This window comes from Notamacropus eugenii, chromosome 6 (genome assembly GCF_028372415.1).
Source record: "Notamacropus eugenii isolate mMacEug1 chromosome 6, mMacEug1.pri_v2, whole genome shotgun sequence".
NCBI classification, from domain to species: Eukaryota; Metazoa; Chordata; class Mammalia; order Diprotodontia; family Macropodidae; genus Notamacropus; species Notamacropus eugenii.
Window position 1 is genome coordinate 342,795,010 of NC_092877.1, and position 144,179 is coordinate 342,939,188.

General features: G+C 36.9%; 1 pseudogene; it reads right to left on the bottom strand.

Moving 5' to 3' along the window:
• Positions 1–97,982: 97,982 nt before the first annotated feature.
• LOC140511710 (cyclin-dependent kinases regulatory subunit 2 pseudogene) lies at positions 97,983–98,438 on the bottom strand (annotated as a pseudogene).
• Positions 98,439–144,179: the final 45,741 nt, after the last annotated feature.

Below are 144,179 nucleotides of genomic sequence, written 5' to 3' on the forward strand. Positions count from 1 at the left end.
AATCTCACTTTCATCATGAAAATGTAGCCCATTCTAATAGGGAGTCCTCCATGCAGTATTACCTCTGATCAGAGTGATTACATGGGGAAGCCAAGTTCAAAGGAGATTGCCAAATGATGATGCCAGGAAAGAGAGGCACTGAACAGCTCTTTCTGCAGACTGGTTATTGCCTTTCAAGCATGTTTTTGAAAAATAGCAGCACTTTGAGAAAGCATGGTATTTGGAGAAAGCTAAGGGCATAAAATCTTTTCCTTTATCGGAAGGTGACCTGAGCAAATGCTTCATAGATTTCTGCTGTGTGCAGGAATATTGCAGATTCTGTCCAGGGGAATATTAAAATTTAAAAGACAGATATAAGAAAAATCAACTCTTCTGACTAAGCTGTTGCATTACTGGGGATATGCCCCAATGTGGCAAAAGATACAAAGAAAGACCATGTGTATACCAAAATATTCGCAGCAGCACTTTTTTGTGATAGCAAAAGAAAGGGGTGGGGAGTGAGTGTATAACTACTGTGGAATGGTTGAATAAACAATTATAAGAATGTAGCAGAATATAATTAGTCCATAAGAAATAATGAATAAGTAATTAAGAGAAACAGGAAGATTATAAGAACTGATGAAGATTGAATTAAGCAAAATCAGGTGAACAATATATCAACCAGCCCTTGTTATCTCTCAGGCACTGTACTAAGTGATGGAGCTAAAAAAAAGAAAAAAGAAAAAACAGTCTCTGCATCATAGAGCATACATTCTCATAGAGGAAAAGAACATGTAATGTAGATCACAACTATCATTCAAACTCCTTCTCTTTTACCACTTTGTTTGTACTTATAATGAGATGGGTTAGGACAAAGAGAGGTAAAAAGCACAAAAGTATAGGAAGGAGAAAAACACAAATTTAAAAATCTCAAAACTGTGGACATGAATGTTCTCCCATGAAGCAGAAAAGGAAAACAGAGTGAACCAGAAAACAATCCAACATGGCACCATTTACAAGAAAAACACTTGAAACACAAAGGTTCACATATAGTAAAAAGAGAACAAGGAGAAACATTTATTATGTTTGTTTTAGTGAACTGGGGGAAAAAAGCAAGGGGGTAATAACCATGATTTCAGATAAGGTTACAGTAAATATAAACACCATAAAAAGATAAACAGAGATGCTATATTATATTTAAAGGCACTATAAATAGTTACTCAATATCAATAATTAATATGTGTAACCAATAACATCATCTAAATATTTAAAAGAAAAGTTAAACAATCTGGAAGGAGAAATATAATAAAAGCTATAATGCTAGAGGACCTTAAGGTATACCTTTCAGATCTAGAAACATAACCAAAAGATAAGCAAGAAAGAAGTCAATGACCTGAATGGAACTTTATTTTTTTATTTTATTATTTTTTAATATTTATCTATTTTTAGTTTTCAACATTCATTTCCACAAAATTTTAAGTTCCAAATTTTCTCCCCATCTCTCCCCTCCCACCACCCCATAACACTTTGCATTCTGATTACCCCTTCCCCCAATCTGCCCTCCCTTCTATCATACCCCTCCCTTCCCTTATCCCCATCTTCTCTCATTTCTTGTAGGGCAAGATAGATTTCTATACACAATTACGTGCATTTCTTATTTCCCAGTTGCATGCAAGAACAATTTTCAACATTCATTCCTAAAACATTGAGTTCCAACTTCTCTTCCTTCCTCCCTCTCCACCCATCCCCACTGAGAAGGCAAGCAATTTAATATAAGCTATATATGTGCAGTTTTGCAAAAGACTTCCATAATAGTCACATTGTGTAAGACTAACAATATTTCCCTCCATCCTATCTTGCCCCTCATTTATTCTATTCTCTCTTTTGATCTTCTCCTTCCCCAAAAGTGTTTACTTCTAATTATTCCTTCCTCCCACTGGCCCTCCCTTCTATCATTCCTCCCACCCCACTTATCCCATTCTCCCCTACTTTCCTGTAGTGCAAGATAGATTTTCATACCAAATTGAATGTGCATGTTATTCCCTCCTTAAGTCAAATGTGATGAGAGTAAACTTCACTTTTTCCCTCTCATCTCCCCTCTCTTCCCCTCCACTGAAGAAGCTTTTTCTTGCCTCTTTTATAAGAGATAATTTGCCCCATTCCATTTCTCCCTTTCTCCTTCCAATATATTCCTCTCTCAGCACTTAATTTTATTTTTTAGACATCATCCCTTCCTATTCAAGTTACCCTGTGCTCTCTGTATACACACATGTGTGAGTGTGAGTGTGTGTGTGTGTGTGTGTGTGTGTGTGTGTGTGTGTAATCCCTCAAACTACCCAAATACTGAGAAAAGTTTCAAGAATCATAAATATTATCTTTTCATGTAGGAATGTAAACAGTTCAACTTTTGTAAGTCTCTTATGATTTCTCTTTCCTGTTTACCTTTTCATGCTTTGCTTGATTCTTGTGTTTGAAAGTCAAATTTTCTATTCAGTTCTGGTCTTTTCATCAAGAATCCTTGAAAATTCTCTATTTCATTGAATGACCATTTGCCCCCCTGAAGTATTATACTTAGTTTTTCTGGGTAGGTAATTCTTGGTTTTAATCCTAGTTCCTTTGATTTCTGGAATATCATATTCCAAGCCCTTTGATCCCTTTAATGTAGAAGCTGCTAGATCTTGTGTTATCCTGATTGTATTTCCACAATACTCGAATTGTTTCTTTCTAGCTGCTTGGGACATTTTCTTCTTGACCCAGGAAGTCTAGAATTGGCTACAATATTCCTAGGAGCTTTTCTTTTTGGATCCCTTTCAGGAGCTGATAGGTGGATCCACTGGTTCTAGAACATCAGGGTAGTTTTCCTTGATAATTTCATGAAAGGTGACGTCTAGGCTCTTTTTTTGAACATGGCTTTCAGGTAGTCTCATAATTTTAAAATTGTCTCTCCTGGATCTACTTTCTAGGTCAGTTGTTTTTCCAATGAGATATTTCACATTGTCTTCTATTTTTTCATTCTTTTGGCTTTGTTTTGTAATTTCTTGGTTTCTCATAAAGTCATTGGCTTCCATCTGTTTCATTCTAATTTTTAAAGAACTATTTTCTTCAGTGAGTTTTTGAACCTCCTTTTCCATCTGGCTAATTCTGCTTTTTAAAGCATTCTTCTCCTCACTGGCTTTTTGGACCTCTTTTGCCAATTGAGTTAGCCTATTTTTCAAGGTGTTATTTTCTTCAGCATTTTGTGGGTCTCCTTAACAAGCAATTGACTCTCTGTTCATGATTTTCTTGCATCACTCTCATTTCTCTTCCCAACTTTTCCTCCACCTCTCTTACTGATTTTCAAAATCCTTTTTGAGATCTTCCATGACCTGAGACCATTGTATATTTATTTTGGAGGTTTTGGATGCAGAAGCTTTGCCTTTTAGGTCTTCCTCTGATGGTAAGTATTGTTCTTCCTCATCTGAAAGGATGGGAGAAAATATCTGTTTGCCAAGAAAGTAGCCTTCTGTAGTCTTATTTTTTGCCTTTTTTGGGCTTTTACTTTCCAGCCAATTACTTGATTTTTGAGTCCTTTGTCAAGAGTAGGGTATACTCCGGGGACCTGTAAGTTCTCAGTTCCTCCAAAGTGGCATGATCAAGGGAGAGGAGTTTACTCTTCTCCTGGCCTGTGTGCTCTGCTCTGGGAGATACCACAAGCTTTTCTGTCCAGGATCTTTGATGCTGTCTTTGGCGTTTGTGGGTTGAGCAATCTGGAAACCACAGCTGCTGCTGCTGCCAGGGCTTCCACCCCTCAGGCCTGGTTGAGCCACACGGCCAAGGCTGGGCTGTACTCCACTCCATGTGATAGAGCTTTTCTGCCTAGAATCTGCAAGTGAAGTTCCCTCTCCACAACCGCGTCCAGTTCCACCACACCAGCGTGCTCCTCCTCACCCCAGGGTCACCTCTTAGGGCTGAGATCCAGATCTACTGATTGATTCCTCTAGGGGTTTTAGGCAGAGGGCTCCTGAAATGGATGTTGTGCTGCAGCAACCACTGTTGCCCTGGGGCTGCTGGGGCCAGACCATGTTCCTTCTCCCCCAGGTAAAAGCACTTTCTCACTGACCTTTGAAGCTATCTTTGGTCTTTGTGGGTTGAGTAATCTGGGAACCACAGCTGCTACTGGGGATTCTGCCCCTTAGGTCTGCTCACACCATATGGCCAAGGCTGGACTGCAGTCTGAGGGTTGCACTCCGCTCTGAGCCCAGTGTGATTCCTGTCCACCTTCCAGGCTGTCTTGGGCTGGAAATCTCTTTCACTCTGTTGTTTTATGGCTTCTGATTCTCTAGAATTCATTTAGGGTCATTTTTAACAGGTATTTTATGGGCTATGGGGGGAGAGATAGAGTAGATGCATCTGTTTTACTCTACCATCTTGGCTCCACACCCCCTGAATAGAACTTTAGAGAAATTAGAGATGGTAGATCTTTGGAGATTATTGAATGAGAATAAAAAGGAATTTACACACTAATCAATTATAAATAGAACCTTTATAAAAACTGACCATATATTGTAGCATAAGGACCTTTTCAAAAATGTAGAAGAGCAGAAGTACTACACACAATGATCACAATGAAATTAAAAATTACAAATAATAAAGGGCTCTCATAGAAAAAATTGAGAGCTAGAAGGAAGCTAAGTAATATAATTCTAAAGAACTTGTGGGCCATAGAACAAATTGTAGAAACAACAGGAAAGTCATAAATGAGAATGAAAAGAGTGAACATATATAAACATAAGGTAGCTACAGAAGTTCTTAGAGGGAAATTTCATATCTCTATAGGTTTTTATTAACAAAACCCAGAAGAAACATATCAAAGCACTAGACATACAATTTTTTTTTAAAAATTGAAAAACAAATAAACAACCTTCTACTAAGCAACAAAGTAGAAATTCTAAAAATTAAAGAAAAATGATGAAATTGAAAGCAAAAAGATCATTGAATTGATAAATAAAAATAGCAGCCTAAAAAACTAATAAAATAGGTAAAGTTAGTTAATCTAACTTAAAAAGAAAGGAAAACCAAACTGTTCCTTTCAAAAATGAAAAAGGAGGACTCACAACAATTGCAGAGGAAACAAAGCAAATTATTAGAAACTGTTTTGCCTGATTACACACTAATAAAACTGTTAAGAAAGGTAAAAGATGAATACTTAAAAAAAACAAAATAGTCATATTAAAAAAGGAAGAAATAAACTATGTAAATAATTTGATATCAGAAAAATAAATCAAACAAGACACAAATTAACTTCTAAAGGGAAAAAATCCTCTAAGACCAGAGGTATTCCCATGTGAATTCTACCAACCACTCGAAGAACAATTTAATTTCAATAGTACATAAAATGTTTGCAACAATAAGAAAAGAAGGCCCTTTTATAATCTCTGTGATACAATGCAGTCTTAATATCTAAACAAGGGAGAGAAAAGCAGAGAAAGAAAAATATGGAGTAATCAAGGACTAATTTCACTATTAGTGATGAAAAATATAGACCAAAAATGGACTAATATTACTATTAGTGATGAGCATTGTCTAAATGATGTAAATAAAATATTAATAAGTGAGGTACAACAACGTGTTAGAAAGACTATATACCATGGTCAGAATGGATTTATACAAAGAATGCAGGATTGGTTCAGCTGAAAGAAGAGTATAATTATCATAAATTATGCTAATAATATAAATAATAAAATGTGACTACATCAATAGATACTGAAAAAGACTTTTGATAAAATACAGCAAATGTTTGTCTTTTTAAAAAATCTAGAATGCCCAAGAATAAATGGATCTTTTCTTAATTTAGTGAGTAAATTAAATTAAATTCTTAACTTCAAAAGTGGAACAGAAAACAGAGCACTAGACTTGATATTGAGAAGACCTGCATTCAAATATGACCTCAAACACTGAGCGACTGCCTCATTTCTTCATCTGGAAAGTAGGAATAATAATGTCACTTAATACCAAGAGTTGGTGTGAAGATAAAATGAGTTAACATTTGTAAAGATCTTTGTAAGTGCTATATAGATTCTATAAGTGCTAGATGTGATTATTAATAACAGTCATTGCATGTAATAGAGAAACGTTAAAGATCTTCCCGGTAAGATAAGGGATACATCAAGGATGCCCATTATTTTCATTACTGCTTAACACAGTACTACAAATGCTAGCCATGGCAATAAGACAAGAAAGAGAAACTGAGGGGAAAAGCATAATGAAAGAAGAAACAAAATTATTGGTTTTTAAAGATATGATAATTTACTTAGAAAACCCTATGAGCCAACCCAAATTACCTGAAATAATGAAAAAAATCAGCAAAGTGACAGGATACAAAATAAATCTACATAAATCATTGGCATTCCTGTATGTAAGAAGCCAAGCCCAACAGGAAGAGCTAGAAAGAGAAATTAAGCTAAAAATAACTACATAAGCTATACATTACTTAGGAGTATATCTACCAATATGCACTGAAGGATTACATGAATCTAACTATAAAATACTCTTTGTAATAATAAATACAGACCTAAATAATTGGAGAAACATTAATTTGTCATGGATTGGTTAAACCAATATAATAAAAATAATATTATCTAAATTAATTTACTCATTCAGTCTATGGCAATCATAAAATTAAAGAAATATTTTATAGAACTAGGAAAAACAAAATCCATATGGAGGAAAAAAAGTTAAGAATCTCAAGGGTAATAATGAAAAAATACTGGAAGAAAGGAAGTCTATCAGTAACAGACCTTAAGGTCTACTATAAAGCAGTAAAATAGTACTAGTTTTAAAAAAAATAGAGAGGTTGATCTGTGGAAGAGTTTAGATATATAACATACGGAAGCAAAGCAACACTGTAGCATGGTATTTGATAAATCTCCAAATAGGAAATTTGGACAGCACTATGGTAGAAACTAGATTTAGACACTTACACACACACACACACACACACACACATACACACACACACACAGAAAGAGAAAAAGAGAGAGAAAGACAGAGACAGAGACAGAGACAGAGAGACAGAGAGAGAGAAACACACACACAGAGAGAGAGAGAGAGAGAGAGAGAGAGAGAGAGAGAGAGAGAGAGCACATAAACTAAGATAAGCACCAAATGGCTTTAAGGCCTAGAAATAAAAGGTCACATAAATTAGAGGAGCAATGAAGGAATTGCCTTTCAGATCTGTGGATAGGGGAAGGGTTCATGATTAAACAATCAAAAGGGAGGATTGCACAAGATACAATGGACAGTTTTCATTATATAAAAGTCAAAAGCTTTTGTACAAACTTAATGTAGTTAAAATTAAAAGGGAAACAGGTAAATGAGAAAGATTTAGCCACTAATTGATCTGATGAAGGTCTCATAACCAAGATATACAAAGAACTGGTTCAAATTTGTAAAATGCTGAACCATTTCCCAAAAGATAAATGATTAAAGGGTGTGAACAGGCAGTTTTTAAAGTAAGAAATACAAGTTATAAATGATCACATGAAAAGTGCTCTAAATCACAAATAATTGGAAAAATACAAATTAAAGCAATTTTGAGGTTACAACTGATAGCCAACCTATTAGCAAAAATAACAAAAGAAGAAAATAACAATGTTTGAAGAGCTAAAGGGAAAAAGGCACACTAATGCACTGCTGGTGAAGCTATGAATTGGTCCAGGCATTCTATAAAGCAATTTGGAACTATGCCCCAAAAGCTATTAAATTGTGGATGCTCTTTTAGCCAGCTACATCACTACTTGGCCTTTATCCCAAAGAGATCAAAGAAAAGGGAAAAGACCTATAGGTACAAAAAGATGCTTTTTTCCATAGTAGCCAAAATTATGTATTAAAGGATTATCCTTCTATTGGCAAATGTCTAAACAAACTGGTATATGAATATAATGGAATATTTTTTTTGTATCTTGAGAAATGATGAAATGTGAAGTTTGAAAGGAATCTTAGAATACCATAATTATTCAAAGCAAAGTGAATGGAACCATGAGAATAATATATATGAAGACAATTCAGGACTCAAGCCTAAACAATTTCATAAGATTTTTTTTGTTGGAGGAGAGAATGATTAAATGATTCTCTGTGCCTGTATGTAGGATACAGTTGTTGGGAGGACACTGACATTAGAAGAAACCATGCCTTGAGCATGTTCCTACTTCTAACTTGACACACTAGAGATCTGGGGTAATTTCTTCTTGGGTTAAAATGGATTTTTCTCAGCTAAATTGAAATATCTAGTTCCTAGCAGGAAAGCTCATTCACTCTGTGTATTGCCCGGTATATTCTAATCTATTTAACTTCTCTCATTTCTTTTTGTTATTGGCTTGGATAGATGGTTTTGTTGGCTATTCACTATAGCCATTGTATAATCAGTATTTCATGGGAAGGGAATCAAGTCTTTGGCTATAGCTTAAGGTCCTCATTTTCTCATTAAGGGAAAGTGACTTGACCCTTAAAATGCTTTCTTTTAGATTAACAATATTGACGTAAGCAAATAGATAAAATTCTAGTCTTCTAATCCCCTCTTTGAAGTGAACAGGGCAGACTGCTCTGGTGGGCCCAGTTTCCTGACTCATTTCTGGCAGTGATCAAAGTCTCCCTTGGAGATAGGTGGGTAAGATTCTACAGACATATATTTCTTCATGACTCCTTGCAAGCCACATTTAGATAGATTCCTGTGGACATAAAAACAACCCACATGGGCTATATACATACCTTACACAATAGTAACAAATTGTAGAGAAAAAAATAACCTTGAAGGTTTTTAGAATTTAATCAGTTCAATGAAAAATTATGAGTCCAGAGGACTGAAAATGAAACATATCATCTGACAGAAAGTTAGAATGCACAGAGAGAGACCAACATTTTCTGGTATAGCCAATATGGGAATTTGTTTTTCTGGATTATGCAAGTTTTTGAGGAACTTTTTTTTGGTCCAATTGTAGGGGGCAGTGGGGGGGGGACAGATTATAAATGCATGAAAAAGAAGTAAATACATATATACATTTTACTAATATGTATATTGTGATTAGTTTATTTTAATTTTTATATTGAAAAGACAATTCCAAAATTTGAGATTTGGAAAAAGCAAACACAAGTACTCAACTGTGTCACAGAACCAACAATGATAGATGTTTAGAAAAATGAAAAAATGTAACAATGTGGAATAATCATTTTTCCTACATCTGATGATGTCTTGAATTAAGGGTTCACAGAGAAGAGGAGCCTTATACTGAAGCAAAAAACCCAAGTTGTCCATGACTGGACCAACCAATTCAGATCACGCAGTGCAATAAACATGCAATTATATGGGCTCTCCTGGATTTATAGAATCATAGGATTAAGTGCTTACCACTTATTCGCAAAGGATTAGTTAGGATACATGTATTTACTTAAAGCAGATCTTTTACTAAATTAAATCGTTTATGCTGATAGAGAGTAAGGAATTCATATCAGGTTCAGTTTCCAATCTTTATCTATAACAATCAACTACAAGACAAAAATGTATTTACCCAAAACAATATTTAATCCTTAAATAGGTTAAGAAAAAAATCCAACGTGCAAGCAGTATACGTGTATGGACAGTGTAATAGATGTCATGTCGCACTTGCATTCGGGAAGATCTGGGTTAACTTCGTTCAGATATGTGATAATAATAATTATCATTATTATTTATTATTATGATTTATTATAGCACTTATTATGTACTAAGTGCTTTACAAATATTACCTCATTTGGTTCTGAACTAGAAAATAGGTACTATTAGTATCTCTATTTTACAGATGAGGAAACTGAGTCAAAGAGAGGTTAAGTGATCCAAGGTCACAGGGCTAGTAAGTAATACTTAAAAAATTCAACTGACTTCCTGCATTTTAAAAATCTTTTCAATCTGCTATAAGTCTAACCATATGCTTCTCAAAATAATCATCTGATTTTGTATGCTTTATTGCTTTTAGGGACCAAAAGAACAAAGTTTATCAGGGGGGATTTTCAATGGCCTTTAATACAATATATAAAGGTCTTTTCCCCATGTCTTTGGAGGGAAATGCTCTAATCACTTTGAAAATACCAATCTTTAATTTGACAGAAGAATATTTTCTTATTTTTTTTTTAAATTTGACATCTTTTGTTGTTAAATCATTTCCATTTCTGAACTTATCCCTACTCACTTCCTTACCCAGCAAACCACTTCAGGTAATAAAAAGGTAAAAGGGGAAAGGAGAGAAAAATCAGTTGTGCCAGACTAGCCAATGCATCAGCTGAGTGTGAAGCAGCTACTACAGCAGGGGAGGGAGGTGCCTTTCAAAGATCTCTTCTTAAAGACAGAGATTGCTCATTATAATTGCATATTCCCTTTCTTTTGGTGTTCTTTTCATTTCTCTTTCCACTCTTGTAGCCATTCTCCATATTGTTTTTTCTGGTTCTTCTTCAGCATGCGTCAGTACATGTGAATTTCCATACTTCTATGAATTATTTCAGAATAAAATATGAAATCTTCTGTTGACTTTCAGATTCTTTAGATTATTAGTTTATCTGGCAGAAAGGGCAATCAAGTACATGATCGATGTTTACGTTGTACTTGACTAAACTAAACTTTAGCACAGTTTGAGAAAGGTCAGTTTATGCTACGAGAGATATCTGAATAGATAAATAAACAATGCTTCTTTGTCAAATAATAATAAAAAATTTAGAGAACATTATTTGTGAGGAACTTGGAAGCAAGAAACTGATGGCTTCAAGAAGGAAGCTGAGAATTAGGGGAAGCATTTAACAAGTCTGATAAAAAAAGATATTCTGGGAATGGAAAGAGGTCAAAGTCATTTGTTTATCACTAACACTGTAGCTTTGAGGCTACCCTGCCCTATTTCATTAAGAGTAATTAGGAAACTTTCTGAGGTTAAAGATACACAATTATTTAAAAAATATAGGTTCTGAGCCCCCATCACTGTGTTTCATCTTACTGTTCATCTATAAGATATTACTAGTTCAAAGCAAAAGCATTTAATGAAACAACATAATTAGAAAATTAGTAGCAGAATATTTCTCCCTATAAACAATTCCCAGAGCCAGCATGGAAAGAGCCATTGGAACATTTCCAGGACACACATTTCTCTTAAACTACATAGTGTTCATATCTCCTAGTGATGTCATTATACTGTATTCACTAGACCTGTTCCCTGCTGGTCTTGGGTGGGATGTAGTCTCTCCCAGCTATGTAGTCTCTGGTGGGCATCGGTCCTCTTAAGGCAGTGTTTCACTGGTCTCTTGGTCACTGTTACACAGTAATTTTGTGACTGTGTACCTACAATGGGCTTGTGATTGTTGAGCTTCTCTCTGCTACCAACTTGCCTTCCCTTCAGAGCACCTTCTGGCTATTTCAGCTCCTGTAAGGCTTGGAAAGGGCAGCTTGGTGGTACAGTGGACAGAGTGCTGAGCCTGGAGCCTGGGAGACTTAAGTACAAATTCAGCTTCACTTATCGTGTGACCCTAGGCAAGTGGATTAATCAATTTCTTTATCTATAAAGTGGGGATAATAATAATAATACTCACCTCATAGATGAAGATCAAATGAGGTAATAATTGTGAAGTGCTGGCACACAGTAAACAACATATAAACGTCATCATCATCATTATTATTTCCTATACTGTCTAAAAGCAATTATGTAGCACCATCGAAGTGTCATGCAATGTGCTAGGGGCTGGGAAAACAAAGACAACAATGAACTCACTCTCTGCTCTCAAGGAGCTTACATTCTTCTGGGGGAAAATAACGTATAGAGGTAAGTATATATATATATGTATAAGTATACATATAAAGTATATAAGAAATAATATATACTTATAAGTATATATATGTAAGTATATATATGTATATCTACTAAGTAAATACAAAATAATACCTTCAGGAAATGGTGCTCCCATCTGGGCAGGATGGCTTGGGGGTTGGGAGGCTGCCAAAAGGCAGGTAGAGATTCTAAGAGTTGGAGGGGAAGCAAGAGAACATTCCAAGCATGAAGTACATTATGTACAAATGTATGGAGACAGGAGATTGGATGTCATGTATTAGGAACAGCAAGTTCAAAAAGTTGATTACAAAATTCCAATTAATTATAATATGGGATTGCTTTGAAAAGCTGTTAAAAAAAGATTCAATAGCTTTTCCACCTACAGAGCATCTTCTCATTAATTTAAAATTTTGGGGAAAAGTTAACTCATTAGCAGCTATTTAAAGCAGCAGTATTAGCACATTCTTTGTTTTCTGTAAGTCTTTACATTTTTGCTAGAAAAATTAAGCAATGAATCAGATCCTTTTAGCAGTAAAGAAAGTACAACATCTTTAACAATAAATAACCTGGAAGCCAGGTTACTAAAGAGCTAATTCCTACCATTAGGAAAATGACAAGTCTCTTCCAAATACCATTTTGTTGTTGGGCAGTTCGTTAACTTAATAAATGATTTTCTTCCTCTGTGAATCTTTTGTTTGCAGGAAGGTCACAGAATAAAATCTTTAGAAAGACAGTGATTTTAGAAGATCCAGAAGAATAAAAGCTTATTTGCTAATTCCATGGACCACCACAGTCATGTCCATTGAAAAAAAATAATAGGGATCTATAAAATTGTCTTGTTTTTGTATTTTGGAGGACACTGTCCAAATTAGAAGGGGGTCAGAATTTATAGCCTCTGAGTCTGAGGTTTCGCCAGAAGGGGACTTATGGAGACAACTCTGGTGTTCCTTATGTGTAAATGTCCCACCTGCCACTCTGATGTAATTCACTGAAGAGTCCTGACAGGAGTACTTGTAAAAAGAAGTTAGGAAAGTTAAAAATGGGATAATCATCTCCTTTCCCATCATTCAAATGGATAACCACCTGTCAATCCTTTCCAAGAGCCAGTATATGACTGATTATTCTGGGTGTCTTCTTGGTTAAAGTATGAGGCAGTCAAAGTAGCTATCTGTAAAATGGATAGGGAAGAAAGGTACGTGGTCAAAGTCAGAGCTCAAGGTTCACTTCCTACAATGAGGTCTGTCTCCTCCAGTAAAATTGTTAGGGTTTGCTACTTCCTGAAATGAGAGTTTAGGTATTCACTTATCTATGTATATGTAGTATCTACACACACACACACACACACACACACACACACACACACACACACACATCTAACTCCCACTCCTAACCCCAGTAAAATGTCAATTTTTTGAGTGCAAGGAATGGTTTTCTATTCCTAGCACCTGGTAATCTGAATGTTTGTTGAACGGAATTTAAAAGTTTGCTCTCTAGGTTTTGATGTTAAAAAAGACTTTTGATTTCTTAAGATTTAATAAACAGCTTAGAAGGCCCCGAGCATAGAATCTACAGTTACTAATGACTTTATTTTAAGAAGACTTTGCATGACCTTTTATGTGCTGACAGCCTGATTTTACAAGTTGAAATCAGTCACCAAAAAATACAGGCTATTATTTCTTTCGTTTTATGGCAGCATTAACCAATCAGTCTCCTTTCTCTTGATAAATCTTTAGTCCAGTAGAAGGAAAACACAGCAAGTCTCTGGATGACTTATTTTGCCATTAGTAAGAAATAGTTTTAGGACATTTGGGGTTTGTCTACAGGCTTGATCAACTTCAAAAATTGCAAATACACTGAATTTGATAATGGGGTTTAATTTACATCAGGTCAGCTAAGAACTATCCAGAACCAATATTGAATTTATGTTTCAATGAATTGGGTCCTCCTTATTAGTCTGGATTATTTTAGTGATGGGAGGAGACCATATTCACTTAAGCATTGCTCTAGAATTCAGTTGTCTCTCAGAAATCTATAATTTAAAGCCCTGCTTAGGTTAAAGCTTCTTGTTTCCCCTCCTTTTCTTTCTGTCCTCCTGCCTCCAATCCCTATTTCGTCTCTATGTACTTTTATCTCCATCAAGTTTTAAAACCATAGTACTATATATTACATATGCAATGTCCCCACTTGTATTCTCCTGCACCTAGTGTCTTTCTCCAAAAATCTATACTAAGAATATCTTGAGGTCTTGAGTCTCTTTATTTTCTCAATCTTTGGAATACTGTGTGAGTGCTCTCACAAATTACCTAGCCTTGGCCTGACCCAATTTAGAAACACACATTGAAACTGGAATCTAAAGAATCCACATTTGTGAAAACAGAATGTGATTGTAAATGTGTCTTGAATGACCAAACAGCACTATTTTCAACAATAGAAACTACACTTTCCAAGGGAAAAAAAATTCCTGTTTTTTAATCTCTACTTTCTGCTCAGTATGACATGGTCTATTGGTCTCTGAGACAGAGAAAGACCCAACTCTCTTCTAATGTTAATCCCATCTGTGAAGCTTTCTCCTTCTGTGATCTTTGGCAAATCATTTAAATTGTTCCAGTTTCCCTTTTTATTGAATCAACGACTTACAAGATATTTGGTTTGGGGTAGATTCATGTTATATGGCTCTCAGAATAAATATTAAATAATTACATTACTGGATATTTTATCACATAATACTAAACCTAAAAGCTACTACTTATAGCCTATAGCTGTACCAAAGTAAACAGGGAATGATACAGTTAAATGCTTCACATTAAATATAATCATATAAATTTCCCATATAAAATAGTAGTTTTTCCATTTCAATATTTTGATCGATTTATAATCTCATTTCATGTGGACAGTTCATCCACAAATAGAGATTACAACCCACCTATGCCTTCTCATGCATTAAAAAATTTTTATTATGTACTTCCACATATTCTTCATAATGGATCTATTTAACATGTCAGAAGTCCTTCATCTAGGTCAAATGAATTCAATTCAGTAAGCATAACATCGTATGCGAGGCACTGTGCTAAGTTTTGAGCACACAAAGACAAAAATGTATGAGTCCTTACCCTCAGGAAGCTTATTCAATATGGGGGTAGATATATTTGCTGCTATTGCTCATGCTTCATTTTCAAAGAGGACCAAGGGTAATGTCTCGACTTGTGCTTGAATTGGATCTCAGTGAGGCAGGGTTGCGCAGGGTTGTCAGCTTCACTCTCTCTTCCAGTCATTGAGGTCCAGTGGCAAGGCAAAAGTCAAGACAACTGTATAACCCAGGTCACATCTTCAATGTCTGACCAAGCTCTAAACGCTCCCCAGTACCTGCTTCAGCTGCCTTCATAGCCATTGGAACAAATTGTTCTCATCTGCCTATTCTGCCAGGGGAAGTCTGCACATACTGGGCTTACTCACCAAGGAGTACTGGTTTAGTCATTCTTCCAAAACGATTTTACTAGGATGAGGTCACTGCACATGGTGCAGCTTCTTGGAGCCACAGGTGAGAGTTGGGTGCAGGTGGACACTGAAGGTGGATGAGAAGACCTGAAAAGGTCTTGGCAATCCCTCACACCAGAGGTGCTAGTCCTCTCTGAACACTCCATACACCTTGGGGAATATGCTAACACATACATGGATAAATCAATACAAAATAGACATTAATAAATATGAAACTGGATGGGGCATTAAAAATAGGGGAAATCAGGAAATGTTTTGTTTGGAAGGTGATCTATGTCTTTAAATTCTTGATGAGTATCAGGTCAGCATGGAGGCTGCTTGTCTATTATCTTTTGTTTCTCTATGTAACCAGTCCACTAATTCAAAGGGTTTAGATTTAGAAGAAAGATAAGTAGTATAATGCTTCAGCCCAGGAGGCATGGAGATAATGAAGGATGAAATTATGAAGATAAAAAAGGAAACAATCCCAGTAAGGATTAAAAATGAAGTATTCTGAGAGAACAATATGATCACCAACCAACTTAAATTTTAAAGAGAAACATGTAGAAGAGAGAGGCAAGGCTAGGTAACAAAAGGTGAATATATGGATACAAGATGGTATTGTAAAAAAATAGTTTGAGAAAAGCCAAAACTCATGATGAACTGAAGTTGGTGAAGGAAGCTAAAAATCATAAAAAAGCTTTCCCCCTTCCTTAAAGCTCTATTGGTTGAAAGGGGAGGGTTAATTCCAGGATAAGATCCTTGCTTGAGGTGGATGGAATGCTCATAACTGACAACAGAGAGAAGGGTTGCTGCTTGATTGTTATTTTATTTATTCTATTTTCTCTGCAAAGAATGGCCTTTACACTGGAAATGATGCAGGAAAAATGACTCAAAAGGAGACAAGACTCAATATATGTTGGTAGATGTCCTTGATGAATTTGTTGCTTGGCCCACATAAGAAACATCCTCAGGTTCTGAAAGAAAACATACCTCTGAAGGATGAACCACTTAATTCTGATCAGATCAGAGTTAAGGGGACAGGTAGAGCAGGACTGGAGAAGGTTACGTGTTGGTCCATTTTTTTTAATGGAAGAGAACAGAATCTACAAACTATAGGCCAGTGAGCTTGACAACAATTCCTGAGAAAATTATATAATGCATCATTAAAGAGATGGTTGCTGAATATTGAGAAAGGGAAGCAGTGATCACAAAGAATTGTCATTTTTTCATCAAAAACAGGTTATGCCACATGCACTTTATTTTTTTTTACACAATGACTGAACTAGTAGATAAGAGGAATGTTGTGAATACCTAGATTTTAGCTAAGTTGTTGATAAGATAACTCATACTGTTGTGATGGAGAGGAGTGGATTAGATGACTACACAAGCAGATGAATTCAGAATTTTCTGGAAGACTGAACTCAAGAAGTAGTTATTAATCTCTACCAGAAGAACATTGGCTGAGTTTCATGCAAAGCTTTCTGTAGATTCATCTTCCCTTACACATCCTCCTTTTCTATAATGGTTCAGTGAATGAATTGTTTGGTGGTCTTCTGTAGAGTGCTCAAGGATCCACATTTGATTATATGCTGTTTAATATTTTTTATTAAAAACTTGGATAAAAGTATAGATGGTATATCCATCAAATTTACATATGGGACCAAGCTAGGATAGAGACTTAACATAAAGGATGATATATCCATGTTCTGAAAGGATCTTGATGAGTTATAACATTGGTAGGAATAAAATAAAATAAAATTTAATAGGAATAAATGTAGTCTTACATGTAGGTACAAAAATTCAACTTCATAAGCATAAAATTGGGAAGTATTGATAGATGATGGTTGTTTTATAAAAAAGATCTGGGGGGGAGGGTTTAGCTGACTACAAGCTCAACATGGGTCAATAGTATGATATGGCAGCCAGAGAGATAATGTGATCTTCAGGCGCATTAAGAGGGACACATAGCATCCAGGAATAGAGAAGGAAAAGTTCAACTCTTCTTTGCCAATGTTAAATCTCATCTGGGATAATGTGTTCAATTCTGGGAATCATGGTTAAAGGACATTGATGAACTGGAGACTCTGTAGAAGAGGACAGTTAAGATGTTAAAGGGTTTTAAAGCCATGACACAAGGAGTGGTTGAGGAACCTGGGTAAGTTTAGCAAGGAGAAAAGAAAATTTGGGGGTTGGGAGCAGAGTCTAATAGATATCTTCAAGCATTTGAAGGTCTACAATGTGGACGAGTTTAGATTTGTTTGGGTTTTTTTTTGGCCCTACTCGGCTAAAGCAGGAGAAATGGGTAGTAGTTCACACAGAGGCTGCATGACCACTTGTTGGGCATGTTAAATTAGGGGTTCCTTTTTTTAGTTCAATTAAATGGCCATTGAGATTCCTTTCACCTTTCTACATTGTGATTCTTCTTCTAGGCACATATACCAGCAATGCTGCCATTTATGATACTTCCTAGGCACCTATCATTTGTGGTAATATGCTGCAGACTGCCGTCACCTAAGAAACACTTTCTATTGAACTTTGAGTCACCTGTAAGTTGGAGGTCATAGTATTCCATGAGCTACTGTGTTGTGTGGAATAGTGCTAATTATTATTTTCAATTCCTCAAACAGTCCCTTTAGAATTGAGCTATATAAGATTACATGTGTAATGTAATAAAAATATATTTCTATCTCAAAGAAGAATGGTTTGCTTGTTGAAAGAGTGGGATTTCCCTCAGTGAAGGTCTTCAAGCAAAGGCTGGATGATTACTTGTGGGTTTGGTTTTTTGTAGATGGAAATCTCATTCATAGAAGGAAATATCATAGTGGACTAGAGAGTATCTGAGGTCCTTTTTAGAAATAAGATTTTATGATTCTGATAGTTTTATCCTTGTTGATGGTCAAAATTGATCACTATTAAAATACTGACAAATCTGTTCCATTTCACATTTATTGGTTATTCTTACTCCAGTCTCATTTACAACTACTCCCAGTAGGAGAGTGCCTCTTGCAAAGCTTTCTGCAGACTTCTCTTCTATCGCTTTTCAATGTTTTATTGGGCAGTCATTCATGCTCTTCCATCCTCCCATCATCCCACTCTGTAATGCTCAGCTTGTACTTCAAAGCTTTGTTTCCTTTTGCTTCCATGTCATTCCACTTGGCAAATAAATTGAGTGTTTGTTGGATGAAATGGTTTCCAATCTCTTTGGGCCCTGTTATTTTGGCAACAGTTTTAAACTTTTACCTATGAGAGATGGTGACAATCAGAGTCAATGTCTTTACACTTATTAATTTCCCTTATTTCAGAGTCAAGAACTTTTTTAAAAGGTCACGTTGGAAAGGTTGTGATCAGAATATCCTCTCATCTTTACTTTTGGCTCCAACTTGTCAATGATCTGACTACACAAAGACACTTGATTCTGAAAAAACTACCATATCAACAATCAGTCATTCTCCCTTTGTTAAGGTACCATTAATTTAATTTTCTTGTGATATTGTTCAGTGCTTATCATGTCTAGAGCCAAATTTCTTCTTAAAGAAAGTATTCATCACAATCAAATGTGAAGCTTATTTTTTGATCTATGAGCTTTTGATTTCTTTTGCTTTTTATTCAAAACCATATGTTCTACCATATATTTCCTGTACTTTATTGAGTGAAATTATTATTTAGATGTATTTCCATAGTATCTTCAATGTATAGCTGGAAGAGACTTCAGGGAATGCTTAGTAAATTCTTTGAATTTTACAGATGAAGAAGTGGATTGTCTTGTCACATTCTTCATAGAATTTCTCTACTACTTTATCTTCTTCCACAGAAACTTTCTTTATATCTTCTAGTTTCATTTATAATCCTCATGTCAATACACATATGGTTCAGTTCCTCTAGTACTATGTCAACTCATTGGACGGTGGAAAAAGCCTTTGTCATAATTAAATTAATGGGTATAGATGGTCTAAAAACAACTATTTTAATACCTTTTTCCCATTTCTTTATGACTCTATCACATAAATGAGACTGAATTTGGTCAGACTTAAATTTGGACTACATTATTTATACCACACTCTTCTCTTTTTTAATTGTTTTGTTTCTTAAAAACTATTTTCCCCCACCCCCCATACCCTAAAAAACCAACCTCTTAACAAATACAGATAATTAAGTAAAATATATTCTAGAAATAACAGCAAAAATGTCATATTCTTCAAAGGGGAATTGGAATGCTAAAGTAGAAAATCAAAAGATAATTGGAATACCAGGCAAATTTGGCCTTAGAATACAGAATTAAGCAGGGCTTAAGGTTCTGCAAGTTGGGCTTCAGCAATATGTAAACCAAGAGTTCTCAGAATTGCAGGCTGGCTTCAAAGAGGCAAAGGAATCAGAGATCAACTTACATTAAGATTATATCATGTAAAATGTCAAGCTAGATGAATCAAAAGCCAGAATTAAGGTTGCTGGGAGAAGTACCAACAATCTCAGATTGTAGATAATACCACTCTGAAGGTAGAAAGGAAAGAATTCAGAAGCCTCTTGATGAGGGTGGAAGAGGAAAGTGTAAAAGCTGGCTTGAAACTTAACAATTAAAAAAACCCTAAGATCATGGCAATTGGTCCCATCATTTCCTGGCAAGTAGAGGCAGCAGAAGTGGAAACAATGTCAGATTTTATATTCTTGGACTCAAAGATCACAGTTGATGGTGATTGCTGCCACGACATTAAAAGATCCTTGTTCCTTGGAAAGAAAGCTATGGTAAATCTGGGTAGCATACTAAAAAGCAGAGACATCACCTTGCAACAAAGGTCCATGTAGTCAAAGCTATGGTTTTTTCAGTAATAATATATGGCTCTGAGAGTTGGACTATAAGGAAAGCTGAATGCTACAGAACTGATGCTTTTGAATCCCTTGGACAGTGAAAAGATCATATCAGTCAATACTTAAAGAAATTATTTCAGGCTATTCACTGGAGGGTCAAATATTGAAGCTGAAGACGAACATATAATTTCACCACCTAATGGCAAGACAGGAGTCATTGGAAAAGACCCTGATGTTGGGAAAGACTGAAGGCAAAAGGAAAAGATGATAGCAGAGGATGAGATGGATAGATAGCGTCATGGAAACAACGAACATGAACTTGGACACACTCAGATAGTGAAGGATAGAGATTCTGATGTGCTATGATCCATGGGGTTGTGAAGACCAATGCAGAAATTGTATCTAACAGTATGTGTAGCATTCCATAGCCATTATCCCTCTACCCACCTTCCACATATATTTCTTTTTTTTAAAATTTATTTATTTAACTTTTAACATTCATTTTCACAAAATTTTGGGTTCCAAATTTTCTCCCCATTTCTCCCCTCCCCCCACCCCAAAACACTGAGCATTCTGATTGCCCCTCTCACCAATCTGCCCTCCCTTCTATCATCCCTCCCTTCCCTTGTCCCCATCTTCTCTTTTGTCCTGGAGGGCCAGATAACTTTCTGTACCCCATTACCTGTATTTCTTATTTCCTAGTAGCAAGAACAGTACTCAACAGTTGTTCCTATAACTTTGAGTTTCAACTTCTCTTCATCCCTCCCTCCCTACCCATTCCCTTTGGAAGGCAAGCAATTCAACATAGGCCATATCTGTGTAGTTTTGCAAATGACTTCCATAATAGTCGTGTTGTGTAAGACTAACTATATTACCCTCCATCCTATCCTGCCCCCCATTGCTTCTATTCTCTCTTTTGATCCTGTCCCTCCCCAAGAGTGTTGACTTCAGATTGCTCCCTCCTCCCACTGCCCTCCCTTCCATCATCCCTCCCACCCTGCTTATCCCCTTCTCCCTCACTTTCCTTTATTGTAAGATAGGTTTTCATACCAAAATGAGTGTGTATTTTGTTCCTTCCTTGAGTCAAATGTGATGAGAGTAAACTTCATGTTTTTCTCTCATCTCCCCTTTTTTCCCTCCACTTAAAAGTCTTTTGCCTGCCTCTTTCATGAGAGATAATTTGCCCCATTCCATTTCTCCCTTTCTCCTCCCAATATATTTCTCTCACTGCTTAATTTCATTTTTTTTAAGATATGATCCCATCCTATTCAATTCACTCTGTGCTCTTTGTCTCTGTGTGCGCATGCGCGCGTGTGCGCGTATATGTGTGTGTGTGTGTGTGTGTGTGTATGTAATCCCACCAACTACCCAGATATTGAAAAGTTTCAAGAGTTACAAATATTGTCTTTCCATGTAAGAATGTAAAGTCCCTTATGACTTCTCTTTGCTGTTTACCTCTTCATGCTTCTTTTCATTCTTTGCGTTTGAAAGTCAAATTTTCTTTTCAGCTCTGGTCTTTTCATCAAGAATGCTTGAAAGTTCCCAATTTCATTGAAAGACCATTTTTCCCCTGAAGTATTATACTCAGTTTTGCTGGGTAGGTGATTCTTGGTTTTAGTCCTAGTTCCTTTGATTTCTGGAATATCCTATTCCATGCCCTTCAGTACCTTAATGTAGAAGCTGCTAGATCTTGTGTTATCCTGATTGTATTTCCACAATACTTGAATTGTTTCTTTCTAGCTGCTTGCAATATTTTCTCCTTGACCTGGGAACTCTGGAATTTGGCCATAATGTTCCTAGGAGTTTCTCTTTTTGGATCTCTTTCAGGCGGTGATCAATGGATTCCTTGGATACTTATTTTGCCCTCTGGTTCTAGAATCTCAGGGCAGTTTTCCTTGATAATTTCATGAAAGATGATGTCTAGCTTCTTTTTTTGATCATGGCTTTCAGGTAGTCCCATAATTTTTAAATTGTCTCTCCTGGATCTATTTTCCAGGTCAGTTGTTTTTCCAATGAGATATTTCACATTATCTTCCATTTTTTCATTCTTTTGGTTTTGTTTTGTGATTTCTTGGTTTCTCATAAAGTCATTAGCCTCCATCTGCTCCATTCTAATTTTGAAAGAACTATTTTCTTCAGTGAGCTTTTGAACCTCCTTTTCCATCTGGCTAATTCTGCTTTTTAAAGCATTCTTCTCCTCATTGGCTTTTTGAACCTCTTTTGCCAATTGAGTTAGCCTATTTTTCAAGGTGTTATTTTCTTCAGCATTTTTTTGGGTCTCCTTTAGCAAGGTGTTGACCTGCTTTTTATGCTTTTCTTGCATCTCTCTCATTTCTCTTCCCAGTTTTTCCTCCACCTCTCTAATTTGATTTTCAAAATCCTTTTTGAGCTCTTCCATGGCCTGAGCCCATTGAGTGGGCTGGGATACAGAAGCCTTGACTTCTGTGTCTTTCCCTGATGGTAAGCATTGTTCTTCCTCATCAGAAAGGAAGGGAGGAGATACCTGTTCACCAAGAAAGTAGCCTTCTATGGTCTTATTTTTTTTCCCTTTTCTGGGCATTTTCTCAGCAAGTGACTTGACTTCTGAGTGTTCTCTCCACCCCCACCTCGCCTCCAGATCCACCCAGCCAGCCCTTGGGGTCTGAGATTCAAACGCTGTTTCCCAGCCTCAGGGCTTTGGGCGGGGGCAGGGCTGCTACTCAGTGTGAGATTAAGTTCAGGTGCTCAGGTGGGGGCAGGGCCACCTCACAGGGCTCAGTTCCCTCAGGGTGTTTATGTGGAGACCTTGAACAATGGATCCAAGCTCCTGCCTGCTTTGGGAGCCCTTGTCCACAGCTGCCTCTGCTGCTGCCTCCCGAGGGGGCCTGAGTTATGGGGACACCCCACTCCCTTCTCGACCAGCCAAAGAGACCCTCTCACTGACCTCCCACACCTGTGGGTAGAGGGACCTGGTCTGCGGCTAGAGATGCTGTCCCTGAAGCCTGCTTGGATCTGCTCCTCTCGGTGCCACGTGGCCAAGGCAAGGCTGGGCTCTGCTCTGGGTCTGGTGCATGACGGACCTTCACATCAGGTTTTCAGATCTCTCTGGAACAGAAATCTCCTCCACTCCATTGTTCTGTGGCTTCTGCTGCTCCCGAATTTGTTGGGAGTTCTTCTTTACATGTATTTTACAGGCTGTCCCACACATATTTCTTTAACAAAAGGATGGAAGTATATCCTGGAACCAAGACTGGTGATAATTGTAGGCTTTTGAAATGAAAATCCAATGTATAAAATTATTCTTAAAGGTCTATATAAAGTGAAATACAGGTCCGTGTAATGTGGGATTCTTGAGGGCATTATCTTTGTATCCCCAGCAACTATGTGGCACATGTGGTAGTTGTTGTTCAGTCATCTCAGTCACACCTGACACTTTCTGACTCCTTTTAAAGTTTACTTGGCAAAGATACTGGAGTGGTTTGTCATTTCTTTTTCCAGCTTGTTTTATAGATGAGGAAACTGAGGCAAACAAGGTTAAGTGATTTGTCCAGAGTCACATAGCTAGTAAGTTCCTGAGGCCTCATTTGAACTCAAGAAGATGAGTCTTCCTGACTCCAGGCACAGCACTCTCCACTGTTCACCTAGCTACCCCACTCAGCACATAGTAGGTGTTTAATAAATGTTTGTTGAACTGAACTGAATTGAATTGAAGATGCTTGTCTAACATAGTCATTGTGAGACAAAGTAGTGCTCAGCTGTCACCACTACAGTTAAACAGGGGAGACAGTGTAGTCTTACTGGAAAGAAGGTTAGATTTAGAGTCTGAGGACCTCAGCTGAAATCCCAACTTTATATGACCTTGGGCAACTAACTTTAATCTCTCTGGGACTCAGTTTTCTCATCTATAGAATGAGAGGGTCAGATTAGATAGCTTCTGAGATCTCTACCTGCTAATATTATGATCTTGTGATGTGATGAATAAAACCTAGTTGAATGAAATGGTTTCATTTCTAATGTCCTGTCTTAATTTCTTTTTATCCCAAATTATTCTTGAACAAAAAAGTAAAAAGGAAAGCTAAATATGTCAATTGCACCTTAAAACTGGAGATCTTTTTGCTCTGATAACACCATTTTGAAATCATCTAAATTCATAACCATTATCACTTAAGTGAACACCAACACCATTGCCAAATCTTGGAAAGATATTCAGATTTTTTCCCTCCCATTCTGAAGGTTATCTCCCTGGTCGCTCAGAAAATCAGGTGACAACCATTTCCCATGATGCTCTAAGTGCTGTCAAGCTGTCCATCATGTTGTCACCTGACCCATCGGTCCCATGGTTCTTAAAGACTTCTCATATGATAAATTGAAAAGCACTATTATCTGCCTGTTGTGACGGGAACCTGTTTAGGCTTTGATAAGATATCACTAGTCCCAGGTGAGAGGCGGCTGACAGCATGTCAAGAAAAGACAACAGGCAGCAACATCGACCATGAGAGTGAGCACCAGGTTGACAAACATCTGTTGTGGTTACTAAGCCGTCTTCATTGCATTTCAGTTTCAGACTCATCCTGAGTCTGGGCAAGAACAGTAATTTTACTTTTATAGCTAGTAAATCACAGCTACTACTCTTTTCGTATCAAAGGGAGGAAAGTCCTTAGAACTGAAAAGATACCAAGGATAAAGCTCACCTCAGGGATTTAGGAGGATGCATTTTCTGCCCTATGTCTAAGAAATTCCATGTTACTGGTGATGACATCATCTGATTCTTTAAGAATCTTAGATCAAAGAATGATACTTTGCAACAAAAGAGAAAATGTCTGAATTTTTTCTGAGACTAGTATTAATAAACAATCAATTATATATTTGTATGAAAATATGAAGGTGTCAATGCTCAAAAATTAGTTCAGTTGGTAGAGGTTGTCTACATTTGCCGCTCTATTTAATTTATTTTAAAATTAACACTGGTACTAAGATTTCATAATAGATAAGGTTTATGAGTTGGAATTCACAGTTTTCATAATTCATTGCTATGAATTATGCTAATGTCAAACTAAAGACTTTGATCTCTGTATAAGGAGGAAGAATGGGAGGGGGAGGCTTTGCTGGTCAAGGGATCAATGGATCAGTCAATATTTGGAGAAAGAAAGCTATTTCAAAAAGAGGGGAGAGAAGTTATGAGAGGGCAAAGATTGCTCTGCAAGCAAAGTTGTTGGGGGAGTGGGGGGGGAGTCAATGCAAGATTTTATCTTGTAAAAGACAGTAACTAGTTGGAAATTGGTATGAACTTGTCAGGACTCAGCTATTCAAAACCAGGATCACTAGAAGCATAGAGATTTAATCTTACTGGACACTTATATGCACTACTATCTCGTTGTATGTTATGTTTTCAGGGTTTTTTTGTTTCTTTTTTAAGGAATTCGTGAAAAATATTATAGTTTCTGCTTAGACAATTAGATGATTTCTTTTGCTTTTCTATGCCTGTCCTGTATATTCTAGGATGTCCTTCATGTTACAAGTTTCTTCTCTTGCTCTGTGGCCTTACATCCTTAATTCCTGTCATCTTGAGAACACCTGAACTTGGAGCTCACTTAGGGAAAATAGTCTGTTGTTATTTATTATGCTTTCCAGCTGAATAAAGGTGGTAGAGTTGGTTGCTAACATCACCACCTTGTGTACAAACATTTTTTTGCATGCACTTTCTTAATGTCATTAGAGAGTATTGTAATTTTATTATATAGCGATGTCACACCTCGATTACAGAGAACATTTAAATAATTTTGTAATTCAAAAGCAGAGGGTAAAAAAAAATCCTAGTCAACTCAAACCATGATTTATTTTTAGACCTTTGTAATTGGTTCAACCCATAACATTCTCTTGAACTCTGATGAAAAGAAAGATGCCCAGATCACTGAATAATATTGAAGAAATGGCATAGAAATTCAGGAACATTAATAAAAATGAACAAGGATTCTCACATCATTTATGCAAACAACCCAGGGCCAAAGCCTCTTTCCTGGTTCTTGGATCTGGTTCCTTGTTCCTGAATCTCTGACTCTCCAATACATTTTTGTATGCCAGGACATTTTCTCCCCCAATTCAATGTGCCAATATTGGGAATTTATAACTCATCTGAAAACTGAGACTTTGTGTCCAATAAAGTGGCACTGTAATTGAGCAGCATGTGAATTTCTTTTCAATACGACATTTTATGTCTCCAAATTGAAATTTTCAAGGAACAATCTTCCTTAGTGACAAATGAAGCTTAAGTCATTTGTAATCTTCCACTACCTTTTGAAGAGATCAAGCAAGTTCGGATCCAGTCAAGAAGAATGGTGGCACAGCGAAAAGGACTAGTATTTAATCAAATTCTTCAGAGTACCAAAAGAAAACAAACTAACAATAATATATATCATAGAGAAAATTAACAAACAGCACATTTGACTTGTTATGAGACTACTTTCAAATATGCTCAACAATGGAACTCATCCTCGGGCAAACTGTGGGATTAAGTAGATAAATAAGAACCATTACAACTTTCAGAAAAATAAACCAAGACTGATCATATCAGAAGATACTAAAAAAAGAAACTAAGGGAAATGAAAGTGAATAAATGCAGCAAGTTGGGGTTGCTTGCTTGCTTTAGAGGAGTGGCTCTGAAAATGGCAGGGATGTCACACAACATTAATCTGTACATTATCAAATTCCGGTTCATGACACCAGCCTAACAGGACCTGAGATATACTGTTTGGTACTGTTTGCTGTGCTTTTAGTACTTATTTAGTCTTCCATTCTTCTAATGATAAAAAGGCAAATCAACGTTGAATGAAAAGCTAGACTGGCCCACCATAGAGAGGTGATATGTATGCTCATATTCATGGATGTCCAAAAATAAGTAATGTGGTCATTGGAGGAGCAATCTAATACACCCATTTATATTCTTGAAAATATAGTAGAATTACAAACTATTGCTAAACATGCAGATTCTTAATGAAAGATAACTTTCAGATCTGACCTAGGGTGGTCCCTGAACCCTCTGTGTATGGCTAATTTAGGTCATTCAGTTGTAATTCATAGGACCATGGGATCAGAGAATTGGAAAGTTCGAAGTCTAAAAATAATTTCTGGGTAGGTATACCTGGCTATTTGGGGATGGGTTGCTGAAGGGAGGAAATTTTAAGATGATTTTCCAAGAATTTCCATCATGAGTTTCAATGTTTTAAAATCTTGGAACGTTGGCACTGTGGCTATGCAGGAACCTTGCATTTGTGGAGAAAACATCATGCCCTGAAAGGCAAAAGCTCCTGGGTGAGATTATTTTTTAATCTCAGATTTCATAGTAAGGAGATGATTCAGTGCCACACTGACTTCACAGAACTAGAACATGTTTCAAATTAAAAGGGAAATATCCAATGTATTATTTCACTTTTTAGATTACTTATTTAAAATCTATCATTGATAGCATCTAAAATGCTATATGAGCCAGATCTGATCAGAAAGACACATGTCCATCTGAAAATCCATTATGGTCATTTTTTTTCCCTGTTAGTAGACACTAGAAATCACAGAAACAATATGTAGTGCCAAACTTGTCAAAAGCTACTCATCACTCTATGCATTGTATGCAGAGATAGATACCAATATCTAGGCTAAAATCATGCGTGGAACAATGAAGTGTACATTTCTCAACCAATTCAGACACTCATTTTACTTCTTTGACCTTGTGACAAAATCCTTGCCCCCTGCAATCTCCATTCTTTCATATAATGAGTACATACAAATAAGCATTTTAGTCTAGCTCAGGGATGTGATGAGGTTATCAGTGTATGCCAGAAGATTCATTTATTCTTATGCTTTACCCAGTATTCTGTATAACCATCATGAACCCCAAAGTAACCATTTTTCTCATCCATCATTAAGGCAATGTCTACTGTATAAATGTTTAATAGATATTTATAGATATTAGCTACTAGGTGCTAGTGCTATGCTATTTTCTGGAGATACAGAGCAAAAACTGATATAGTCCCTCTCTTCAAGAAACATATTCTACAACTACTTTTCTAAAATCAAATCTCCCAAATCTGGAAGTAAATGCACTTTGAAAATCCAGTTTTAACTTTGTACTTTGCACTTTGCACAGAAGAATAGGAGGAGCCAATGCTACCTGGAGAAATCTCTCAACAACTTCTAACCTGACACTAAATATCCAGAAAGAAATCATTGGACCATTGGGTTCAACAGGCTTAAAATCAGCTAAAAGTTCTCTTTTGAAGATTGCTGAAACTCAATTCTGGCCTTCCCCAGCAACCAAGCTCATTTAAAATGGGTTATTTCAATATGTTCAAAATTGGTGTCTGAGATCTCTTCCTCTTTTCTTTTTCATTATAGTACTAGTAACCATGGTTTTAGAAAATCTTCCTATATTCATTCATTTTTTCATAGACTAAGTATTTATGAAGCTCCTATTATATGCAGGCACTGAGCTAGGTGCTGGGAATGCAAATACACACCTAAAATGAAATTGTTTCTGCCCTTAGGGAGCTTATATTCTACTGAGTTGAAACAACAGGTATACAAGTAAGTAATTTTAAAAGATAGAAAGTAAATACAAAACAATTTCGAGGGGAGAAGGACATTAGCAACTAGGGGGAGCATGTTAGGAATGGTAGCATTTGAACTGAGCCTTGAAGGCAATATAGAACTTCTGAGCTCTACTCTTTGGAAACAAAAAAATTTAATACCTGAAAGGTACTTACAGTGAATTACTCAAAAGTTCCTTTTTCCCTTTAATAATGTTTTAAGATAACGTTGGTATGTTTTTACTAACGGTATATGGGTATAGAATTTTTTTTAAAAATAGGTCATTTATATTTTTAAACTAATGGTATTTAAGAAAATCAGCCCTTAACTATATTTATAACATAAAGTGAAAATTCACTTGAAAATATGCAGAGATAAACTTTTTGCTTTTTGCAGTTGGGGGGAGGAGATTGTCATAAAGTTTTTCAAAAGCAACTGAATTTTTTTTCATTTTTTATTAGTTGTTTGGGGATAGTCCTTTAACACATTTACACAGCTCCAAAGGAAAATTAAATGGTGGCATAATATTTGAACACGATGACAACTTTTACTATTAAAAAATTCAATAATTCAATGCAATTCAATAATCACTTATTAAGTGGCTACTAGGTACAAGTGCTATGCTATTTTCTGGAGATACAGAGCAAAAACTGATATAGTCCCTCTCTTCAAGAAACATATTCTACAACTATTTTTCTAAAATCAAATCTCCCAAATTTGGAAGTAAATGCACTTTGAAAATCCAGTTTTAACTTTGTACTTTGCACTTTGCACAGAAGAATAGGAGGAGCCAATGCTACCTGGAGAAATCTCTCAACAACTTCTAATCTGACACTAAATTATCCAGAAAGAAATCATTGGACCACTTGGGTTCAACAGGCTTAAAATCAGCTAAAAGTTCTCTTTTGAAGATCGTTGAAACTCAATTCTGTGCCTAAAACATTGGGGGAAAGTCTAGGCTATAAAAGAGACAACTGAACAAACCCATCCACTTCAGTGAGGTGGAGGAAGAATCATGTCAATGATATTATGTGATCTTTGTTAATTTCACTTCCCAATCCAACTCCAAATCATCATGATAAAATTTCAGTCATAAGCAAATGGGCCAGCTGAAAGGAGAGCCTGTCTAACCCTCCTCCCTACACTGAGCCAAGGAAATGAAGGGAGGGGGGTAATGGATTCTTTTCCTTTGGCCTCTTGTGTAAAATTTCTTCACTTATCATCTCATCTTGTCATATCTTTCTGCAGTTTGAATTACCCTCTTTTCCTCAATCTGGTAAAGCAGTGAAAGGATGTTTGTTCTGCTAATTAACTTGATTACCCTGATAACTCCCTGCAGCCTGTGACAAAAACAATTACCGTTCTTCCTTTTTTTCCCCTCCTACTGATGAGAGAGAAGAGAGAAAGGAAAAGAGGAGAGGAGAGGAAAGGAAGAGAGAGAGGGGAGGGAGAGAGAGAGGGGAGGGAGAGAGAAAGGGGAGGAAGAGAGAGAGAAAAAGTGAGAGAGAAAGAGAGAAGAGAGAGAGAAAGTGAGTGAAAGTGAGTGAGAGAGAGGAGAGAGAGAAAGTGAGTGAGAGAGAGAGAGAGAGAAAGAGGGGAGAGGGCGGGGAGAGAGAGAGAGAGAGAGAGAGAGAGAGAGAGAGAGAGAGAGAGAGAGAGAGAGAGAGAGAGAGAGAGAGAGAGAGAGAAGAGAGGGAGAGGAGAGAGGAGAGAGCCTATTAATTAGCAGCCAGGCCCAGGTCCCCCCATGTTCTCCTGCCACGTTCCCAGGCCCTCGAGCAGGATAGCATTACATTGTCAGGAGTAATTTAGCTCTCATCTGTCTCGGCTAATTATTGTCACATTCATCAAGTTCATCAGCAGAAGTGCTCTCCGGAGGGCTGCGTATTTGCAGTTAATACAGCATAAACGGGTATTACCCATCACCACATTTGTGATGATGAGAGGGACACAACTTATTCATCCCTAATTAGAGCAAGCTGGGTAATTAATTATGCATTCCGCCTTATTACTTCTGAGTTCCCAGATATTGTTTGTCTAAAAAGGGGGAGAGAGAGGGAGAGAGAGGAGCCTGAAAATGCAAAAAAAGGGGGGGGAGAAGAGAAAAAAGGGTGATGTGTTTTGTCACATGCTCTATGCCATAATTCCCACCTGACAAACTCGCTGAATCAGGGGAAAATTGCGAGTTGTCAGCGGCAGAATAAACCGCTGTAATGGCTGATTAATGATCAGCACCTGTGACAGGTGCTGTACGGGACTGTAAACTTGGTTTGATTAACAGTCACTGGACGAATAAATATTAGTGACAGTCACTGGAGAGCCAGTTGGCTTGTTTTCTTCCCTGTTAACAAATCACTAGCGTTCCGGTTATTGATATTTCGGGTGGAGATGCCCGTTTTTCTTTATGATCATTCGGCAACATTGATGCAGAGTTTTCTTTTGTGTTTTTTTTTTTTTAAAAGGATTGTTTGTTTCTGTTCAGGGTACTTTAATGCAGAAGAAAAATGTATTTTGACAAGATGATCTGGAAGGGTTTAAACCTACTGGATGCAGGAGGAAGGATCCAAAACAGAAAAGGATTCATACTTACTTAGTACACATCCACCTGTAGTGTGTGAATATGTCAATGTATATAATCATGGATTTAACAAATGTTTATTTAGCAACTATGGAAAGGTACTATGGGAAAAAAGGCCAAAATAAAAGATAATTCTTGCCTTCAAAGAGCTTATGTTCTCCAATGTATATATTTGCAAATCTAGACTACAGTTGTGTGATATTAAATTTATGCACATACATATATGTATGTATATACATGTGCATACATACACATATACATACACACACTCATAAGGGAGATTTTTCTTCCTCCAGGAATTTTCGGACTGATAATTTAAAGGCTTTATCCTACTCTCTGAATGTGCTACTGTTACATCAAAGAATCACATATCCAAAAAGAAATGCCCACTACAGCATGCTGACAAGTGTTCATTCAGCTCCTGCTTGAAAATTTCTGGTGAAGGGAAACTCACTACATCTTGAGGGAGATAGCTCATTTAATTTCTAAGGTGTTCTAATTAAGGAAGTTTTTCCTTAAATAATAATTTCCTTACTATAATTTCCCTCTTCCTAACTTTACCTGTTATCTCTAATCTTGCCATCTGGGGCCAAACATAGCAACCTTAACTCCTCTTTCATATTATAGTCCTTCAAGTACTTAAAGACAACTAATATGTCTCTTCCAAATTTCCCTTTCCTTATGTTAACTGTGCCCACTTTCCTCAATCAGTTCTTATAAGCTGTTATTTAGTTATTATTATCATTATTATTTGTTTATTTAGCAGGCTGGTTGCTTTCCTTGGGCTGTTCTCCAGTTGACCAATAGCCGTTCTAAACCCTGGCATCTAGAACTGGATAAAATATTCCAAATGTGATTTAGCTAGGGCAGAATACAGTGGGACCTCTCCTAATGAAGCTCAAGAATACGTTAGGGTTTTTTTTAGGTTTCTATATTACCATTGCTGACTCATAAGAAGTTTGCAATAAATTAAAACATTACTCTAGCATTCCCTTTGTTCCAAAACTTCATTTTTTTATTGAGCTGAGTCTTTTCCTTTGGAAAAAGGACCCCTCAAGTTTCTGCAATCATTGATCTCATGCCTAAACAGAAGGGAGCAATTATCTCAATTATGTCAATGGCTAAACATATGGCCAAATCAAATGGACTTGGACTAAAAGGTCCAATTACCCTTTGGTTGGTCACTGTCTTTTTTGACTGACCTGACTGGTTGCTAACATCATAGTCAAATTCGTTATGGATACTAAAACAGCCTGAGCAAAAGAAAGGCAATTTTTCTGAGCACACTAAAAATGAACCTGTATATATAGGTATAATGGTAGTTAGGGACTCCAGATGTTGCTATGTCTATATGACATTACCACAGCTGGCTAGAAAGGAAATCTCAACAGAAAACTTCATTGAAATTGTTCACATGTGGCTAAATAGTTGCTTTAATTCCTTGCCTAGTTGTTTGGGTGCCTTAAGTCTCATTACATCTACTGGTCACTGAACTCTGACTGATGGCATCCCAAAATAGAGTCTAGAATTTGTAGGGTACTATCTCTGATCTTCTCAAGGAGGTAGTATGCCTCCTGCCTTTTAATTCATTGCCTTCTAGGGGAAACTAAGTGGCACAGTGGATAAAGTACTGGGTTTGGAATGAGGAACACTCATCTTCATGAGTTCAAATCCATTCTCAGATACTTACTAGCTGTGTAACCCTGGGTGAGTCACTTACCCCTGTTTCTTGTATTTGCTTAATCCATGTGAAATTCAGTCTCATTCCAGGATTTCAGTTCCAGTAAGGTAGATTTGTATATTGACAATGTTCTAGGAATAGGGATTAATAGATCCATGCCAATGTGATGGAATGTCAGAGGGCATCTAGCCCTGTTCAACATTTTAATAAATTACTTGTATGGATGCGTAGATAGCTTGTAGATCAAGTGTACAGATGACACAGAGCTGGGAGGGTTGCTAACAGTGAATGATATAATCAGAATTTCAATAGCCTAGAATGATAGGATAATTATATTATAATTAATATAAAAAATAATAGTTATTTATTGAGATGAAATACAAAAACAATGCAACTGAAAGAGTAATGGAGTTGATGTCAGAAGACCTGGGTTCAAAAACTTGCTCTTCTACTTCCTACAAGACTTGAACAAGTTAACTTCTCTGGGCCTTGGTCTGAGACCTTTTTCTTATCTGTAAGATGAGAGGGTTGGGTTAGATTATCTGAAAAATCCCATCCCACTCTAAAGCTCTGATCTTAGAAGAGAGGAAGGTTCAAAGATGAGGACAGATTAGTGTGTCTCAAACCAAGGGTCAAAAAAGCTTTCCTCTCTGGATCCTATATTCCATTAACTAATCATTGCTGTCGTTTATCCTTCATTCTTCAAGAGGGCCAATGACATTGGAGAGGTGAAGTCATGATTTGCAAGAGAGTTGGATTTAAGTGAGGCAGATCTGTGCAATGTCACTAGCCTTACTCCTCCAGAGCCATCTGGTCTACTGGTGAGATATAGATCAGGATAACTGGAGATGGCCCCAGATACAGTGGGAGATTCTGACCTTTTTAAGCTAAGACCTTTCCCAGGTCTCAGTTTGTCTGAGGCAGCACCTATTTAATGATTAAGGCTAGGTAAGAAAATTAATTAATAAAAAAGCATTCATTAAGCACCTACTGTGTGCAGGTAGGTGGCAGGCTTTGAGGATACAAAAACTGTAAATGAAACAACCTCTACTTCCAAAAACACAAGGAAAAGCAACAACTAGTATTTATGTAGCACTTGAAGGTCTGTGCTCATGTGGTGCTTCCAACAACGTGGTACAATGTATGCTATAGTATCTACTATTATCACCCACTATTATAAAACCAGACTCCATGTTAGATGAGGAAACAGACTTGTCCAGGCTCATAGAGCTGTGAGTGTTTAAAACAAGACTTAAACTCAGGTTTTCCTTGACTCCAAGTCCAGACCCACATCCATTGCACCACCTAGCTATCTAGACAGACTCTTTATGCAGGAAAAAGTAGAAAAATAATAAATACAAATAAACACAATGTAGTTAAGCACAAAGTAATTTAGGAGGAAGGTCCTTAGCAGTTGGGGAAATCAGGAAAAGCTTCACGTTTGTAGAGCCTATGCACCATCAGGAAATCTCTAGTGAGTTAGAACATGACTGTGCAAAGAGATTAAAGTGCTGGTCCCAACACAGTGCTCAGAAAGAATAAAGGCAGAAAAAAGAATGATGATCCTTGTCATCATTGGAAACAATTACATTTTACAAGAGTGTAAGGGGACATACATTCAATATCTGACCAATGGATCAATGTCTAAAGCAACAAATACTTGTGGAATTGAACTTGTTGAATTGTTGGGTAATCAGCGTTTTATGGTATTATAATAATTGCAAAAGGAACTTTATGTAGAAATTTATAGCTTACAAAACATTTTATTCACAATAACCTCCTATGGTTTCAATACAAATATTATTAATTCTATTTCATGAATAAATAAACTGAAGGTCAAAGAGGAGAAATAACTCATCCAGGGTCACATAGCTAGTATATGGTAGAAACAGGACTTGAACCCAGGTGTTTGGGACCAATATCAGAAGCTAAACGGAAAAGCACCTCATCCCAGCCTATGCTTTTCTCTTCCCTCTACCCCTCAATCACTTGATACAAATTCTAATTATCACAATAATGTTGAAAGATATTTCCTTTTGCATATTCTAGAAAGGAAAGGAAAACAAAAGTCAAAATCAGAAGTGACAATTTTAATTATTGGCATGGGTTGGCATAAGCCTTTGGATTACTGCCCATTTGGCCCTACTGGAAGGAAAATCTATCCATCTTTTCATGTATGGCTGTGTTGGAGAAGTGGAATTGTGTTGTTCAGTAGAAAACAGTAGAGATAGTGCTTAATGAATGACAGAAAGGGGAGATGTTTTAGCTGGGATGTTCTAGCTTTCATCCTTTTACATGATGAGGTAAGTCTAGAAAGAGTCTGGTCAATCTGATAAATGAGCCTAGTTAATAGTGACCCATATAAGCACCAATGTTGAGATAAATATTTTGAATTTTGATTAGAGAAAAGGACCAATCCCAATTCATGTGCAGTATAAGAATGACAAAGTACAGGGCTGGACAACATAGCCATCTATTCCACGAAAAAGTAAGTGTATGATCTGGCCCCTTTTCTTTTTTCTTTCTATGCCATCTTACTTCATGATCTCATTAGATTTCATGGATTCAGTTATCATTTCTATGTAAATGATTCCCCTATTGATGCATCCAACTTTAATCTCTCTTCTGAGCTCCAATGCTACAGCGCCAATTGCTTTTTGGACATATCAAAGTGAAGGTCCTATAGATATCTCAAACTCATTATATCCAAAATAGAACTCCTTAACTTTCCCCCCAAACCTTCACCCTCTTTCCAAGTTTTTTTCTTACTGCAAGGATAGTACTTTCCTTCTAGTCATCTAGTCTCCTAATCTCTATATTATCCTCAATTCCTCATCCCACTGATCCTACATAAGCAGTCTCTCATCAAGGATTATCTTTGCTACCTTCATAACATACCATATATACATTCCCTTCTCTCCACACAGTAAGTGCGTAATAAATGCTTCTTGAATGGCAAGCCTTTGTCAACATGTTTCCTGTTAGCTAACAGGAATTCTGTTAGCCAAGCTTCATCACATCATATTGTATAATTAGGAGAAATACACACAGGAGAGGGACAATCTTCTCTTGGCAAGCCATGAGCTGAAGTTATCTTTGCAGTGGCCTTTTACTCTCCCCAATTAATCCTAGAAGAACTAGATTCTCAAGCATGGACCTATGCAGAGTAGACTTAGACTGGTTCCTGTTAATGATCTGTATCCTTTCTTCCACTCCACTGCTAATTTGTCTAGTTCTGGACCTGTTTTCACTTCCTCCTGAACCCAGGCAAGTACTTTTAGACCAATGAGAAGATACTATGTTCTCCCTGATACAAAGGATGGCATACATCTTCCCTTGACTAGCTGCCCAGGCATGAAGTGGAGAGAAATATCTATCTACATCTTATACCTATGGTTGCTTATTGATAGGAAGGGTAATTCTGTCATGGTCTTGGATCAACTAATTAACCCACAAACATTTATTAAGCATTTCCTATATGTGAGGCCCTCAAGAAGTTTATAGTCTATTCGAGAGTCTTTTACCTATGGCTCTGATGATCTCTCCCATTTGGGGGTGGGGTGGGGACTGCATTCCAGGGGTCACATAAATCTCCAAGAGGCCCCTCTCCTGAGCATGGCTCAGTGGCTCCAGAAGGCTGAGACCAATGGTCTTACACAGGATTCATGACCTTAGAGGAGATGAGAATGGCATACTAGAAGGGGCTGTAACAGCCTCAATTTGCTGTCAGACACCCTCAGAAATACAGGCCTGCTTATATTCTCCTGAACATTCTACAAGAATGTACATCTTGGATCCTAAGGAGGGGCTTTCAGGGAACCAATAATGATGTAATTTCAGAGTATGAAAGAAATTTTAGTGACCACATAGTCCAACATACACCTGAAAAATCACAGATTGCACCATAGAGCATCATTGATTTCAAATTGCAAGAGATCTTAGAGGTCATGTAGCTTTATAGGCCTCTCATGTAAAGATTTAATAACTGGGAAAGACATTAACTGGTGCGAAAGGAAGTGATCTGAACCAGGAAAACGTTGTACCCAGTAATAGCAACATTGTAAAATGATCAACTATGAATGACTTAGCTATTCTCAGCCATTCAGTGAGCCAAAATAATTCCAAAGGACTTCTGATGGAAAATGCTATCCATACACAGAGAAAGAACCTTTGGAGTCTGAGGACGGATCAAAGCACACTATTTCCACTATCTTTATCTTTTTTGTTTTGTTTTGTTTTTCTTTTGGTCTGTTTCTTCTTTAACAACATGAGTAACACAGAAATACATTTCACATGACTGCACACAAGTAACCTATTTAAAATTCTTACATTTATAGGGAGGGGAGGGGAGGGAAGGGGAGGGAGGGAAAAAATTTAGAACTCAAAATTTAAAAAAAATGGATGTCAAAAATTGGCTTTACATGTTATTGGAATAAATAAAATGCTTTAAGAAAGATGTAGTAATGAAGACCCAAAGAAATGAAATGATTCATCCAAGGTCACATAGGTAGAAAGTGACACAGTTAGGATTTGAACTCTGATCCTCTCATTCTAAAGTCAGGTTCTCCCCACTGTATCATGATGTCTTTATGTGACATGTCTTTATGGAAAGAGCACCAATACAAAGGAATGGGTCATGTGAAGAGAGAAAGGTCCTCTAAACTACTTCTTTGTAAAAATGATTTTTTTTAATATCAACTAAATTTCCCAACATATTCCTTTACTTTGTCCTCCACTCCTCCCCAAAAGCCATTTTTTAAATAAAGAATAAGAGAGGGAAAACATAGTTCTGTAAAAGCAACCAGCACATCCCCAAAGTCTGATATTATATTCAGTGTTCCATGTCCAAAGCCCTTGACTTCTACAAAGAACTATCACTTATAGTTAAATGGGCATTTTATTGAACTAGTTCATCATTGTGCCTTTATCTTGCAGATGAAAAATGAATTGAAGCTAAAATTTAAAAGGTGTCATGGGTGGGCTATATGTCACATTTGCACAACACTGACAATCCTCCCAAACTACTTTCTCACATACAAAAATGTTTTTTAACTCAATATTTTCCTGCTGACATGATAGATCTATGAATCTCAGAACATAATGATATTTAATATTGGATAATTAATTTTTAATATTGGATAATTGGGAATAATAGCCCAAGAATCAAAATTGTAGGTGACCTGAAGAGAAAGATTCACAGACGCTGTAAATAGGCTATAGCATATGATAAACAATGTGGGCTGAAGCATAACTACTGAGGGAATGTATGCTCTCTCTTTCTCTCCATATGTATACATATATAACATATATACACACATACACACACATATATGTATGTGCATACATATACACACATACATGCATTCACATATACATATATATGTACATATATATAAAATACTGATCAAAGCATACTATCTTCACTTTCTTACTTTATCTTTTTTGTGGGTTTTTTCCTTTTGGTCTTTTTCTTCTTTCACAGCATGAGTAATATGGAAATAGGTTTTACATGATTACACACGTAAAACCTATTTAAAATTCTTACCTTTTTAGGGAGGGGGGAAGGAGAAAATTTGGAACTCAATTTTTAAAAAATGAATGTTAAAAGTTGAGACTTTATGTGTAATTGAAAAGAATAAAATATCATCAAAAAGACATAGTTCAAAATTCTCTCCTTCCATCCCTACCCAACTCTTTGAGAAGGCAAGCAAATTAATATAGGTTAAACATATATAGTCTCGCAAAACATTCGTCATCATTTTGGAAAAGAAAACAGACAAAACCCCCAAGAAAATAGTTTTTCTTAAAAGTATGCTTCAATCTGTATTTGGACTCCATCAATTCTTTCTCTTAGAATGGATAACATTTTTCATCATGTCCTTTAGAGTTGTCTTGGATCATTGTATTACTGAGAATAGCTAAATCATTCACAGGTGATCACCTTACAATATTGCTGTTACTATGCACAGTGTTCTCAGGGTTCTATTCATTTCACTTTGCATCAGTTCATGTAAGTCTTTCCAGGTTTTTCTGAAAGCATATTTCTCATCATTTCATAGAGCACAATAGTGTTCCATCACAATCATATACGACAACTTGTTCAGCCCCAATTGATGGGCATTGTCTCAATTTCCAATTCTTTGCCACCAGAAAGAGTTGTTACAAATATTTTCACACATATATATCCTTTTCCTTTTAGTTTTTTAAAATCTCTCTTGGGATACAGAACTAGTAGTAGTATTGCTGAGTCAAAGGTTATGCATGGTTTTGTAGACTTTTGGTCATAGTTCCAAATTTCTCTTGTCAAAATATTTTTTAAAAATAAATTGATATACTCCAAGCAGAGAACCCTTGTTATAATCTAACATGATAGCAGCTGTACTGGCAATATTAATTTATTTGGAAAATACCTGATGACAAAAGTGTCAGTTCTATAACACCTTTAAATGATTTCGCATCATATTAATTACAATCAAAGCTACATGAATTTGCAAAATTGTAATATGGATATGTATAAGATGTTATTTATTTTGCCTACAGGAGCAATGTTTATTTATCACATTTAGTCATGTTGTATGTTTTATTTGATATAAATGAAAATCAAAATAAGAATGTTTGTTCAGCATATGGATTTTTGGACCCCTTGCAATGACACAGTCCTTAAAGGGACCTGGATCCAGAGGTTGGGAACATGGCTCTGATCTTTAGGATGAGGACTTTGGACAAGGTAAGTTTCTTCGGGACTTTTGTAACCAATGAAACATTAAATTTTATTCAGCATAGTTTAGATTTAAATATATTTTGTTACTTCTGAGTTCTTTGAAAAGTACTAATACATATTTTAATGGCAGCTCTCAAATCATCTTAATTTCAATCAATCAAAATACCCCATTCCCTAACCCAAGGATCTCCAGCTATTTCTAGAGGGGGAGAGATTTAATATTCATAAACTCTAGGTCGCTAATGGTGATCCAATGGTGGTAATCACAAACATATCAATAAACAAGGTAGGAGGAGATGATAGTTGGAGGGATGGTGGACACTGGCATCACTGAAGTTGAAGGTGGGGTTAAGATGGAATTAATGACTACATGGAATTGATCTTGACAGTGGCAATCATGAAAAATGGGGAGAGGACTATAGTGATGTCTTCCAGATCCATGATCAAAAAACTTGGGACTCCAATCAGAACTAACCAATAGGGGAGTCCTATCATGGTCAATCTAGCAAAAATGGAATGGTTAGGAGGATTCTAATGCATCTATAATTCTTGAATGCAAGGGTTCTCAGCTTGGGTTTCATGACATGGAGTTTGTCCCTAATTATGGCAAGGGTTCTCAAAGGTTTTGGCTGTTTGGTTTTATTTTTTTTAGAAATATGAAGACAAAAGTAATTTAAAATTGCAAGCTCAATATGAATCAATAGTGTCATATGGCAGCCAACGTTAACATGATTTTAGGCTGCGTTGAAAGTCATCACTTCCAGGAATAAAAAGGTGATAATCCCGCTGTATTTTGTTCCAGTCAGGCTATCCTGCAATAGTGCATTCAATTGTAGGTGCCATGGTTTAGGAAGGACATTGATAAGCTGGAAAACTTCAGAGGAAGACCACTAGAGCAGTGAATGGTCTCCAGTTCTAGTTGTGTGACTATCAACTCAAGGACCTGGAAAGGGATTAAAAGATTTTTGGGAGGACAAGTTAGCTGCCTTCAAAAATTTGATTGGTTTTCAGTTGGGAGAGAATTAGACTTTTTAAGAAATACGGACCAAAAAAAATAGGAACAAGGGGCAGAAGCTGCAAAGAAGCAAGTAAGAGAAAACTTTTAATAAGCTCCTGATAGCGAATGAGTTGCTTCAGGAAATAACAGACTTTCCCTTTTCCAGCAAGGATGGGAGGGCTGTTTCTTAGAAACATGAGAGTGAGTGTTCTTGCTTCAGAACAGGTTGGATTATACCACCTGTAAGGTCCCTTGCAGCTCAGATTTTGGGGTTCATCTCAATTTCAAAATAGCAAGGTTTGCCTATAAAGACATGAACCCACTGATCCTGTTCTTCTCTTTCCCCATTAATGGAAATCAGATTCTTTAAAACCACCTGCCTAGTGTAAACAATTTTCAGGGTAAGTGAAAGTGCCCCAGGAAACCAGCAACAGAAAGCAGTACATTTTCAGAAAGGTTAGGTATCATTGCCATGTGGGCTAGTTCTGGGCCCTGACAGGCCAAATGATTGGGGTTTTTGACATTTCCTGGTGTCATCCTACAGTGATACATTGTAAGCTGCAAAAAGATAAGTGAGTTTCTCTAAAGTAAGTTGACTTTAAGTTTCTTAATGGTTAGTTATGTATCTGATTATTACAGTCACCCTTAATAGCTCTCTATATAATTAGGCTCAGTATCTAAAATCTGCCAGGATCTGAAACATTTGAAAATTTCAACTATGAGAATGGAATTTCTATATTATTTATACTTCATAGGAAGGAAGACAGTTCAGTTCAAATAATGAAGGAGTCAGAACTGGATACTTGGTTAGGATTTTTAAAAATACAGTAGAAATGGTTTTCTAGAATAAATTCATTTTTGCTTATGTACAATATATTAAGACCAGGAACCTAATATATACAAAAAGCTCAATAGAAGGTGAATTTATGCCAACAGATGCAAAAACGCTATGAAAAATCTCTGGCCCAGAAGTAATTGCTTACCAAAATACACACACATGGTTATTGGGCACTTGAACAAATACATAGCCATTTGAATAGACAACAGTACTGCTGGCCAAGAATTCCGGAAAGAGGCCAACCTCTCATCCAGATGCCACTGCTAGAGAAGAACTGTTTGGCACCAAATGTTCCTGCTGCCAAGCTCCTCTCAAACTCTCTGGTGAGAATTTTTACAAAGGTGACACAAGGAAATGAAGACTATAAAGAGCTCTATATTAATATTTCTACATGGTCACATGATGAAAGGTTGTAATACAATGCTTTCTTTTCCCTTGAAATAGTTGCATGGATACTTTTAAAGTGTCAAAGAAAGTCATCTATGATGTATTTGAATGCTTTGCAAATGAAGAAGTATATGTTGATACATTGATTTTTTAAAAAAGTCACAATCAGTGAGGGTCCAGAAACTTTAAGATTTTAAAAATCATAAATGATCATTTAAAAAAATATTGCTGCCTTTTTTAAAAATAATGAACATCTCTGGAAAACTGATGATTTTTTAAATGAAAAAAGTAAAGTTAATTTTCTTTCAGTCCATGCAACAATCATCTCAATTTATCCTCCATAGAAATATAATTTTAAAATCTTTTCAGGCTTGACAGTGGAATATAATAGTGATTTATTTCAACATGAAATGATTCCCAAAGAAAAACTGAATAGATATCAACATGTCTATTATAGTATCAATATGGAAGTGGAATGAAGTGGGGGTAAATAACCCAGTTGTGAAATTTTGAGCAGATTCTATTTGCCTTTTTAAATTCTTTTTTAGCATGAGTGACTGGATCAATATCCACGTTAGCCTCAGTTCATGAGGGAACATAAGACTGAGAGGTGTAAGGGACCTTAGAGATCATCAAAGCCAACATCCTTATTTTGTAGAGGAGTTAGCTGAAGTTAGAGGGTGCAACGGATAGAGCACCATACGTGAAGTCAGGAAGACTTCCTGAGTTCAGATCTGGTCTCAGACACTTACTAGCTGTGTGACCCTGGACAAGTCCCTTAACCCTATTTGTCTCAGTTTCCTCATCTGTAAAAGGAGCTGGAGCAGAAAATGGCAAGCCACTCCATTATCTTTACCAAGAAAACCTCAAATGGAGTCACAAAGAATTGGACACGAATAAAACAAATGAACAACAGCAAGCTGAAGCCCAGAGAGGTAGAATAGCTTGTCCAAAATCACAGGTGTTGTAAATAGCAGAGAAGAACCTCTACTCTGGGTCCTGTATGTCAAATTCAGTATACTTTCCCCCATACCACACATTCCCTGACTGGTCTACTTCCTGACTTTCCCCCCATATCCCACATTAGTACTGTAAGCTCACTGAGCCAAATTCCTTTCTGTAAGCTACTACAAGATGCAGCTGTTTTGCCAGGGCAAAGTTTTGAGATTCATCTGATGAAAGGGAGGAATTATCAGAAGATGGGCTAACATCTGACGGTTCTGATGAATTCTGGGAGATGCTTCAGTTCAAATCACATCTTTTAATTTCCACAATCACAGAGTAATTTCTAATTTAAATTTTTGCAATGTCAAAAACCATTAAACTGCTCTTTGAAAGGAGAAAAGGAAAGGCAAAAGGGTCAGCCTGGCATGCTCATCGTGATTCCACTGGATAATTTTGTATGAATGTAGCACTCAGAAGAGGGCAATGTCTTTGCATGCTACATATTGTTTCCCCAATCTGCCTACAGAAATATGCTGAATACAACCCTCCAACATGACCCAGTCAGAATTTTACCCTTTGAGGAGGTGATCTTCGTCACGTAAGAAGCCACGTTTTCCCTGGACACTCTGCTGCCCACTGATTACATCCTCTTTGGGGGAAACACATTTAATTGCTCTCAATTCTTCAAGTGTCATTGACATTGATAAATCATCCTCAGAGAGACATGAACAAATATATCCAATGCTCATCATTGCACTCAGGAAAGATCAACCATTTATTACAAGAAATGATATATCAGATAGCTAGTATACTTGTGCAGTAACATGTATCCTGCTGTGAATTATATGACTAACAAAGTGAAAAGCAAGTGAAATCAATCAACTGATCATTAAGTATTTGTTAAGTGCCCACCACATTCTAGGTACCATACCAGACACAGGAGCCATGAATGCAGAAAATGAATGAAACATAAAATCATGTAACTATCTTTTTTAGAAACTATAAGATTTCAGTCCATTTAAGAAAAAAAAACAGTGATTGTGAATAAAAGAGAAATCTTTCTTCCTTGGCTGTTAACTGAATGGAATCTTACAATTTACCAGTTGTAAAAGAATGTGATGGTTATCACAAAAACCAAGATCAAAATGGGAAAGATAGAATGAGAGATTCAGTGAATCTCTACTTACATCCATGTAATCCTAGATTTCAATATATCTGGTATGGAAAGGCGATTTTGTGCCATTTGATCATTAAATTCAATAAATTTAATTAAGTCCCTAACCAATCGAACTCAAACTCAAATTCTCTGTCTTTTAAGAGCCTGCATCTCTCTCTCTCTCTCTCTCTCTCTCTCTCTCTCTCTCTCTCTCTCTCTCTCTCTCTCACACACACACACACACACACACACAAGCAATTAGAAGATGTGCATATGTGTGTGTGTGTGTGTGTATGCTTGTCTTCGTTGCCGAAGAAGACCATGCCATCAGAGAAGTAATAACATGACTTGTACTTGACTTTGTTTTGAGTGACGGAGAGCTGTGCAGGTCACCAGCCTCACTTCTCCTCCAGAGCCATCTGAATCCAGTGACCAGATATTCCTCAGGATGACTGGAGATGACCCAGGATGGGGCAAATTGGGGTTAAGTGACTTGCCCAAAGTCACACAGCTAGTGAGTGTCAAATGTCTGAGGTGAGATTTGAACTCAGGTCCTCCTGACTCCTGCACTGGTGCTCTATCCACTGTACCACCTAGCTACCCTCTAATTAGAAGATAATTTGAAAGGGAAGGAAGCACAAAGAAATGGAGGGATAAAAAAGACTTCCCACAGGAGGTGGCACTTAAGCTAAGTGTTGATATAATCTAGACATTCTATGGCAGTGAGAAGTGTGTTTGTTGAAAGAATGAAGGACAGCCTGTGGAAACAGCCCAGAGGGAGTGTACAGAATGCTAAATCTGGGGAATAGTCAGTAGGTTAGTTTGGTTGGAAATAGACTACTTGAAGGTAGGGAGGGACCAGGTGGTAAAAGCCTTCCAATATCAAAAGGAGGAGTTTCTATTTACCATTGCTTACATCAAAATGATGTCATTGAAGCTATATGAGAATTTGGTGTAAAACTCACAAAGACCTGGGGAAACAACATTATAGTACTTTGGTGAACTCACAGTCTCACTGAGGTGGATATCCCACCCATTAGTAAGATCACAACATAACTATGACTTCTAATCCAATACAAATTCTTGTCTGTGCTTTCCCATAAATCATAGGATCATAGATTTAGATCTAGAAGGTACCATCAAAACCATTAGGTACAATTCCCTTATTTCATAGATGGGTAACCTTAGGCTCAGACAGTGATGCTAACCAGGGTTATACAGCCAGTAGTGTCTGAGCTAGGATTTGAACCTATGTCTTTCTAATTCCAAGTTTAGTATCTCACCCACTCCCTTCAGTCTTCCACAGAATGTCTACCCAGAACCCTTTTGGACTTCCTTTAGTTTTAACAATTTCTGCTACTGTTCCAAACCTTCATGTTTCTTCTCCAGGCACCTTTTCCCACTATCTTAGCAATCTCTCTTTGTACATGACCAAGAGAAGTTTGAGGTCATTTGCTCCCTGTTCTCCCCTCCTCTTCACCTCACATCCCCGACATCTTACTCTCTCTTCCTCACCCATCTCATAGATAAAGAGGTCATCTTTCTTCTTGCCAAGAAAAACCTCTCTACACTAGCCTTTGATTCCATCACTTCCTATCTTCTCCCCAAGATTGCTCCCATTCTCAAAAACCTTGCCTAATCTTCAGTCTCTCTGTATCTATTGACTGTTTCCAGTGATACCCACAAATATGCTCAGGTCTCCTCATCCTTAAAAGATCACTACCTGATACAATCATCCCTCCTAGCTATCATCTTTCATCTCTCCTTTCCTTACTGGTTAAACTTTTTTTCTCTGTTTCTCTACTTCTTCCCTTCTCTCTCACTTAAACTCCCTGTAATCCAGCTTCTAATCTCATCATTCAACTGAAACTGCGTTTTTCAAAGTTCTCAAGGATCTCTTTCATAGTTTATGCAATGTAAATAGATCTACTAGATCCAAGATAATTCATTAAAGGAGTGAACTTGAAACGTAAGAATATAGAGATCCAGAGAATTATTAAGCATTAAGGCAGTTAATCCGGTATTGACTATTCAGGGTTCAGTTATATTTATTTGGTTGTTTTCTTTTATAAGGGAATGTGAATGATTAAAGTGAATTTTGCTTGGATATTGTTGACACAGAATATACTCAAGTACTGTACATATGAATGTGCTTTATTTTGTACCTAGAACTCCAGCAGTTTTTTCAATCATATTGTGGTTTACAGAAGCAATCATATTGCAAATGTGCCTTGACTAGTTTTTTGAGGACCACTGTCTTTCTAAATGTGTGTGGAGGGAGGGTTGGTGCATGATTTTCTGTTTGCAGATGATTGTGCCCAAGAACAGAAAGGAGGGTTATATCTTAGGAACAGTATGGAGGCCGGATCACAGAAGGAAGGGAAGAGAGCAGAATGCACAAGGATTTCAAAGGTAAGAAGGACCCCATTCTCTTTTCTCTCACTTAGTGATCTCTCATCAGCTCCCATGGGTTCAATGATCACCTCTACTTAGAAGATTCTTAATCTGTAAATCCATTTTTAGTCTCTCTTACCTCTAGTCACCAATTCCCAATTACTTTTTGGACATCTTGAATATTCTCAAATAAGTATATCAAATTCCACATGTCCCAAATACAATTCATTATCTTTCCTCCCAAATCCTCCTCTCTTCTCTCACTTACCAAACATACCCAATCCATTGCCAAATCTCATCATTTCTACTTTTACAATATCTGCTGCACATATCCCCATCTCTCCACTCACACCACAATGATCTGAACTCAACTCTCATCATCTCTTGCCCAGATAATTGATTTGCCTCAAATTTCTACGCATGCCAATTCATCCTTCAGTCAGCCACCAAAGTGATCTTCTTAAATGCAGGGTTGATCATGGCATGACCTTGCTCCATAAGCTCCAGTGGTTTCCTATTACTTCTGGGATTAAATAAGATGAATCCCTTCATCTGCATTTAGTCTCCTTATACACCTGAACCCACTCTATCTTTCCAGGCTTCTTACACTTTGCTCTCCCCTTCATATGTTCTACAAATTAGCTTCTCTGATCTACTAGTTACTCCCTCAAAAGCAACAATAAACAAACTCATCTCCTGACTGTGTCTTTGTCCTCACTGTCCCCAGTGGCTAGAACGCTGTCCCGCCTCACTTCCATCTCTTATTTTTTCTGTCATCTTTCAAGACTGCTCAAATTCCATTTTTTACAGGAGACTTTTCTTGATCTCCTGAGTTGCTCGGGCTTCCCCCTCTGAGGTTAACTTCTATGTACTCTATATACAACAAGCACATGTATGATTCACATGCTACAAGGTGACATGAGCATGTAAGCCAACCAGTTGAAGCAGCAAGGTACCCTAAAGGAGATACAGGAGGCATCATGTGCCAGGCTAGTCAAAATACTATGACCACCTTGGTCATCATCTTCTCTCAGAATCTGATGGAGACAGCACAAGACCTTTTACCCAAGAGTCTTAAGGAAAGCAAAGCTTCCAGCACCATCACCCTGGGAAGCAGACGCTGAAGAGATGCAAGACTGTTCCTTCCTGCAGATGCTACAGTCATTGCTTCTGAAAACCTGGAAAGGAAAGTTGTCACTAAAGTCCTTGGCAGTCAGATGGTTCAAAATCAGAAACTGGTAGGATTTCATCACTGGAAATGAAATTGAGGAAGAAGCATTACCACCTGCTTTGTACCCTAAGTACCATGGGACCTGCTCATTCGATTTGCAGCTGAAATCTTCCAGCTATGTTGTCTCCAGTGTTAAAATTTGAGCTCCATGAAAACAGTGACTGTCTTATAATGCTTTTCACACAGTAAGTGCTTAATAAAAGTTTCATTCATTAATCATTCATTCATTCACCCATTCATCTATTTATGTTGTCTTGCTGATTAAAAGGTGAGTGCTTTGAAGACAGAGACAGTTCTGCCAAGAACAAATATGTTTGCATCTTAAAGTCAAAATCTGAAAGAAAGATAAAATAAATAAGAGTGCTTTCCCTCTTTCCTTCCTTTCTTCTTTCCTTCTTTTCTTCCTTCTTCCTTTCCTCCTTTCCTTCCTTTCTCCCTTCCTTCTTTCCTTCCTTTCTCCCTCTCTCCCTCCTTTCCTTTCTTCCTTCCTCTCCCCTTCCCCACTTCCTTTTATTCTCTTTTTTTTTCCTTTTTTCCTCCCTTTCCCCCTCTCTCTCCTCTTCTCTCTGTTTCTGTCTTTGTGTCTCCATTTCTGTGTCTCTTCTTCTGTCTCTTGCTCATTTTCTCTCTCTCTCAACTGGGTCTCCCTATCCTTCCATGAATGGAAGTATGAGAACCACTCATGAGCTCATTACCACTGATGAAGCTTCATGGGAGTTTGGATCTGTTATATTTTCATCCTGAGCCAGTTTGCCCCACCTTAAACAGCCTGGTATCCCTCCTCTCCATCCCCATTAGGGATTCACCATTTTGGTACTATGTTTAGTGACCCAAATGACTTAGAACACTGCAGTTCAGAATTCCTGAGTTCAAAGGGTCCATGAGCTTTAGCTTCTCCAGTGGCAAGGAATATGGGAATGTACCTGTATTGATAATGTATTTTTGCTTATTGTTAATGTAATTTTTGCTTCTTAATGGGAAGATCTTTCCCATCCATTAATAGGCCCATGTGACCTGCCTGGATCACATGGAAGGCTGAGTCACATGGAGCCTGTGGTGGGAGGAGTTTGCTGAATGGATGGAACAGGAAGAGGCAGAGCTACATCACAGCTGAGATGAAACTGGTCAGAGTCTACGAAGGATGCAGACAAGCAGGAAACGGACCACCCTGAGTGAAAGAACTTGTTTGTGATTTGTTTAATGGAGCTAGTTTGTGGGAAGCCTAGCAAGAGGAAGGCTTGGGGCTGGCATTGTGGTCTGCATTGTTATTGTATATAGATTTTTGTTACTATGATGGTTTTGGTCCTGTCTTTCATGTGGAGAGTCTGCGATATTTTGTGATTCAGAATTGTGGTGGGATATTCATAGGCATGGTGAATATTGCATTGGTGCTACAGTACCACCATGCTTGAGTACTCATTTTTCAATAATTCTTAAATTGCCTCCCTCTTTTTGTCTCTTCTACAACTACTGCAGGCTTTGTACTTCAAATGGTACTTCTTAAGCCTTTTGGACAGTAGCTGTCAAAGTGCAGTCTAAAGATTGCTGAGGATTGCTGCCATTTGGGAAGTCTGTGAGGTCAAACTATTTTCATAATACTAACATGTTTTAATTTCTATTATAGTAAATATAGAAAGGTATAGCCCACATAAATAGAAACTGTTGGGTAGGCTCCTAAATAATTTTTAAGAATGTGAAGGGATCCTGAAAGCAAACAATTTGAGAACTGCTACAATTGTTATTGCTAAAGGAAAGGAGATGTTAAGACATGTAGCTCTCACTTCCTTTTGCCTTGGAATGCTTTTTTTTCTCACATTTTTAGAAGGGCCAACTCATTTTTCATCAGTAAGAAGGAGTGACAATATCAAAGATGAAGGAAATTTGCTGAAGTTGTTTATGAACTGAGATCTTATACATTAACCTTGAAATTCTTTTACATTTTATAGGAAAAAAATATTACAGGAAGGCATTTGGCATTTCATTGAATGATACAGTAAAAGCTGGGGCAGCTAGGTGGTGCAGTAGATAGAGTACTAGTGCAGGAGTCAGGAGGACCTGAGTTCAATTCTCACCTCAGACACTTGACAGTCACTAGTTGTGTGACCTTGGGCAAGTCACTTAACCCCAATTGCCTTATCCTGGGTCATCTCCAGTCATCCTGATGAATATCTAGTCGCTGGATTCAGATGGCTCTGGAGGAGAAGTGAGGCTGGTGACCTGCACAGTCCTCCTTCACTCAAAACAAAGTGAAATGCAAGTCATGTCATCATTTCTCTGATGGCATGGTCTTCTTCAGCAATGAAGGATAAACACACGCACAGTAAAAGCTAAGTTATTTGGAACAAATTCATTATTCAGTCATTTAGAGAATATTCATTATTAAAAAGCATTGTGATACATGCTGGGGAGATACTCTTCTCTGAAAATGCTGTACTCTTTTATCCCTGCACTCAGGGAACATACAACTTACTAAGGCCACAATCTCAAAACACAGATAACTCAACTAACAATCCTTTTTCTTCTGCCCTCAGCTTTCTTTATCTGTATAAATGAAGGAGTTGTACTAAATGATTTCAAAATCTGTCATTCCTTGATCTGCTCCTAGGAGAAGGAAGCAAATCATAAGAAAACAATTTCATATATTAGGGATTTATTTTTTTAAAATGGTACAAATCTGTTGGATTCTTATTGTTAATTTATGCAGGGTCAACTTTTCTGAATTTTCTTCAGTCATATGCAATGGAGGAGTGCAATGAATCATAGGATCATATATGTAAATTTATATTATAAATTTACAGATTATCTAATCCAATACCTTTATTGTACATATATTGCTTTTGTTCACTCATTTTAAAGTCATGTCTAACTTTTGTAACTCCATTGGGGCTTTCTTGGCAAAGATATTGGAGTGGTTTGCCATGTCCTTCTCTAGCTCATTTTACAGATATGGAAACTAGGCAAAAAACAAAAAAAGATTAAATGACTTGCCCAGGATCATACAGCTAGTGTCTGCGGCCAGATTTTAACTCAGAAAGCTGAGTCTTCCTGAATTCAAGACCAGCACTCTATACATTGCACCACCTAGCTACCCACAATGACGACTGTAAATTCAGTGCTTTTTTCCACTGTAGCATGTTTTGTCTCCAAATAGACTTCCAATCAGCTGACCTGCATTTGCAATCCATTTCTGGAGAATTAGCAAGTCAGACACCACCAAAAGACTGAATACCAACTATATATTAATGAAAAGCAATGCAATATTCCAAAAGTCAAAAGATAAAGACATACCAAACAAAACTGAAAATTATGAGAAAGTGAAAAGTTGTACCGTAATGAGATAGACTTGTAAGCATCCCTGATTAAAAGACAGAGCTAGGTTGAAGTTTTGAAACAAAACACAGGACTTATGAGAAACATAAGAAGGTAAATACAAGTGAGTAAACAGAAGAAACTACAAGGATGAAGTGTATGTATTATAATGGGGAAGATGATACAAGTGTCCTCTCAGAACCCTAATGTAATTAGGGATCATAATGGGAGTTAAATAATATAACCTCGTTGAATAGGAAGCCCTAGAAGTGTTGTTTTGTTATGGTTTAATGATCCTTATAAAATAAAGAAAGGGGGTGGAATAAAGAATACATTACAGAAAGGAAAGAATAAGAAATAAACTAAGGAAGAAAGGGGAAGAAATGGTGAGGGAACTAGTTATCTCACATACTTGGGCCACACAAGTAGAAAATCATTTTTAAAAAGGAGGGGTGACTAGATGTCACTTGAATGTCATTTTCATCTGAACCACACAAGGAGTCTAGGAGGGATAGGACATACACACGTGTACACAAAAAGTTTGGTGTAGAAATACATTCAACTCAAAAGGGAGATAAGATGGAGTGGAGAGAAAGGAAAGGTGTAATAAGGGAGAGAGTAGATTCAAGGAAGGATTAATCATTAGCAAAACAAATTCTTTAGCTTAGAACAGGGATTGTGAAGAGAGGTCTTAAATAAAAAAGAATAAGAACTTGTGATTGGATTCTGGGCAAAGGGAAGAGAAGGATGGGGTAATGGAAGTCCATTGCATTAAGCCTAGAGAATCTGCTGAGCATACCTCTTTTCTCTTGTGATTTTTATCTTCTATGTAAAGGGGATGGTACAAAGTCGAAGAGAAGAAACATTATACGTGAACAGAATAGAAGGAAATATACAATGAGCATAATTGTGAATGTGAATGGGAAGAACTTAGGAATTCACACAAAATCAAAGTAAGGAGCTAAAGCAAAGACTGTCATCCTCCAGTTTAACTCAAAAAGCAAATGTACCAATCATGCTCTAAGACAAGACTAGAGCAAAAACAGACAACCAAAAGACACCAGCGGGGAATCGCGTTGTATAGAAAAGGCTTCAAAGATAATGAATCACTATAAAAACATAACATTTATGCACCAAATAGTATAATATTTAAATGCTTACGGAAAAAGCCAAAATAATTCAAAGACAAATTAGGCACTAAGATTTTGATAGTTGGGGACCCAATGTACTCTTTTAGACCTAAAAAAATGCAACAAAAAAGATAAACAAGAAAGAAGTTAAGGACCTCAACAGAATTTTAGAAAAGTTAGATATGACAAATCTTTAGTAATTATTAAATGGAATAGAAAAAGGATATGAATAGATGATAGATAGATAGATATAGATAGAAAGTGAGAGCTACACACACATATCATTTCTAACTTTTCTAAAATTCTATTTGTCTTTAATCTCTCTCTCCCCTATATATGTACATACATGTGTATGTATATATGCATCCACATATACAAATATGCACATATATACATATATATACACACAGACAACTACCACATGCATAAAAATTCCCTGTGTATTAAGGCACAAAAGTCCTATAAGCAAATGTAGAAAATCAGAAATACTAATCAAATCCTTTACTGACCACAGTGCAACACACACACACACACACATATGTGTGTGTGTGTGTGTGTGTATACATATATATATATTTAAAAGATCAATGAAGAAAGGATTAAAAGTGAATTGAACACTTACAAATAAGAGTCCTAAATAATAGATGGGTCAAATGACAACTCACAACAAAGCATATAATTTCATCAAAGATAATAACAGAGACAATATATTAAATATTTAGAATCTAGCCAAACCAGTTCTTATGGGGAAATTTACATATATATATATATATATATATATATATATTCTTTCATCAACAAAAGAGATAAATCAGCCACTAAATATTCATTAAGCATCCATTATATGCCAGATACTGTGCCAAGCACTGGGAGTACAAAAAAAAGGCAAAGATAGCTCCTGCCCTCAAGAAACTTACAATCTAATGGAGAAGACATCCTCAAAACAAATGCATATAAAGTGAGCTATACATATAATATACATATATATTATAAGCAGGAAAAAATTAATAGAAGGAAGGTGCTGGAATTAAGAGGAGTTGAGAAAGGCTTCTTGTAGAAGGTGGGATTTTAGTTGGAACTTAAAGGAAGCCAGGGAGGTCAGTAATCAGAATGTAGGAGGGAGAGTATTCCAGGCATGGGGGAAAGAGAGAAAATGCTAGGACTGATAGATGAGGTTTGTGGAACAGCCAGCAAGCCAGTGGCCCTGAACTGAAGAGTATATGGTGAGGAATAATGTATAAGAAGACTGAAAAGATAGGATAGGGTTAGATTATGATGGGCTCTGAAAACCAAACAGAGCATTTTGTATTTGATTTTGGAGGCAATAGGAAGCCATTGGAGTTTATTGAGTGGTGGTGGTGGTGGGGTGTAACAACATCATACCCCCAGAATCAACATATGTTGTCAAAAATTCTTCACTGGCCCCAATTTGGGGGCAAACCTGTGAACACAATTGTATCCATGCCATCATGGATACAAGCAGTAGAATATAAATTTCCTGAAGCCAGGTTCTGGCTGTTTTGATCTTTGAATGTATAAAACCCATTATTAGCCTTTGCACTTAGTAGGTGCTTAATTAGTGCTTATACAATTGAATGAATTTTTACTATAAACTTCAAGAATTTGGTATATATCAGGGTGAACAGAATTTATTTACACATGGAATGATCAGATATGAGACTAACATAGCTTCATATTTTCCTAAAGTGAGTAAGATATCTTTAGGTATTAATGCGGAGAGAGAGAAGGGAGAAAAACAGAGTAAAAGAGTGATCCACCTTATCTGTAGTCTTACTAGAGGTGCAAATGTTAAGATAAAGTAGAAGTTTACCACCTATTAAAGAGTTCTAACAGTCATTTCCTTGCCCAGTGAAGTTTGCCATGGAAAAAAATTCAGTTTTTCTCTTACATAAAGGTTCTATCTGAAGTGAATTATCATGTTCTCTAACTGTTCTTCAAAATGAAACTGCATATTTATAAAAAATAATTTGTGAAATGTCAAATATGAGTTTTTCTTTATGAGGAAAATAAAACCTTTCCTCACTTAAATATTGAATTAACTGTCCTATTTTCATTTGCTAATTACTTCTTATTTACTATTGTTACTATTTCTTCCCATCACCATTATTTCATCTAAATGTAGCCTGGATCCAGCATCAACCTACCTACAGGAGCAGCACAGATCATAAGGCAGTATACTATGTGGCACCCATGCCACCTTTTTTCTTTCTGAGTTAACTCGTTTGCCCTCTACCTACCATCATACCATCATATCTTGGGGTTATTCTAAGAGTTGAGGAATGGCACTGGCCACCATCTTGTGATATAATTTACTATTCTCTCTCAGGGTTCTTGGAATTACCCTGATACGTGTCATGCAAGCTTGCATGGCATGAGAAGGTGTTGGCAGGAATATATCCCTAATCACCCATAGAGCTCTTGAGCCCCCACCAGTGTTTTTACCATCTATACAACATCGGTCACAGTGACACCACTGATTCATAGAGAAAGGCCTTCCCTCTGAGATTATCTTCCATTTACACTGTATATTTATTGTGTACGTAGTTATTTGCATGTTGTGTCCCACATAAGAATGTGAGCTCCTTGAGGGCAGGGAGCATGCTTTTGCCTTTCTTTCTAGGTCCAGCACTTTAGTACAGTGTTTAGAACATAGTTGGGCAGCTAGGTAGTGAAGTGGATAGAGTATCAGTGCAGGAATCGGGAGGACCTGAGTTCAAATCTCACCTCAGACACTTGACACTCACTAGCTGTGTGACCTTGGGCAAATCACTTAATCCCAATTGCCTCATCCTGGGCCATCTCCAGTCATCCTGAGAAATATCTGGTCACTAGATTCAGATGGCTCGGGAGGAGAAGCGAGGCTGATGACCTGCACAATCCTCCTTCACTCAAAGTGCAAGCCATGTCATCATTTCTCTGATGGCATGGTCTTCTTTGGCAACAAAAGATGAACACACACCCCCAGTATAGAAAAATCACTTTAGCAGCTGAGTGGAGGACGGATTGGACTGGGGAAAGACTTGAAGTGGGCAGACCCACCAGCAGGCTATTGCAATAATCCAGGCATGAGGTGATAAAGACTGCAGTAGAATGATAGCAGTGTCAGAGAAGAGATGAGAGCATGCTTGAGGGATGTTCCAAGGGTTCATTAATAGGCCTTGGCAACAGATTTGATGCAGAGGGTGAGGGATAGTGGGGATTCCAGAATGATGCCTATGTTAGAAGCCCAAGAGACTGGGAGGATGATGTTGCCTTCTATGGTAACAGGAAAGAAAGGTAGGGGAGGGAGAGTTTAGGGAAAAAATAAGTTCTGTTTTGGACATGTTGAGATTTAAAACAAACACTAGACATCCAGTCTGAAAGACTAGAGGTTAACAGAGAAATTGGAGCAAGACAGATATATTTAAGAATCATCAGCATAGAGATGGTAATTAAATTCATGGAAGTTGAGGAGATCACCATGTGAACTAGTATAGAGAAAGAAGAGAAGAGGACCCAAGACAAAGAACAGATCAAAGAGACGGGCATGCAGCAATAAAACTCAGAAAATGAACAATTAAAAAATTAAGCACCAAAACATTTTGAAAATCAAAGAGATTGACAAAATTAAAGGCAAAGTTCCCATCAAATTAAATAAAAATAAGGACTATGTAAAAAAAAATCTAAAAAACAGGAATAGTTAAACCATCAGCTAATTTGATCACAAAAATAAAGAGGAACAAAAATCACTAGTATCAAATGTGAAAAGGGAAAAGTCACCACAAATTGAAAATTAAATAAGGGAACTCATTAAAAACTATTTTGACCAACTATATGCCAAAGAAATCAACAACTTCAATGAAATGAAGGAATATTTGCAAAGAAATACAAAATGCTCAGATTTCTAGAACAAGAAAGAGAAAATTTTAACAACCCAATCTTAGGAAAGAAAATTAAATAATCCACAAATTAACTCCCATATAAAAAGTGACTGGGACCAGACGGACTTACAAGCAAATTCTATCAAATAACAAAAAATAATGAAATCCAATACTACATAAACTATTTGCAAAAATAGAAAAAGAAGGAACTTCAACAAATTTTACGATATGAATATGGTTTTAATACCTAAACCACAGAAAGTTAAAGCAAAAAATAAAACTATATACAAATATCTAAAAGTATTAGTGCAAAAAATTTAAATAAAATATCAATAAGGAGGCCACAGCAAGATATCAAAGAAAATGCACAACACAAGGTTGGGAAATCAAATTAAAAATTAATAAAAACATTAACTAGTAAAATTGTAGGATATGAAATAAATCTACAGAAATCATCAACATTTATGTTCATTACTAGTGAAACTCCATAGGAAAAAATATAGAAAAAGGGACTGTATTTGAATTAGTCACATAACACATAATATTACTGGGACTCTGTCTACCGTGACACACAGAGGAACTATAACTACAGAGTCCAGCTACAAAAACTCTTTGCCAAAATAGAGACATAAATAACTGGAGAAATATTAATTTTTATGGGCAGAGCCAATATAATAAAAATAGCAATATAATCTAAATTAATTTAACTATTCACTACCAAAAGATTCTTTTAAAGGGCAAGAAAAATATAATGAAATTTATTTAAAAGAACAAAAGGTCAAGAACTTCAAAGAATAATGGGGGGGGAAGTGGGAATGAAGGACTTGAAGTCCCTGATCTCAAACTATACAACAAAGCAGTAGTCATCAAAATGACTTGGTGGTGGTTTAAACAAAAATTAAAAGTCATTTACTAGAAAAGAGTAAGCATATAACATGCTGAAGAACATGAACTTTGTGGCCTAGTGGTCAATAAACCCAAAGACCTCAGATATTGGGGTAAAAATTTACAAATCAAGTCAACTCAAGTTGAATAAGCCTTCATTAAGCATTCACTTCATGTCAGGCACTATGCTAAACACTACAGGTACCAACAAAGGCAAAAGATAGTTCCTGGTTCTCAAATTTCTAATGTTCCCCAAGGAAGCATAGAGATAAAAAGTTTTAAGCTTGAATCCAGAGGTTAAACAATCAATTAATGAAAGTGATATCTATAAATACCTTGGTCTTCTCCAGGAAAGGCACATGGAACATAAGAGTTAAAAAGCATATGTTAAGAAACTGAGTGGCAGCCTAAGGTCAAAAATCAATAGGAAGAACACATTTGGAGCAATTAATAGCCATGCAATACCAATTGCAATGCAAACTTATGGCATGATAAAATGGGCAACAAAAGATATGGAAGGTGTCAAAAAAAAAACCCATATAATGTTAATGAGACATAAGGTTCATCACTCTAGAATAGTTATGGAACGTTGAAGTCTTCCTCATCAAAATGGAGGAAGGGAATTGATGTTCTCAGAGCATATGATACACAGGCTAAAATTTGCAGAAATATTTTTGGAGCAAAAGGACTATATTTCCCAAAAGAACAGTAACATCTGGAAATAGACAAATGTAATTGGATCTATTGATTATACCTAACACGGTTTCTTTCCAGAGATGGTCTATGAAATGGTGACAATCAAAGAGTGGAACGAAAAGGTACTCAACAGGCAGCACCCACATGAACCCAGGCAACAATGTGTCTGATAAGGAGAATCGAGCAAATGGATCAATCAAGTAGATTCGATTATAGAAATAAAGGAGTCCATGATAGGCTTTTAGAATTAGGTCATTCGTTACCCCCAGAATTTGCAGGAATCTTGTCATTAAGGAGTCTGGATTTCTGGATTGAGGCAGATTATGCAATAAAACAGTGGAAAATATGCAAAATATTACTGCACGATGTAGAAATTTAGGACTTACTATATGCCTTGGAAGATATAATCAGATGGCTACAATTATACAACATAAACTTTTTATCTCTTATAAACTAAAAGACAATAAATCCCACTACAATTTGTACAATACAAACCCTTGAATATCCTTGGGAATTTTTAAAACATCACTGGTGTTGGAAGAAAAGCATCATTGTAGAGAGACTTGTTGCCTACAACTATTCAGAAATAATAGTGATTCACAAAAACTTAAGGATATTTTAGTAGATATTGTCATACTCCAAACACTTGAGCACCAAATTACAGTCTGAAAAAATTTTCAAGATACAGAGACCTAGTGGAAAAATTTAAAACCATGCAGCACCAGGACAAGGAACACACCATCCTTATTCTCCTAATTGTCATTCGAGTTTTTCTAAAGGTGTTTTCAATGAGTGTACAGAAGATGAATTTGTCTCAATACTCTTTCTTCCATTAGAAAGATCCACTTATAAATGATAAAAGCCAATTATAAAAGTCCTCTTTTGTAAGAGCCCAAAGAATATTAAATATAAAAGAATAAAGCAGAACAGCAACTCGTCCTTGGACCACTTCTATCTGAACACCATCAAAAAATGCTGAGAATGAGATAAAATGGTCATTAAATAATAGCAGTTTATATGTGTTTATAAAATATGTATATATATTCCCTTAAGATTCACCGTGTGTTTTGCATACTATTAATGTCATTCGAACTCTGTGAAATCAGTGTTATTATTGTCCCTATTTTACAGATAAAGAAATTGAAGCCCAGAAAAGCTAAGTGATCTTCTCATGTCAGCATCAGTTTCAGAGGCAAGGTTCAAACCTAGTCTTTCTGACTTCAGGTTCCCTACTCTAGCCACTAGAATACAAATAATTAACAAAAAAGTGGACTGGGGACATATCAAGTTTACATTTTTCGCACATTTTGGGTGCACCCCAAGGGGCACCATTAATTGGCACCCCTAAAATAGTACCAGAACCAGATGAATGGCTCTAGTGTATGTACAGGTTTCTATATGGAATATTTATGTACAGGTGGAGAAAAAGCAATATGAAGGATGATCCAGGGTGGAAAGAGTACAATCTATCTTTCTGGAGCAGGTACTCAATGAAATTATGCAGTCATCAAAGCTGTCAAAATAAATATGAAACAGTCATTTCTTTTCTAATCCTAAATTGAAAACCATATGCCCTTTATAGATCAGTGCATCAACCAATATATATTGGCTGCCCTGGTTCATTATCACTTTGAGTTCATATTACAGATCAATAACTAAGAATCATGAGCTAATTAACCTAGCTAATAAATATCCTTGTGAGTACCCAGATGGCATGGTTATGCTACTGTAACAGAGGAGAACAATGTCTGGGCACCGCAGTTCCCGCTACATAGGGATTTCCCTCTGTTGCCAGATTGGGGCCAAACTATGGGAAGACTTGGTAAGTCCACAGAAGATGCTTCCCAAGTGATTCAAATCAAGAATAAAAATAGAGATACTGTTTAAAATTTAGGGAATATCCATAAAAAGCTTTTGTCTTCCAAGTAAAGCTTGCAGAAACAAGAACCATCCATAAGTAGAAGTGAAATGTGTAACATGTGACCAGCAGCTGTTGATAAACTTGCTTCATGCAGAGTTAATCATTTTGATAAGAGCTGTTGTGGGCAGGACTGGCCATTGTTTCTAACTGTGATTCTTAGGCTCACAGTCAGTGGGGACATTTTGGCTGAATCCCTCCCCCCCCCAACCCCCCAAAGCTACAGGAGCGTTCACACAGAGCCAACCATGCAGAAAGAAGATATCGCTGGCGGTTCAAAATGGATGGCACATGGACGGCAAAGAAAGAAAGAATCCTATCTGAGGAAATCTGTGGATGGTTAAAATTTATAAATTAGCCTCTATGAAGATTCAAACCATATATAAGAAAAGCAACTCAAACTCCAGAGTAAAGACAGTTCTGAGGTTACCGAAACCTTATCTTTGGAAATTGAGCTCCTCTATTTAATTTCGGCCATATCCAAATTCAGTTCAACCCAATAAGCATTTGTTGCTATACTTTGTGCCACTATGCTGGGTACAGGGGAAAATAAAGGAAAAAAAACTTTAAAAAATATTCTGGGGAGCAAGGGGTGAGAGCCAGGCTACAATGGGATAATATGCAAATATGACATTAAATACAAAATAAATAAATAATATAATTAGAAAGTAACTTCTGAGGGAGAACACAAGAAACCAAACATTTAAATGCTACTGTAATCAGAGCAATATGACCACTGATCCTTTCCCCTTTAAAGGTCAATTATCACTAAACAATATTTACTAAATTTACCGGTATAAGGCCACTGCAGAGGAGGCTGCCATTTCTAGATACTCCAAGAAGAGTTCAACCCAGACTACCTTCTGGCTGCTTCCTATTTTAATGAATTATTCTTGCCAACTAGTTTTGCTAGTCAATAAAGTCATTAAATGCTTCCTATGTGCCAGGCATTATCCTAAAGTAAGGAGTGGCAAAAAACAAGAGACAGTCTCTGCCCTCAAGGAGATATCATTCTAATGGGGAAGCCAACATGCAAACATCTATGTAAATAGAATACACATACAGTGTAAATAGAAGGCAATCTCAGATGGATGGTACTAAAAGGGGAAGAGGTAGGAAAAGTCTCTTCAAACTGCAACTGAGCCGATACTTGAAAGAAACTAGGAAAGACAGAAGACAAAGGTGAGGAGGGACAGAATTCTAGATACAAGGGACAGCCAATGAAAAGGGATAGAATCAGGAAATGACAATGAGAAAGCCAGTGTACCTGGATAGTAGAAGAATTATTGAGAGGAGGAAAGTATAAGAAGACTGAGAAGGTAGGAAAAGACCCAAGTTGCGAAGGCTTTAAATGCCAAACAGAATTTGTTGTTATTGAGTCATTTCAGTCATGTCTGACTCTTTGTGACTCCAATTCAGGTTTTTCTTGGCCAAGGTACTGGAGTGGTTTGTCATTTCCTTCTCCAGGTCATATTACAGAAGAGCAAACTGAGGCAAATAGGGTTAAGTGGTTTGCACAGGGTCCCACAGGAGTAAGTGTCTGAGGCTAGATTTGAACTCAGGAAAATGAGTCTTCCTAACTCAAGACCCAGTACGCTATTTACTGCACCACCTAGCTTCCCCTTTTATACTAAATCCTGGAGGTAATAAGGAGCTACTGGCATTTATTGAGGAAGGTAGTGACATGGTCATATCTGTACTTTTAGAAGATCACATTGACAGTTCAGAAGAGAATGAACTGAAGTAGGGCAACCAATTAATAGCCTGTTACAATAGTCTAGGCATGAAGTGATGAGTACTTATACCTGGGAGGTAGATATGTGTGTGGGGATAATGGGACATATACAAGAGATGTAAGATAGAAATGGTCAGATTTGCTGAGAGATTGAATATGGGGAAAGGGTGTTGAGGGCTATTAAGGAGTCCAAGATGACAGCCAAATTGTGAGCCTGTGGGACTGGGAGGATAGTAGTACTCCCAACAGCAGCAGGGAACTTTGAGAGAAGAGGACATTGATTCAGGAGGAAAATAATGAATTCCATTTTGAACCATTTGAGTTTGAGATACCAGTCTGAGGTGTTCAAAAGGCAGTTGGTGATGTGGAACTTGGAGATTAAGGGAAAGACCAGGCCTGTAGATAGAGATCTGTGAATCACCTAAATGGAGATGATCATCCAACTCATGGGAGTTGATGAATTCACTAAGAGAGGTAGTACAAAGGGAAAAGAAAGGAGAAGACCTTGGAAAACCCTCATAGTTTAGTGGGTGTGACCCGTAGGATATTACAGGAAAGAAAACTTAGCAGTAGCGGTCAGAGAGATAGGAGGAGAACCAAGAACTCTCAGTGTCACAACCTGAAGAGGCTGAAGTGTGGAGAAGAGGGTCATTGACAGTGTTAAAAGCTACAGGCGGGCCAAGAAGGACCAAGAAAAAGGCCATTTGACTTGGCAGTTAAGAGATCACTGGTAATTTTGGGGAGAGCAACTTCAGCTAATTGCTAAAGTTGGAAGTCAGATTGCAGCTGGTTCAAAATGAAGGGAGAAGAGAAGAAATGGAGGCATTAAGAGTAAGTGACATTCTCAAGGAATTAAAGTCATAATATGAGAGAGAAATATAGTTAGTGAGGATGATATGATCAAGTGAATTTTTTTAAGGATGGGAGGACAAATAAGTGTGATTTTAGGCAGTAAGGAAATATCTGGTAGAGAAAGAAAAATTGAAAATTAGTGAGGGAGTGGGGGTGATACAGAAGACAAGTTGTTGAAGAAGACACAATGAAGTGAGATCACTGGGACATGTAGAGGGGTTTACCTTGACAAGGAGAAGGACCACCTTTTCATGAGAGACGGGGTGAAGGAGGAAGAAGGGAGGGAAAAGGCATCTGAAGGCTGTGAAATGAGAAGAAAAGAGAGAACTCTGAACAAAGCCTCTATTTTGGAGGTGAAGTGTGAAGAAAGGTCTTCGGCTGAGACAACAGGGGGAGGGATGCTGTGAGGGAATTTGAGGAGAGATGAAAATGTTTGGAGCAATGTTGTGATAAGTGGGGTAGTGAACTAATGAGGGAGATATAAAAGGATTGCTTTGCTACAGTGAGGGCTCAGTTGAGATTACATAACATTAATCTGTAATGGAACCAATTAGCATGATTTTCTTCAGGGCTAATTAGCAACAAATGAATAGGAGCAAAGGTGGTGAATAGTGGAAGCAACTCAAAAACGGTGTTTGGCAAGGTGTAATCAGGGATAGTAAAAGAGAGCAAGTGCCTGGAGTATAGAGCACAGTGTAGACTTGAGCTGGTTGACCAACAGTTCCAAGTAGGGAAGGGCTGACGCTGTATTTAAAGCAAAGATGAAAGAACTGAGTGATGAATGGAGTTAGTTAGCTTTGTTGTTTCTTTGTGAAGGGAATGACAAGGGAATAAGAAATCTCATAATTTTATATTTGTTTTACATTTCCTCATGTTCTTAGGTGGTTAGAAGTCTATGGAAAATCTTAAAAACATATAGCTCCATCCATATGTTACATGTTTTGCTTTGTTTTTGACAAATTTAGGTTGTATTTTTGACCAAAGGCAAGAATTAGGCTTACCCTCCTGTCCTTCCACACTCATACTTCTTGGTATGGTAGAATGTAACTTGCTTGAGGTTGAGGACCATCTTAGTTTTGTATATGCATTCCCAGCATATAACACAGTGTTTGGCACACAGGAAGCACTTAATAAATGCTTGTTGAATGAGTTATTAATTAATTGATATTCACAGGCAAGTTTTAAAAAGGGAGGAATCACTAGGACCAATCAATACTCTTCCACTCCATTAATATGGGAATATATAGTCTGTTATAACTGTGGGTACTAAACTTGTCAAGGTTAAAAAAATACATACCATTTTTAATTCCTTTTTTTTCTCCTACTTGATTATTTTCCTTTAAAAATGGTTTCAAGGACCATGGATGACAAGCATTAGATTTTTTTTTTGAATACTTACTGGAAAACTTCTCACTGAGTAATGTTCCTTTGCAGAACGAAAGAGAAAGGGTCATTTTTGCTTGAGTCATTCAAGTAAGAAACACTGAGCTTTGAGTTATTTTCAGTTTCAGATGGTTTGTCTTCCTGTTGCTACTTTTTTCAGGTGGGGAAATGTAGTAATGACTCAGCGGTTTGGTCTTTTGCTTGTTCATGGTACCTAAAAGGGATGGAACAAATCCATATGTTCCTCTTTGCACTATAAAGATTACCAGAGTGTGTACAAGCTTACAGGCAGTCCATCACTTATTTTAGAGCCAGTCTATCTCCTCTAATGCTCTTGAGAGTACTTCTGTTTGTTCAAGTTGCAAAAATAAGCAATCTCTCAAACAGGTTCATGCCTTTCCCCATAATTTCGGCACCTGTACATTGCCAAGCCAAGCTTAGGCTGCACTTGCTTGGGCATGATAGGCATTTTAAAATATCCCTGACTCATGAATATAAATAGTTATGTGGAAAGAAATTTTTTTTTAGAAAAATCAGTGCTGGTAACAAAAATCACCCAGAGATCAACAACTCTGAAAGAATCTCACATTGCATTCCTTAGAATGTCGGATTAAACTAACATGTGCCAGTCAATATTGGTACACTGTGACCCTTGATGCCTCAGAAGCAAAACTATTAAGTCCAACATTTTCTCCTGTAAGCACTTATCTGTAAGGATGGCTAACATGTCCTCTGAAGCAGATATTGAAACTGATTGGACAATAGGTAGATAGCAGACAGGGGCCCAGGGGCCGACCTCTTGAAATAGGGGGAGAAAATCTTAATCTGCAACACAATGCAGCTCTCTGGAAACCCTATCATTTTCACTTCCCATGTGTCTGCTGCCTGACTGTGAATGGATTTGAAAAGGAATGGTTAGTGCTGAAAATTGGATCAGAGCTAACATTCTCTCGTTTTTTATCAGCAGCTGCCAAAGGTCACCTGACATAATAGCTGATGAATTCAAGCCCAGTGGATTTCATTTGCAATTTTCAATTTACTGAGGCCTCCAAACCCCACAGTGATAAAAGCTTCCCCTATCGTGGCCTGTCACAAACATCAAGAAACCGCACCAACCCACAAGAAAGGGAAAGGAGAAAGCCATGCATCATCACAGCTACAGATAAGGGGAACAGGAAGAAACGGTATCATGCGGAAAGGTGGGGAGCGGCATGTGTGGCGACTTCTCTAAATGCCAATTGTAATGAAAAGACTATGAAGAGCAATCAAATCACGCCAACAAAATGACAACATTTTTCTTTGGGGTTTGAAAATTGCCTTCTAATCCCTCACTTGACATGGCCAAAGATAAAAGAGAGGGTGCCAATAAAGGAGAGGAAGGAAGGGAGGAAGGAAAGAAGGAAGGAAGGAAGGAAGGAAGGAAGGAAGGAAGGAAGGAAGGAAGGAAGGAAGGAAGGGAGGAAGGAAAGAAGGAAGGAAGGAAGGGAGGGAGGGAGGGAGGAAGGAAGAAAGGAAGGAAGGAGGGAGGGAGGGAGGGAAGGAGGAAGGGAGAGAGGGAGGGAGGAAGGAGTGAGAAAAAAATCTATTTGGATACTAAAAATATGGTGGGCTGGATTATGGATTTACAAAAATACCTATTCTCAGAAGTCCCATTATTAGAAACATGGTCTGTCAGCCCAAACTAGAGAGCTGCGTGTGGCCTTTCTGAGAAACTGCAGATTCCCAGATTGATTTGCAAGGAAATTAAGTGGACCTTGCCACTAGCTATAGCTGAGCATAAACACAACACATAGAAGAATGCAATGTTGAGATGAAGACAGCCATTTTCTTCCTGTCAAAGCACTTACAGATTATCTTGTGAGGCTCATGGGTGACATTGTGCACCCCAAAATGAAGATGTCTTTTTGGGGCAAGGAAGAAAACGACCATATTTCTGGTAAAATATTTTGTCTTGCAAGACTGATTTGTCTAGCGTCATTTTACCCTATGTTGACCAATGCCATAGGCATAAAAGAGAAGAATCAAAGCAACAATCACCATTTCAAATGTGAGTGCTGGAAAAATTAATTTCAGACATTAACATCTGTATCCCATATTTTCTGGGTAGATCCATTGAGACAAATGTGTCAAGGTTGCCATCTGCTTGGTCTCATATGTGAATTTCCAGTTCCAATATTGTTATTCTAACCTGATTATTTGAAAAAAAATTTGTATACTCTGAACTGAAGAAAAACCAAATTAAATAGAGAGTTTCATATACACTGCAAAAAAGGAAGTGATTGTACATGAAAAATGGGAACCTCTATTATTCGGTTTGCTTTTTGGATTTTTGAGTATATTATGAATTCAGTGTGTAACTTTCAAAGGTCTCTCTCTCTCATCTGTAATTCCTTCTAGCCTTCCCCTGTTCCCTTCTTATTTATTAGTGGGATCCTATCCCTAAACTTGCACTAATTCCCACCTCTTTGCTCCCTCATCCCACTATTAGAAAAAAAAGGGGGGGACTAGTAATAAATATACAGTGTCAGGGAAAACAAATTCCCACACTACCCACATGCAAAAATGCATGGTTAAGTATGCATTTGAGACCATCACCTCTCCCTCAGGAGGTGAGCATCAGGCTTTATCCCTAGTATTCTTAATTGTGGAAGGTCATTGCACTGATCAGAATTTGTATATCTTTTAGTTATTTTTCTGTCATTGTTGTCAAAGTATAAATTATCTGCCTGGTTCTGCTTACTTCACTCTGTATTAGTTTCTACAAGTCTTCACAGGTTTCTATGGAAATATCTCCTTCTTTTATTGTGTAATAACATTCCATTATATTCATAAGGTATATTTTTTCCCATCCATTGCCCAACTGGGCACCCTCTTGGCTTTTAGTTCTTGGCTTCTAGTAAAAAAGTTACTATAAATATGGGTCCTTTTCCTCTTTATTTGATATCATTGGGGTATTGGCATAGTAGTGGTACAGCGAAGTCAAAGGTTATACCCAATTTAGTGTCTTTTGGGGTGCAGTTCCAAAATGTTGTTCAGAATAGCTAAGCCAATCTACAATTCCATCAGCAGCATGACTATTTTCCTGCAGCCGCTCCAACATTTGCCATTTTTGGTTTTTGTCATTTTGTCAATATGATAGGTATGAGAATGAACCTGTTACTTTAATTTGTAATTCTTCAATTATTAGTGACTTGGAACATTTTTTTTCACATGACAGGTGATATCTTAGATTTTTTTGCTTTGAAAACTGCCTGTACATATGCTTTTATCATTAATCAATGGAGGAATGGCTCTTTTCCCCCTAATTTGCAATCAGTTCATATAATATTTTAGGAATGAGACCTTATCAGAGAAACTTGCTGCAAAGTTTGTTTTCATTTAGTTCCTATTCAAATTTTAACTGTTGTTTTTGTTTATGTAAAACCTTCTGGATTTTTTTGTATCAAACATCCATTTTTCTTCTGTGACACTTTTTGTCCCTTGTTTAGTCATTAACTCTGGCTGTTGATAGCCAACTGTTCATAGACCCAATTGATCATGTCTTGCTCCTCTAACATCTTTATCATATAGCCTTTAATATCAAAGCCATATATTAATTTGTACCTTGACAGTGTTTGGTGTGAGATATTGGTCTAAAACCAATTTCTGCCTGACTGCTCTTCAGTTTTCCTGGAAACTTTTTTTCAAATAATGAATCTTTACTCCAGCAACTTGAGTTTTGAGATTTAATCAAACACTAGACTACTTGGTTCATTGTCTTCTCTATACTGTGTACGGAATCTGTTCCACTGATTGATTTCTCTATTTCTAAACCAATACAAAATAGTTCTGTTGATTATTGCTCTGCAATGTAATTTGAGATCTAGTACTGTTAAGCCCCCTTCTTTCTTACCTTTTTTAACCATTTCTCTTGAGGTTCTTCACCTTTTTCTTCTCCAGATGAATTTAATTATTATTTTTTTAGCTCAACAGAGTAACCCTGTGATGATTTGATTGTCATGGCACAAGGTAGGTAAATTAATTTAGGTAATATTGTCATTTTAATTATATTGGTCGGACAAAATTTCTCAAATTATTTAGGCCTGTCATTATTTTCATAAGGAGTGTTCTGTAACTATTCATCTAGTACCAGTTTGTCTCAGTAGGTAAACTCCTGAACATTTTACACATTTTGTAGTTATTTTGAATGGATTTTTTTTCTAGCTCTTCTTCCTGAGTTTTGTTTGTAATAAGCAGAAATGCTAATAATTTATTTATGTCCATCAAACTTGCCAAACTTTTGGTTAACTTTTTAGTTGGCTCTTGAGCTTTCTGAAAAATAAACTATCATATCTTTGAAAAAGTGATCATTTTGTTTTCTTTTTGACCATTCTTATTCCTTCAATTTCTTTTTCTTGTCTTATTACTATGACCAACAATGCTAATAGTATCAATAATGACCATACTTGATTTATCCTTGATTTTCTTATTAAAGGCCCATTTATTCCTATGAATTCTAATGTCTGTAATAGAAATGGGTGTAGAATTTTGTCAAGTCTTTTCCAAACCTATGAATATAATCATGGGTTCATCATTCTTGTTATTAATATAGCCTATTATATTTTAATAAATTCACTTCGATAATAGTGTACACATTTTTTGACATGTTGCTATAGCCTCTTTGCTAGTATTTTTTTTTTTGCATCAATGCTCATTAGGGATATTGACCTATAATTTTCTTTTTCTGTGGTTTAGGTATCAAGAACATAGTTATATCATGGAAAGAATCTGGTGGTTCCCTTATGTTTATATTTCATAAATATTTTCTGTAATATTGAAACATTGGAATTGCTCTTTGAATGTTTCTTCTTGAAGCCATCTAATTTCAGGACATTGGTATCTGATCCCATCCTTGGCATTCAAGAAATGTTTAATAAGTACTTATTGAGTAGATGAATCAAAAGCAACTGGCAAAGGATTAGCAAAGGAAAATTACTCATCAGTCAATCTGTCCAATGACAATATTTCTCTGGAGAAAAAATTAAGAAAGACAGGTTTTGTAGCAGGATATCTACCTCACATGGTGATTATATTACAATATCTTTTATACAGTGCTTTAAGATTTCAAAGCAATTTACATATATGATTTCAGTTGCTTCTCACAATTACTCTGTGAGGTAGGTACTATTTTTATCATTTTAAAGATGGGGAAATTGATGCTCAGAGAGGTTAAATGATTTGTTCAGTCATACAATTATATATCAATTAATCAATCAGCAGGTGTTTATTAATAGCCAGTGTTTCTATGATGCTTTAAGGTTTGCAATATACTTTACATATATTATCTTTTTTTGATCCTCACAATAAACCTTCAAAGTAAGTATTATTCCTATCCTGATTTTTCAGGTAAGGAAACTGAGGCTGATAAGGGTAATTGACCCAGAGTCACATTGCTAAGCAGGGCAGCTCAGTGGCACAGTGGATAGAGTGCAGAGCCTGAAGTCAGGAAGGTCTGACTTCCAATTTGGCCTCAGACACTTATTAGTTCTATAATCCTGGGCAAATCCCTTAGCTCTATTTGCTTCAGTTTCCTCATCTATAAAATGAGCTGGAGGAGGAAATGGCAAACCACTCCAGTATCTTTGCCAAGAAAATCCCAAAAGGGGTTGTGAAGAGTCAGATATGATTGAACAAGAATGCACTGCTAAGTAAGTGTCTGAGACTGGATATGAACTCAGATCTTCCTTCCTCCAACCCTCTGTCACTGTGCCATCTAGCTGCCTCAAGCAGCACAGGCTTATTAGGTGCTCATTAGTGCAAAACACATTGCAAAGAGTCAGAGAGAAATTGTCATGATTTCAAATGGACCTCTCCTCTGCCTACTACTCTCTTCTCACTGAATGGTTCAAAGTACTTCTTTTAATGCAAATTTGAATGACCTCACATTTTCTTCAAATCTTGGCAGAGAATCAGTGTCTTGGCTACATAATTATGCTTGGATCTCACATTTGAAATAAGGAAAAAAAAGGAAGGGTATTTCATATGGAGGCAGCTATTTTTGTCTTTTCAGATTTCCCATCTCTCCCCTTTCCCCCTCACAACATATATGTTATTATTTTGGGGAGGGTCCTTTTAGAAAGATAAATTATAAGATTCTATAAGTTCAAAGAGGTTTCTGTACATTATCTTTGAATTGTTAACATGCTACAGTGATCTTAGCCATGGTAAAAGATTATTTAAAGGTCTTAAATTAATCAGGCTTCTGAACACACATACATACAGCAAAGTAATGGTTTTTCATTATCTCTTTTCTTTTGCAGCATGGTGGAAGGCCAGCCATGCTTCCTGGTCAATTGTAACATACCTAAAAGGTTATTCCCCTTCATGTTCTTTTTATTACAAAGCCAAATCTACAGTCATCAAGGTAGAGTTCCGAATTGTCCTTGCAGGCTGACTGGTTAACAGGAAGTGACAGCTAGTTATCATGTCCTGTGATTAATTACTTTCAATCAAGGAAAAGAGTATTTACCCTGCAGTTTTAATATTATGAGGCCTTGTGCATTTCATGAAGGGGGAACCTTGAATGAAAGGTTTGCAGAGTGTATTTTTAATTCACTTCTCCCAGGGTTGAAAGGGTTGAAGTCTGATCTCACCCTCAGTTAGAGGACCTCAACACTTTGAGAATGTTTGGTTTCATCAGAAAGCAGACTCTCTCTACCACAAAGACTGCAATTCCTCTGTGAGTTGGTAGATGGTCTTCTACAGTTGATAAGAACACCAATTTCATTTCCCTGTGACCAAATCACTGTGAAAATATGTAAATGATGGCAAGCATATTTCAATTGAGTATTTGGATGAGAGCTAGTACCTTTGGGAGCTTCTATTTGATTAAAGTAGCAGTTATCAAACTATGGTCTCCAGACCTCTGGGGACCCTGAGACCCTTTCAGGGATACAACAAAATCAAAACTATTTTCACAGTATAAGATGTGGTTTGTTTATTAAAATGTTCCTCTTTTCCAACTACAGACCTACGTGAGACTAGATTTTCTTCAAAGGCTTTACCCAAAATAACATATCACACCACACTGAATGAGGAAGCAAATATGGAAAGATAGCTGTATTCTATTAAGCTAGATATTAAAATCTGCATAAATTCAAAATGGGCCACTCTTCTCACTAATTTTTTTGTTTTGAAAATTCATTATTTTTCCTAAGATTATATTAGTTACATTAACACAGAGTGGGGAATATTGTTATTTTAAATGAATTAATACTGTAAACATGTATCAATTTTGATTTCCAGCACTAGATTCAGGAATATAGTTTATGTGCGTGTGTGTGTGTATGTGTGTGTGTGTGTGTGTATGTATGCACACAAACAAAAGCTCTTTGGGGCCTTCAAAGTTTATAGAGTTTAGAGAGGTCTCAAGGCCAAAAAGTTTGAGAACTGATGAATTAGAGAATATTGTTAAACAGGGTCAGCATTTGAAGTTTGATCTTTAGTTGACTGGCCCAATAAACTCAGGCTCTTGGAAATCAAAGGGGCCTTGGACGTTGCCACTTAGTACAAATCTCTTCTATTAGAGTTTAGGAAACTGAGGTTCACAGAAAGGACATGACTTGTCCAAGGTCCCAAAGGTAATAGGTATTAGCATTCAAATCCAGGTCCTCTTACTCACCACTAGTGCTCATTCTATACCATCTGATGAGGAACAGCTGAACAAACAAGGACATAGGAATTTAGAAATTTAGAGGGCCATATTTTCAGTAAGTTCTTCTTAAAATATAATTTAGTACTTCATCAGAAATCAAGTATTAGTAGGAACAAGGACCAATGCCTGAGGAAGCAAACTGTCCCAAATAGAGTCTGTCACTTGCTTCAAGGGTGTAATTTTTCTGCACTAAACCATGAAATTCAAACCTAGACTCATTTGGCTCCATTTGACTGGATTTCAAGTCTTCTTTCCAGCTCATTCAAGAATTTGAACTTCCTGAGCAGACAAATGGTATTTACAGTAGTCAGAGGCCTTTTCCCGATGATTAGGATGTTAGGGAGGAGATGCTGGTAATGAAAAACGAGTTGCCTTTCCCTTGTCCCCACTCCCCCAAAAAGAGTACTGTCAATCATAGGATCAACCATGGCTTTGTACAGAATCTGAGTGCTCTGAATTGGAAAACAACTATTTTAGTGGATAATTAAAGGGTATTACAGCTGATTGAGTTTGTGTAGAATCAAGGAAATTGGTGGAATTGGAGATGGACATACAAGGCAACCCTACTTTTCTTTCTGCAACATTTCCTTTACTAATAATGTGTGTAGTAGGAAATGAGGTCTTGAACAAAGTTCTCACAAGCAGGCTGATGAAGTATGATTGCAATTTCCAATGGTCCCATGAAAGAATGTGGGTTTTTTTCAAAGTGACAACACCTAATTTCACCTTTCAAATCAGGCAGCTATAACAAAGGAGTGATCTTTTTTAAATGTTCCAGTCTTGCCCCCTCCCCTCTCTTTCTGTCTCTCTCCCTCTTTGTCTCTCTCTATCTCTGTCTTTTTGTCTCTCTCTCTCTGTTTCTCTGTCTCTCTCTCCTTCCCTCCCCCCCTCCCAGTCTCTTATTATCCTCCACACTTCTCTGGAATCCATCAATTCCATTGTTCATTTCAGCTCTGTGAAACATTTAGGTAAATGATTTTTCCTAATAGGAATTATGTGACTTCCATGAAGCAGTGGTTCTCATGAACCCCTGTCAATGGTATTTTCCAGCAGATTAACAAAAAGAAAGTAGACCTTTTAACTTTTATTTATTGACCTTATTATAATAAAGGGTAAAATAATGATCCACAATCATACTGTGCTTTATGATTATGAAGTACTTTCACATATCATATCATTTGACCCTCAAAGTTACCTATATAAGTATTATTATCTTTATTTTTCATAAAACTGAGTCTAACAAAGACTCACACAACTAGCAAAGCAAAGAATCATAGCATCAAGTATTGTCGATACAGAAAATCAATAAAACTATCTCATTGCACTTAAAGCAGTTGATAAAAATGCTATAACCTGGTATCTTAACAAAGTAGGAATGAATCTTAATTAAATCAAAATAAATAAATAAAAGGCATTCCAATTAAATGTGAAATAGCCCTGATCAACTTAGATGTCTCGGAAACTTCTGGAGGAGCTGGAGTAATGCTGTACAAAATGAGAGTTCATATTTGCTATGGAAACTTGGTCATATCCCCATGAGTCTTCTATACAATAATGAACCAGTACAAGACTACGAAATATCAGTTCTTTCAAGTAGTGAAGGAAAAAAGCATATAACTAAATGCCCTCAGGAGTCACTTGAGAGGGGAGGAAGGTAGAGAGGACCTTCAGCCTAGGGTTTAGTCTCCCCACTTCCTTTAGCTAGAGGAGGACATCATAAGCTTTGAAGGTTCTGGAGAATTTGGGATATTACATTTTTCCTTGGGTGTCCCAGCACCTGAACCATCTGACCCCCAGCACAGTAGCAAGCAACATAGTGCCTGCATTGGGAACTGAAGAAAGCCGGGTGCAAAGCCTTACAAAAAGCCCAGCAAATAAGTTCTCCCTAAGGGGAACTTTGAGCATCTTACGAAGAGGACAAAAGTATTTCCAGTATTTGGTCAGTGTGCTTTCCAAGCTTGTGTAAAAGCAAACACCCTGACACACAGGAGGGCCTGCTATTACAGGTTCATAGATCTAGTTTTCTAAAAGAAAAGCAACTTTTGAGGGTCAACAATCACTTTAATCAAGCACATGTATGTCATTCACTTAGTTCAGGGGAAAAAGTCAGCACCCTGAACTTCAGAGAAAATACAAAGAAATAAAGATCAACAGATAGGGCTTCCAGCTGCCTGACCTTAAGCAACACATACCTCACAGATTAACAGGCAGATCCAAATGTCTGACTATTATATACAGACAGAGTTACCAGAGAGAAAAGCACCAACACCTGGGTTTTCAAAGCTGGGGGGCTCCTTAGCAGTTTCCCAGAATCTCAACTGGAACACAAACCTTCTTCCAAAATCTAAGCCCCAAAGTAACACCTGCTGAAGAGTATTTATACCCTTTTCAGAGCCAAAGGGCACTACAACCCTGGAGAATCAATGCATCATTAGAAAATTAACAAAAGGTGTGGGCCTCCCTTAAGCTTCCCTTAATGGGCAGGCCCTTTAATGGGTGGGGAAGATCTTTAATCTCATTAGCATTACAGTTTGAGCTCACATTTCCCTAGAAGTTTTATATACTGGCAGAAGAGGGTGCCAGGGAATTTTTTTTTTTTTGGGGTGGGGAATGTTTTATACTAGCTGCTTTTAGCAAATATCCCTTTCTAAAAGCTACTTAACTCTGGCCCACTAAAATGTTTCTTAACTCATAATTTATAGCAGGAAGCACACCACTAGGAGCTTATGAGTAAGAAAGCATTAGAAAGATATTTACTAACCCCATTGGCCTAACCTTGGAGCTCTCTGGGGACATGGTAGCCATGATCTGGGGACCCAGACCATCAGAGGATGTACTACAATAGAATTCAGAGTTGGGAGGGTAGGACCACCATTCGAAGAAGTATTGTGGTTTTAAATTCTGTGTCTCTTCAACTGCTTAGGACTGAGCCATCTTGACTGGTGACTATAATCTCACCTAGTTCACATTTAGTCAGTTCCAGACCAGACCATGTTTCATACCCCATCTAGCCTTCCACACTTGCCATCTTGTTATATATCTTCCTTCTTCTGATATGTGCCTTCACTGTCTGAACTGGACCTCCAGAATAATGTCTCCAGATCGGTAAGTGAATGAATATAAACTAATCTAGCCTACTCTATAGAACTGACCTCAGTCCATTAAACACTTCATATCCTATTCAGTCATTGTGCCATCTATCCTGCTACTATACATGTCCCTACCACCACCACCACCACCACCCTCACCCCTGCCTCGTTTCCATGCATTGCTCTGGAAATAATCATCAAGGCAATAGCATCATTGTATCTGAAAGAGGCAAGTTAATTAACTGCCCCATGGCTCCATTCATCATCATGATGGCTGCTTAGATCAAAACTCTATACCCTCGTCACCAGGCCCTTCTGTGTGTTGTCTCCTCCTATTAGAAGGTAAGCCCCTTAAGGACAGGGACTGTCTCACTTTTGTATTTGTACTGAACATTTATTCAAGTTCCTGGCACATAGAAAGTGCTTAATAAATGCTTTTCCCCCATTCATTCATGCATTCATTCCTTCATCTCTTTTTCTCTCTAGAAGAATATAATCAACTAAATCATAAAATCTTACAGTTTGAATGGACCTCAGATGCTACCCATTGACTCCGTTTGTTCCCATCCCACTCCCATTTGTCTCTTACAACCAGGCATCTACTTCATTGCCCAAAGGAAACTAGCCATAGTAAATTAAAGTCTGGATTTCACAAGTATACTTGAATTCACACGTTATGTATTTCACACAAGGAGCTTATTTTAGTTAATTTCCTTGTGCTAATACAAATTATCAAGTCTAATACTTTCATTTTTTTCTGACTCCTGATTCGTGGAAAAGTATCTCATACTTTTAATATATAATATTAAATAATTGTATAAATTAAGTAAATATATAAATAATTAGCATTTCAAAGCTTGTAGAGCACTTTACACATGTTATCTCATTTGATCCTCATAACAACCCTGTGAGACAGATGTTATGATTATGCCCATTTTAGAAATGAGACTGAGGCTAGGTAGCATCAATACGAATAAAGAAGAGAGGTACGAATAAAGGCCTATGTCAGTTGAATTGAATATTTTCATTTCTTTGTTCACCATGTCAAACTGTATTTATCAACTACCTTACATATGGAAAGGACTAGGGTAAGAGCTGTAGCAAATATGCAGACCACTGTGGCAGGCCCTAGGGAACATTTAAAAAATCAGATCACTGTTCTTGCCCTCATGTAACTTAAAATCTAAGAAGGAAAATGAGGAAGAATATCAGCTTTCCCAAGGCAGGAGCTATTTCACCTTTTCTTTGCAACCTAAGAGTCTAATAAAATGCCCAGTGCATTGTTAGGTGTTTATATAGATGCATGAGCTGATCAGTGTGGATAGGCACTCCAACAATACAGATAACAAAACCACCCATGATTTCTTATCCTGTGCGTTTCCTATTTCTGTTCTACTATAAAGTCTCCTCTGTGGGCCTACCCAGTATATCGGGCACTTAGCCTCTAGAACTACTGAAGATGGATGGACATAGATGGAGGAAGAGAGCAGTCCTACAGCTAACCCCTGCTCTTGCCACATGACCCACCTGTCTCCTTTTATGACCAAACATCTTTCTAAAGGTTATATTAGCACTGATTCCCTGGAATGATTCTCAATTGGAAATGTGTTTTAACTTTTTCACATCCACCACGACCTTGTGGCTACCCTTTGAGTGGTCCATTACTTTAATGCTTCAGTCTGTGGCACTCTATGACTTATAGTCATACAGCATGACCAGAAAAAGATTGATACTTAAAAGCCGAAGAAAAAGTCTGATGAGGTTGAAGAACCATATTATTTTCTAATGGTGGTGCAGTCTTTGGGAAATTATGCCTCCACAAAGGTTTGTGAAGTTGAACTGGTTTGGTGAATGTAGATAATTTAAAGTTCTGCCTCCTTTGAAATTCTTAGCCCATCTTAAGTTTGAGCACAAGATTATAACAGCTATCAAGCAGAGTGGGGGTTATTACCTTATACAGAAGAGAGACAGGGATGGGGGAAGAGAGAGACACAGAGAGAGAGAGACAGAGACAGAGACAGAGAGAGAGACAGACAGACAGAGAGACAGAGACAGGTGCCCAGTTCACAATGAAGTAGAACTTGGGAAAAGAAACCCAAGTTGTTTATCATATGGATTTTAAAACTACCAGGGTAGCTTTCTCAGAAAAAAATGAAATCTTTGGAAACACTGTTAAAAATCATATTACATTAAGTGACAACAGGGTTATAATTAAGAGTTTTTTTTAACCTGGGCCAAAAAACATTATGGAGAAAGAGGTGTACAAAACAATCTATTGACAGTAGAAGCACAGGGACAATGCAGCCAACAGTGCATTTGTGCTAGGATTTCCCCCATCTGCTGTTGACCCATGACCCTGCTTGCTCCTTGGCCTTGCTTTGCCCCATTGACTTCCTGGGGATGTGGTCGAGTAAGAGAGCAATGATGATATTGACTGACTGTATAGGGAGGAATTCTCATCTCCAAGAAGGGGAATTCTCTGTCAGTGCTTCAAATGCCTCACACTAGTTATGCATCTGTACCTAAAGGTACTTGGTAATCATTATTTTACAGTGATCTCAGTGGTAGAGTGTAGCCCATGTGGCACTGGCCATAAGTACAAACCTGCAGCGGACTCTGACATTAAGGCTCTTGTTATATAAGCTCACTCTGCTGGAAACAGGATAATTAGAGCCAAGGACTGAATCTGGGGACACCACCTCCACCTATTATCTTGAAAATCAACATGAGGGTCATGTTCCATCCTAAGTTATTTCCACTAATCACTATCTCCAACCCATGTCTAATTCTTGGTGCTCATGTCACTGAGGTTGAGAAGTAGAATCCCTCTCTAAAAGGTATATAAAAATTCATTACAGCCTGAATATAATTCAAAATTAATGAGAATATAGTCACCAGCCCAGAATGAAAATATGAAAGGATCTATTTTTCAAATGGTCAAACAGAAATCAATTGTGTAGATCTGGTATTAGACATTCTAATATTGCCATCCCTTACCCTCTTCTACTCTCAAACTCAATCCAATCCAAGTCCACATTCCTTAATTCAAACCAGACCAATTCAATCAAATATTCAACAAGCTACCTACTGTGTGCTAAGCACTGTGCTAGATCCTTGGGATACCAAGATAAAAATTAAATAGTCCTTGTTCTCTATAAGTTAACATTCTACTCAGAGAGAAAACCTATCTATATCTGTATATCTATATAGCCATACCTAGCCTGCTGGAGAAGAAAATGGCACACTGCTCCAGTACCTTTGCCAAGAAAGCCCCATGGACATTATGGTCTATGGGGTCACAAAGATTAGAACACAGCTGAAAAAATATAGTCTTATGTTACAGAATCACCCAACAAAATGGATACAAGGTGATCAGTAATATAATAGCAAGTGGGGAAATTAAGGAAAGATTTCATGTAAAATGATGCTTATGAAAAGTGTTGAAAGAAATGAGGGATTCTAAGGTATGGGGGGATGGTCAGTAGAAAGGCATAAAGATGGGGAATGAGAAACAGCAATCACACCAAATTGTCTGTACCGTAAAGATGCGCAAGCAGGAGTTAGATGTAATAAAATTAGAAGGGTGGCTTCAAACCAGTTGCAAAGGGATTTCAATGCCAGTTTATATTTGATCCTAGGGGTTATGGGGAGCCAGTTGTGTTTACCAAGCAGAGGAGTGACACAGTCAAATCCGTATTAAAGACTATTACTTCAGCAGCTGTGGGGAGGATGAACTGCAATAGAAGAGAGACTTGAGGCAGGGGGACCAATTAGGAGGCAATTGGAATAGTACAGATAACAGATGATAAGGGCCTGAACCTGACTGTGTGAGAGGAGGGAAGGGGTTGGATTCAAGTTGTTGGGGAAATAGAAATGACATGATTTGTCATTTGATTGGATATGTGGGATGACCAAACCACACACAGAAAAACTCCTGCAATATGAAAATAGCAGATGAAGAAATAGAGATCTAGAGAAATTCTATAACAAGCTATTGATGGAGGAAGAATTATAGTTCAGATCTCCAAACTACCAAAACAGTGCTTTTTCATTGACATCCTAACAAAGTTGAGTCCTTCCTAGTCCAATGATGATGATGATGGTAATGTTAGTGATGATGACGATGATGATGGTGATGATGATGACGATGATTAGCATTTATATGGAAGTACTGATAGACAGTTGATAGCTTTTTTTCTTTTACAAATGATACTTCCATTCAATATCAGTCCCCAAATTCTTGATCTAAACTATATGATCAAGACTACCTACTGCCTTGAGTAAATAGTATTCTTCATATTGTGGTCCTTTTATTACCAGGAAGTATAGGCAAGATAGTTAAGGTAGTTAAGCAAGTTCCAAAGTTCTTGTCTTAACCTTACACACGACTGATCTGGAAATGGGCACTGAAATGACACTCAGTTTAGTAACCTGGTCATGAAGATACTACTTTGAGATCTATGCTGAAAGAATTTGTTGTTGTTCAGTTGTTTCAGTTCTATCTGACTCTTCATCACCGCATTTGGGTTTTTCTGGGTGAAGATATTAGTTTGCCATTTCCTTCTTTAGCTTAGTTTTACAGATGAGGATACTGAGGCAAACAGGGTTAAGTGACTTACCTAGGGTCACATAGCTAGTGTCTAAAGCTGCATTTGAACAAAGGAAGATATGGTTCTCTTACTCCAGGTTCAGTACTCTATCCACTGTGCCACCTAGCTGCCCCATGATGAAAAGATGAAAGAATGATGGAGTTCTAATCCCTACTTGAATACATGAACAATCTATAATCTCATCAGACAAGGGAAATTCTGTTGTGTGAACTTCCTCTGCCATCCCAATTCATAACTCAATTATCCAAGTCTGAGCAAATAGTCTTAAGATCAACCAGGTTAGGTGACTTGCCTAGGCTAACAAAGCTAGACTGGAATTGAGATCTTCTTGTACCCAAGCCCCAAATTTTAGCCTTTTCAGGATCATCTGTATTCATTACATTCATTGTTTCTTATAGTACAGAAATATGCAATTACATTAATATACCACAGTTTGTTTAATCATTCCCCAGTCAATGAGCATCTGTTTTGTTTCCAGTACTACTTTCATTAATGATATTGGTCTATAGTTCTTTGCCTTCGTTTTAGCCTTCTCTGTAATTATGCATCTTATAAAAAGAATATGGTAGTACTTTTTCAGTTTTTGAAAATAATTGTTTGGTATTGATACTAGTTATTTTTAAAGGTTTGAATACATTCTCTTGTGACTCTATCAGGACCAGGAATTTTTCTGATGGTTGCTTCGTAGCTGGTTTTATTTCATCTTCTGAAATTGGATATTTAAAATGTCCATTTGGTCATTCTTGAAGGTATCCTTGTATTTCTTTTGTGTTTTCATTTTTATTAGTATATAACTGTTCATAGTAGGCTCTGATAAATCTGCTTACTTCTCCTGGTTTTGTTGTGATTTCACCTAGTTCATTTATTAATTTTTTGACTTGATTTTCTAGCCTCTTCAGTCACATTGGCTAAACATTCACCCATTTTTGACCTATTAAAGAAACAGTTTTTAATTTTATCATTTCTATGTGCTCTTTGGTTTCTAACTTACTTCCCTTCTAATTTTAAATAAACTATGTTGTGTTCAGTCTAGCTTTGTTTATATGTTGGCTTTCTAGTTTTTAAAGATACTTATTCAGTTCATTAATCCTTTTCTTTTTGTTAATGTATGTTTTCAGGGATATAATTTTTCCCTCAAAGACTGCTTTCATTGCATCCCAGAATTTATATGTTATTTAATGAGTATAATTTTCTTTCACAACATTTTTAATTATTCCTATGATGTTCTTTATCTCACTCATTATTTAGGAATTCACTGTTAAGTCTCCATTTGGATTCTTGTCTTTTGTGCTATCTGAACTGACTACTATTGTGTTATAGTCTATAAAAGATGTATTTACTATTTCCACCTTTTTACACTTTTTTGAAGCATCTCTGTGCCCTAATATGTTGCCATTTTTGGTAAAAATTTCATGTGGTACTGAGAAATATATATATTCTTTAGTATTTCCATTTATGACAATATGAATCTTTTATTTTTGGTTTCTTCAGCACTTTGTTGAATTCTTTATTTTCCCTTTAGCTTATTTTCTTTAAGACTTGTCTAAAACTGAAAGAAGGACACTTAAGTCTCCTGTCATTATTCTGTTACTTACCATTTAGGTCTTCTTGAATTTCAAATTAATTCTTCTTGGATGAATTTAGATTCTAAGGCATTTTGGAGCATATAAGTTCAATATTGATATAGTTTGTTTTCTATGGTTCCTTTCAGCATAACGCAGCTTCCTTTTTATTTCTATTACATAGTGAATTTCTGTTTCTGTTTTGTCTGATAGCAAGATTGCAACTGATGCTTTCTTTTTAATTTTTTGGAGTCACCTCATTATTCCAGTTCCTCATTTTTATTCTGTGTATATTTTTGCTTTTTATGTATATTTCTTGTAAGGAACAGATTGTTGGGATTTGTTTTCTTATGCAATCTGTCAGTATCTTTTATTTTGTTGGATTGTTTAATCTATTCACATTGAAAGTTATGAGAGTTAGGTTTATGTTTTCCTTCATTTGTATCTAATGGATTCATTGTTTTGTTTAGATTTTTTAAATTAATTTTTTGCTCCTTTTCCTCTTTAAAGATAGTACTTTGTCTCTTCAGCTACTTTTGCTTTATCTATTTTAAGGCAACTCATTTCCCACATGCTTTCTTCCATTTACCGTTATACACTCCTTCTGCTTGTAACCTCTTTCCCTGTTTTTGATTTCTTACTTATTCCTTTTTTATTTCTCCCTTTATCTATGTATTTAATTCTCCCCTGTTGTTTTTCCAATTAAGTAACATGCCCCTCCTCTCCTTTAACTTGTATTATTTGTTAGTTTTCTTTTATTTTCTATATTTTTTCTAAAAAAAAAAAGATTTTCTTCATTCTCTTCAGTAATTCTATTCTCTTTCTGTCTATTCCATATAGTTATTATTTGATTTATGGTTCTTATCCTTATTTATTTCTTCTATAATCTTTGTGTTCTCATGGAATAGAACTAAAGTATCTATGCTATTTTTAGTTCCCTCTTCTAAACAATTTCTGTTAGTGCCTTATAGAGCTTGTGTCTTTTCCTCCTCTTCTTTTTTGTAGTGTGCCTCACTGTTACAAGTATCAATTCCTGCAGGAGACCCAGGAGAGAATTAATGACTCATGGTAAAAAAATGTTCCTCTGTACAGTCCATTTCTATACCCTACTCTCATAATAATCAATTTATTTTGCATTTGTGACAAAATCTCCTCTCTGAGTTCATGCCCTTCCACCTTTTTCTATGTAGGTTGCTCCCTAAAGCTCCCATTCACCTACTACAATAGGATGTGTCTTTGCAGGTGCCGTACTCTCTCAAATATAGTGCTCTCTCCAAGCACCAAATCCCTCCAAATTACAACCACTGTAAGGTCTCCATCTTCCATTGTAAAATATCTCCCTTCTCCAGGGAGAGTGTTCTTCAGTGGGACTCCTGCTTACCACTGAAATGAGATTTCCTTCTTTCTTTCCCCTAGTTTCAGTCCCTCCCTTTGCTACCTCTCTTTCTTCTGCAGCCCATCTTCTTTCCAAGAGACTAGAGGGGTTTATTTTTTACTTTTTTACATTGCCATTTTACATTGACATTGATATGATTAGGTTACCTCACACATCCTCCTCTATTTAGTTCCTCCTGATGTGCCTTCCCATTTTTCACTTTAGTCCCACAAAACCCCCAAAATCAAAAAGAAAAAAATGGTCTATAGGTAGGATATTGTGTGAGTTAGTCCATAGTGTTTCAGGCCCATTATTTCTTCTATTTAAGTCTGGTTTTTATCAATATCCTTTTGTACTTTTTTAAGAAAGAAATCTCTTAATAGTCCCTCCGTTGTTACTTTATTCTTATTGTTTCACCCCATAGGTTTCTTTCTCTTTCTGCTTGTTACCTTTTCTTTTCTAGATTAATTTAATTTTTAACTTGTGACTTCCTTGGTAACTGTATTAATTCACCTTTCTTGTATGTGTTGTCTGAGGTATTGGTAAAGCAAATAATCTGTTCACATCTGGTTTCCTTTATTTCAAATGCTTTCTTTTATTGAACATCCATCTTTTTTCATTGACAATCAGGTTCAGGTTTTCAGAATATGTTGAAATGGGTTGTATCTTGAACTCCTTTCTTCTGGAATATATTATTTCATTACATTCCATGATTTCTAGTGGGTACAGAATAGTCTTGTGTTAGTACAATTTTCTTTCCTTTATGTTTTGAAAGTCTTTTTACTGATCACTTGCAGAATTTGTTGTTCTTTCCTAGAATTGTTAAGTTAACCATTCTGTGCTTTGGAGTTTGCAGTAGAGGGTTTTGTTTAGATTTGGCTTGGGTTTTTTAGTTAGCCGCTTTTTTAATTGGCACTTTGTTTTCAGTCGTAGTTTCTGGGCAGTTTTTTGTATTATTTCTTAAATTATGGTATTCAAGGTTTTGTCATGTTCTTCTGGAAGACTTACAATCCTTAAATTGTCTCTATACATACTGCCTTTGAAATAATGGTTTGCTAATATAGAGATCATGTTTTCTTTTAACGTTACTGCTTTTTATTTCTCTTCTTTCAGATTGTCCTTCAGTATTGTATAACTGCATTTTTAATTAGTTAGTTTTTCTTTTATTTCTTTAGTGAGACATTGCCATAAATTCAAGTTTTTCTATCCTTCCAGTTATACCTTCTTTTAAATCCATAAATTCTTCTTTTGAGATTTTTGAATCTCTCTTGAATCATTTGGGAACATACTACTATAGTTCCATGTTTCCTTGGAAATCCAGAGGATCTTCTACCTCATCAGCTGCTGATTCATTTTCCATTGTTTTTCAATATTTATTTAAAGATTCTGGACTTGTTTAGATGTTTTAGAGCCTGTTTTTCTTTTTACTATTAATATCTTTCCTATTGATGCATCCACTTGTAATTAAGGTTTTTAATTAAATTTTCTTCCTCCTGACATCTTTGGTAATTTCAATCTTTTCCCCTCATATTTCCCTATTGATCTCTTTCTTACTCCTTCCCTCTTGAAGGCATATTCCACCAGGGCTGGACCTCAAAGTTATCGCAATCTTATCCCCATTTGGGCAATTTATCTTTTCACCAGCCTCGATCCCTGTTCTGACATCTGGGGGAACAGAACTTGTTCAAGTTCAATAATAGCATTCCTTTCTTCAGGCTTAGTGTAGCTAGATCCTGCACCTGCACGTGTGCACACACACACACACACACACACACATACACACACACACACATGCTGATACTCTGTTCTTTCATTCTCTATATATCTGCTACCTCAGGTAGAGCACAGTTGAATTTAGGGCAAGGGCAGAACCTGCTGGGAGAGACAGCATCAGCAGTAGGGAAAATGATGACTGGATCCCTGAACACGAGAATGTGGGTCCTGTTATAATACACAGTCACAGTATAGGAGTTGGTGGAGGAGGATACACTTCATGAGCACATTAAGGATTAGGGATTAGCCTTCTCTGGCATTAACTCATCAAAGTATTACCTCATTAGACTTCTGATGTCTTGGCTTGTGGAGATGGATAGAATTATTTTACTTCTTGAGCATAATAATTATATTAAGGAATTCTGAGAGTTTGTGAGCATCAAAAGAAATGTGTATTCCTGCTTTTTGTTGGTTACATGACAGAGTCTCATTTCGAACTAGATGTTCCAGATAACTCTCAAACTGAACATATCCAAAACAGAATTCATTATCTTTTTCCCTCAAATTACTCTTTTTCAAATTTCCTTATTTCTATTGAAGGGAGTTTCCTTTATTGCTGAAATCACAAGTCCAAGTCTCTATCCCTATCCCTATTTCTTCTATGAGTTAGAGTGACCACAAGCTTCATCAATCAAGTATTTACTAAGATCTTACATGAAGATAGACACTGTACTACACACTAAAGATACAGAAACAAAAATGAAATGCTCCTTCTCCTTAGAGAGCTTACATTTTACAAGGGGAGACAATGTACAAGGCTGAAAATTACATAAAGTCTTCTTATCTTTGAAGATTCACCATACATTGAGTTTTTGAGTTCATAATTTTGCTGGGAACCTTTATGTCATCTTCAACAATCTTCAGCACTTCCAGCATTCACACATGTGCAGGACACTGCCCAAGTCAATGTACTAAATATATTAAAGATCTCTTCCCTTTAAAGGTTGCGATATCACCTCCCTATCCAAGGGAGGATTGAAGAGGGGCCTAAAGTTCCAAAACCATTCTTATGGTCCCTGTGTTAGATTCATTATTGAACAACTTTGCATTTATTCTCTTTATATTTATTCTGCATAAACTTAGGTACATATTTGTTGTCTCTTCCATTCAAGAATAAAGTTGTTGTGAATAGAAATTGTTTCATTCTTTGCCTTTGAATCCACAGGACCTAACACAGTGCTTGGCACATGGTAGGTGATTGATAACATGCTTGCTGACTGATTGATTTCTAATTGTATGTTTTTCAGCAGTTGCCAGACCAATAGAAGGAGGGGGAAAGGTGTCAAAGCATGATAGAACATTAGGCATTTTTTTAAAGTTAAGAGCACAGATACTATCTGTTTTTAAAGTGGTTTCACATATTTCTCTTACTTTTCTCAATTTGAAAAATGGAAAATAATTTGAAAGTAGACATGGTCTGAATTTACACCGTAGTAGCACCAATTAACTAGGAGTCAGGAAAATATTTTTTGCACGTTCCTGTGAGAGACTAAATATCAAAATGCAGATTTAGGAGTTTATTTGAATTTCTTCTTATTCTGTATCTACCAACTGGTTCAATTGCCATCACAGTTAAGTTAATGATAGATAGATAGACTGATAAATAGATAGATATAGATAGATAGATAGCTGTGGATGAATAGAGAAAAAGAAACAAATAAAAATCATCTTTATTTTTTTTTTACCTAATCTGATCATTTTAGCTCTATTTTGAGCTGGTTGAGATAGTCTCATGGCTACAGACCGCCAATAGAGTAATAAATGTCAGTGACACCACATGAGCAGGGTCTGGAGTTTGTTTTTGAGTGACAGGGGATTACTTGGTCACCAAGTACACACACATACACACACACAAGTATGTATGTGTATACAGTGCACAGAAATCTCACAGAAACACATGCCTTTCCCCCCCATCTTAGCACTTAGGTTGTTCTGTACCAACTGGTACCTTGGTCTTCCTGGTCCTCCAATAATAAGCCAGATCACAGCGAGCCCTGGGAGATAGGACAGAAAGAGTCCTCATCTTGCATTAATTGCTCGTATTGAAACTATGCCACATCTCTCCAAGCTAGTTGTTGCTTAGTATCCCTTTGATATGATAATGACATGCTTCTTAGCAGATGAATATGCAAATTAAAAGCAGTAATTTGGTGGCCTGCACCTGCTGACACCACACTCCTAGGCTTCTGCGCTCGGTTACAGCACTGCCGCGACACAAAAGGCTAGCGGAGGGAAAATTAAATTCTAATGTCGTATATATTAAGCAGATGCTTCCACTTTTCTTTGTACACTGACTTCCACAGAATTTTCCCCTGGAATCTCGGCTCTCTCTTTATGCGATGAATGGACACTGATGTGTCATCCACAGAAGCGTGCCCCATGTCATTTAAGTACTCCCATTTTAAAGAAATGGCTTAATGCACATGCATACAAGAAGATGAACATCTTCTCCTCCCTAGTAGAGCAGCAGATAATTTTACTTTTATTGCACAAAAGATCACGCATTCATTCATTCATCCATACAGTGTGTACTTGATCAGTGAGTCCTCAAAGCAAATTTCTGATGCAAAGATAGGTCCTGGAATGGAGCTTCGCTGCAAACTTTTGATGACAATAATATAGATTTGGAGGCAGAAGAGAACTTAAAGGTCATCTGGCCTGGCCTCTTCATGTTAAGGCAGAAGAAACTGATTTCCAGAAAGGGGGTGACTTGCCCACAGTTACTTAGGTATTAAGCAAGAGAGCCAGGATTTAAAACTAGATTTTCTAACTTCAAATTCAGGGCTTATTCCAACATACCCGATGTCACCTAACAGTGAAGTGGCAAACAGCCCAATAGAATTGAAAGATGGCAGACCACAAGATAGAAAGTCCAGGCTTTGAATCCTTGGTCTGACAAATATTATCCATATGACAATTATCAGGTCATTTTGGAGGCAGCTAGGTAGAGTAATGGATAGATAGTCTACACTTGGTATGAAGAGAGAAGTACAAATTCTTCTTCATTTCACTGTGTGACCCTGGTCAAGTCACATAACCTCTCTTAGCCTCAGTTTCCGAATTTGTAAAATTGTAATAACACTCATTCACAGAGTTGGTATGAATATCAAATGAATAATGTACACAAAGCACTTTGCAAAATTAAAGTTAGATATTATTATTTATTGTTATTAGGTTTTTTTTGAGGTTATTTCTTTGTCTATAAAACAGGAGGATAAAACTTGCATCACTGATCTCCTAGGGTTAGTGTGCAGGGATAAAAGTTCTTGGTGAACCTTAGAGTAGCATAGAAACTGAAATAAAAATATTTCAAATTACCCACATATAAGCCAACAACTCCATAACAGTTTTGACCATTGGTCATACACTCTCTGCTTGAACGTCATTAAGAAAGGTATAATTTATTAGGTCCTGAAGCAGCCTGTTCTATATTTGAACATTTCTAATTGTTTGGAAATGTTGCTTTATATCGACCCGAAATATGCCTCTAAGCAACATCCACAAAATTATCCTAGTTCTGTCTTTTAGGATAAAACAGAGTTAAGTCAACAAGCACCAAAGAACCCAAGAGATGGATGGATCCTCGAAGGTCATCTAGTCTAACCCACATTTGAACAGGAATTTCATGTACAACACCCCTGAGAAGTGGCCCTCCACTCTCTCCTTGAAGTCCTACAGCAAACGGCAACTCAACACCTCTAATGTGGAACCATATTTATGGTTTAGAAGGTCTTCCTTATACCAAGCCTAAGTGTGCATCATTGAAACTATCATCTATGATTCCTAGTTTTGGCTTGGGGAGCCCAAATCTAGTTTCTCTGCCACATAACAACCCTCCAAATATAAAAAAATATACATATACATTTCCCCCCTAAGTCTTCCTTTTTCCAGTCTAATTTCTTCAGTTTTCCCCAATTGTAGCCTCTGGCATTTTTTATGACTTCATGGAAATAAAGGCATATTCTTGTGCTCTTGGTTTGGGTTGCTTCCTGAAGCAATGGGTATGTGGGGGAATAAAGAAGTCTTCCATTGACATTCTCCATTCCTAGCCACCCAGAGCCATTTTATTGAAACAGAAGCTACTCCCTTATGCACATCTCTATAATTTTACACTTAAACAGATCTCTAACTTTGCTGGTATAAGCACTTCCCTCCACCACTACAGACTTTCCAAGTTTCTCTAGGAATCCCCCATTGATGGTCTACCTAACATGGCTTTCCTCTGGTTCTTTTCCTATCAAATGAGGACCAGTGCAGCATTCTAGCTGTCTATCTCCTATCTCTTCCTCTTGCTATATGGCTAGCCCACCTCCATTCCTACCTACTTCTGAAATTTCAAATTGTCACAGAAAAAGACTGAATTTAGAAAAAATAATTATAAAACCAAACCCCAGTTTTCTTTTTGTCAAATGGACCCACATCCTCCTTATCTAGATTTACGTGAAAGAAAAAGAACTTTTTTTTGCACCCACTTGAGGGGCTTACATCTATGGATAGTGTAATCCATTTCCCTCCAGAGTGGAACAGAGACATGACTACCAGGAGAAAATGCTAAAAAGAAACACAAAACTCTCCTCCATGACCTATCCACCTTGTGATGCATCCAGTTTCCATTAAAGTGAGGAAGCAGAGTTCCAAGGTCATATCTAATAACATGACAAGCATCTATTACTGATGAACTTCCTGGCTGTCCACATTTGCCATTTTTATTCATGGTTTGACTTTTTTTTACCTTGATCCAGTCACATAAAAGACTCACACTTGGATACTTTCAATTAAGCACTGCGCCCTTTAACAAACATGGACAGGGTAGGAGCAATGAGAACAAGACCAGAATCAATGGGAAGAGAAAGATGGCTTCAATGTCTCCTTTCTCATGCTCCGGTATTGTCCAGGGGCTGCTTGTTCTGCTGAATATTTCTATAGCCTTTCCTCCATTTCTCCTTAGCCTCCATTCTTCTTGGGAACCATGTTGTCAACAAACTTTTTTACTTTGATACAATGGTAATAGTCAATGCTTGAAGTGAAAGGAAAGAAAAGAAATGGGATGATTTTAGGCCCTCTTGAAAAGAAGCAGGCTGGTTTTCTATCTTCTCCCGTCTCATTTCAGTTCCTATAAAGAGCAATAACATGCATCAAGAAATATTTTGAACAAATGGGATAAAACTTGAGTTACCCAGCTACTGGAAAGGGCATTGCACTGAGTCAGGAGATCAAAGTTCTAGGCCTAGATCTCACATGACCTGTGTGACACATCAGTTATCTTATGTGTAAAATGAGGTTGTTAAACTATATGACCTCTGACGTACTTTCAAAAATGAAAATTCCATGATGTCTTTCAAACTAAGATTTGTTCCCCTTTTAATCTTACTCTGATGCCTCATAATGGTGTGGGCATGACCCTGGGTTCTTAAAGGTACACTAGAGAAATGTGGGCACTATTAGATTGGGTTGTGATAGAAAGTCTCAAGTATAATCCCAGGATCAGACTGAGCCTGCTGTGTGAGGACCAGGCTAGCAAATAACAGAAAGAATTGTCAACAAAGTGGTCGGCTTACTACTAGGAAATTAATACTGTGAATCACAGAAACCCCCAAGTGGCAGTTAGGTGGCACAGTGACAGGCCTGGAATTAGGAAGCCTCATCTTCTTGAGTTCAAATCTGGTTTTAGACATTTACTAGGTTTGTGACCCTCGGAAAGTCACCTAATCTTGTCACCCTTAGTTTTCTCATCTATAAACTGAGGTGGAGAGTGCGACGGTTAACCACTCCTATAGCTCTGCTAAGAAAACCCCAAATGGGGTCAGGAAGAGTCAGATAGTACTGAAAAATGACTAAACAACAACAAACACCCCAAAACAATGATAAAAACAAAATGGGCCTCAGTCCTGTACCTTCACTGTGACAGTAGGGGATGAATGTAAAACAGACAAAAGGGTACTAAATTGTTAGATCAATAACAGTAACTACAAGCAATATTCTGAACAGTAACTATGGGCACTCAAAATTTGAAGGTTTGTCCAATTACCCACAAGCTGACATGTTCCTGGAATAATCAGACCAAATCTCTACTGATATCCTGATAATGAATGAAGTCATAAGACAAAAGAAAACTGAAGTTAAATGAAAGGTGGCTCACAGGTTCACCTTGGTGAAGCTGGAGTCAGTTTCATGGCACAGCCGAAAGGATTGAGAAACATCATTTCATAGGACACTGCTCATTTTTTTCTTTTAGTGCTCATCATAAACATAAGTGAAAAACCATGAAGACGATTGCAACTGATGCACAAACTAATCTGTTATGGATGATGAAAGGGTTGAGAAGTTGAGACCTTCAAATGAAGGACTTGGTTAACTTCAACTTCAAAGTAGGCACAGGAGAGTGATGAAAAGTATGCAGCTCTGAAAGACCTCAGAACTTGGATTAAAACAACAATCCATAATGATTTCAGAAAACTGCTGATGAAACCTCTCATCCACTCTTTGGTGGAAAAGTAACAGCCTAGAGCTTTAGAATTAGACATGCATTCTAATACATGACCAATATTTGCTTGCCATGTACTTGATAAAATATTTATAGGGATAAGGGAGGGCATTCAAAAAGGGAAAGGGAGAGTAGATGGATGAACAACAATAGAGATTAAAATAAAGCAAACTATGAAAGAAATCTTTTTAAAAGTTACACGGAGGGAAGACAGGAGTAATTTGTAGTGGGATACCTACATTGTATATTGGATAACTTCACAGTTTCTTCTAAAGTCATCTTCCCTATTTTCCTCTGTGTTCTGAGATATTTGTGACCCTAGGCAATTCACTTATCCCTGTGTGCCTCAGTTTTCTCATCTGCAAAATGATCTGGAAAAGGACAGAGCAAACCACTCCAGAATCTCTGCCGTGAAAATGCCAAATGGGGTCAGCCATGACTGAAACAACTGAACAATGACAATATCTTATAAAATATGACCAAGATTTGAGAATCAAGAGAGCATAAAGAGAAAAGCTTGTAGCCTGTTCAGAAGCCTTGAGCCCATATTTCATGAATACTTTCTTTCACAATCATAGAAATGAAATTGACGATACCTGAACATAAAGAAAACAAGTGTTTACCGGGAGCTACATGAGGATCAATTTCCTGATTACAGTCAGCCCATCTGGTAAAGGGAGAACAAAATCAACCTTAACTTAAGGTCTGAAAAAGACTTCTAAATAAATAGCCTCATTCAAACTCCTAATTTGATCTATGAATTTGGACTAAATGTCTTTGAACCTAATTTACTTGTTTGTAAAGGAGACAAAAAAAGAATAAAGATATTGAATCTATCGCTCGTGTTATGGGAGAAGGGGCACCGGAGTCAGAAAATCAAGGTTCAAGTCTCAGGCCTGTCACTAGCTAACTCTGTAGTCTTAAAAACCATTTCATATCTTTAGGTATCAATATCATAACCTAAAAAATGAAGGAGATGGACTAAATGATCCTCCAGGTCCCTTCCAGCCTTAAAATTTGAGAAGTCTACATAATAATCATTACTTTTTAAATTTTTAAAAAAACTTGGCACAAATTAAAAACATATTTACTATATCTGATATGATTTGTTATACTTACATACTATAATTTTATATTTATCATATTTTATATATTATATTCATTATATGTTACACTCCTTTATATACTATACATGTTTTGCCATATATTATATTTGTATACATATGCACATATAAATATGCATACACATAGATCTCACGAGTGAGGCTTATAATTAAAGGGAATATTCTATTTCTCTGTAATTTTAAATATTTAAGGGGCTCACAAATTACAAAATTATAAAAATCTTAGAATTATAAGTGATTTGAGAGGCCCTGTATTCCACTCCCCTACCCAAGATATGAAAAATCTTCTTTCTTTAATGATGTTTTGATTTATTTTTTGGGGGGGGGGGAGTTTAGAGCCACAGTTTATTAGGATTTCTTTTGGAAAATGTTTTGAAATAGTAGTTATTTTCAACAAATTACATCCTTCAGTTAAGAGTTCTGTTGCTTCAATGTTCCTTCTGAATACAGATTTCAAATACCATAATTTGATTTGCTGAATTGTTCCATCACATCTTTATATGCATAGGAATAATTTTATTACTACATTAAGACCAAGTCTACCCTTCCCAAAGAGAAATTGACATATCAATAACTCCACTGATTTGGTGAATGTAAAAAGTCAAATCAACTAATTCTGACTTAATTGTGGACACGGTGTGTGTCTCTATGTGCACAAGTAATGTACAAATGGATGTGTATTCTCCAGTATGACTATATAATTAGTTAGATAATTGACAATTCTACACTTCCCCCTAGAGCAAGGAAGATAAAATGATAACCTATGAGAACACTTCCTGTCAGTATTTAGCTATGAAGTGGTAAAAAAAAAAAAAAAAAGCTGAGATATTTCAACTGGATCTGTTTTTGAATAGAGATAACTGTTTAAATCAAAGTTTGAGCAACAAACCATGTTTTTTGGGTGGACATTTCTACTCGATTCAATGGATATTTATTACTCAACTTTTATGTGTCAGGCACTATTACACAATGAGGATAGAAAGACAAAATGCAAAATTCTTTCCCTCAAAGAAACTGGTTTCTATTAGGGAAATATGCGATATATATATATATAAATACACACACATACACATATATGCATACGTACGTAATATACATATTTATATAGTGTCAAATACATACATATTACACATTATATGATAGCATATACAAAGGGTTTTTTTTTTAAATGATGGAAGGTAGAGATGAGAAGTGGATGCTGTTCTGGGGATGGCTCACAGCTTAACTGTTCACGATCCCTGACTTCTTCCCTCTGACAATGTTCTTTCTTTTCCTCTTCAAATATTCCTTGAATATTTAGCCTGGTTCTCTCATTTGCTCATGTCATTCCCTACCTAGTTTCAGAGTGTATGGTATATTATATCTATGTGTATATATATCTATATCTATGTATATATACATATATACACATATACACACACATACATACATATGTATTACACACACAAATGTATATATAAATACCATATAATATAATGTATGCTGAACATATGTATCATGCACACATGTACAGTATATAGCTTATACTACAGATATCCATGCACACATATAGTGTATACCATGTAAAATAGTGTATACTATGCACATGAATATGAATGATTCATGTACGTGTATTGTGTGTACATATATATACATGTCCATTCCATATATATATATATATATGTATATATATATATAGGTGAATAATGTGTGGTGTACAGATATGAATGCTCATATGTACAAATAGTATACACACATAAACATACAGCATATACATCTATGCATCTATTGTATAACATATGCACATATATCATATAATATTATACAAAAAAAGATACATGCAATACAAGTTAGGGAATGACACAGGCAAAGGAGACAATTCTAGATTAAGTGCTCATGAAATATTTGGAGAGGAAAAGAAAGAACACTGTCAGGTGGAATATCCTCCCTTTCTCATCTCCACATTCCATAATTTTTTTCTAAAATTATTGATATATTTTGATTTTGCATCATCTACACTTAACAATATATCTATCTCTTCCCCCTAGAGGAAACAAAGAATTGAAAGTGTGTGTGGGGGGGAGAGATTCAGCAAAACTAACCAAAACATTAAGTCTAACATGATATGCAGTGTTCCACATCCCAAAAGCATCACTATAAACATGGAAGGGAGATGTACTGTCATATCTGGTTTTGGGGATCATTCCAATTTTAGCATTTAGTTCCAACAACTCAGCTATTGTGCTTAGCACTTACATTGATGAACTCATATCATACTGTCTCAAAACTGCCTTGTATTCACTTTATATCTTCTGAACATACATAAATAAATGTCTTCTTCATTAGACAGTAACCTCCTTGAGCTCAGGGATTATTTAACTTTCGTATTTGTGTCCTTCCCATTTAGTATAGTGCCTGACACTCAGCAAGCACTTATATGTTATTGATTGAATGATCATTTTAACTTGCTTTTCATATGGTTGGACCAAGTCACAGATTTATCACCAGAGTAGTAATGTGCCCACCTTCCCAAAGCACTTCCAATATAGATTATCGCTATCTGTTGTCCTGTCTTCCAATGTGCTGAGTGTTAGATGAAACCTGAGAGTTACTATAATTTGTATTTCTTTTCTCATTATTGACTGGGAACAATGTTTCATATGGTTTTTAATAGACTGCAAAATTTTTGCTCTTAGAACTATTTCAAAATATATTTGGACCACTTATCCATTAGAAAATAGTTTCGGTTTTAGATATTTCTGCTGGTTCCCTATATATTTCAGATATCAGAATCCTATCAAGGATATTTGATACATTTTCCCCAAATTGTCAGCATCCCCTCTTACCTGAGTGCATTAATTTTGTTTCTGCAACAGCTTTTTAGCTTCATGTAACCTAAATGACCAATTTAATCTGTTATGATTGCCTATAAGCATTTTTTTCACTAAGGTTTCTCCCTCTAGCCATAGCCATGAGAGGTATATGATCTGTTTCTCTTTAAAATGTTTTATGGTGTGACCTTTAATATTCAGGTCCAGGTTCCATTTTGAATTTTTTTATGGTATATAGCATAAGATGTCAGCCTAAACCTAAATTCTTCCAAACTGCTTTGGGGTTTTTGTAGTAATTCTTGAAAATTAGGGAGTGCTTCCTCAGGGAATTTATGTTCTTGGATTAATGAGGTACTGGGTTATTGATTCCTATTATTTTTGATTCTTCCTTATTTGGTTTATTCTACTGATCAGTTTTTTCTATTTTGTGACTGATACTAAATTCTATTGATGAATATAGATTGATGGTATAAATTCCTCTTTCATTCCTATTTTTTATTATGTCCTTTGAGATTCTAGATCTTTTTTTCCTCCAGGTGAAGCTTTCTATTACTTCTCTGTTACTCTATGTATAGAATTTCTTCAGAAATTTGATTCATATAATACTAAATCTACAAATTAGTTTAGGTAGTACTGTTTTTCCGATATTACCAGAGTCTAGCCATGGACTGTGATTAGCCCTCCAGATATTTGAGTTGTTGGGTTTTTTTTATTTTTTAAATGTTTTGTAATTGTATCTATACAAAGCTTGAATATGTTCTAACGTAGATTCCCAAATATTTTATGTAGTTTCCAGTTATTTTGAATGAAACTCCCCTTTCTGTTGTTTCCTCTAGAATATTTTTATTTCTCTATATAAAAATGGTTAGGTTTTTTCATTTTAGTTTGTATTATTCTAGGTTACTAAAACTATTAGTTTCTTTAATCATTCTCTAGGATTTTCTAAGAAAATAACATCACTCGTCAGCCTTACCTTCCCCTAAGGCTGATCTCATGTACCACCTCCTCCATGAATCTTATGATCTCAATTGTTGGTCTATCTTTCTTCAAATTACTTTGTGTTTTTTTTTAATGTACATTTTAAAACCTCTTAATAATTCAAAGATACAGAGCTCATTTCTTAAAATGCTGGATTTGAATTGTGGGCAGGACATCCACTGGAGTATAAACCATTTGGAAAACATATGAGAATCTGAGAATGAAGCTGAAGAGAAAGACCTGGGGTACAAATTCTCATTTGGGAGGTCTCTCCATGGAGGCTACAATTGACAATGAAAATCAGTAAGCTCGACCAGAGGGGAATTACAGTAGGGAAAAGAAGAGAGTGCCAGCCAGAACCATGAGGAATGCCTGCACTTAAAGAGGTGGGAGAAAGAATTGCTGAACTTGAGAGATGGAAGGGATTAGTCTATCATAGATACCCAAAGAACTCCCATCATAAGAAGCCCAACAAGCTGTCATCTGTTCCTTGCTTGATGACCTCTAAGGGCAGAGAACCCCTAATCTCTTGATAAATTTTTTGGACAGCTCTAATTGATAAGAAGTTTTTTCCTAATATTAAGCTGAAATTCATCTCTTTGCAATTTCTACTCATTTATTCCTAGTTCTGTCCTGTGGAACCAAAACAAACAAAATATAGTCCCTCTTCTGCATGAGTATCCTTCAAATTCTTGAGGACAGCTGTCATGTTCTTCGCTGGTCTTCTCTTTTAACTGATCCTTAGATTCAGGATTCAAAATAAAGATTCTTGGTCCTATTTCCTACATAGTACAAGATATCATTTCCTCCCAATGCCTAGCTCACTGTCTTTCTTGTGTTCACAACTCCTGACCTCATAATAAGGGACTTCAACATATGTTTGTACTCCCTCAAATACTTACTCAAACACTTCCAAGTTCCTAAATTTACTCATTTCCCATGACACACTCTTCCACAGCTCTTCAGCTACACACAGAGATGACCTTGTTCTTGCCCTCACCGAGAAGAGTACAGTTTCCATGTTCATAAACTCTGAAATCCCTTTAACTTATCTTTTATCATTCCATTTTCCCCTCAGCTTTACCACCTTTAACCCTGTATCCTCACTGTGATGTCCAATTCTTCTTCCCCTCAGTTTTTTCCCAGGCCATCACACCTATAGCACCTACATTGTTCCTTCCTCATCTGGACCTTTAGGTAAACCAGTTAAACTCTACACTATCTTTCATTTCTAAGTCCCTTACCCCATTATTCTATTGCCAACATTCCCATGAAAAAGTCCAGCCATGGCTTATTTTCACCACCTACTACTATCACTCCAATTCACGTCCTGCTGAAAAAAGTTGGGAAAAATCACTCTACTGACTTGGGCCCTTACAAATTTATGTGACATAATCTCAATTCACCCTCATTATGGAATCACCAAATACTTTGGGGGGAGAGGGTTGAAGGAAATGTACATACATAATGCAACATAGAAAAAATATGTAGAAAAATGCAAAGTGAATAAAAAGTTAAGGAGGTAGCTTGCTAGCAGTTGGAAAGATCAAGAAAAATTTCATGGAGGAGATGCTATTACAGTGTCTTTTGAAAGAAGTGAGGGATTCTAAAAGGCAGAAGTACATTCTAGCCATGGATGACAGTCATTGCAAAGGCATGTAAACTTAACACAGAGGGTGATGTGTGAGGTAAAGTCAGTTTGGCTGACTCCTCCCAAAGACCAAAACCAAATTCATTGCTTATTGAAAGTACATTCTTGATTTATCAAAGAAGAGAAAGAGAAAGGGGGGAGGGAAAATTAAAACCAGAATGTGCCAGGACACAAAGTGCTAAGTGCTGAAGAAACAAAAATAAGAAAAACAGATGATCCCTATTCTCAAAGAATTGACATTCTAATAGGGGAAAAAACCTTGAAGAGGAGATGGGCCAATGCATGTAGACACAGGACAAACTGAAGAGTAAGCTAGAAGTGAAGTAAACTGAGAAAGATTGAAATAGGAAATAAACAGGGAAACAAGGATGTCCATTATCACCACTATTATTCAATATGGTACTAAAATGTTAGCTTTAGCAAGGAGAAGAAAATGAAATGGAAGGAGTTAGAATCGGAAGCTAAGTTATCACTCTGCAGATGATATGATGATACACTTAGAGAATCCCAGAGAATCAAGTAAAAAGCTACTTGAAATAATAAACAACTTTAGCAAAGTTGCAAGATATATAATAAACTCACATAAATCCCCTGCATTTCTATATATTACTAACAAAACCCAACAGCAAGAGACAGAAAGAGAAATTCCATTTAAGGTTACTGTAGATACTAGAAAATATTTGAGAGTCTACCAGACAAAACAAACCCAGGGATTACATGAACACAATTACAAAACACTTCACACAAATGAAGTCAGGTATAAATAACTGGAAAAACATCAGCTGCTTGTGGTTGAGCTAATGTAATAAAAATGACAATTCTACCTAAATTAATTTACTTATTCAGTGCCATACCAATCAAACTACCAAAAATTACTGGATAGAGCTAGAAAAAAAAATGTCAAAATTCATCTGGAAGAATGAAGGGTCCAGAACATCAAGGGAATTAATGAAAAGAAATGCTAGGGAAGATGCCCTAGCCATAGCAGATCTTAAATTGTATTATAAAGCAGCAATCATCAAAACCACTTGGTGCTGGCTAAGAAACAGAGGGGTAGATCAGTGGAACATGTAGACACACAGTAGTCAATGATTATAGCAGTCTACTGTTTGATAAACCCAAGGACGCCAGCTTCTGGGATAAGAACTCATTGTTTGACAAAAACTGCTGGGAAAACTGGATAACAGTGTGGCAGAAGCTGGACACAGACCAACACCCGACACCATACACCAGAATAAAGTCCAAATGGGTATACAATCTAGGTATGAAGACTGATACTATAAACAAATTAGGGAAATAAGGAATAGTTTGTCAGATTCATGGAGTATGGAGGGATTTATGACCAAACAAGAGATAGAACAATACGAAGTACAAAATGAAGCACAATTGTGATTACATTAAATTGAAAGCTTTTTTTTAATGTAACTTACAAACTTTATTAAACAAATGTAATTCCGGGAGAAGTCAAATGGGCACTTACATTAAAGAGAAAATTGACTAGAGAAAAATTTTACCTTAAACATCTTATAGCAGCCTACTTGCAGTGGCATTTAACTGAGCTCTGCTGCTGTGAAGAATACATGCACAGGGATGGATGAATGATTTGTACATTTTTTCAGGTATTCACTGAATACTACCATATATATACATATACATAGCTTGAAAAAAATTTAAGTTGAAGAATCCAAATAAACTTCATTTTTGTTGTTCTTTTGGTAGAGGTCTTCTAAAAAGGAGAAAATGTGGCTCTGGCTCATGAATCATATAATGAACCCATCCAAGACTCTGCTGGACACCCAGTCTCCTCCACTCCTCTTCAGACATCAGATGGGTTTTTGGTACTTGTTTGGAAAGTGCTCTAGGTAACATAACATGCCAGTACTCATAGTGCTCATCCGAGGAGTAGATCTGCTTGTGGGCCATGCTGATGGCAGCGTAGGGTCCCCGAGAGATAAGCCGGAGACAAGCAGCAGCACCTTGTAAGACACTGGAGGAGCCGAAGCAGTGAAGGAAACTACAAGTAACTGTTAGCAGCTCCCTTCCCCCAGGGGTCTTGATTTGAATCCAATAACCGGGCCAAATTGAAAACTTTTTAAACAAACAAAGCCAATGCAATCAAGATTAGGAGGGAAGCAGAAAATTGGGAAAGAATTTTTACAACTAGTGTCTGTGATAAAGGCTTCATTTCTAAAATATATAGAACTGAGTGAAATTTGCAAGAATACAAGTCATTCCCCAATTGATAAATGGTCAAAGGATATGAACAGGCAGTTTTCAGAGGAAGAAATTAAAACTATCTATAGTCATATGGAAAAATGGTCCATCAGTCACAGTGTGCAAGGGCTGATTTTGATAGACTTAGTCCTTCTCAGAAATGCAAGGCCCTAAAACATTTCCAAAGGGCTCATGATGCAAAATGCCATCCACATCCAGAGAAAGAACTATGGAGTCAAAATGCAGAATGAAGCAGACGATTTTACCTTTTGTTATGTTTTGTTTTTCTCCTTGTTTCTCCCATTCACTATAATTCTTCTATGCAACATGACTAATGTGAAAATGTGTTTAATGGGAATTGACGTGTAGAGCCCATATAAAATTGCATGCTATATTGGGGAGAGAGGGGGAGAAAATTTAAAACTTATGGAAGTGAATGCTGAAAACTAAAAATAAATAAATTAATAAATTTTGGGAAAAAATAAATTAAAAGAAATAGAAAACAAACACGAGAAACTGAGAAAGTGTTCCTCCCTTTTTGGCAGAAATGTGGGACTGTGATTGTATAATGTGCCTATACTATTTGACTTGGTTGATTTATTGTTTTTTCTGAACGGTTTTTTTTTTGTTACAATTATTTTGTAATGAGTGAGATGGGATGATATATTTGGAAATGAAGGTGATATAAAAGCAAAAGATAGTAAGATTAATATTTTTAAAATATAAGTACATGGTTCTGGACAGCTAGGTGGCAGGCACATAGGTAGAGTATGGAGTCTAGAGTTCAATTCTGGACTCAGACACTTACTAGCTGTGTGACCCTGGGCAAGTCACTTTAACCCTGTTTGTCTCAGTTTCCTCATCTGTAAAATGAGTTAGAGAAGGAAATGGCAAACCACTCCAATACCTTTGCCAAAAAAACCCCAAATGGGGTCATGAAGAGTCAGACATAACTGAAAAAAATGACTGAAAAACAATGTATTTCTTTTAAAACACACCAGTCAGAATTAGATAATAATCGCTACAATTGCTTTATAAATATTATCTCATTTCACTTTCACAACAACCCTTGACAACCCTTGGAAGTAGGCACTATTTTTATATCCATTTTATAGATAAAGAAAGTGAAGCAGATAGAGGTTAAGTGACTTGCCCAGGCCACACTGCTAGTAAGTATCTGAGGTAGGATTTGAACTCAGGACTTCCTTACTCCAAGTCCTGACTGCCAAATGAATCATCTGGTTGTCTCAGTGACTTAGATGACTTGAGTTATTTCTAGCTCTAAATCTATGATTGTAAAGTACCTATTCAACACATATACCTTTATTTTTATTTTCAACATAAATAAAAAAGGGTAATTGTTTAGGTTACATTGTAAGGGGGTAAGAGGTGATGTCAAATTAAAATAAGACAAGGGCCACTAAAATTCTATATAAGGATCTGCAGCCTCATGTTGATTTGGGAAGCAACATATTAATATCAGCAATGTTTTTATTTTATATTGATTTGTTTTGTTCAACATTTTCCACTGTATTTTTGCACTACTGGTTCAGACCACTGTTGGAAGTGTTGTGGGCCACATCTTTGACACCTCTGCTCTGATGTATAGAGAACAAAATTTGCCCTCAGGAAGACCTGGGTTGAAATTCTACATCAGTCACTTACTAGCTGTGAGATATATATATATATATATATATATATATATATATATATATATATATATATATATATATATATATATATCACATACATATGTATATATACACATGCAACATGCATGTGCATGTATATGTATACATACATACATATATGTGTGTATGTGTATATATATATATATATATGTATAGGGAAAGAGACGGGGGGGAACTTTGCAAACCTCAGACCATGAACTATTCTTACTGGGAAATACTAGCTAAATATAATTTTGAAAAAGAGAAAGGGAAATCCAGCCTTAAAAAATATCACTAGCTCTCTGAAGTTTTTGGAACATATTGTCAGGCATATGCATTTCTCCTTTTTCCTAATGCATCTTCCTACCAGAGACTATTTTCTGTGAAAAAAAATTGTACCCTACTCATTGCCCCTTCACAATGGGGTTCAGCATTAGGTAAAAATGACCCTAAATCATTCACATTTACAAAAAGAGCCAGTGTGACTTCATCATCAATCTGCAGACATCAATCTGCAGGCTTGCTTAGAGGGTACAATACTTGTAATCAAATACTACATCTTGAATTTGGCTTCTGATGTCAGAGGTCTGTAGCAAGATCTTTTTAAATAGCAAAGAAAACATAAATGGGGTTTCTGACAGGCACTTGAATAGAAAAACAAAACAGGATTCAAAGCCATGGTGATCAGCCATCACAGATCACCAATATTCTTCCGAAATATTCATTTCTAAGCATTCCTAGTTCATCACTCAAGTCTTCCGCTTAAGTGACATAAGGTCGATGTTGCTAGTCTTTCCCATGAATGAAACATGTAGAATTGTAAAATAGCCCCCCTGGGAGCAATCCTGCTAACAGAATTGCCCTGTGGAAATATGAGAAATCATTTATGGCAAGTGTGATTTCAAATGGTCTAGTAAAACCACCTGATGGAGTTCTTCCTATTTATCAGAGACCATTTTCCATCAGGATCTCCACTTGTTTTTCTTAAAGGAAAAGAAAAACACATGTGCAGTAGCTGCAGAAATCCATTTGGAGATAAGATTAAAGATGCAGCACATTAGTAGAAAATTCCTTGAATTGCAATGTTAGCGACTGGGGAAATTTATAAAGCACGTGATGTTAGCAAACACTCTACCCCCTGGAGGGTATGAAAACCAAGAAGGAAGGGAGCAAGTGTGTTGGGGATCTTCATTAAGATTCCATTTGAGTTATCCCAGTTGTTGGAATGCAGGGCACAGCTTTAATTAAATAGCCTGGGCATATGAATGTACTTCCATCCCTGGACTCTTGACCCATAAAACCTGGAAAAGAATCATAGGTCTAGCACTGAGAAAGGAAAATAGGTCTTACTGTACTCTTGGGTTTGAGAAATGGTGACCATGAATACAGTGCTGGGCTTGAAGTTAGGAAGAGCTGAGTCTGAATCCTGACTGACTCCCACTAGCTGTGTGATCACAGCCAGTGTGAGCCATAGTTTTCTCAGAGAAGTAAAATGGAGATGATAATATCTGCAACAGCTCAAGAGGTTATCATAAGGTTTGACTGAGCTAACATGGGAAATCACTTTACAAACATCAAAATACCATATTATCAAAGGTGTAATGAGAAGGACCAAGAGGTTCCTTATATACATATGCCCCTAAATAAACCTTAATGTGGCATAATGGAAAGACCCCTGGGTTTTGTAGCAGAATATATGGACTTGTCACTTGTATGACCTTGTATAAGTCACTTTACTTCTTGAGATTCTAATTTCCTCATCTATAAAGTGATGAGAATGGACTGGATGATGTCTAAGGTCCCTTTCAATTCCCAGTTCTAAGATTCTATAACTCAAATATATTCTCAGTACTAAACAGTTCCCCTCATTACATCTAGCATCCTATCAGTTTCAAACATAATTGATCAAATAACAGGCACAGCAACTCAGAGTACAGTCACTAATTCAGAAGGATCAAAGGAGGGGACAGTAGAAATTATTAGGATTTGTCATGGATTGATTGTATATTCTAAGAATTAATTCTAATTCTAATTACACATATATTTCATCTCTAGTCAGGAGACAAAGCTAAATGTTTAAGGTGCATTAGACTATCACTAATCATTTACAATGCACTTGGTTTTCAAATTTCACATAAATGGAGGGCTTGCACATAGTCACAGAATCTCAGAGTTGAAAGGGAATCTTTATTTATTTAGTTCAACCCATACCTGAATAAGAAATTCTTTTGTAACAAACTCAATGAGTACTCACTTGGCCTTTGCTTAGACCTTGTTATATTTGGCTCCACAGAGATGTAATGGATGAAAGTAACAAAAAGGCAAATTTAGATTTGATATCAGCTTAAACCACCTAATAATTAATAACATCCCCAAATGGACTTGCATGGATAGTCTCAGGAGGTAGCTCTCTTCCTTGGAGGTTTCCAAGCATAATCTACATGTCCATTTGTTGAGTATATTATGGTAGGAATTCTGGGCATGTACAGGTTAAACTAGGTGGCCACTGATAGCTCTCCAGTTCTGTGATTATGTGAACCCCTAATCTATGGAAGCAGTCTACTCCACTTCTGGACAGCTATGGTCATAGAGAAGGTTTTCCTTAACTCAATCAGGTGTGAACTTTCCTCTCTGCAACGCTGCCTTCTACTCCAAGTCCTGCCCCTGGGACTCAAGAAAAGCAAACCTGTTTCCCCATTCCTGGGACAATTTTCCATGCTTCCCTCACTTTGCTGCAGAGGGAACAAAGAGCCAGAAATAAGTGACTTGCTCATGATGATGTAGGAAATAATTGGGAAAGCTGGGATTTTAATCCTTGTTCTTTAAATCCAGTGTATTTTCCCCTAAATCATACTGTCTCTGCCTACATTAGAGTTTCCACTCATCCACTGGAGAGCTGGGAGGGAAAGAAATATCTAACTTTATTCTGCAGCAGGAGCAGACTTTGTTCTGCAGCATCACAAGCATACTATCTTTATATTTAAAATAAACACACTATGTAAAGTAGGTGGAACTGAGGCAGATTTCCCCTTTCTCCCTCATGCACATCTACATATTGAGCTCTTTGTTTCAGGATAGCAAAGATAGTGTCATGAAGTACACGTAAATCCAAATTAGAAAAACACAAAACTGTTTATGGAAAGCTATTATAGAAAAAATGCAAAAACCAAACCAAAGGTGTTAATATCATCCAGCGTCATTATAAACAGCTCAGTGCTGCCATGTCAAGAAGAAAAGGAAAAGACAATGATGCCCCGTTACTCATTTTGACAGCAGCGATCTGTAAATACAGAATCCCTGAGGCTACTTCTTAGTGAAAAACTGGCTGAAAAGCTGTGTCCCCACTCAGCCAACAGAACTGTGCTTTTGCCATCCTATGTCACATTCTGTTATTCATGGCTCTCTCCTAACCCCCTTTACACAGCCTAATTGCTGGGGCTTCCACTGACATGTCACAGCCTCCTCTGGATTTGCTGTCAGTTTCCTTGGGTTGAATTTTTTATAAGCTTTCTAAATGGAGGTGGAGAGACAAGAAAAACCTTGTTTTTGATTTAGCCTCCTCTGTCTCATAGAGTCAGGAGTTCCTCACTGTCCAACTTGCTATGATAGCTTTTTGCCTGGGACGTAACCTCTGATTGAGGCTTCCTGAAACATGCAACTTGTCTTTGGCAAATGAATTGCAAGGATGCCTGCCAGCTGCCAGACATCTCCATTTTTAAAACACCTTCAAAACTGCTTTTGGCACAGGTCCACAAACAAGCAAGGCAATCCAGAGCTGGAGGCTCCATGCTGTGTGCAAAAAGGGGGTGTTCTGCTACCTTCCCATCTCCACGAAGAGGATAAAATAAAAGCAGGAAAGGCATGAGAGAATGGTCTTTTCACAGTAGAGGTCCTTCAGTGGAGATTTTTCACATTTTGAGCAAATCACATTTGACTTTTCAGAGCCAGGATAAAGCATATTGTAGAAGCCAAAGAATTTCAGAAAGTTGGAAGGGATCTCAGAAGTTGTCTAGTGGAACAAGGTATACCTCTAAAACATTTTTGAAGAGTGGCCATCCACCCTTTTCTTGAAGACCTCCAGAAAGGGGGATCCCACCACCTCCTAAAGTAACTCATTCCACTTTGGGATAGCTTTAATTATTAGGAAGTTTTTCCTAATGTCAAGACTAAATTTGCCCCTTTTCATCTTCAACTCATTGTACCCTATGGGGCCAAGGAAACCAAGTCTAATTGCTTTTCCACAGGGCAACCCTTCAAATGCTTGGAGACAGCTATCATGTAACCCCCCAACTGGGTCTTTTCCAAAAAAACATCTCCAGTTTCTTTGACTGATCCCCAAATGGCCTGAACTCAAAGCCTTCTAATGTCCTTCTGAAAATGTGGTACCCAGAGTAGAATGTACTTCAGATGTGATCTGACAGAGGCAACAGAATTATTATCTCCTTATTCCTTGGCATTATGTCTATTGTAAATGTCTGTTGTAAAATCTGAGTTCATATTAGCCTTCCTGGTTGCAATATCTTCACACTAATGACTCATATTAATCATTTAATTCACTAAAACTACAAAATTTTTTGAGACAAATTTCTGTTTAGCCATGCCACTAATTCATATAAAACTTGTGACAATTTTAAACCTATCATAAGACTTTATATTTATTCCAAATAAAACCCATCTTATTTGATACAACTCAGTGCTTTAGCCTATCCATATATTTTTGAATGCTAAAACTGTCAATCAGTGCAGAGGTGCCAAACATGCAAGGCTGGCACACTTCTAAATGAAGCCTGAATCAGATTAAAATAGAATTGGGAATTATTTAACAAAGTAAAGAAAAATAAAATAAAACCTAGATAATGGCAATCTGTGGTTTGCCAATCAATATGCATCCTACAGGGATCCTTATGTATGATTTAATGGTCACCCCTTTCTAATTGCATTTGATATCATTGATGTGGTGCTTAAGCTATCCCTGCTTATCTGTGCCCTCTGCAAGTCTGCTAAATGGGCTATCCATGCCATTATCTTATAGAAGATGCTTATAGAAGATAAGATCCATCTTATAGATGTGCTGTAAAGAAGAAAGCAGTAGACATGAAGTCAGCAACCCAGCCTGAGAAAATTCCAGCTTGAAATTTCCTCAGTGTGTGACCATAGACAAGTCACTTTTTGCCTCTGAACTCCAATGGCATTATCAGTAATCATTCTTTTCAGGGACCCTCTGATAATGAATACCAGGAAAAAGTATTTATCACCGTGACGGAGTAGATTCCAGGTCAAGGAGGAAATCCCTGTTGGAAGGAGAGGTTCTCTATATGCTCATGTTTTCTCATGACAGTGTATTGATTACATTAAGTTCCAGGACACTGTACAGCTTCCTGGAAGATATTTGTGACCGCTCAAAAGAATCTGGCTCACCCATCCCCCAAGGAAACATCCAATGGATGAAGAATATCTATTCCTCAGACTTAGGCATGCATCTAAATAGATACGTGTCTAAGAGTATATAAATCTGGTTCAGACAATGCTGGGTCTAGCACTGAAAATGAAGAAGAGAGTGAGCTGGATTGGCTTTTTGGAAGAATAAGCATTTGTCAAGTGTCCGTTATATACAGACTCATCTTCCTAAGTTCAAATCTGGTCTCAGACGCTTACTAGCCATGTGACCCTGGGCAATACCTTTAACTCCATTTGCCTCAGTTGCTTCAACAGTAAAATGAGTTGGAGAATGAAATGGCAAACCACTCCTGTATCTTTGCCAAGAACACCCCAAATGAGGTCATAAAGAGTTGGTCATGACTGAAACAATTGAACAACAAAAGTGCATTGTTGGGTATCATCTGCAAAGACATTCTTTTTTTCTGCCCAGATGCCCTCATCAGAGATGTTCAGTTCATTATGGATTATCTCCATAAAGATTTTATATAGATGTTTTCACAGTCGCTTTTTTAAATCAATAGGTCCAAAGATGTGGGGTTACTATTCTTTATCAACACCATGAATCCATTCAAACAAATGCAGACTATTTTCAGCTACCTCACACTTGATTCATACTATTTTTGAAAGATGAAATGTTATCGGGCTAGTCTATTCTGATCCTGAGATTAGTGAAAGTCTACACGTAAATTGCACTTTTAATCATTACAAGTGACTAGGTGGATAAATCAGAAAGCCCTAAGTTTAGTCTAGATATGAGAGGACGAGACAATTTTCTTTTCTGTTCAAAGTGACAATTTTGGTTACAGAAACAGACATGTCTGTGAATAGGATATGAATAATATAGGATGTGAATTCTATTTTACAATCAGAGAGACTGAGGTATGTAGTCTTCAAAGCAACTGTTCCAGGACAGGCTATACAAGAAGGTAGGAGTAATATGAAAAATGCTAGGCATGGATCTTGAATTCTAGCCTAGTGTTCTGGATTCCTTAGTCTCACTTGAAGAAAAAAAGAGTAAGTATTCTTAGAAAGGCCAGGACAGCTACTTATTTACACTAATTACTGTCAATACTTTATACAAACAAAGGATCAGAGCTTAAAATTAAGTTAGAGGCCATCGTGTCTAACTTATACCTGAAGAAATGAAACTTTAGTCTCAGGAACCCCAACTTTCTATTTTGCTTATTAAATTAGATTTTGTCTTAACTTCATATAAAGATCAGACCTCTCTATCTCTTTTCCCTCATCTCTAATTGAGAAAGAAAAGCAAAAGCTCTGTTACAAGTCTATATAAAAATTAAAACAACATTTCTCATTGACCATGCCTTAAAAATGTCTCAGTCTGTGCCCAGAGTCAATCACCTATTTGTCAGGAGGTAGGCAGCATGCTTTACGATGAGTTCCCAGGAATTACGAGTAGTCATTGTGCTGATCAGAGTTTGGGAACTAACTTTCCAAGGCAGCCTATTCTACTCTGGACAGCTGGAATTTTTAGGAAACTTTTCCTTACATGAAGCCAAAATCAGCCTTTCTTCAAGATTTAGCTATCACTCCTACTTGTGTCCTCTGGAGCCAGACAGAGAAAATATATTGTTCAAAATGATAACTCAAATGCTTGGGGATAGCTATTATGTCCCCCTATGATTTTTCAGCTTCAGACTAAACATCCCTTGTTCCATCAACTAATCCTCGTATCTTGGGATGCCAAGGGCCTCTTTGTGCACTCTTCAGCTGATCGATGCAGCCTAAGATTTGTTGAGTTTGCCATCCACTTATCCCCCTAGATCTTTCTTCAAACTTGCATCTAGTCATGTCCCATGCCCATCTTGTTCTTGTGAATTTAACTTTTTTTTTGCTCAGGTAGTAGAATGTTCTTACAAGATTTCATCTTCTTAGATTTGGGCAGCTTGGTGGTGATGGAGTTCTGGGTCTAGAATCAGGAAGACTCATTTTCCTGAGTTCAAATCTGGACTTAAACTGTTACTATGTATCTGGGAAAATCATAGCTCTGGTGGCCTCAGTTTCCTCATCCGTAAATTGAGATGGAGAAGGAAATAGCAAACCACTTTAGTATCTTTGTTAAGAAAACTCCAAAATGGGGTCACAAATTGCCAAGTACCACTGAAATGACTGAAAAAACAACTAGTTAGTCAAGTCTTCATTGGGCCTTAACTCTACTATTCAACATGTCAGCTATGACCCTAAGCTTCGTGTCATCTGAAATTTTATAATTATGCCAACTATGCTATTCTAATTAGTGAATTTAATTAATAAAATTTAATCTCTCCATTTTGTCTGAAAAATAGTGTAAAATACTGTCTTAAATAAAATTATATGTAATCATTTAGAGAAAAAAATCTACCTTATACCTAAGTAATAGGTTTAAAATTTGAGAAACTGTAAGAACATATGACAAGGAAATAACATAGAAGAGGCAAATTTGTTTAGTCCCAGCACTCTTCCCTCTTTCCTTTCCCAAGCCTTCTCAGTATCTTATCATCCTGCTCTCTGGATGCCCAAGGTACGTCATTTTGAGGTCTTATCTAGTGTCCCTTTTCTTGGTATGTTGAACACACTAAGCCTTTCTTGTTTTCCCATCCTTGGCCCTCCAAACATACTAATCCTATGTCCCAATCCCTCCATATCTTCATCTGCTGTTTTCTAAACTGGTGAAAATCGATTACTTTCCCAGGTAAGACATTTGTATTTTTAAACAGACTTTTTGGAAAATCCTCCACTTAGATCCTACTTATTAGTATGTGAAGATGATGTTGGGATATTAAAGACAATGTCAGAGAAATAGGAGCTCTGGAATGACTTACAAAGTAGGAAAGGTATCAAGTGTGGACTTGACAATGAACTGTTTAACTTTGGCATAAGGATGAGTCTAGCTAAATGAAAATAAAAGTTAGGGGGATGGGAGTGGGAAAAGAGACACAACTCATGAAAAGGATTCCTAAAATAGGGAGAGGTTCTGATGTGAATTGGTGGAAGCCTACTTGGATGAAATAATGGATCTTTTGAAGTCTTTAAATATTTCTGGAGACAATTGTAATTACTCAGAGGCATTGGAGACAAGCCAGTGAGAAAGACAGTTTGAATTTTTCGGCATCTCTCAATTTGGATCAGAGAGCAGTCGGACATGTCAGATTTATTCTATATACTCACACAGTCGGTTGTGGTATGCTACAAAGGTAACATAAGGTGTGAAAATAAAAGGACAAAATGGTGACAGAAATTGAAGGACTAATAAAAACATTTAAGAATACCTATAGATTAGTTACTCAAAACAAGTTTCCAAATAAGAAAAGCTTAGAAAAAAAATCCAGACCAAATAAATCCCCATCTCTTCCACAAATCTTAGATATAGGATAATTTCAGGGAATAGCACCATCTTCTTAAAAATGGGCAGAATATGAGAGACAAAAGCAACTTTGCTGGGACCCAAATTTTTAGGAAGGCGCAAATACCCTAAGATATCACATGAAAACTTATAAGAACTGACAGAGGGAGGAGAGCTGGGTCTTCATGACTGCCACTTTAACTGATAGCTGAGACTAAAGGAGAGAACCTTGGCAGTAGTCAGGAGGAAAAAAGACACCCAGGCATTAAAATTGAAGGTAATTATAGTACTTACTGATTTCCCTCACACCGGAGTCCTACAATTCAACAAAGGAGAGAAGATCTCAACAAAATTTAGATCTGCTGATGGCATCTCTCTCCTTAATTCATTTTTCAGAATATTCTTGATTATTTATCTAGTTGCAGATTTTTAGGGATTTGGGGATGTTAAGAAGATGGTATGGCATTTTTCAGATACTGCAATAGAAGGGAGAAGGATCCAAGTGTAACATTTTGGATAAGATGTTCACCTATCTGTACAATCAGGAATCTGGATTGAGTTATATAATTTTTCAAATAAATTTAGTCCACAGATTTATTTCCTTAGTCTCTGTCACTGGCAGTTAGAGTTTGTCTTTTCTATGAAGACAGAATAAAGTTCTATAGTGGAAAGAATGAAGGATTTGAATGAATAGACCTGGGATTAAATTCTGGTTTTGCTCTTTATTTTGAGGAGTACTTTGGGTAGGTCATTCTAGGTCTTTGTTTCCTCACTTATGAGAGAGAGAGAGAGAGAGAGAGAGAGAGAGAGAGAGAGAGAGAGAGAGATGTACTATCTACATCACAGAGTTGTGAGGAAAGCCTAAGGAGACTTTAAAATGCTGTAGAAATGTGAGTAGCTCTCAAATGGGTTGTCATTTCCATTTCACAGAGTCAGTGAACACCTACTGCATGTAGAGGACCATGCTTGGCATTGTGAATGATAATGAATAAGCAAAAATTGGTCCCTTCCTTTCTCCTTAGTAGAGAAGGCAAGATAGAGAAACAAAAACTAGAGAACAAGACAGAAAACATTTCCTTTCAAAGCTGTGGTTCAATTGGGGGTCATTCACCATGGTGGAAAACTTCCTAATAGTATTTGCATAGTTTGGCCTCATTTCCCCAGTTTATGCCTCAAAGGCACTCCCTGATGGACTGACAGCCCAACTAAGATTTATCTGCTTGCTACTAAATGGAGACACATGATAACAGAAATAATATGGCAAAAGCAACCAAAGATAGCAAACCTGAGAGACTAAATGCCTGGGATGTTCCCAGCCTAATGCCTAATGCAAAAATGAACTGTTGTATTAATTATATTAGATATTTTCCCCAAACTCACAAATAGGTTGTGTGATTGTAAGCTGCATCAAGAGTGGCAAAGTATTCAGAGCTAGCTTGCTATACTCTGCCTTATTCTGCAAACTGCATTCAGTTCAGGTCCCACACTTTTGAAAGGTTAGTGACAATCTAGAAGGCATTTGGAGGATAACAAGCAGGGTGGTAAAAGGCCTGAAGATCATGCCCCTGGAGGGTCAGTTATAAGGAAGCCAGGGATGTTTAGCCTGGAGAAAAAAAGCCCTAGCAGGATGTGCTAGCTATTCTGACAGAGCAGATAGAACATTGGACTTCCAGTCAGAGGACCTGGATTCAAATCCCAGTTCTACCACTTGTAACCTTGGGCAAATCCCTTCACCCGGAGTTTCTGATTCATCATCTGCCAAATGAGGAGGTTGGCAAACAGGATCTCAGAGGTCCTTCCAGCTTCCAGGATCATCTTCTCCTGCTGGAAAGGCTACCCAGGAAAGAGGGGTTGAATTTGTGCTGTTTGTCCTCAAAACAGAAACAGGAGAGGAGTGGGGCAGGACGAAAAGGCACAAGATACAGATTTGAGCTTAACATAGAAGAAAACTCCGATGATGAAATTAATCTAAAAATAAAATGAGCTGCTATGGGGAGAACTCTCCCTCACTGGAGATCTTCACTATAACAGTCCATTGGTGTCCATTGTCCACTGATGCAACCACAGCCATGGCTTCACAAAAGTGTCCCTCACCGCACATAACCCAACCTGGAACAAGCACATACAATTCTAGGCATTCAGCACACTTCTTATCAGTCAATTCATCAAAGTCTCAACAGGTTTTTCTCTTCTGCTCCCTAAAATGAGACTCAGAGAGCTTTAATAACTTGTCCAGGGTCACAAAGCTATTAGGTGTCAGAAGTAGGTTTTTAACTCAAGCCTTCTGACTTCAAGTCTAGTGTTCAACCAACTAAGAAACACTACCTCTGAAATCCATCCTTCCCACCACCATTATCTTAGATGAAGCTTCATCATCTCACATATGGACTACATGACTGACATTTTAACATATTTCTCACTCCATTCTATCCTTTCTCCAATTTATTATCTATCATCATTAGAATACTCTTCCTAAAATACTCTACTGCTCAACAGCCTTCAGTGGATCCCTATTGCTTACTGAGCCTAACATTCAAGGTCCTCTATTACCCAGCCTTCACCTACATTTCCAGTCTTACATTTCTGTATCTGTCCTTTAAGTACCCTATGCCACAGTCAGATAGGACTGCTTATCTTACAATACGCATTCTTGAATGTGTTCAAGCTATTCACTCTACTTGAAACGAGGCATCAGTAAATACATCTGCTAAGTGGTTTAGAGAACAGAGAGCACAACAGTCAACAAACGACCTGGATTTAACAATTGTTCTTATCTGAGCCCTAGTTTCTTCATCTACAAAATGGGATTATAATACTTTCAATATCTCCTTCACAGTGTGTGCTGCTGTGAGGATGGAGGTCACATCTATCAAGTGTTTTGCAAACCTTAAAGGCCTATATAAATATCAGTTATTATGATTATTCAGCCATCTAAGCCTTCCTGTGCATCTTTCAAGGCTCAGTTCAAATGTCACCTTTCTATGCACAAAGTAAAAAGCCATGTGTTAGGGATACATATGGAAAAATAAAAGAGGCCTTGATCTCACGCATCTCACTTTCTAAAAGGGGGAGACAACATACAAGAGAGGTTTCCATTGTGAGTCAGATAGTTGGGTTCCAGGGTCCTTAAAAGTTTTCCTTATTCTTTCCAGAATGTCATTTCTCTCTTTAATGGTAATCATAGCTCGTACATTACTTTTGCAACATTCATGTTCTTCTTGTATCTCCAATGTTTGTGTACCTGACTTCTTTCCTCTATTAGATTGTAAACCTCCCCAGAAAAAGGATCTGTTACTGGTTCGTCTTTATATTCCTCTCAGTGCCTACGTTCCAAATAATAAACTATTATTGAATGAATGCCTTTTTCAATCCATCCTGTGAGAGCAGGGGGAGACAGAATTGAGATTCTTGTCTTACTCCAGATGGATGTTCATCCCAAGGTCCCAGGTTGTGACTGATCCTCCTCTCTCCACGTGCTGTCTCCTCTCCTCAGCTGAAGCAGTTCATGCAACCCTTCTCTCACCTCCACCCCCTTCTTCCAGCTTCCACTATATCTGACTAGTTCAACTTAAACCTATGATTTCAGAGGAGAGCTCACTTCTGGAGCAACTCGGGGTCAGGCATTCACATGTTCCTCTTCAAAGTTGAAGTAACATCAAAGCGTCCACCCAACAAATACATTAATTCTTACACTTTTGAGATTTAACTTACAAAGAATAGATTTTTTAAAATCCATTCCCAAACCCACTGGGAAAAATATGGATCTTTTCTTACTGTCACAGAAACAAAATAGGCAAAATGCTTCACCTGTAGAAACTTAGGTGCTTGAATTTGTCAAATACTTATGCACAGATATTTTCTAGAATGTTGTTCAGTCGTGTCTGACTCCTTGTGACCCTATGGACCACAGCATGCTTATACTGTCCCTGGAGTTTTCTTGATAAAGATAGTGGAATGGTTTGCCATCTCCCTCTTCAGTGGATTAAGACAAAAAAAGGATTAGGTGACTTGCCCAGGGATGCACAACTAGTAAGTGTGCAAGGCCAGATTTGAATCCAGGTCTTCCTGACTCCAAGTCCAGCACTATACACTGAGTCACCTAACCACTTCCTTCTAGGATGCAGACTTGACCTAAGAAAGCTTTTGTGAAAAATCCTCTACATCAGACCTGCGAACAGTTGAGGACTGATAGCCTTAGCTCCTATAAGCATTGTGCTCAGTTAGAAAAGGTCACACATGGACATTCACTAAAAAGCCATGTGAACATGGGCTGAGTTCACGCCCTCTCTGGACATTAGGTTTCTTCTCTCTAGAATAAGGGAATTAGGATAAAAGTTCCCTAGGGCTCTTTCCTCTCTGAATAGTCTATGGTTGTATGAATCTATAGCATATAGTGGTGGTATAAGGATAAAGATGGTAAGCACATTGAATGCTTTAATTAAATTTAACTTTACCATCTCCACTTATGATAAACTGATTAAGAGAATGGATAAAGAACCCATTACTTTTATCTCTCTTTAGGGTTGAAATTGTACCTCACCAAGGAGAAACTTGATTTAATAGAAATTTGGGTTTCCCAAATAGGTAAATTATCAAGTGATCATACACTTTACAAAAGGATTTCTAGCTTTACAAAAGGAATCATTCAGATAGTAAATTCCATGAATGTATTTAAGATATTGCTTAATTAATAAAATATCATTTGTATAAAATGAGGCATACCACAAACACTTAGGGCCTATCATGTATCAGGTTTCGGCCAGAAGTTGGGATGCAAAGATTAAAAAGGCACAGACCTTCTTCTCAAGGACTTTATAATTAAATAATTGGAAATGAAATTTCTCCATGGGGTGGTGAATTGACAATAGATCAGACAGTATCCCAGTATTTGGGGAACAATTGCTTCCTTCACTTAGATTCACCTGTGTTTAAGACCAATTGTGATGATTTTTTATAGACTCCCAGAGCTGGATGGAATCTTCTAATATTTTCATTTAAGATACCTCTCACATAGGGTTTTGGATTCAAGAACCAGGTTCAGTCCTGGGTGCCTGAATCAAGAGGATACAATTTTTTTCTTTCTGTAGCTCTGCCAGCATCCCAGAATAAAATTTCAAATATTTCTCTAAAACAAAGCGCAAGTATGACTCAGGTCTAGGAATTTTCCTTATGTGGTTAACAGTTCTCCCACAAAAGCAATCAATGGACAATATATGTAATACATATAGCACATCCTCTTATTTTCCACACCAGATCAACCATCCTTCACTTTTTGGAAATTAGCAACACATTTCAGCTACCTTCTTTCACTCCCTCTATGGCTTTCATCTTCTATTGGTGATTTCTCCTTGGAACCCTCATTTTGAGGAAAGGCCCAAATTAGCAATCTTTCTCCAGACTTGGTCATCATCCCGTCTCCTACCACCTGTCCTCCTTTCAACTCCATTTTTTGTTTTGTCTCTCTCCATTAGAATATGAGCACCTCAAGGGCAGAATTTGTCTTTCTTTTTACATGTATTTGTTTCCCCAGTATTTAGCACAGTGCCTCACAATGATAACCACTTAATAAATGTTCATTGATTTGACATACCACAGAAACTGCCCAAGACAAATACTAAATCGTGACAAAGTCATTGATAGTCATTTCTTCCAAGCTGCCTTTACTCTTACTCACTTGAAAAAAAGATACCAAAATATAAACCTAAGTCACAAGACTGGCTCATTAACTGTTACATAGCACAAGGAGAATTCTTAGAGTGTTAGACCATAGGGGAGGAACCTGAGAAGTCTCTCTGACTTCTTTATTTTAAAAATTAAGAAAAGTTGGAATAGTAGAGGTAAAGTAACCTCTGCAGTGGCACTGCAAACAGTGAAAAATTTGAACTTAGGTTGCATTTATCCTAAGAGAGTGAGAAACACTTCAGCATTTAACCATATAGACACACAGAGAAGTTTATGTGAGTTAGGACAGAAAAACAAATCCTCAAAGAGACATCTCCTCCTTACCTTTGCAAATAGGTTAATGAGTAGCAGAATGTTAGGAAATGTACACAAAGCCTGCCTAGTTCATTTAACATTTATAACTGTGGACTTTATTAATATCAATGGAGGGTTAAAAGATATAGTGTACCTAAACCAGGAAGAGCAAAAAACAAGAAAAGAAAATATAGACCAATTTTTTAAATGAATATTGATATAAAAACTCAAAACAAAATACTAGCAAGGGGAATATTTCACAAAGATTATCATCTATGACCAGATGGGATTTATATCAAGAATTCAGAACTGGTTCAATATTAGGAAAATTATAAGCATAATGGATCATATCAATGACAAAATTTTAAAATAATGTTATTATATCAATAGATGCAGAAAAAGCTTTCGACAAAATGCAAAATTATTTCTATTAAAAACGCTAGAAAGCATAGGAATAAATAAAACTTTTCTTACAATGATAAATAGTATCAATCTAAAACGAAGCAAACACTATATGTGTTGAAGATAAATTAGAAGCCTTTCCAATTACATCAAGGGTGGAACAAGGAGTCAACTCGTCAAAACAATTAATAACTTTAGCAAAGTTGCAGAATATGAAATGTTTATTCACATTTGTTCAATGTTCACACAAATCATGAGCATTTTTATATATTGCAAACAACATGCAGGAGGGAGAGACAGAAAGATAAAGTATGTTTAAAATAACAGCAAATGATATAAAATACTTGGGAGTCTACCTCCAAGACAAACACAGAAAATACATGAACACAATTACAAAACACCTTTCACACAAATAAAAACAGATCTAAACTGGAAGAATGTTAATTAGCCCAAGTGAATAAAATAAATACCACAATACTACCTCAGTTAATTTACTTATCTGGTGCCCTATCAAACTACCAAAGATTTATTTTATATAACTAGAAAAAATAATAACAAAAATTATCTAAAGGAAGAAAAGGCCAAGAATATCAAGGGAATCGAAGGAGGAGAGCCTAGCAGTTCCAGATTTCAAACTATACCACAAAGCAGTAATCATCAAAACAATCTGGTACTAAATGCCAGAGTGACTGATCAGTGGAACAGACATAGATGGAAATGGTTACAGGAACCTAGTATTTGATCAACTCTAAGATCCAAGTTTTGGGGGCAAGAGCTCACCATTTGACAAAAACTATTTGGAAAACTGGAAAGCAGTCTGGTAGAAACTAGGCATAGATCCCTATATCAGATTATCTACCAAGATAAGTTCAAAATAGGTATGACTTAGATATAAAGGGTGATGTAAGCATATTAGGGGAACATAGAAAAACTTACCTGTCAAATACATGGATAAAGGAAGAGTTCATGACCAAACAAGAGATAGAAAAGATCACAGGAAGTAAAATGAATAATTTTGATTACATTAAATTAATTTTTTGGACAAACAAAATCAATGAAGTCAAAATTAGAAGGAAAAAGGGAAACTGGAGGAAAGGGATAATTTTATAGCAAGTGTCTCTGATATAAGGCCTCTTTCCTCAAATATACAAAGACTTGAGACAAATTTATAAAAACAAGAGCCATTCCCCAATTAAATAAGGATGAACAAATGTGACCAGACAGTTTTCAGAAGAAGAAATCAAAACTATCAATACTCATATGAAAAGTGCTCTAAATTATTAACAGAGAAATGGGATGGAAAACAACTCTGGGTTCTACTTCAGGCTTGTTCTCATTTCCATTTCTCTTATTATTAGTGCTTTGGAACATTCTTTCATGTGGTTGTCAGTTTTTTCAATTCTTTGTGAACTGTTCATATCCTTAGCACAAATAAATTGGGAAATGGATGTTAATTGTTTACATATCTTATGAGACCTTATCAGACCCTATCAAATTCTTATCAGAGATACTCAATACAAAGATTTTTCTCCCCTTCAATGAATTTCCTTTATCTTAGGTACATTAATTTTGTTTGAGCAGAAGTTTTTTAGTTTTGTTTAATCAAAGTTATCTATTATATCTTTTGTGACTGCTTCTATCCCTTGAATCATGAAGAATATATCTCCTAACCAAAGCTGTAAAAGCTTTATGATAAGTTTTTCATCTACTTTTTAAAACAGAAAAATGTTTAATATTTATGTCAAGTATTCATTTAGAATATATTGTAGAATATGGTGTAAAATGTTTGTCTAAATCTAATTTATGCAGGTGACTTTCTAGTGTGTCTACAAATTTTTATCAAATAGAGAGCTCCTTATCATGTAATTTATTTTTTTTCTGATTTATCAAAACTGAGTCATTGTTGAGTTCCATTGTTTCTGATTCTTCTTTGTTTCATCTGTTCCATTGATCTAACTCTCTATTTTTAACTAATACCAGATGATTTTGATCATCTTGAACATATGGTTCTTTTATTTACTTTTTGATGATGAATTCCATCATCAAGAAATACAAACATTTCAAAATGCGGAGAATAAAAGACTACACATAGGAGTCAAGATGAGTAGAAAGAAGTATGGTCTAGTTCCCCCACCAAACCTCCTCCATAAAGGAGAGACCAAATTCTGAACAGGAACTCCAAGAAAAAATCAAAATGAATCATATTTTCTAGCACAAGACAACTTCAGGAGTCAGAAAGAAAGAGGCATCTAGAAACAGTAGTGACAGGATCTGTCCAGGAGGGTTCTGGGGGTGGAGCATTATAGCACCCAGGCACTTAAATGGAGAATGGGCACCAGGGAAAGAGGCATCAGGGGACCCCTAAACTAGTGCAGGGTGTAGGAACAGGTGGCATCTGGCAGTTCCGTCAGATACTCCTCAGTTTTAAGTTGGACTGAGGGAAGAATCTGTACATTTGAGCAGTAAAGTAGTCCCTAGTGAGAGAAATGACGGTAAAACTATAATAATGGGTGAGTCTCAGTTTACCCCCTTTAGACCAAGATAAATATAAGCAGAAATAAACAAAACAGAAATGAAATAACTAAATGGAATTAGAAAGGAGCATATCAATTTTTGATCTGTACGTGGCACCTTCACAAAAACTGATATAAAAACTTAGGATATAAAAACCTCTGAAATGAATACATAAAGTAAAAATATTAAATGCACCTTTTTTATCAACCATAATACAATAAAAATATATTTATGAAATGCCTGTTGAAGTAAAGATTAAAAGTAAACTGGAAATTAATAACTTAATCTTAAATAATGGGGTGGTCCCAAAGAATGAATCAGAGAAACAATCAATAATTTAATTTAATTAACCAAAATGAGGCCAGAATTTTAAAAAAAATTGGGGGACACAACCAAAGCAACAATTAAGAAAAATTTGTCTCTAAACACTTTCATCAATAAAAAGTAAACACAAATTCAGCATGCAACTTTAAAAAAACTGGAAAACTGACAAATAAAAAACCTCTCAAATTCAACAGTAATAAAGAAAAACTAACAATCTGAAAGGCAAAAAAATCATTGAACTATTTAATAAGGCCAGGAGCTGGGTTATTTGGGGCAAAGCAATGAAACAGATAAACAATTAAATAACTTGATTTTCTTTTAAAAAAGAAGAAAAAATACTAGTGTCCAAAATGAAAAAGGTGAATTCACACTAATGAAGAAGAAATAATTCTTTAAGAAATTATTAGGAGCTATTTCACGCAACTATATACTAATAAAGCTCATATGCTAAATGAAATAGATTGTATTTACAGAAATAGAAATTGCCTAGACAAATAGAGTAAGGAACAGAATAATTAAAAAACCCAAATTAGAAAAGAAAATATAACAAGTCATAAAGGAATTCTTAAAGGAAAAAATGACTCCAGGACTAGATAGATTTACAAATGAATTCTATCAAACATTTAAGGAATAATTCATTCTCACAGTACACAAACTGTTTTTTAAAAGAGGAAAAGAAGGGGTCTTATCAAATTCCTTTTGTGACAAAAAAAATATGGTTTTGATACCTAACCTGAGAGAGTTAAAACAGGGAAAGAAAACTATAGACCACTATGCTTAATGAATATTGATTTGAAAAACATCAAATGAAATATTAGAAATGGGACTATAGCATCATACAAAAAGATCATGCACTCTTACTGGGCTGGATTTATATGAGGAATCAGGGTTCATTTAATGTTAGGGAAGCTATTGTAATAACTAATACTCACCAGGAAAAAAATAGGATTATTTTAGTAGATGTAGAAAAAAAACAATAAATGGAATAAATGGAACTTTCCTTAAAATGAAAGGTAGTATTTATTTAGAGCTAACATTATCCATAGTGGAGATAAGCTAAAAAGGCCTTTCCAATAAGATCAAGGGTAAAACAAGGATATTCATTATTACCATTACTAGTCAATATATTGCCAGAAATTCTCACTCTATCAATAAGACAAGAAAAAGAATAAGTATAGGCAAAGAGGAATACTTTTATCATTTTTTTTGCAGATGATATGATGGTTGACTAAGAAAACCCTAGGGAACCAACTAAAAAACTAATTGACTAAATTAACAATTTCCATACAGTTGCAGGATATACAATAACCCATACATATCATCACTATTTATGCATATTACCAACAAAATCTAGCAGGAGACTGAAAGAGAAATTCCATTTTAAATAACCATAAATAGTATAAAATATTTGGGAGTCTCCCTGCCAAGACATATGAAAGAATTTGATGAATGCAATTAACAAAACACCCCTTACACAAATAAAGACAGATCTGAAAAAAAATGGAAAAATATTAAGTGCTCATAGATAGGTTGAACCAGTATAATAAAATTTACAATGCTATCTAAATTAATTTACCTATTCATTCAATGCCAATCAAAACACCAAAAGATTACTTTATAACTCTAGGGGGAAAAACAATAAAATTAATCTAGAGTAATAAAAGGTCATGAGCCTCAAGGGAATTAATGAAAAAGTAGGAAGGGGGCCCAACAGTACCAAATCTAAACACTCCTGCAAAGCCATAATTATCTTTATAACATAGTATTGGATAAGAAGAACAGAGACTGATCAACAGATCAGGCATGTGCCATACAGAAGCAGATGAGCACAGTAGCTTAGCATTGGATAAACCTAGTTCTTATACATTGGGATAAGAATTAACTATTTGAAAAAAGTTGTTGGGAAAACTGGAAAGCAGTCTGGCAGAACTAGGCATATATCAGCATCTCACACTGTACGAGTCAATCTCCAAATGGTACATGATTTAAACATAAAGGTTGGCATCTCAAGCAAATTAGAAGAGAATAGAAGAAATTATCTATAAAATCTATGGCTAGATGAAGAGTTTATGACTAAATAAGAGATTAAAAGGTTGCTAGGAGATCAAATGATTACACAAAATTCTAAAAGGTTTTCACAAACAAAACCAATCCAGCTAAAATTAGAAGAAAACCAAATAATTGAGGGGAAAAAAAAACTTTGTGACAAGTTTCTCTCATAAAGATCTCATGACATAGGTATACATTTTTTATAAAATTGAGTCAGAGCTATATGCATATATAATAGTGTAGGGAGATGATATCTATCTATCTATATCTAACTCAATAAATTATCGTTTATTTTTTATAGATTGATATAGGATAGTAAGCTCTCTATCTATATCAATAGATCCATATACATCTATGAGTCAACATGGTTGAAACAAATGAACAACAAAACAAACTCTAAGGATGTACAAAAATATTTAGAGTAGCTCTTTTAATAAGTTTCAAAGAATTAGAAACTGAGGAGGTTACTCATCAACGTGGTAATGGCTAAATGAATTTTGATATATGAACGTGGTGGAATGCTATTTAATGTAGGAAATGATTAATGGGATCATTTAAGAGAAATCTGAGATGGTCTAATACAGAATGAAGTAAACAGAACTAGAACAAGTTTTGCAATGACAACAATACGGTAAAAACAAACAACTCTGAAAGACGTAGGAACTCTGACCAGTGTAATGACCAAATGCTATTCCAAATAATTTAATGATTAAACATACTACCCAGCTCCTGATAGAGAGGTGAAAGATTTGGAGTGAAAAATGAGTTGTATATACACATATATACAATAAACCCACTCAAGATTTTTTTCCTCTCTTTCAGACATGGCCAATGTGGAAATCTGTTTTGCTTGGCTATATATGTTTGTTAAAAGTGTTTGGATTTTCTTTCATTTACAACTGGGGGATGGGGGAGAAAAGAGAATGTGGATTTTTACTAATTAAAAAATGAAATTTAATTTCTTAAAGTAAAAGAACATGGTGGTACTTCGTTAGAAATTAGGAAGTTCTAAAGAAAGGTTGCATTTGGGGCAAGAGATAATTTTGTTTTGGACGTGATAAGTTTGAAATGTCTCTGGGACATCCAGTTTAATATGTCTAATAGAGGGTTGGTGATGAGGACCTGAAAGTCTGGGGAGGTGGGTAGGCTCAGGTCTCTCATTCAGGGAGGAATTAAAGCTATATATGTAGACCTATGAGTTCTCAGCAAAGAGATAATAATTAAACCTGTGGGAGCTAGTGCGGTCACCCAGAGACAATACAGAGAAACAGATGAAGGCCTAGTACAAAGTCTTGGGATATACCCATAGTTATGGAATATGATATGGATGATGAGCCATCAAAGATAATTAAGAAATCATACAGTAGGATGCCATACAGGTAGGAGAAGGATAACAGAGTCAGGATTGGAAATGCAGGAATAAGAAGTCAGAGCAGGCTGGAGAGAGTCTTAAAAGGCAGAGGGATTAGAGGCCACGGTGATGATAAAGAGATTCAGAGGAATGTCAAAAGTTTTGATTAAGGAAGTGGAACATTTGTGTGTAACAGTGAGCTCCCTGGAGTGACCACCCCTGTTGTGTAGCTGAGGTAAAGAAGCAGGTCATGGAACTTGAGGAGACTGAAGAACCAAGAGGCTGAGGTATTTAAGGGAGAATACAGGCAGGAGGAGGGGAAGACAGCAGGAAAATGAGCCAGATGCTGAAATGTTTGGGAAAGGAGAGAGCATGGCTTGGAGTCAGTCAGACAAAAGAGTTGCCAAGATTTAGATAATTAGATAAAGGAAAATTTTTAATACAGAGTACATTTCAAAGGAGAAATGTTTCTTAGTGATGGCAGCAAAGACATAGTCTTGGAGTGGCAATGGGGAACCAAGAAGTACTTTGATTCTCTTATGGAGTCAAACTGTCAGATGTGTGTGTGTGTGTGTGTGTGTGACAGAGAGAGAGAGAGAGAGAGAGAGAGAGAGAGAGTGTGTGTGTGTGTGTGAATGTGTGTATGTGTGTGTGTGTGAGTGTACAGCTACTGCTAGAGAGGATAACAAAGTATCATCCGCAGAGACCAAGTTTCAGTGACATTTAAGAGAAGGAAGAGATACAGAATGAGGGGTATGTCTGCATTATGGAATGACAATTCCAAAGGCCACAGGGAAATGGGTGGGCAGAACTGGAATGGGACATGAATGAGGGAAGGCTGAAGAGGACAAGAATGTAAGAATGGAAGGTGGAGGTTGGGGATGATTTGATCCTAAAAAGCCCGTAATTAAGTAATATAGGGAGAGGGAGACTAACAGGTGATGGTAGTTTGCCAGCCATTCTAGTAGTAGTAGGTATTCAATCATTTTTCAATGTGTCATCATTTGAGGTTCTCTCAGCAAAGACACTGGAGCAGTTTGCTATTTCCTTCTCCCGCTCATTTTACAAATGAAAAACTGAGACAAATAAGGTTAAGTGACTTGCTCAGGGTCACACAGCTAGTAAGTGTCTGAGACCAGATTTGAACTCAGATGTTTCTGACTCCAGGCGCAGCACCCTCTTCCCTGGGCCACCTACCTGCACCATTCTGGTAGTAATGATGGCAAATTAAATATAAAGTTGGTCTAGACCAGTGAGTCTCCAAACTGATTTTGTGACTTGTTAAAGTTACTAATTATCTCAAAATAAAAAGAAAATTTCAGGATAAAAGTAATTTTTGTTTACTTTAAACCATTTCAAAATAACTACATATAATGCTTATAACTCATTTAAGAAAGGGCTATAGCGGCATGAAATCAGATGTAGGATGTCACAACTCCAGTCACTGGTCAGATTAGAAATTATAACCTATCACAAAGAAACACTTTATATTTCTAGAGCCCGTTTTGTCCTCTTGGAACATCCCAACTTCTAAGCCACATCTCACTGACTTCTCATTATTCACTATGTAATTTATAGAATCATACATTTAAGGGCACAAGATATCATTATAGAGTTCCTGGGCTCCATGGATTTTTAAAAAATATTTTGATAACTGCATTTCAATATAATTGGCTTCCTTTGAAACTTTATGCATTTTATTCATTTAAAAACTTTACTCAGAGAAGGGGTTGCTAGCTTTCACCAGACAAAGGGGTCCAAGACACTGATCTAGTATAGTCTTCATATTTTACGGATAAGCAAACTGAGGCTGAGGAGGCAAAGTGCATTGTTCAAAGTCACAGAGGTATGAAGGGACAGAGATGGGATTTGAACTAGATAGATGGTGTAGTGGATAGAGTCCCAGCTTGAAGTCAGAAAGACCTGAGTCCAAATCTGGTCCCAGACACTTATTAGCTGTGTGAGCCTGGGTAAGTCACTTAATCTTGTTTGCCTCAGTTTCCTCATCTGTAAAAAGAACTGGAGAAGAAAATGGCAAACTACTCTAGTATTCTTGCCAAGAAAGTCCTATAAGGGGTCATAAAGAGTCAGACATGACAAAATGATTAAATAACAACCTCTGACTCCACATTTGATACTCATTCTTCTGAACCATACTGTTGTAGGTTTTTATTTTTTGTTTTCTTCTCAAGCACCAGCTCTATCCACTCATCTTTTGAACAGAAATTTCTTTCCATGGGTCTGGTTCATTTCCCCTATTTGCTTCTGAAAGGTGTATTTGCTTCCCAGGTAAGTTACCCTCCCCCAGATAGATGGAGCTCCCATTATACTATCTCTAGGGTCTCTTGCAGCATTTGGGGTCCTAAGCAGAACTGATGGGATTACTGTCATCAGCACGCAGGACATAGACTCAGCCACTGAGGAACATGTATAGAAAGCAGAAGCCTGGAAGCCAGAGGTAGATATTTAACTAGCTATGCCTTTCCAGGGCTTGATAAGGAAGATGGCTCAACTAAAGAAAAATTCGGTCATGATCTATTAACAGAGAATAAAGATTAATGAAGGATTATGTCATAATGAGCCAGCCTGCAGAGTAGCTGCAGTTGTGGTCCTCTGCTGCCAAAATACAGTTCTCATTTCCAACAAACAAAGTCCATCAGAGAGAAAGCATAGAGCCCCTTTAGAGCTGGGAAGTCCCACGCATAATAATGAATGGCCCACTCTTCTTTTGCCAGAGCTCTCCAGCACTCTCGGGGTCACAGGTCATTGTGGTGATTCAGAGGGGGGCCTGATCCTTATCTAAGCTTTGGCAACAAAATTAGATTGTGCTCCAGTCTTATTAAAGAAATGTTTGTTCCACCATCAATGAACTGAAAAGAAAGCAGCTCAATGTACTTTTGCAAATTACAGCAATAAACTGCTTGAATTAACTGCTTTATGACAAATATTTAATTATTCTATGGGCTGTCCAGCATTTAGGAGAAGAGAGATGAGTAGAACACTTGACAGATTACTCCATCTTAAATTTGGATATAAAGGGTTTTTTTTAAATATTAACTTCAATTTCTCATCAAAGATAGGCAGTCTCTCCATCAGTGTTTTGTAGACCCACTGATTCGTTTGGAGTGCATTAAATGACAACATGGAGCCTTTAATTCTGTATTAGATGTCAATGAAAAAAATGTAGTCTGGGATAATTTACAAAAGGCAGTAGGTTTTCATTTGGCAGAAATATGAATGAGCATGGAAATGAAATGTTTTTGCACAGAGCTACTGAGCCAAGCTGCGTAAGTTTCATCTTACATGAGATATGGTCAGTGACTAGGGAGGACAGCATTTTCTATACCTTTACTGGAGTTTAAATACAGTTTGTGCCTTGGCAAATGCATCTGTTTTTGAGTGCCACAAGATTTAAAGAGTAAAAAAGAAAAAAGAAAAAAACCTTGAGAAGCCCTTCATAAAAAGCAAGAGCTCCCAATGAAAAGTGCATTAATATCATGAAAGTGTGTGGGTTCAAACTTCATTTTTCATTTGGAGAATTCACAGTATGAAAACAAAGAAAAAATGTTTTTTAAAAAGTCATTGGTCACATTGGCTAAGCTATCTGAAAAATAGAAAATACACAGTAGAGGGCATATTGCTGGCAAAGAAAAATATGAATATCTAACACTGGAGGAGTGATCATCCAGTATCCAACGGCATCAACAGGGTTATTTCATCAAAGCTCTTTTACAGCCTCTGCTTACTTACTGTTTGCTAATCTACAGACCTAAATTGACCATTCAGCACCAGCAAATGTGCCATGTAGGTCTCAACTTTTCATGAAACACGCATTCGGGAACTACAAAGTGCTGAATATATTTTCAGCCTTTTTATACTAAGATTTACAAGTAATGACCTTAAGCAATGTCATGCATGTAGAACAAAATCATGAGACCACCCTGGTTTTGAGCCGAATTAAGGTATAGAATCATACTTCATTATCATTCAAATGTTGCCGGACTGAACAACAAAACGGCCCCCAGTCATACAGCTAAACCGATTTCATAGTTTCACTTTGAGAAACATCCCTCCTTCTCCTGCTTTTTTTTTTTTTTTTTTGCTATTACAGGCTCACTGTAAGTAGACAATTATCAGAGCTTAATGCCAGAAATGATAATGCCCTGCCACATTTGGAATCCTTGGGCAGTATCTGTCCTATCCCGTGGAGAGAGAATGTCTCTCGGAGGCTCGTTGGCCGCCCATGCTGACATGTAGTGAAATCATCATTTCAGCTTGATTCGGAACCCAACCCGGCCAAGGCTGATGGCAAAATGACTCTTCTGGCGAGCTGCCGCCCTGGACCCACATACTCTACAGGCTCCTACTTCCCATGAAAGAAGCCCTTTGACTTCCCTGCCTTAGCTGGCACACTGCCCCTTTCACAGCCCCAACTAACCGTCATCTTGGATGTAACAAATTAGTACATTCTCAGAATAATAATAAGTACAGACATGAAAACACCATTGTCTTTATTGGGAAATGAAGTAACTACGCTTGAGGTGGGTGACTCTTTCAGGCCAACACCACAGGCAAAAATAAATCTCTTCGGCAACGAATGGCCAGTTCCAAGAGATACGTGACACATCATTACTGTAAAAATCAGGAGAAGGCAAAGGAACAAAAAGCTGTTTGTTGGAGTGCACGAAGAAAATGAAGGGATAAAGAGTATGAAAAATGCAAAAACAAGGGGGAGATGCTTCTATCTGAAAGCAGAACAGAAGGACTGCAAAATCTCTTTTGAAGAGCTTAATAAACATTACCTGAGGTGCCTACTGGTTATTGCTCAAGAAATTACTCTATTTTTTTCAATCTTCAGCTTTATTAGGGAGAAATAATTCATACAGAAGCAATCAAAAGAGAATAATAGTAAGATAAAATACAAAAATATTCCCATATGGTAATGATATTCAAAGTCATTTTGGTTACAATATTATGTATTAGGGTTTTTTAAGGTTTTAATATGTGCATGGGATCAGAGACCCATAGATCTAGAGATGGGTATATATGTATACACACATATGTACAAGTGTTTCCTTTCTCCAATTTTGATTAAATTATATTCATGTAGCATTTATAAATTTACATAAAAGTTAATCTCTTCAGAAGCACAGATATAAAAATATGCAGGAAACAAACTGTTCCTTCTTATTGTGGATAGACCATCACTCCCACTCAATGTCAGCTACTCTGAGAAATGTGAATATAAAAAAATCTGTGTTATCATGGTCTTTATGACAGCCTCAACTTTCTCAAGGAACTATAAAATGCAACATTAAGTTAGATGGGAACAATGAGAGCCTCCCTTTAGCAGATGATAAGACTAAATTAGAATAAATGACAACAAGTCTGGAGGAATCAAATAAATATTTCCTTACCACAACTCAGAGACTTTCCAATGGAGATGTCACTTTTCAAAATGCTACCGTGTAGAAATCAATGTCACCCTTGATCATTCATTAACGAGCTTTTACTTGGAGTGATTGGACTCCAATCACTTTAAATCGTTTGAGATATTTTACTGCAATATTCCTAAACTTTCTGGTTCAAATGAGTCCAAGAATATCTCATTATAAATGGAGACAGTCCTCAAAAAGCAGCCAAGCATGACTAAAAAGATCACTCTTTTACACAAAAAAATAGCCTTCTGATTTTACCCTTTGTTGAAAAGACATTTGGTCGGCCACAGGGGAAATACATAATCTACTTTTCTATTCAAATACTATATTTGAGAATTCTGTGACTACAAGGACCCTACAACAATTCTGGGTAGAATATATCTATATGTATATTATATATATACACACACATATATGTATGCATATACATACACACAGACACATGTATGCATATGACACGTGAATTTGTTTGATATAAAGCACCAAATTATTGCCATGTTAACAATCATTTGAACAATCATTTTCAAGAGCAAAAGCACCTAGCACAGTTCTAATTAGTAATAAATTGAATCAGAGTATCTAGCACAACTAAAACTGCCTCTGAAATCTATCTCATTCCTTAAGGGTCCCAAGCACTCTCAAGGGTATATTTTATGTTCAAAGTCAAGTCCGAATAAAGCAGCTCTGCTCCAGTAGCAGGAATCTAATTTTGGCCAAATATATACTCTGCTATCATAGCCTCACACACAGAAGCTGATCTTGGATTCAAGTTCCTACCTTTGTCAACTCAGAGTGTGTGTGTGTGTGTGTGTGTGTGTGTGTGTGTGTGTGTGTGTGTGTATGTGGCCCTGGGTGAGTCATTGAACTTCTCTTTGTCCCAGGCAACAATCTGATACTATAAGCTTTGGGAGGAAAATAACAGTCATATCTGTGGAGGGAAGCTTCCACAACAATTATCTTCTATATTCCACTGCATGTTTTATTGGGTCACATATCAAAAACAATGCTCTTGAAGACCTTTTAGTGAAGATGGGCATTGGAACTTTTTTTTAAAAAGAAGTCTTAGTATGGGATTCAACACTAAAAATTCTGATGTCTTCACCCCTTAGTCATAGTATCCTAGATTGATATGGTCAGAGCTAGAAGGGACCTCAGAGTCTATCTAATCCAAGTCCTTTATTTTACAGATAAGGAAACTGAGTCACAAACAGTGCCAGAAGCAGAATTTGAATCCAAGTTCTCTAACTCCACAGCCAGTGGCCTTTTCACTTCTCCTAGTCTTTAGTTTTATTTTTCTGTTTTATTTCAGGGAAAAGACAGAATATGACTCATGTTCAGCTATATTACAAAATTTTTTTTTCCTTCAGAAGTCAAAAAAGGTTCTAGGCAACTGATGTCTATCCTTCTAGGAGGCTGTTTCAGTTTGCCACCTAGCACAACAGATTACAAAACACTAGAGTTGAAAAGAGAAAAGGTTGAAGCCATTTGTGTGTATGTATATCAGATTTCTTTAGTTTTATTTTCTCTCTAAAAAAAACAAACAAGCAAGTGTCCAATGCATTTCAAGCTATAACAAAATGATTTTAAAAGTCTAAATTTTCTTTTCATTCTTACACATATGAGAAAGAGGGAAGAGGTGTTATTTCTTGTCTCTAAAATTGATGATTCATAGGCCTAAAAGTTTTCATAGGTTTTCACCTATAATGTGCTTCCCTTGACTTTTCAGAGTATGAATTAGCTCTTTGGGCATAATACTAAAATGCAAAATGTCAACTCGACTTGCATGTTCACTCTGAGTTCCTTCCTAGACACTGTAGCTCTCCCAGCAAAAGAGAATGCTAACCACATATTTCGGGACAAAGGAGTTGATTCATGGGGGGTGGAGAGGCAGTGGGGGGCGCGGGGGTAGAGGAGTGGGGGCAGGGAAGAGACCACACACCATTTAAAAGGTTTGTTCAATTTACAAGAAAACTATTGTAAATGCTTTGTTGATTCATTATGAATGACCCCGCATGACAAATAACAAGTGACCACCTCCTTGTTGTGTCTCTCTGAATGCGTAATGCATGCAGGGGGAGCCCTGTGGCCATCTGGACACACTACAGAAACTTTTCTGCAAGGGAACATGAAATCCTTCCCAAAGACGTTGCTCCTAGGTTCCCTGTCCAGACAGCTCAGATTACAACCATGGACAGCTCTGCCCAGAGAGGATTTGGGAAACCTGGGTCTTCCCTCCAAAAGGTCATTTCTAACAGCATGTTGCTTGCTGCTGGTGGAAAAGCATCACACACTTGAGAATTGCATTCCACTAGAGGGAGCGGAAAGAACCCAGAAAACAGTGGGCAGAATACTGGCTTTGGTTGGGCTTTTAACACCAGGGTCCCTTGAACCAGCTACTAAAAGCCCTTTTTGCTTTCTCACCTCAAAAATGGGAATAAAATACATTTTTAGTAAAACACCTTTAAAATCCTTTGTTGAACAATGCTATCAAAGAAAGAAGTATTTTCCTCATCATCTACTGAACCTTTTCCCCCCTTTTTTTCTATGGACCAAGGGAAATAATAAATTGACATATTTTTCTATCATCAGTGATCCTTTTAAGACCTCCGTGTGGCTTCACTCCATTAAGTCTCACACTTATCCCCATTAAAGACACACAAAGTGGGCACAGCCAGGGGAAGAGGGGAGGTGGAGATAGGTAAGCAGAAAGGGCAGTAGGGGTCAGACTGTTGTGAAACACAGGAAGTCTCCAGTAGCCCACCATCAACCTCTCCTGTAGGAGCCAGGCCCTGACAGAAAAAAATAAATAACAGGAACAAAATGCCCCCTTCCCGACTGGATTCTGGTTGAAACAGGTTGTTTTATGGCTACCAGCCCAGAGATCGCTGCCCTGAGTGGCCATTTGATTGCAGATCTTTAGGGTACTGCTCCTTTTCCACTGGACCCCAATGTTGCTAGTGATTTTACTAAATTGTTAATTTAATAGGAAAGTCAACATCCAGAAAACTGACTTCTCTGGATGTATCTGTATAGCATTATGGGTTAGTTTCCTTTCTTTTTAACTTTTTCTCTTCTTAAAAAAAAAAAAAACTAGCCTTGAAAATAAAACTCTAATGTTTAGGAGGAAAAGACTTGTTTCTGGAACCATAGGTGAAAAGAATGTCCATTTCTTACAAAATGTGTGGAAATCTTGTCTCTTTCCACTTCTTTATATTTCTGTTCCCAGTAGGGCTGATTTGGTCATGATAGCTTCAGAGGAAGGAAAAAGTTAATGGCAGGAAAGATAAAGAGATCCATGACATTGATAAGCTGGAGAGGGTCCTGAGCAGAACAACTAGGTTGGTGTGGGGGTGGGGAACCTGCACTTTCAAAGCCACATGTGGCCTTCTAGATCCTCGGGTGCGAGCTTTTGACTGAGTCCAAGTTTTACAGAACAAATCCTTTTATTGAGGGGATTTGTTCTGCAAAGTTTGGATTCATTCAAAGGGCCACACTTGAGGACCTAGAGGGCCACATGTGGCCTCAAAGCCATAGGTTCCCCATCCCTGTAAGAGTCTCAAGATCATGCCATATGTGGATCAACTAACAGACCTGGTGATTTTTATCCTGGGGACAAGAAGACTGGAGGAAAGGGGAGGAATTATAAATAATTATCATCAAGTACATGAAGGGCCATTATATAGAAGAGATTAGACTTATCCTCTTTGGCCCCAGTGGGCAGAAATGAAGTTTGAGTTAACTGGTGCTTCTTCATGTCTCTTACAAAAGCATTGTTCATGTGCCCCTCCTTATGGACAAGGATAGTCCAGGGCTCTGTTCTGGTCCCTCTTCCTTTCTCTCACTCCACTGTCTCTCTCAGATCTCATGGGTTCAAATGTCATCTCTAAGCAGATGACACTCAGACAGATATACAGATACACACAAGTGTACATATGTGTACAATATATAACATAAGTGCACACACAAATATGTATAATTTATGTATAATGGTTTACAGATCTAGATAAAGATATATTTATAAATGTATGTATGTAGTTATATCTATAAACCAATCTTATTCACACATATTATGTACAGATCTGTATATTATGAATAAGGTTGGTTTATAGCTATAGATACAGATAAATGCATATGTATGTATATATGTATCTATATGTATAAACCAATACTATATATAATATACAGACTGTATATATTGTATATGTTGATTTATAGATATGAATACAGATAAATGTATACATATATGCATATGTATATACATACCTATAGGAACCAACCATACATAATATACAGACATATTGTGTATATTACATATAAGGTTGATTTATAGATATAGATACAGATAAATGCATAAATATATACACACATACATATACATACAAACCAACTTTATATATAATATACACACACATGTCTATACATCTTGATATATATATATATATATATATCCATATTTGTAAGTACGCGTATGTGGGAGTCATTTGCATAGATAACATTTGAACCCAGGATATATCTAAATCTACATCTACACCTATTACTTCTATCTAGATCCAGATCTATTTCCAACTCTAGTCTTTTTCCTAAGCTGCCTACTAATTGCATAATAAATAATTGTTTAATTGAATTGACTTCAAATTGCAAAGAGGCAAATGTTGGTTTGGTTGAAAAAAACCCCACCTTTCTACAATTAGAACTTATCTCAAAGTGAAATGGGCTACTTTGGGAAATAGATAGTTCCCCCTTCAAGCCAGAGTTGGATGGCTACTTTTAAGGGAAATTATATTGTGGGATTTGGTGGGAGGGGTGGATTGGAAGGACACTGGGGTCTCTTCAGATTCTGGAACTGTATATAGTGCTGTGTGTCAGTGTTAAAATGCTACAAGTCTGATCTGAAGTGGCCAGACGCAGCAAAAAGAAATAGCCACAGGTGCAGATCTACATGGAAACCAACAAATACTTTGTCAGGGAATAAACCAATCCAACGGTCTTTCTTTCCACCTACATTTCCTAGTGTATCCTTCCCCCTCTTCTTCCCAGAGAGCCTTTTTACATAACAAAAAGTTTTTTAAAAGGAAAAAAGCAAGTTTAGAAAAACTAAGCAACTAATTCAGCCTGAAATGGTATGAGGAGAGCTCAGCCAGCGTCTTTCTGATACACCATATTGTCCTCCAATAAGGAGGAGACACTCCAGGCTAAACGTTTGAAACAAGAAACATTCCTTAATGTCCCAAAATGTTAAATCTTTTTCTCTAGTTTTTACAAGGAAATTTTTTCCAAATTCAAACCTTCTGGTTGGCCCTCATGGATCATGACTGACAGACTCAATTCCTTCATTTTACAGAGGGGAAAAATGAGACTTAGAGAGGAAAGTTACAAAATTGGCATGTGATAAAGCCTGGATTCAAACTCAGATCTTGGGGTGCATTAAGATGGACACTGATTCCAGGAATATGGTGGTAAATAAAGATTGTCTTTGCCCCTCCTTCATCTCCCCATGGAGCCTATCTTGACTTAGCACATACCTGCTAAATGGGCCCCTTCCTGCTATATCTCCCCTTAGCTGCTCTCTCTTGCCTGAGCACAAATGAGGTCATCCTCTGATCTACAACCCTCTCTACTCACTGATTGATACAGTTTTTCTTTTTACCCAAGAACTCGCAGATATACATTTAGGGCTCAATAGCGGGCATGTTCTTTTAATATTTGAAGATCATGACTTGCAACAGGTTCAAGTTGCAAAGAGGCAAATTTTCTTCAAAGAGAGGAAACTTCTCCTAATAATCAGAGCAAATCAAGAAGAAGAATACTTTCATTTGGGATATAACCAATTTCCCCTGAACTGGAAATCTTTAAGCAAAGGTTGGATGACTACTTCTTGGCTTTGTGGTAGAGAGGGTTCTTGGTAAAATACAAGTGGAACGACATTCTCTTCCAAATCTGAGATCTTGTGATTAATAGGATGGGTGTTCTCTTATGTCAGTCTATCAAAAATAGATATGGAGATAGGGATACACTTAATAGAAAGATTGTTTATACATAATATATAAATGATAAAAGCATGTCTGTATATTTATTCACAGAGAGATATCTACTTATACATATATCGATTTATATTATAATTTCATATAGACATGTAGAGAAACACATTACATATCACAAATTTCATATAGCTATAAATATATAACGTCCATAAAATAACGATTTAATATATAGTTGGATATTAATGTTAGAGATATATTTATATATCTATATATTGCATTATTATAATATAAGGTGAGTTTATTATACTCATTTTATGATTGAAAAACACTAAATCTGAGAGCTGTTTATGGCCATACGAATAGTAACAAGGCAGGAATCAAATTCAAGCCTTCCTAATTTCAGGTTCAATTTTTGCTACTATGCCACTAACCTTCCTGTAGTTGCTTATACACTCTGCTAGAGGGTGCAGTGGATAGAGTGATCTTCCTAGCTTGAGTTCGAATACAGCCTCAGGCACTTACTAGTTATGCGATCCTCGGGAATTCTTAATTAACTTAGTTAACTTGTTTGCCTTCATTTAAAAAATGTGGATAATAATAGAAGAGGGTTGTTGTGAGGATCAAATGAAATTACAAATGTGTATGTTCATGCACACACATATATACATATATGGCATTTTGCAGACCTTAAAATACTATATGAATGCTAGCTAGTATCATTATTATTATAGAGATAAATATAGATATATATTTATATTTATTATTGGTAAGTCATTTTCTGACACGTTTGACTCTTTTCTGGCCCCATTTGGGGTTTTCTTGGCAAAGATACTGGAGTGGTTTGCCCTTTCCTTCTTCAGCTCATTTTACAGATAAGGAAATTGAGGAAAACAGGGTTAAGCGATTAGCCCAGGTTCACATAGCTAGGAAGTGTATGAGACCACAACGGAACTCAAGTCCCCCGGATTCCAGGGCTGGTGTTTATATTTTTGTATTATATATAATGTATATTATATACATATTTGATTATCTACTTTTAAAACATTTTGTATGAAATGATTATAAAAATATGTATGTGAAATGTAAATATGCTAGCATTTATACACTGCTTTAAGGTTTGCAAAACACTTTACATGTGTTTTCTCATTTGATTCTTACAGCTACCAAGTTCATACGAACAATTAGAACTCCATTCTCGCCCCCAAATTCATCACTACATGCCTCTAAAGAAAAAGAAAGAAGACGGAAACCCTGGTAACAAAGATGAAGATCCCTCATTAGCCATGTCCAAAATTTGTGTTTCATTCTGCATCTCTGCCCCCACGAAGGCAGGGAGCACGCTCCGTCTTCAGTCCTCACCATCTGAGCTGATCTTTGCCCTGCAGTCTTTCAGAGCTGTTTCTCCTTATAATGTAGTCGTCATTATATAAAGTGTTCTCCTGGTTCTGCGTACTTCACTCTGCATCTGTTTATACAAGTCTTCACACGTTTCTCTGAAACCATCTCTTTCATCATTTCTCAAGGTGCAATAATATTCATGTCCAGGAATCCTCTGATGCTTTCTTACAATTCAATTTAACAAACAGCTATTGAGTGATAATTATGGGTAAAGCACTGTGCTATACATTCAATGATAAAGGAAAAAATAGTTACTGTCCCCAAGGAGATTATATTGAGACAAGGGGTGAAAATGTAAGATGAAACAAACAAATAAATACAAGATGACCTGTAGGGAAGGAGAGAGAACCCTGAGAGCTAGAGAGATCAGGAAGGGCCTTACAGAGGACATGGAATTGGAGCTGGTCTTGAAGAAAGCTCAGGACTCCAAGGCATGGAGTGAGGCCTATCATCAGTTACTCTGACTGTAAGTTGCTCAAAGAAACTGACCTTCCCCAAGAATGTTTGATTTTATGGTCCCCACTGTGGTCTACATCATGGCAGTGCCCAGACCAAGCTTCCCCTCAATCAAAGCTTTTCCACTATTACAGGTGATGGAAGTTCCTGCACTTCTTTGTGTATTTGTGACTGGGAATTATTTCTTTCTGTGCGGAGCTTGACCTAATAAATGCTGCCAATACCACTGGGCCCAATGAAGTCAACCAATGAATAAGCAAGTATTTATTGAGCACCTCCTGTGTACCAGGCACTAGCAAAGTGCAGCACTCCAGTTCTACTAGCCAGGGATCAGGAAGATTCTGGTTCAAATCCCACTTCTGACACTTACAATTTATGTGACTCTGAACCCTGGGTAACCAAAATCAAAATATTCTCTGTCTTCAGGGAGTTTATGTTTGATTAGGGAAACATGTATAAAATTAATATCTAAGAGGTGAAGCTTGGTGACCCTTCCTTGAATACTCCTGAATTGATTCCTTTCTTACTTTTTTTCCTAATTTAGAGAATAATTTACCTGAGAATAAATTTCCTAGTATGCAGGCACCATCTAATGAGGTTCTAACTCTGTGGAAGCAATTTGGGGGATAACAAGACCATAGAGCAAGAGCTAGAAGAAAACAGAAAGATGTAGTTCAATCTCCTCACTTTGCTGAGGAGGATGTTGAGGCCCAGGTAGACGAATAGTATCATACTGGTAGTAGTAACAGAGCTGAGATTTGAACTCAGAACATCTGGCCCTAATATTGGAGATTCACCAGACTGAATGAATGAATGATACAAATAGATAAGTCAGACATTCCCTGATCTCAAGGAATTCACATTCCAATAGGCAGATAACAAATGTGGAAGTTTTCAGCTGCAAGTCAGATGGAAAGGTCCCATGATTCTGAGGGTTTGGTAGCAGAGAAGATGGCAATGCCTCTGCTTAATGTAATTTCCTCTGAAAAAAATCGTATCAGTTTTCTGATGTTTTATCATCTGATGCTGGATTAAAAGTATTATTATTCCAAAGAATCTTGGATTCAGGGTCCTGGGTTGCCATCAAGGTCAGAAAGGAGATGGTGGTGGTGGTGGTTTTGTCTGCCTCCTGTATCTCTCCTTCTTTCCCAGGTGCCCTGCTGTCTCAGCCTCCCATGAGGCTGGAGTGCCTTACTCTATCCCAGGTGAGAGGGCACCTAGCAAATTCTAGAGGAATGCTCCAGAAACCTAATGATGCTAACCTCAAGTAGTAGATGTTGGTTCCTTCATTTAGGTGACTATGAAATGCTTCAAAATCTGGCATGATTTCAGCTGTTAGCTTCTCCTGTGCAAATCTGCTTATGATTTAATAGTCAATACCTTATAAAATGCTTAATCTCTCTTTTTAGTGAATGGTAATTCTTCCTGGCAACGGGAGGTCTGTATAGTTATAGAAATGGCCTGCTAGCATTTCCAGTGTTCCAATCTACTCTACTTAGCCAAAAAAGAAAAAAGAAGAAGAAGAAATATTTGGCCCTCTAAGGGCCTTTAAATATGCAGGCAGATGACTTATAAGCCAACAGTTCTGCTATGATCATGTAGCATGTCTTCATTTTAAATTCTCCTGACAGAAATGATCAAACAGGCTCATATTTACACTCAAACGTCTTTTTCCTGAAATGTAGCTCTTAGAAAAATGATATTTGGAGACTATGTTATAGATGAGGGCTTTGAGGTTACAGTAATTAATGGAAACTTCAATTAACTGGAGTGCTGAAGAGGCAGAAAGGGGTGTTCTGCCTAAATTAAATGTTTTCATTTACAAAGGGTGAGCCAGAAAAACATCTGTCACCCCCTATTCCTCTGATATACCTGGGGAGGATATGTGATATCACGTGGACAGCGTACTGGACCTGGATTTAAGAAGACATAGATTCAAATCCTCCTTCAGATACTCATTAGCTCTGGGACAAGACACTTAAATACTGTGTCTCAATTTCCTTTTTTTTGTAAAGTGAATAGTTTGAGCTCAGAGGCTTCTGAATCTATGATCCTGTGACAAACGAGAGTGTGGCACTCCAGATCTATTCACCAAGGGGAGGAAGACATTGGTTTAAATCCCACTTTTGACATTTATAAATTGTGACCTTGAATGAGTCACTTGACAAAGTTTCCTAACATGTAAAATGAGGATAATAATAGTATCTACGTCACAAGGATGTTGTGAGGAGCAAATGAGATAACTTACAAAACAGAAATTTAACAGGGTTGTGGAGGGAGAGTCAGTTTGGGAGCCTGAAAGATCAGGGCTCCAGTCCAGTTTCTGACCCCTACTGGTGGTGTTTCCATGGGCAAAGCCCTGAAACTCAGTGCTCTGGGTAATTCTCTAAGATGATAAGTTTAAAAGAGTGTATCAACTTACATCAGCAGAGGGAGTTTCCTTACCTAGGAGTTCAATATACCAATGAAATCATTGCTCCATTCCTGTCCTGTCCAGGGCGAGCCCTATGTGAAGATTCCCTCAGAGATCTGCTGGAGGCACACAAAGATCAAGTGAGCTGCCCAGGATCACACATTTAGTATTGGAGGCAGGATTGAACCCATGCTTTCCTAACTCCAAACTTGGTGTTTTATACACTCTGTCTGGCTGTCCTTACAATTACTGGAAACATTTCTAAAGTAAAATAAAATTTCCTATTGTGTAAGTACAGCATAAGCATAAAACAAGGTCCTTCTCTGTAATTAAGAAGGCTGGAGAGTTTCAAGGTCGTTGTTCTCAGTATCAGTAGCTGCAACATGGCAGCATATCATGGAGGTGTCAAAGCATAGGAGCCTGGGTTCAATAGACATTAAGCCAAAGGTCCAGTAGCACTGCTCACAGCCACATCTCAGGAGGGGAGTAGATAGGAGGGAGACCAGTTAGGAGATTGTTGAAGAGTTCAAGTGAGACATAATGTGGCTGCATTTGAACTCAGGTCTTCCTAACTCCCAGGTCAGGTGTTCCAGCCACTGCACCATCTAGCTGTGCTCCATAGATATATAGACAGGCATATAAAAATAGAGACAAGGTAATTTTGGGAGGGCACAAGAATCTATGAGGATTAGGGGGAAAATCCATGTAGATAATGGCTGTTGAGTTCAGACTCAAAGGAAACAAGGAATTCTGAGAGTCAGAAGTGAGGAGTCATTTTACGCGTGGGGGATGGCCAATGCAAAGACACAGAGATGAGAGATGGCATGGTGCTTATGAGGAATAGTAAGGACAGATTGGTTAGAAGTGTAGAGTAAGAGAAGGGGAGTAATGTGTAAAAAAATGAAAAGATGAGAAGGGTCCAGGTTGTGAAGAACTTTGCATTCCAACCAGAGGAGTTCATATTTGATCCTAGAAGGAATAAGGAACCACTGTATTTTATTCAAATTAGAAGAAACATAGTCAAGTCAGTTAGCTTATGGGGGATGGATTGGAATGGGGAGAGACTTAAGGCAGAGATTCCAATAAGGAAGCTATTGCAATAATCCAGGCTGTTCACAAGGATAGTGTGAAGTGGTTTTGTCAAACTCTGTCTAGACAAATAGTAGTTCTATTCTATCAGAAAAATGAAATGAGTTTAGCCTGCCATGACCTGTTGAATTTACATTGGCTCATTGGAATCTCACTTTCATTTCTAGATGTTTATGCTTTTAAAAATAATTTCTAGAATTCTCTTAGGAATCCAAGTCAAACTTGTAGGCCTAGAGTTTGCAGACTCCTGTAGATCCCTTATAAAAATTAGCACATTTGCCCATCTCCATTCCTTTGACATCACTTTGATTCTCCAGAGATCATTGAGAGTAGTTCAAAAATCATGTTTACCATTGGTTTAGGAACTCATTTTTTTATATAGTTTACCTGGGCCTGGTTAAGAAGCACCTAGGTGCCCTCTTACCATCTTCCTAATAGGTTTCAACTCCACATTAATCATTTTGGCTCTGATCTTTACTGTTCAAAGGTAGATGAAATAGAAAAAAAGTATGAGTTAAGTAATTTTGTCTTTGTTATCTCTGTCCAAATCACTGTGATCATTATCCTACACATCTTTACTTTGACCCATACTTGAACACATTCCCTGCTTTCCTCTGCTTCATAGAATCCCTAGCTTCTTGCAAAATTCCTCCTACCTGCAACCATTCCTGATCCTTCTGTCTGCTACTGCCAATAATCCCCTGGTGTTTATCTTAAGTACATTCTGTATATGCCCACATGTGCATGTTCTCTCTCTTGACATAATGGAAGCTCCTTGAGAATGAGGAATCTTGTACATTTGTTCTTGTATTCTCAGTACTCAGCACAATGATTGGCTCATAACAGATACTTAGCAATGGTTGTGGATCAATTCTCCTCTATCCCCAACCTCCTTGTGTGCTGTCCTTAGAGCTCACCAGCCTTATCTCATTCAGAGCTTTAGCAGTCCTGAGACTATTATTATAAGACTGTACCACCCTTTTGAATTCATCCTCTTGATCACTCATGCTTCCAGATTCCATGTATGTCTTTTTAAAATCAAAGTTGGTTGTTTTTCATGACCTACACATTTGTCCAAGGCTGACTTCCCCTACAGAATTCTAGAACATAGAGATTTTACTTATTCTTTTTTGAATCCTTTGAAACCCCTCTCCCAAAATCAATGGTGCATGTTGGACTATGCCTGACTTTCTTTTCCTCCTCTAGCACAAATTCTGAGATGCAGAGGTCACTTTCCCCCAAATTTCCATTGTTTTCAGCATAGCACCTTGTTCCTTCTTGTTGATTAAAATCAAATCCTGAATAGCATTTCTCCTCATTGTTTCCTACCCTTTATATCTTATATATGCCATATACAATTAAGTGTGATGGTTATTGAAATAAAAATAATTGTTAAAAGCTCCAAGTGAAAACATAACATCAGAAAATTGATGACTCATCTTTAGCTTGCTAGTTTGTTGGTTCATCATCATTCATATCATGCTCCCTAAACTCTGAGTCTTCTCAAAGGTTCTGTCTTAGGCTCCCTTCTCTTCCTTTCAGCGACCTCATTAGCCCCTGTGAATTTAACTATCTTCTCTATGACAATGACTCCAATCTATATATCCAGCCCCAGTTACATTCCCTTGAGCTTCAGCCTTGCATCATCAATTGCCTGTTGGACATTTCAAAGTGAACGTAATGGAGACATTATCTTTAGGCCCAAATCTTCCCCTCTTCCAAGTTTCTCTATTTTTGTCAAAGGCACCACCATTATCCCAGTGCCTCCTGTTCCTAACCTTGGTTTGACACCTTGCTGTCACCATACATATCCAATCACTTGTCAGATCTTGCTGTTTTTATCTCCATATTTTTCTCAAATCTTACCCCTCCTCTCTATTCACATGCTACCACATTCTTTAAGGCTCTCACCACCTCTTGCCTAGGTAATTGTAATAGCATCTTCATGGATCTCTTTGTCTCCAGTCTGTTCCCAATTCAGAATGCTTCACATGCTGCTCCCAAAGTGATTTCCTTCAAGTGAAACTCTAATCATGTCACTTACCTTTTCAGTTCTAGAATAAAAAAATAAACTCCTCTTTAGCTTTCAAAGTCCATCACACTCAAGACATTATCTATCTTTCCAACTTCATCGTTCACTACCCCACCTCTCCCACCTCTGCATTCTACAATGCAGCAAACTGGCCTTCTCTCTTTTCTTCACATGTGAAAATCCATCTCTTATCTCTAAGTCTTTGAACTGGCCATCCCACATCCCTAGAATGTATGTACTGTCTTCTCACCTCTACCTCAAAGAATCTCTCTTTTCCTTCAAAATGCAACTCAAACACTCACCACCTTCTACATGAAGTCTTTCATGATCTCCCCAAACACTAGTGCCTTCTCTCCCAAACTGTTGATATTTAGTCATTTCAAATATGTCTTACTCTTCATGGCCCCATATGGAGTTTTCTTGGCAAAGGTACTGGAGTGGTTTGCCATTTCCTTTTCTAGCTCATTTTATAGATGAGGAAACTGATGTAAACAGGGTTAAATGAATTGCCCAGGTTCACACAACTAGAAAATGTCTGAAGTAAGATTTGAATTCAGGTATTCCTGACTTCAGGCACAGCCATCTATCCACTACACCACCCAGCTACTCCTCCCAAACTACCTTTGTATTTATTTGCATTTATTCTCTTTATATTTATTGAGCACGTATTTCATATGTACTTGTCTTTAGGATGCATGCTTTTTTAAAGTAGATATTGTCATTCAACATATTTGTACTCCAAGAATCTAGCACAGTCCATGGCACATAGCAGGTGATTAGTAAATGTGTGTTCACTGATAATTGCTTTTGTAAATCAACAGCTTTTATCATCATTTGTATGGTGTCCTTTCTTCCATATCTTTTATTGGTGGTTCTTGCTTCTCTTTTCCTATGCAAATTGTTCTTCCTGTACCAAATTTTATTGTGTACTACCCAGACTATAGCAATTGTGGTATACGCTGACTCTTTGTTTCTAACTTTGACTTCCATGGGTTATAGTTCTGGTAGTCTGACCATTGGATCAAAGAGTAGGGACTTGTAAACATAATTTTAACATAATTTAACATAATTCCATAATTCCAAACTGTTACCTAGAATGGCTGGACCACATCACAGTTCTACCACAATGAGTGTGCACCTTCCTTCCCGTAACTCATCAAAACCCATTTCTATTCATCAATTTCAGGATTTTGGATATCAGCTTTTCTCCTTTAAGTATTTCTCCAAGATTATATTACCTGTACAATTCTCCATTTTATTCAGCTAGTTTCCAATTATCATCATGTTTGCCACGTTGTTAATTTAAAAAATCCAGATGCGTGTACTATCTAGGTCATCAATAACTTTAATACCTCAAAAAGTTTTAATTTTGAAAGTGAGACAAAGGTCAAAGCCTCTGTATAACTTCAGGCTCTGAAGACTAGGAAAGTTTCTGGGAGCTAAAAATTTATCAACCTATAGCTAATTCAGTGATTTGTTATTCTGGGTTTAAATTGACTGATCTTCAGAATGAAGACAGAGTCCATCATGGGGCCTATATTAGCAGTTTTTCTAACTTGGGAAGATCAGACAAAACTTCTGCTCCACTCAAGTGGTCTTCCAAATCCCAAGATCATCTCCATGCCATGATGAAGCAGAGAGAAGTATGAGAGGGATCATTTATTGATGTTAAATCATTCTACAACAACTCATGAATTGAACTTGGTATCTTCAGCAATGGTTGTAGTGAACCCTCCAACCAGTAATGCCCTTCCTTTTTTTTGAAGTTTGTTGATTATTAGCTCAAAGAAATCCAAACCAAAGCATTCTAAAAGCTAAACATGATATATCCATTGCTTCTACATCGTGTACAGAATATATCATTTATCATGGGAGAAATTAGTTTGATCTGACAAGATAGGTTTCTATAGTTCAAAAAAGTCATCTTAATATTTTCCTGGAGTACTTTTTAAATGCCTGGTAAACTAATTTCTTTTTGGAAATTCATATGCATTTTTCCAGGCTTGACTTAGCGGCTCTATAACAATCTCACCAAATAGCATTAGAAAACTCAGCATAACTCTCTACTTTTTTCTTTGCCATGCACTCAGCTGTAAATATAAATGGTGTTCCATTGCTCCCTGAATCGCTAAAGTATAAAGTTAAGTTTTCTGTGTTCGTTAAGTGGAAAGTTCAACCAAATTAATAGTTGAAGAAATAGAAGTTGCTTTCTTTTGGAATTCTAGAAGGAGTGAAAATTAAGAACAAGGATTCTCAGTCTTTAGAAATACTGTCTAATTTATTTGTTCCCCACAAGAAGTGGTCATCTAAATACACCTCAGAAGTTAAATAATCAATATTTTTAGTAATAAATCAGAAATGTAAAAATAATTTCACTTGTTTCAAGCATCAAATCATCCATGAAGCAAAAAATCACTACAATTTCTTTCTGTCAAAGAAGTATTTGTCATTACTTTATCACCCGCTTCTTTTTTAGCAAAAGGGGAATTAAACTATTACAGGACACCTTGTTAAGTAATTATATAGCAGCCTCCTGGTGTAATTAAATAGCCATCAGTCCCTGCAGCTGAGAAATTTCAGGTAATTATTCCAAGATAATTTAATAGGAGAATTACTGTATTCAAGCAAGCATTAGCTAGTAATCTACCTCAATTAAAGCATCCAATTAATTTCAGAACCCTGACAACAGTAGCCTTTTTCAAAACTATCCTCCCCTCATTTGGTGTTGCAGATGTAATATTCTTTAAACATCCTATAAAGTTAACTTACTTTATTTACTTTGCCAAAAGGTGTTGCTACTGACATTCTAGCGTCCTGAGAAATAAGACAAGCCAGGATTCAAAAGTCCCGATCGTGGCCCTCTGGCCCATGTCCAATGTTGCTCTTTGTTTGGAAGGAATACAAAAGCATATGCATGCAGCCTTTAGCACGGCCTTCAGCAGGGGGAGCAAAACATGTTCCACGCGTGGCCTCTCCCTTGGAAGAACAAGGAGGCCATGTGCCTCTTGGTTGTGTTTATGACTTCAGGAGTAGGAATGGAGGAGAAGGAGATGGCAACAATAATCTAGTTTGGTTTTGAGCACTGGAGCTTTCTCCATCCATATTTCTCTCTGAGTCGTTCTCTGTTCCTAACCCAAATGAAATTGCTGCTATCACTGAGTTAATAAATCAACAAGCATTTATTAGGCACCTATCATATACTAGGCTCTGGGTTCACAAAACAAAAATTTTATTGTCCTGTTCTTAAAGGACTTATGTTCTGCAGGAAACAATTTGTACACATATAAGAAAATGAAAAATATAAGATAAACATAAGGTAATTCCAAAGTATTTTGGAGAAAGGGAAAGGAATAATAGGCCAAGGGATCAAGAAAGAACTCATAATAGGTAATGACACTTAAACTAACCTTTAAAAAATTTAGAGATTCTAGGTGAAAGTGAGGAAGGCATGCATGCTGGGTATCATCCAAAAGTACAGAGAAAATTATTGGAATATCATGTATGAAGAACAGTAAGGAGACTGGTTTGGTTAGGTCATAGATGGAATAAAGGCAAATAATGTGTAATAAGCTTAGAAAGGTGGATTAAAG